Here is a 144179-nt window from a genome sequence, read left to right on the forward strand (position 1 = left end):
ACCACAACCAGGAGGAGGCTGGGCCTTGACCTCCCGTGGACATCTGCAGCCGGGGAAACTGCATCTGGTCCTTCCCTCTGCTTTCTCTTCTTTTTCCTTCCTTTCTTCTTAGTACATAAGGAAACTAAGACAGCTTACTACAATACACACCATAAAATATAGTTTAAAACATCATACTCAGGAAGAAAATGTCATCTGGCTAGATGGTCACAACCTAAAATCTGCACGGCTCTGTGTCTCTAGTGTGTTAGAGCAGAAGCCCTTCCAGAAAACCCTCAGGCTTTATATGCAACCTCACCTGCTTTGCCCCACAAAGAAGGGGGAATGGGGTAGGTACCAGAGGGACGGTGGCAAACGGAAAACAGAGGCCCCTCCCCCAAGGAAGTGCTACTGAAAACCTGGCAACAGGCCATCATGTTTCCTTGTCTCTGCTTTCCTATCATCTGCTACAGTGCACACCAAACCCCAGCCTTGAGGATCTGCCCTCCAGGGATCTGACCCAAGAGCTCCAAGCAAGCGTCCAAGAAGCTGGGCTTGCCCAAAGTGGTGATTCTTTGCGTAAAAGCAGCAGGAGCTGGGGTCTCACCCTCTAATCCATTCCCTCCCCTGCCTACCACCCCCAGCTTGTAAGTGTGATCCCACTTCCCAGACTCCCTTTAGGGTTCTTCTTCATATCTGTCTTGTAACCAGACCAACTTCAGAGAACAAAGAGCTTCCTGGTCTCCATCAGAGCTGACTTCTTGCCAGAGCTGAAGTTGTCCCAAATTCCCACAGAAGGTGGAACCAATTCTGCATTCACAGATGAGAAAACAGAGGCCTAGAGATGGAAGTGACTGGTCCAAGGTCACAAAGCCTGTTAGTGACTTATTTAGGACTAGAGGCCAGGCCTTCAGACTCCCAGAACACTCTGGTTTCTTCTCAAACTCAGAGAGGAGCCTTTACCAACAGGCTTTCAGGCCTGCCCCCCCTCAACTCGCCCCCCAGGCCCGTCCCCTGCAGGCCTCTTGCTCCTCCCTACTGGAAAACCTGCAGTCTATGAAGGGCTAGCAAGGGAAGAGTAGATAGGGTTAAGGTGGGGATTTTATTTAATCCTCTGAGCCAGCTTAAACCAATGCCACATTTGTTAGAAGAGCAAGACACAGAGGGATTTGATGGGGGATGGTGGGAGAAGGGGGCACATTAGTGAATAATCACTGGATACCAAGAGGCCAGGGCTGCCAATGGGTTGAAAAGACAGGTACTCCCCTTCATGGACTCCCCACCCCAGGGCCCAGGTCTCCAAGTAGTGGCCCTCTACCACTGGAATCATCCAGTCTCCAAGGTGCAGGGTAGTGGAAAGATCACAGCTTAGAGACTGAAACAGGCCTGAGGGCAAATCCCAGCTCACTTACTTACTCACTGTGTGACCTCAGGCAAGTTACTCTACCTCTCTGAGCCTCAGTTTCCTGGGAAGGCTGCCTGAGCTCACATACATAAAGAGACACAGGGGAGACACTGAATCAAATCTCAGGGCTGTTATTACAAATCTCTCATCCTTTATCTCTCATCCAGACCCATCCATAACTCTTTTACTCTAACCTGCTTACCTCTTTGACATTAACACTGTTAATGACAGTAATCCCTCCCAGCTAAATAGCATTTGTATCATTTCAAAACACTAAGCATCCTGCCCTCTGTGGGTCGCAGCAGCCCTGCCAGCTGCAGCCAGAGCTAAGGTGCCCCTTCAGCCCCCAAGTTCATCTTTCCACAATGTTTCCCAGTTCCAATTCTGGAATTGAGCCCAAAGACCCTGACTGAACGTGCTGTCTTATAGCAGATCTTGGGGGGCATCAGACGGAGCTAGAACCACTTCTCCCATTGCTTCCAGGCTGACCCACCATCTGGTGTGCTGCTCTGGCCACAAACAAGTTGCCCTTCCCACTTTGACCTCCAACTCTCTAATTATGAGAGCCAGGTGGGCAGCTGGTGGAGTCTGGCCTTGGGTACATGGCTCACCAAGGCCAGGCTGTGATCTCCTTACCCTGACTGAGCTCTCTGAAAAGTGTGGGTTCACACCCTTGATCTTACTGGTTCTTAATAATTGCTGGTCACCAACCCCAGCGTTCAAATTATCTTTCCTATGCTCACACTCCAGGAGGAAACTGAGGGCCAAAGCAGAGGGCCCAGACAAGGTCACCCAGGGGGTCGGGACAGAGCTGGGGAGTGAATGGCAGGTCTCCTAAACCCTGGGCACTTTCCACTATCCAGGGCTGCTTCCCACTTAACTCTTTCTTTCCCACAGCAAGGAAGCTCCCAAAATGTCTCCTGTAAGCCTGGGCCCCTAAGATGAGGTCCAAGAACTCTCCCCCAACACTGGAGCTGCCAGAATGAGCGCCGCCCCTCCTTACCCCGCCACAGCTCTTCCCCACATCTTCAAGTTGGCCATCCCTGGTAGCAACTCCCGGGATTGGGGAGCGCCCACAGACTGCTTTTGGAGTCAGGCCCGAGTTCCTGGGATGGGCAGCAGAGGCCGGCAGGTGGAGTGGGCTTTCACCTCTGCGGGCCTCCTCAGGGCGGCAAGTCCATTCCCACACCCACTGCCCAGCGTCGGTCCGTGCCAGCGACACTCCCCTTGGTGCGCTCCAACGGGGAGGAGGGGGGACACCACTGAGCTCCCCGACACTGTTCTCCTGGGGTTAAAAATGCAGCATCCTAAACGAGGGTTAAAAATGCAGTCCTGGAGTTGAGCCGGCGAGAGGGATCCTGCCCAAACGACAGTTACTGCCAAAGCGACATCCTCCCACTTCCCTCCGCAGTCCTGGGGGCCGAGGGGGCTCGAGCGACTGCGGCAGCAAGAGAGGCACACCTTCCCGACCCAGCGCCCCCCCTCCACGCCCACATCCCCGCGCCCTCCGCAGCCCAGGCCGGGGGCTCCCAGCGCCGGCGGGTCCCGGGCGCGGCGGGCCAGGGGCGCCTACCTTTGTGACAGTCATGCAGAAACTCCGGGGCGGTGCGGGGCCGCGGGCGCGGCGTGCGGGGGCGGCGGCCGGGGTCCGCCCGGGGGCTCCGGGCGGCGGCTGGAAGGGGTTCCGGAGCGGCTCCGCGCGCTCCCCGCGCCCCGCGGGAGGCTCAGCCGAGCCTGGGGGCCGCGCTCCGGGCGGGCAGCGCGCAGGGACCGCTCGTCAGCGCTCGCCCGCCGCTCGTCGCTGATGTCAGCCCCGAATGTGCATTTATAATAGATGAGCCTCCTTCGCCGCAGGAAGGCGAGGCAGGAAGAAAGGGAGCGAGGGAGAGGGCCCAGGCTGGGGGGCGGGGGGAGGAAGAGGGGCCGGGAACTCGCTAAAAAGGAGGAGGCGGAAGGAGGAGGAAACGCACGCCCGCCCGCCAGCCGCCGCGCCCCGCGCCTCCGGGATCGGTCGCGCCCGCCGGGCACAGCGGCTCGCCAAGCCCGGGGCCGGGGCCCAGGCCCGCGGCCTTAACCCCTTCAGGCCCGCGGCCGCCTGGCGGCCGGGCGAGGCTGGGTCCTGGCACCTGCCAGCTAGGGCGAGGGATGGGCGGCGACCCGGGCTCTGCGTGCCCCGTTGGCCCCGGGCCGCTGGCGAAGTCACACGCTAGATGGCCGAGGCGCCGCGCGGGCCGAAACGACCGCCAGGCTCGCCCCCTGGAGGTTCGCAGAGTCGGCAGGCGGGCGGGGAGGGCCGAGCGGCTGGCTGAGAGGGGCGTGGCAGCCGCCCGCCGGGACTCAGCCTGCACCCCTGCCTCGCGCAGACCCCGGCACCGAGGCGCGCAGGATGAGGCGGCCCCAGCACCCGTTTCAGTCTCGTTCCCGCAGCGGGGGCTCGTAGCCAGTTTTACAGAGGAGGAAACTGAGGGTCAGGGTCGGAAGTGACTGAGACAACTGGCGTGCAGCCGGGCTGGCATTTCTCTGGGAGCCCGCTCTTTCCACGTCGCCGCGAGCTCTGAGCTCTGTACCGAAGCCCGGGTTATAAAAAGCTGCGTTCTAGAGACAGGAGAGCCCTGCCCCAGGTGTGTCCGTACGACCCTCGGGCTTAGCGCTGCTCTGGAGGAACACAGGTGCGTCCTCTGCGGTGAACTAATCCTGACCTGGTTCCCTCCCACCATACTCTGGAGCTGCTTCAGGGACTTGAGGTGCAACCACCTGAAGGTGTCCCGCAAGTCTTCTGAAAGAAGTCCTCCTCCTGATCACCTGAGCAGAACCGGTTTCGGAAGGTTCCAAACTACTGAAACTGAGGAAGGGAGGGTTAGCGGAGATGGAGGCGGGCGGATCTGCCACGCATCACAACCTCCCCCTACGCCCGGAAGTGTTAGTTTTCTGCTCCTGGCGATTATACAATTCAATCAAATACAGGACGTTCTCCACAAAGGAATGCGCACCTGCTCTGTAAAGGCGCTGGAGGAACAGAGAGGAGATCGGATGCCTGCCTTCACCGAGCCCACAGTTTAGAGCAGCAATAATAATCGGCATCTGTAGAACTCTTTGTGGATCATCCTGCTACTTTTATTTACATTTTCTCCTGTGATCCCTAACGCAATAGTATGAGTAAGGAATGACCATTCTCGGCTTGCTGATGAGTGAACAGTCTCAGAGAGGGGCGGGGACCTCCCCAAGATCACACAATGACAAAGCCAACACTTGAACAGAAGTCATTTTCAACTGAGCACAGCATTGTGCTTTGGAGCTGTGAATTCCAGGGCTACTCATACCTGCTGCCTTATTTGAGCTTCACCCTTGGGAGGGAGCTGGACAGTTAGTAGTCCCGTTTTCAGCCACGAGGAGTTTAAATGCCTGACTCAGTCTCTTGGGTAGCACATGATGTCACAAGCCTCAGGCATCTGATTTGCGCAGACTCTTCCTCAATGTGTTCCCACGTTGGACCTCATGCTTTTATCACATTACTCCCCTCCCAAGAATGCCCTCCTCATTCTTCTGCACTGATCTAGACTCTCTCTGCCTCTCACGGTCCCATCTCCTTGCCAAACCCCTGACAACTCCAGCCCCCACGGGTGCCCATGTTGCATTTGAGTCCCAGCGTCTGGTCTTGTTTTCATGAGCTTCTGGCTGATACAGACTGTGAGCCCGCAAGTGTTCAGAGAACCAGGGCAAGTCTTCTCTCACTGTGTACCCTGGGCACACAGTAGGTGCTCAGTGAATATTTAATACCACCAAGAACAAAATCAAGCAGAGTAAACGTTTGACCTGCAACAGAAAAAATTTAAATTGGATCCATGGAAGCATTTCCCCTTAGCAAGCTGTCCAGCATCAGAAGGGGTCGCACGCCCTTTCTGGGCTCTCTTGGGCAGGTCAGCCTCAAGACAGGAGGATGGACCTCAAAACCTTTCTGAAGCCCCCATAGCCCTTGGAAACAATTAAAGGGCAACTCAAGAACAGGAGCCACCCTGCCCCCCACGACTGTGACTTGTCCATGTTTCTCTCTCACGGATATTTAAAATCCCAGACTGTCAACCTCAGCTACCCAGCATGCCTCTTGGCACCTTCCTCACCATCCGCCAGCGTTGTGGGCTCTGGGAACGAGACAGATACTTAATATCAGCCTAAGCCAAATGTAATTAGGAACATCAATCTGCTGCCCACAATCCACGTGACAGGCTCCCAAGGCAGAAGGAAAATGTTTCTGATTCCTCACATGCTGCTGGCTCGCCCCTTCTGTCTGTCACTCTCCCCAGTCAGAACAGAGGTCTGGAAGAGCAATGGCCCCCTCAAAGAACTTGGCAGGTCCCCCTGCAAGTCAAGGGCTTGGCGCCTAAGAGATATGCAGAAATGTGTGCTTTTTCTGTGGTCTGACTGTCGATATCACAGTACCTCCCACCTCCTGGTCCCCTGCGACATGGCCCATCTTAGTTTGGATTCTCCGCAAAGCAGAGCCTGAAAAAGGAATTGGATGCAGGTGGTTTAATTGGAAGGTGATCCCTGGAAGCAGGAGTGGAAGAGTGAATGGGGGTAATTAGTGAGATTGGGAAGAAGGAAAAGTCAACATAAAAATTGGCTTTATATAGTAGAAAAGCTTTTGCATACGTGTCTATAAATACATATATGTTTTAGAAAATTTTTGGCTAAAAAATGTATGACCTTTGATTCTATTTGTTTGACTTAGTATGAATAGAATGCTAGATTTCTAATTTAAAAAAATAGGTATGCAACAAGCAACAAAGGTTTAATGTATAGCACAGGGAACTGTGGTCAATATCTTGTAATAATGTATAATGGAAAATAATCTGAAAAATAATATATATGTATATGGACTTCCCTGATAGCTCAGCTGGTAAAGAATCTGCCTGCAATGCTGGAGACCTGGGTTCGATCCCTGGGTTGGGAAGATCCCCTACAGAAGGGAAAGACTACCCACTCCAGTATTCTGGCCTGGAGAATTCCATGGACTGTACAGTCCATGGGGTCACACAGAGTCGGACACGACTGAGAGACTTTCACTTTTACATATGTATACCTGAAAGATTGCAAGTCAACTACACTTCAATAAATTATATATGCTAAGAAAAAAAATTAAGATTGGAGAAAGAAAAAAAAATGGCTTTATATTGTTTGTTCTCAGGGTCACTGCTGGGGCCAAAGGGGCCCACTTCCCCAGAGACGTCTGGGATGTGGCCAGGATTGCCTGCCAGGAGTCATTCAGTGGGCATTCATCCATGGACCCCTCCTCCCCACTGTCTGAGGGCTGCCTCTTATGGCATTCCTTCAGCTTGGAGAATGCCCTGGGCCAGAAAGTAGAAAGACACCACCACCACCACCCAGCTGTTACTCAAGGTGGGATGCTATTAGTTTAAGTCTGAGCTCTCTTGGACTACCCACTGAGCTGTAGGTGAAACCAGAGGGAGTCTGAGTGGACATGTTAAAAATTGTGGAATAAATAAGCATTTGCAGTAGAAGCTCTGGTCTCCTTTATACTCCTTCATGCCCCAATGCTGTAAACCATGCTCTGTCCTCAGCCTTGAATACCCTTACACCTCTTTCTCTGCATGCCAAACTCCTATTCATCTTTCAAATCCCAGCTCAAATGGCACCACCTCTATGTAGCTCTCCTGACACTATCTCCACAGCTGCCTGATTCACACTGTACTATAACTATCATAATTAAACATATTTGTCCTGTCTCTTGATGGGGCTGTGACCATGTGTTCTGTCTCTCTCTTTTCTTAATCACAAAACATAGTTGACACATAGGAGATGCTGGATAACTGCTTGCCAGTCCAACTGGGCTGCCATGGGCACCTGTAGCTTCAGCCTTAATAACCTCTTGGCTCAAGTTCCAGCATGCCTTAGGGCAGCATGTCGACGTCAGGCTCTGATCCGCCTCTTGTGTTTGTTTGCTTAGCTTTTCCCCAGACCCTGTGTTGGATGCCACTGTGCAGAATTAGGAGGGCTTGGTCCTTGCCTGCAAGAAGCTTGCAGTCTCCCTGGAAAGACCTGCAGATGTGAGCACACATCCCAGACCATGGGTGGGGGCTGCACTGTAGCACGGGGCCAAGAGGAGGGAGATCATCAAAGCTGTGAAGCCCTATAGGAGGGAGGAGTTCTTCCAGTCCTCCCTGGCTGCCTCGTTCATGCCAGGACACACACCCACACACCACCTGCCCTCGGGTACTAGTCATCAAGCCCTGCAGCCCACACTGTCGCTCAATTCCTTCCGTTCCTCTTCTGCCTCCTGCCTTGTGCTGATCACTCCACTCTCCTCCCAGCAGCTCAGGCATCCCTGGTCAAATGCGCGCGCACACACACTGACACACCCGTCTCCTTGAAACCCACCAGGGTTCCCAGCTGCCTTCGGCATGAGGTCCAAACAGGGACCTCCAAGACCTGTCCCAACCTCTGCCTCTGCATGTTGTCTGTCTCATCACACTCTTATCTTTCCCTCCCCCTGAGCAACTACCAGACTCTTCTTCATTCTTTCTTCAGATGTCACCTCTTCTAGGAAGCCTTCCTGGACTCTGACGGGGATGGTTTGGGTGCCCAGTCTCTGTGCTACTTTCCATAACCCTCTGAGCCTCCTTCTTTTCTGCACGTCTTCATTGTTTCATTATTTCCTGTTTGTGTGTTTAACAGCTCTTGGTAATTCCAGCACACAGCCAGTGCCTTGTTCAATACCCTTCCCTGCATTTAATTCTTTCGGCCCCTCATTTCCCCCTTTCTTTTTCATTGTCTGCCCATCCTCTCTCCCCCACTGCCTGTCTCCACTGGTGCGTCCACTTTTCCATGTCCCGTGTGTGTCCTCCTCCTACGTCACTGCATCCAAGTCCTGCTCTGCCCCCTGCCCTGCGGGCAGCACCGCTGCTGCTCTTCACGTCTGCGTGCGGGGCTCCCCCCGCCCCACCTTCCCTTGACCGCCATGCTCCTTCTCTTCCTCCCGGCTCTCCTCTCCACCAGCTCTGTGCTCTGGCTGCACCCGTGTGTCCTTGTCTGCAGCCTTTCTCATCCCTGTGTTTCCCTCCCGCCGTCCCTATGGCTGTGTCTGCTCTGTCCTCTCGCTCTGTCTCTTCGTCCTTCACCCCCTTTTTCCGTGGCCTCTGAACAACAGACACACGCTGACTCTGGTGTGTGAATTGCTGGGCTGCTCCCGGGGTGTCGGCTCGCACCCGTATCTGAGGGGTGATGACTGGTGAGCTACCTGGAGGCAGGCACATCTGGGCCCTCTGAGGGCTGCATCCTTCCCTGCGGACACCTCCACCTGGGCAGCAGGTTCTTCGTCCTCCAGCCTCTCTGGGAGCTTGTACCTATGCGTGTGGGAGTGGATGGCTTTTTCTGTTTACTGCACTGGGGTGTGGGTGGGGTATGGAAACAGATGACGGAGGGAGGAGCCTTGGAACTAGGCTGAGTCAGCCTCCCCCAAGAGCTCTGCCCTCCCATCTCTTCCTGGGGCCATGATGGCTGCAGAAAGGGCGGATGGCTCACCCTGGTAGGGCTTCCCAGCAGATTCGACACATGCATCCCAGGGACAGGTGTGCTCCAGAAACACAGTCCATTCTCACATAGTGCAGTGGTTAAGTGCCGGCTCTGCAGCTGTAATACACAGGTTCAAACCCCAGCTCCCCCTCCCCCACACTGTGTCATCGGGACAGCTGTTTGATCTCCTGGTACCCTGTCTTCTTTTCTTCATCATGAAGATACTAGTAACAGTGGCCTCACAGAACTGTTATGCAGTGTAAATGAGAGAAAGCACTTGGTGCAGTGTATCCACTCTGTAAGTCCTGTGACGACTGTAAGAAATCAGCTGTATCTCCATCACTCAGCCTTTCAGTCCTCATGATTCTCAAGTCAGAGTGGACTAAACAACTATTTTTTTTTTAATTTGTAATTAATGTTTAATGTGAGAAGAGGGTGAGATGGTTGGATGGTACCACCGACTCCACGGGCATGAGTTTGAGCAAACTCTGGAAGATGGTGAAGGACGGGGAAGCCTAACATGCTGCAGTCCATGGGGTCACAAAGAGTCAGACATGACTGAGCGACTGAACAACAACATGCATTATAGGGAGGAACATCTTGCTAATAATTAGCATCATCACCATCATTAACATCATCATTCTGTTCATCGATACAATACTTACTACGTGCCAAGAACTATTAATACTAATATAAATAGAGTACATGTATGTGTTGGACTAAACAACTATTATCTTCCCCATTTATCAGGAAAGGAAATTGAGGCTGGGAGAGATGACGTGGCTAGCCTAGGCTCACAGCTAACATGTAGCAGAGCGGGCTCAAGGCCCAGGCAAGCCCGAATCTTTGCTGCACTTTCCACAACCCTGAGCATCTGTCACAGCGTCTCACAGACATGACTGAGCACACACACAGAGTATCGGGAAGGGAGTCGGGAGTCTGAGTTCTTATTGTTGTTTTTCAGTTGAGAAGTGAAGTGAAGTGAAAGTTGCTCAGTCATGTCCGACTCTTTGCAATCCCATGGACTGTACAGTCCATGGAATTCTCCAGGCCAGCATGCTGGAGTGGGTAGCCTTTCCCTTCTCCAGTTGCTATGTTGTGAATGACCCTTTGCATCCCATGGACTGCAGCACACCTGGCTTCCCAGTCCTCCACTATCTCCCAGAGCTTGCTCAAATTTACAACCACTGAGTCGCTGATGCTGTCTAACCTTACCTCATCCTCTGCCACCAGCCAAGTCTTACCAGAGCCCCCATCTCCAAGTCAAGCAATTGACTTGGTTTCACTCATTTTTGTAATGGGATTATAAAATCCCATCTACTTAAAAACTGTCCATTGACAAACATTTATTTCACAAGAAAAATCTTTGGGGGGAAAAAAAGAAAAGAAGAAAAAACCTGCTATGCCACTACCACCAACAGAAGGTGAAAGCAGTCCCTTATACAGAGCCACTCGGGCCCTAGAAATGAGATTTCTAGCCTTTAGAGCTTTTTGGATCTAAACTTTGAAATAACACACGCTGCAATGGTTCTCAAAGTGTGCGTCCCAAACCAGCATCAGCTTCACATGGGGGCTTGTTATAAATGCACATCTGTGGGCCCTATACCAAGTTTACCAATTCAGGGCCCAGCAGGCTGTTGAAATAAGCCCTCCAGGGGATACGAAGAATCATTGATTTTCATCATAAAGTATGGTGAACACCCTGTCAGAGAAATTCTATGTCCCAGGTAACATAGTTATATTTGAACAAGGGATTTAATATCTTAACCAGTCAGTGGCTTTCAAAATCTTTCCTCTAAGGACAAGATTACAAGTCTGGCAGGGAGCAGAAGGGTGACCGAAGGTGCCTAAAACAGGTCCAGCAAGGAATTGTAGCTTTGACGTTTCCTGCTTCGGCTTGAAATCCTGTGCAAACTTCTTGGCTGTAGGTACTGTCCTAGTGAAACCCTGCTTGCCTGTCTGGGGCTAAACCTGAAGATAGGCCCAGGGGTGGAGATGGCAAGCGTCCTGACAGGCTCATGGGAGACATGCTCCTCAGTTTGGAGAACGAGAATGGGACCTCAGAGCTTGGGAGCAAGGTCTTGAAGATCCGGTTACAGCCCAGCAGCCCCTCCCCAGAAGCCCCACAGCCAGACTAGCCCCTGGCAGGACCCCCAAGTCTCGCTCATCCCTGCCCCTCTGTGCCTGCCCCTAGGATCGCTGTCTTCGATTCTTCTCCAGGATGGTCAGATCTGGCTACACTTTAGTGCTCAGCAGAAAGCCACAGGGATGTTCTATTCTCTCCCTCCACTATGCTTCCAGCACTTAGCAGCTTGTCCATGTTGAATACCCTGAGGCATTTGCCAGTGCTGTATCTCAAGTCCTTCATCCTTCGTAAAGAGCAGGCTTTGGACCAGACGGTCTCCAGGGTCTTCTCTGGCTACTCCAAGATGATCAGAACTTCAGTTTGCAAGAAGAGGGTTTATCTCTCTTAGTCACATCTACTCTTGGCACGTGCAGGGCCTCGAGCAAATTTGTGTGGGCGGGGGGGGGCGGGGGGGACCTTTGTTAAAAAACAAAATTCAACTGAGTAAACTTGAGGATCTAATTGGCTTTATTAGGCAATTTATCAGCTGAGTAGCATCCCATCCTGCAGATAGAAGGGAGCTCTGAGGGGTTGGACAAAATGAAAGGTTTTTATAGAAAGACAGGTGAGGCAAAAGAGTTATTCACACAAGAAAAGAGAGGATTATTTTTAGGTCTGGATGTCTTCTTTTGGTGGAGAAGGGACTGACAAGGGCTTTTACCTTGCAGCTTGCCTTCTTTTCCTCTGGGGCATGGAAAGGGCCTCCGTGACAGATTACCTCATTGGTGGTAACCATAAAATTCCAGACTGGTTGATTATGATTACATTTCTAGTGAAGGTTGAAGCTGCAATTCTGTTAGATACTAAAACTAGGGTTGGTATCATGGGCTTTAGCACAAAATGACACCATCTGGGGCCTGCAGTTTTTCTCTTTAGCACCCTTGTCTAGATCAACAACTTGATTTTTAAATGCAATACGAAATTCTTGACCCTTATGAGGTGTTGTGACTTATCAACGAACGAGCAGAGAAAAGGTCTTAACATATTTTGCGGATTGTCCAATCAGTGCACATGAAGAGTCTTCATACAGTCCAAGAACCATCTTTTCCTGCTCAGGTCTAGGAACCATCTCTTCATGGTCTTTATCACCAAATACAACGTTCCTGGATAATTTCCTTTCTTCCATCATGAAAAAAAGTGAGAATGCTGCTGTTGTTGACAACACCATGGCTTACAGGAACCTGTTTGCGTCGAAACCATGGAATCTTCTTGTCTCTGCAGTTTCCTGCTGCCCCTGCTGCTGGCTGCTGACTTACTCCTGACACTGCGTCACCCACTGTGTTGCCATGCACTCTGGATTCTAACGACTGTCTCAAAGGGTCCGCTTTATTGATGATGACCATAAATGCAAGTCCTGCCCAGTGTGCAGGTGAATGAGAAGGGCCATTGTTTTCTGATCATAAACTGACCATTCACAATGTTCACGTGTAAATGACGAAGGCCATAACAGGCTGCAGTGGGGTGGAGGGGGGTGCCCTGGGTGCTCCTGGAAGTTGGCACCAGGGTAAAGGACGTTTGCTACCACTCCGGCCACTCCTGGCACTGTAGGCTGGAGGTGGCACCATGATGGGCAAGAATCACTGCACAGACCCACACATGGGGCTCAAACCCAAGGGTCAGCCGTGGACTGATGGGAGTCCAGAATCCTGAACTTGTCCTGAGTCTGATATGAGGATCACTCAGAGTCAGTGTGTCAGCCCAATTCCAGTGGCCCAGTCTCTCAGGATCTCAATCCTACAAAAGCAATATGGCACCAGCCAGGCTGTGGGAACAACCTGCTCACTAGATCACCCTCTTAGACCTGGAGCTTGGCCTCAAGGGCCCTAGGACATCTCCCCGGTGTGTGTGAGTCCTGAAGCTCCTGGTGGGTGGATATCGTGCCAACTCCATGCCTGGGGGAAAGGTCAGAGAGTACTTGAAGGAGAGAGATGGGGACCCCAGGCAGGGTCCAGTCCAGGCGCCCAGGCACCTTGTTTGGGTGGCACTGTCAGCCCCAACTGGTTCAGGTACTTGCATTCTCTTCAGCAAAGATGCGACAGGTGAAGCTGTCAGGACGTCACTGAACCTCAGGGGAGAGCAACAGGAGAGTCTGAAAGCTCCCCTGCTGTCTTACTTGTGGTTCCCCGGGCCCTCTGACCAGCCCATTTTGTGGGCACTTTGCTAATTCCTAACATTTTATCCCCTGGTCTTGCCTCTAAGTGAGGACACCAGTTTATGAATCGCCACCCAGAAGTTCCCCCAAGGTTTTACAAGGTCATGATCAAGACCTACAGTAGCCCCTAAGACATTCTACGAGGCCAGAGTTACCCTGATACCAAGTCCCAGACAAAGAGATCACAAGAAAAAGGAAACTACAGACCATCATCTCTTATGAGAATAAGTGACCTAAGTTCTAGATAATTGTACTGCACGCAGGCACTTTGATCCTCCCAACAACCCCATGAAGCTGCATCTGTTTTTCAGGTGGAGAAACTTTGGTTGTTTTTGTTTCATTGCTAAGTCATGTCCAGCTCTTTGTGACCTCATGAACTGCAGCACATCAGGCTTACCTGTCCTTCACTGTCTCCTGGAGTTTGTTCAAACTCATACCCATTGAGTCAGTTATGCCATCCAACCATCTCATCCTCTGTTGTCACCTTCTCCTCCTGCCCTCAATCTTTCCCAGCATCAGAGTCTTTTCCAATGAGTGGGCTCTTCACATTAGGCCAAAGTATTGGAGCTTCAGCTCCAGCATCAGTCCTGATTATACAGGGTTGATTTTCTTTAAGATTGACTGGTTTGATCTCTTTGCAATCCAAGGGACTCTCCAAGAGTCTTCTCCAGCACCACAGTTTGAAAGCATCAGTTCCTTGACATTCAACCTTCTTTATGGTCCAACTCTCACATCCATATGTGGCTACTGGAAAACCCATAGCTTTGAGTAGATGGAACGTTGTTGGCAAAGTATGTCTCTGTTTTTTAACACACTGTTTCGGTTTGTCATAGCTTTTCTTTCAAGGAGCAAGTATCTTTTAATTTTGCAGCTGGATGAATCACAAGCTGGAATCAAGACTGCAGGGAGAAACTAAGGGGTGAGGCTAAATGACTTACATGCATTCACATAGCTCATGAGTGATAGAGCTAAGATTCAGATTTGTTTCCAAGTCTACACCACCCAGCCAGCACAGAGGTTAAGAGAAACAACCGACCCTGCAGATTTGTCCCTTCCTTCCAGTGTTACCTCTGCCAAACTGCTTGCCCAGGTGACTACAAGAGTAGCTTCTCCCTACAGGGGAGACCTTTCTTCAAACCTGCTGGGCAAAGTACAGATCCCACTGGAAAATGACTCCTTAGCCAAAGCACACACATCAGATTGCACACTGTGAGAGTTATGTTGTAGGAAGGCAGTGAAGCAGGAGGCAATCTGTCATTGCCTGAGCAGAGCCTTAAACCTCTATGCACCTTAGTCTCCTATTTGCAAAATGGGGACTAAACTCCAAAATACTGACAATACCAAATGCCACTTTATGGCAGAAAGTGAAGAGGAGCTAAAAAGCCTTTTGATGAAAGTGAAAGAGGAGAGTGAAAAAGTTGGCTTAAAGCTCAACATTCAGAAAATGAAGATCATGGCATCCGGTCCCATTACTTCATGGGAAATAGATGGGGAAACAGGGGAAACAGTGTCAGACTTTATTTTTGGGGCCTCCAAAATCACTGTAGATGGTGATTGCAGCCATGAAATTAAAAGACACTTACTCCTTGGAAGAAAAGTTATGACCAACCTAGATAGCATATTCAAAAACAGAGACATTACTTTGCCGACTAAGGTCTGTCTAGTCAAGGCTATGGTTTTTCCTGTGGTCATGTATGGATGTGAGAGTTGGACTGTGAAGAAGGCTGAGCGCCGAAGAATTGATGCTTTTGAACTGTGGTGTTGGGGAAGACTCTTGAGAGTCCCTTGGACTGCAAGGAGATCCAACCAGTCCATTCTGAAGGAGATCAACCCTGGGATTTCTTTGGAAGGACTGATGCTAAAGCTGAAATTCCAGTACTTTGTCCACCTCATGAGAAGAGTTGACTCATTGGAAAAGAGTCTGATGCTGGGAGGGATTGGGGGCAGGAGGAGAAGGGGACGACCAAGGATGAGATGGCTGGATGGCATCACAGACTCGATGGACGTGAGTCTGAGTGAACTCCGGGAGATGGTGATGAACAGGGAGGCTTGGCGTGCTGTGATTCATGGGGTCGCAAAGAGTCGGACACGACTGGGCGACTGAACTGAACTGAACTGAACTGAAACTCCAAAATACTGACAATACCAAATGCCAGTGACTGTCTAGAGCAACAGGAACTCTCATTCATTGCTGGTGGGAATGCAGAATGGTAAGCCACTCTAGAAGACAGTTTGGTAGTTTCTTGCCAAACTAAACCTACCCTCGCCCTACAAACCAACAATTACTCTCTTTGGAGTTGCCCAAAGGAGTTCAATGCACATCCACATGAAAACCTACACCTGGATGTCTATGGTAGTAGACAACTTTATTCATAATTGCCCAAACTTGGAAGCAACTAAGATATGCTTTAGCAGGTAATGGATAAATAAACTGTGGTACCTCCAGACAATGAAATATTGTTCAACACTAAGGAAATAAGCTATCAAGTCATGAAAAGACATGGAGGAAATTTAGATGCATGTTACAAAGTAAAAGAAGCCATGATAATGTTACACACTGTATGATTCCAACTATGTGACATTCTGGAAAAGGCACAACTATGGAGACAGTTGGACATGACTGAGCAACTGAACTGAACTGAACTGATGGAGACAGTAAAAAGGTCAGCAGTTATCAGGAGTTAAGGGCAGAGAGGAATGAATGGAAGGAGCACAGAGGATTTTTAAGGCAGTTGGAAATATTCTGTATGATACTGTAATGTTAGATATATGTCATTATACATTTGTTGAAGTTCCTAACATAGAACACCAACAGTGAACTGTGAAGTCTGGACTTCGGGTGATGAGGAATCATCCAGGTAGGCTCATGGATTGTAACAGATGTGCCCTCTGGTGGGGAATGTTGATAGTCGAGGAGGCTGGGTCTGTGTGGGGGCAAGGAGCACATGGGAAATCTCTGTAAATTCTGCTCAATTTTGCTCTGGACCTAAAACTGCTCTAAAAAATAAAAATCTATTTTTAAAAGTGGGGCAAAACCACCCAGGTCTCAGGCTGGGATAAAGAAGCTAATGCCAGTGGAAACAGTTTGCAGATGGCAAGTTGGTTTGTTGACTTAAGGAATTGGCTCCCTTATGTGTTTACATCCCAGTTGTGGCAGAACTCTGCAGTGGGAGTTCAAGTCTGTCATTCTGACTTTGGGGGCCCAATATCCTTTGTCACAGACCAAGTAATGGTTTACAAACAGTAAGGCTTGTTCTTCTTCACTCCCATCCCCATGACAACCTCTCAGAGAGGAAGTGGCAAGTGGTGGTGATGGTGATGGTGGTGGTGGCAGCCACCATTTATACCCAGGCACTGTGTTACACATTATCTCACTTAATCCTTACAACAGATGAGAAACTGAAGCATGGGGATGGGAGAAGTGGGGAGGGGTGGTGGGTGGAGGATAGGCAACTTGCCCTGTGTCACACAGCTGGTCAGCAGCAAAGTAGGTTCCAGAAGGCTCATTGCTTGTACTTAACCTCCCGGTTTGCCCCTAGGTGGTCCAGGCTTACCCTGGAGGGCACCCGAGGAGATGGCCCCATTGCCTGATGACTGGGGACTAGCTTCATGACAAATGATGTCCCATATCCAACACTTCCGTAGGACTTACTATGAACCAGGACTAGTCTTAAGCATGCGACGTGCCCTGTTCCTCTTCTTACAGTAACTCCAAGAGGAAGGTACCTTTATTATGTCCATTTTACAGATAAGCAAACTAAAGCCTAGAACTTGAAGAACAGAAAATAGCAGACCCCAGAGGGAAAGTGGGGCTCAGCTGGTCCAAGTCCTCTAATGGACATCCTGCCTCCCCCAGGAGACCTTGAGTCCTCCAGCTGCTACAAGGTCAGTCGAGTCAGGTGTGTGTGTGTGTGTGTGTGTGTGTGTGTGTGTGCATGTGTGTGCGCGCATGTATCTATAATGTCCACTTCGCTGTATTGTTGCTGCAACACTTCCATCTGAGACTCACCAAATCAGCAGCTGAGAGAGGCCACAGCAGGGCCCTGCCCTCTGCTGCGTCCGCCCTGGGGGCACAGGGCAGTACAGGCCTCTTTCCCCACCCAGGACGAGGGAGCAAAGTCAAGGTGGAGGAAGGAAAGTCAGAAGCCTGGAGCCTCTCTTGCCCCTTAACCACAGAGCAGGGCTGTGGAGCAGGAATGGGCCACAGTGGGGTGACAGGGCAGCCAGTACGTATCCCAGGGAAGCAAAGCATCCAGGGCCAGGAAGCAAGCCGGGTTAGTGTCCTGACTCCCGGAAGGGGTGGCCCAAGTTTAAAGGGGAGGGGAGGAGCCAGTCTCTCCATGGACTCCTCCTCTTAGTGTCTACCGCTAAGACTAGATTTCAAGTGGGATGGGCTTCCCAGGTGGCGCCAGTGCAGGAGACATAAGAGATGTGGGTTTGACCCCTGGGTTAGGAAGATGCCCTAGAGGAGGGCATGGCAACCCACTCCAGTATTCTTGCCTGGAGAATCCCATGGCAGAGGAGCCTGGAGGGCTACAGTCCACGGGGTCGTAGAGTCGGACACGACTGAGCGACTGAGTATGCACTCTCCTCAGAGCACACAGAGAACCACCTATGTTCTATGTGGTCATCAGGGACAAAAGGCTCTACTGTTGCCCAGATCTGAGTCCAAATCCTACCTTTGCTGCTCCCTGGCTCTGTGACCTTGGTTGAATTACTTAGCCTCTCTGGGCCCCGGTTTCCTCTATCAGATGGGGATGAGGGCAGCAGCCACCTCACAGGGCTTAGTCTGTATTTGGCCTGGGTCAGGGACTCAGAACATTTGAGCCACTTCTCAGCTGTAAAATGAGATTTCTAATAGTACCTACCTTGTCATCAAGGTCAAACGAGTAACACACACTGAAAGTGCTTAGGAAGGATTCTGGCCCAGAGAAAGGGCTGACTTTTTATTATTAGCAGCCTCCTCCTCCCTGCTCTTCTTCCCATCCCTAGCAGGTTAGCAAGGACATGAGGGAGGGGCTGCTTGACTTTAGGCTACAAAGTGCAAAGCTGGCACTGTTCTCAGCTGCCTTGCCCCAGCAGTGGAGGAAAGATGGGGTTGCAGGAATTCTTTCGCACCAATTAACACCTTGAGGCTCCCTTCTGCTCTCACCCTGGTCTGCCTCCCCGCTGGCTGGGGGCTTGGAACCACGTGGCAGAGGAAGCAGCCAGGCTGGGGGCGAGGGGGATATTGTGGAATCAGCCACTAAGACTGGAGTGTGCCAGCGGAGCCCTGGCAGGTGTTATTTACTCCTGTGAATGTGCGTGACTGTATGCTCAGTCGTGCCAGACCCTGTGACCCTATGGACTGCAGCCCTCCAGGCTCCTCTGTCCATGGGATTCTCCAGGCAAGAATACTGGAGAGGGTTGCCATTCCTTTCTCCAGGGGATCTTCCCGACCCAGGGATCGAACCTGTGTCTTCCGAGTCTCCTGCTTTGCAGGCCAATTCTTAACCACTGAACCAGTGAGGAAGCCCTATTTATTCCTAGCTGTGCAGGAAGACTCCAGAAGGAAGTGAGGAAGGCAGGGAGCCTGGGGCAGATCTGTTCCTCAGGCTTTAGACAAACGGTCTCTCCCAGTCAGTCGCCCTCCTAGTGTGTCTGACACCCAGAGTGGGGGAATCATCCCTTATCCCATACAACAAACACTCTCAGTTATAACCTTGCAAAGAAATCACAAAAATGAATGGGAAAAATGCAGTGAATATGTTTTTTTTTTTTGAACTTCACATATATTCAGCCAATAAAAATTTTAATAGAAGTACAAAAAAGGAAAATAGTAATGATCAATACCTTCTCATGACATTAACGTATTTTTTTAAATGGAGAAAAACCTACATTTCTATATTAGTCACAGTGGCAAATAATAACATTACAGTTTCTGCAAATCTGTGAATGACAACATCTAATTTGATCTTCTCAGATTCATGTTCAGGGCAAAGTAAAGCCATGTTTGTCCATCTATCTTTGCTCATAAGTCACTGAAGAATTTAATTTTAACTTAAAAATTACTTTTACATGAAGCGATAGATAAGTAAATAGTTAGGAAAAGTATACGAATAGATTTGGTAGAAATTCTAAAAATTCCATTTCACAACAAATCCCAGAAATTGCAATACTGCTTATATCTTTATTTCTTTGGTGTAGATTATTGTTGTTGCTTAGTTGCTAAGTCATATCTGACTCTTTTCGACCCCACGAACTGCAGCATGTCAGGCGTCCCTGTCCTTCACTGAGTTTGCTCAAACTCATATCCATTGAGTCAGTGATGCCATCCAACCAACTCATCCCCTGTCGCCCCCTTCCCCTCTTGCCCTCAATCTTTCCCAGCATTAGAGTCTTTTTCAATGAGTGGGCTCTTCGCATCAGGTGGGCAAAGTATTGGAGCTTCAGCTTCAGCATCAGTATTGATTATACTGGTTTTCAAATGTTTCTTGTAGTCAAAAAATTCCAGTAAAATGTCTTCACCAGAAATTTTTTTCTATTTGGGAAAAACTTGTGAAGTTTTCCTTCTTCAAAATTCAGAGGAAATGCCTGAAGGACAGAGTACAGTTCAGTTCAGTTCAGTCATGTCCACCTCTTTGTGACCCCGTGGACTGCAGCATGCCAGGCTTCCCTGTCCATCACCAACTCCCAGAGCTTGCTCAAACTCATGTCCATCTAGTCAGTTATGCCATCAAACCATCTCATCCTCTGTTGTCCCTTTCTCCTTCTGCCTTCAATCTTTCCCAGCATCAGGATCTTTTCCAATGAGTCAGTTTGGCCAAAGTATTGGAGCTTCAGCTTCAGCATCAGTCTTTCCAATGAATATTCAGGACTGATTTTCTTTAGGATGGACTGGTTTGATCTCCTTGAAGTCCAAGGGACTCTGGAGAGTCTTCTCCAACACCTCAGTTCAAAGGCATCAATTCTTTGGCACTCAGCTTTCTTTATGGTCCAACTCTCACATCCACACATGCAGGACAGAGAACATTGATGGAATTTGACCCATGGCTTAGAAAGATGACAAAATTGAGTAACTCAACTTCTATTTCTTCATCTTTATAATGACTGTAATTATAGGTCATTTTGAATCTACTGAGATAGAAACTATGTCAGAGGATGGTTTGAAGGATTTCATAATAATTAAATTGATCTCCAAACATTTCCTTAGAGTAGCTTAGTTTAGGTGTGTCAAGGTCCATTGTATAACTGGGAGTTCACATCTTGAAAACAATATTTATTAAAGGGTAAATAATAAAAAATGTATTGTACATTGGCACTTTTATTATTTATCCTTTAAAAAGTAGAGTGAAAAAAATTCTGGTGAAGATATCTTACCGGAGTTCTTTGACTACAAGACACATTTGAAAACCACACATTCAATAATAAAGATAGTAGTTACTTAAACATAGACCATCTAACGTTCACAAGGGCTATCGCAGTTTTCTTTTCATGTATCATCTTTGGATTTGGTATGGAAATAATGGTGACTTCATATAATGAATGGAAAAGTATTCCTTTTTTCTCTTATTTTGGAGTAGTAGGAGAAAAGATCAGTACTCTTCTTTTAATGAGTAGAGGACTTTGGTGAAGCCGTCTGGTTCTGGGCTTCTCTTTACTAGGAGACTTTTCTTTATTGATTCAATCTCTTTACTACATATAGGTCTATTCAGATTTTCTATTTCTTCTTGAGTTAGTGTTGGTAGTTTGTATCTTTCTAGGAATTTGTTCATTTCATCTATGCTATTCACTTTTTTTTTGTCATACAGATGTTCATATTCTCTTACAGTCTGTTTTCATTTCTGTGTAGTTGGTAGTGAGGTGAAGGTGAAGTTGCTCAGTCGTGTCCGTCTCTTTGCGACCCCGTGGACTGTAACCTACTAGGCTTCTCTGTCTATGGGATTCTCCAGGCAATAATACTGGAGTGGGTTGCCATTTCCTTCTCCAGAGAATCTTCCCGACCCAGGGATTGAACCCGGGTCTCCCGCATTGGAGGCAGACGCTTTAACCTCTGAGCCACCAGGGTTGGTAGTAAAATCCCCAATTTCGTTTCTTGATTTTAGTAACTTGAGTCTTTTCTCTTTTTTGCTTAGTTGATGGTGTGTCAAATTTGTGATCTTTTCAAAGAACCAACTTTTTGTTTCATTGGTGTTCTCTATTTTTCCCATTCTCTCTTTTCTTTAAGTAAGTAAGTGTTAGTTGCTCAGTTGTGTCCAACTGTTTGCAACTCCATAGGTTTTAGCCTGCCGGGCTCCTCCCTCTATGGGATTCTTAATGCAAGATCACTGGGGTGGGTTGCTATTCCCTTCTCCAGGGTATCTTCCTGACCCAGGGATCAAACCCATATCTCCCTCATCACAGGAGATTCTTTACCTTCTGAGCCACCAGGGAATCTCTGCTTTAATCTTTATTATTTTCCTCCTTCTGCTTGCTTTGGGTTCAGTTTGCCCTTTTTTCTAGTTTCTTAAGATACAAAGTCTTTTTTTTTTTAAGATCTTTTCTTCTATTCTAATGTAGGCATTTACAGCACAAATTTCCCTCTAAGCACTGCTATTGCTGAGTCCTAGAAGTTTGGGTATGCTGTATTTTTGTGTCGAAGTATTTTCTAACTTTTTCTCCCTTGTGATTTCTTCTTTGACCCACTGATTGTTTAAGAGTTTGTTGCTTAATTTCCAAATATTTGTGAATTTTCCAGCTTTCTTTTCTGTTGTTGGTTTCTAGTTTCATTCCAGTGTGGTGATTTGGATGATTTAAATTAAATGATTTAATACTGGATGATTTGGTGACTTGGATGATTTGAATTAAAAAAAAAACAAAACTGTTGAAACTTGTTTTGTGACCTAACATGTGGTCTGTCCTGAAGAATGTTCCATGAGCATTGAGAAGAATACATATTCTGCTGTTGTTGTGTAGAGGGTGCTGCATGTGTCTGTCAGATATATTTTGCTTACAGCTCTGTTCAAGTCCTTTATTCCCCTATCAATTTTCCTAGTTGTTCTTTGCATTATTGGAAGTGGGGTACAGAAATCTCCACTTATTGTTGTAGAACAGTGTATCTTCCCTTCAGTTCTGTCAGTGTTTGCATCATATATCTTGGAACTCTGTTGTTAGGAGTATTTTTGTATATACCATTGTATCTTCTTAATGAATCGACCCTCTTCAGTTCAGTTCAGTTCAGTCACTCAGTCGTGTCCGACTCTTTGCGACTCCATGAATCGCAGCACGCCAGGCCTCCCTGTTCATCACCATCTCCCAGAGTTCACTCAGACTCATGTCCATCGAGTTCGTGATGCCATTCAGCCATCTCATCCTCTGTTGTCCCCATCTTCTCTTGCCCCTAATCTCTCCCGGCATCAGAGTCTTTTCCAATGAGTCAACTCTTCGCATGAGGTGGCCAAAGTACTGGAGTTTCAGCTTCAGGATCATTCCCTCCAAAGAAATCCCAGGGTTGATCTCCTTCAGAATGGACTGGTTGGATCTCCTTGCCGTCCAAGGGACTCTCAAGAGTCTTCTCCAACACCACAGTTCAAAAGCATCAATTCTTCGGTGCTCAGCTTTCTTCACAGTCCAACTCTCACATCCATACATGACCACAGGAAAAACCATAGCCTAGACTAGACAGACCTTAGTTGGCAAAGTAATGTCTCTGCTTTTGAATATGCTGTCTAGGTTGGTCATAACTTTTCTTCCAAGGAGTAAGCGTCTTTTAATTTCATGGCTGCAGTCACCATCTGCGGTGATTTTGGAGCCCCCAAAAATAAAGTCTGACACTGTTTCCACTGTTTCCCCGTCTATTTCCCATGAAGTGATGGGACCAGATTCCATGATCTTCGTTTTCTGAATGTTGCGCTTTAAGCCAACTTTTTCACTCTCCTCTTTCACTTTCATCAAGAGGCTTTTTAGCTCCTCTTCATTTTCTGCCATAAGGGTGGTGTCATCTGCGTATCTGAGGTTATTGATATTTCTCCCGGCAATCTTGATTCCAGCTTGTGTTTCTTCCAGTCCAGCGTTTCTCATGATGTACTCAGCATATAAGTTAAATAAGCAGGGTGACAATATACAGCCTTGATGTACACCTTTTCCTATTTGGAACCAGTCTGTTGTTCCATGTCCAGTTCTAACTGTTGCTTCCTGACCTGCATACAGATTTCTCAAGAGGCAGGTTAGGTAGTCTGGTATTCCCATCTCTTTCAGAATTTTCCACAGTTTATTGTGATCCACACAGTCAAAGGCTTTGGCATAGTCAATAAAGCTGAAATAGATGTTTTTTTCTGGAACTCTCTTGCTTTTTCCATGATCCAGTGGATGTTGGCAATTTGATCTCTGGTTCCTCTGCTTTTTCTAAAACCAGCTTGAACATCAGGAAGTTCACGGTTCACGTATTGCTGAAGCCTGGGTTGGAGAATTTTGAGCATTACTTTACTAGCATGTGAGATGAGTGCAATTGTGCAGTAGTTTGAGCATTCTTTGGCATTGCCTTTCTTTGGGATTGCAATGAAAACTGACCTTTTCCAGTCCTGTGGCCACTGTTGAGCTTTCCAAATTTGTTGGCATATTGAGTGCATAATATCCCAATCTCTTGTACGATTGTTTATCTGAAATCTGTTTTGTCTGCTATTAATATATATAGCCACCTAGCTCTATTTTGGTTTTTATTTGCATGGAATATCTTTTTCTGTCTTTTGATTTTCAGTCTATTTGTGTCTTTGGGGGGCTTCCAGTGTGGGGTTGCCAGATTTAGCAAATAGAAAAACAGAATTCCCAGTTAAGTTTGAATTTTAAGATACAATGAGTAATTTTTTCATATAGTATATTCAGTGTAATATTTGGAGTGTATTTATATTTAAAAATTCGTGTTTTATCTGAAATTCAAATTTAACAGGGCATCCAATATTTTGTTTGGGAAACCTTTTCCAACAAGCATTTAAAGACACAGGCCCTACCCTCTGAGAATTTCTGATTTTAGGAGAAAATTAGGACCTACCTTGGAAAGGCTCCCAGTTCAAGGGGGAAATACAATCCTTGTACAGGGAGCTTGCAGTCTGAGGAGAATGGAGGTGGGGAGAGGCTATACAATCTGACCATGAGGCAAAGGGAGTCGGGCAGGCCTTTGCATCAAGGTCCCTGCTCCCTCTCGGGTCTCCCAAGGTTCTCTCCCCTTATCTCACTGTAGAACTGGGGAGTCCCAAGTAGCTCACACTGGGGACAAGGTCAGTGGATAATAGAGATAACAGGGCACCGATAACTCCCAACTCATCCACATTCACTGTGTGTGCACAGCACACTCATGCTCACACTCATAGGCACATTCTTTACACACATTCTCACATACTACTATACACACAGGCCTGCCAAACACACAAGCAGGATAAAGATGGTCTTGTACATGCAGACTCACTGAAATGTGTTCCACTCACACAGACACACGGTCCTGCACATGAATACAGCCCGCTGACACTCACTCAATTCCGTACAAAATAATGGATCACAGTAACAGCAAACCTCGTGCCCTCTGCCTATGCCTTCTCAAGCTCTAGATGTGTGTGTGTGTGTGTGTGTGTGTGTGTGTGTGTGTGTGTGTGTGTGTATGTATGTGTTTGGGGGGAGGTAGGCATTTTTTTCTGCTATCTTTATCTGGATATCTGTCCATCATCCAGACGCCCACCCCAGCTACTTGCCTCCCTCCCTGCAGGAAGGCGGAGGGATGATGGGCAGGTCTGGTCTCCATGACAACCAAGGACCGTCTTCTCTGGAAGGAGAAGGTTCTGGGAGGCACTGTTGGCTTTTGCCCAGGCCCTTGATCTGAGCGGGCCAGGGGGTGAGGCCAGTGGGGGGATAGAGGGAGGCACGGATGGATGGCCATCTGGACCCGAGAGAGTGGAGCTGCAGGCACTGCCCAAGTCCTCCAAAACGGCAGATGGGCATCACGGTGCCTGAGAAGAATTGGGAGGAGGGGGCAGCCCAGGGTGACACACGCAGGAGAACCCCCACTCCCCTCCCAGCCTAGTCCCCAACCCCGCTGCTTCTCTCCTCGAGCATCCTCAGATCTGGTTCTGGAAAAGTACCTTCTGAAGCTTCCTTTTCTGGGCCCCCACCAGCACCAAGAGGTGGAGTCGTGCTAGGGGTGTGGGGGAGGCACAGAGCCCTTTACACCACCAGGGCTCTCATGCCCTTTGTGTGCTGTTCCCCTGGGGGAAGGGTGCCCCCTGCCCCCGCCCCTGCATCCCCATTGTGGGTCCTGTCCTATCCCTGGTGGCTGGTGGGGAAGATTACCCTCCTCATGCTATAGGGAACCCCAAAGAGTGGGTGTTCATCTGGGCAACCCCAAACAGGGTGAGGAGCCTGGGCTCTGGTTCCTCTGGCACCTCGGGTTGTCCCGGCTCTTCCCTCATATCAGACCCATTAATAAGACCAGCTTAGGCCTGGGTCCCTGTCCTCAAGGTCCTGGAAGCTGGCCTGAAAGTGAAGGGTGTAGAAAGGGCGGAGGAGACTCACCAGCAAGGAGCAGAGAGGTGGAATATGGGTTGGTCGTGGAGGACTGTGCTTGCAGAGAGAGGAGGTTGTGTGTTCTGCGTGATCCCTCCTCAAGAACGAACTTGCAGATTGACAGCAGGGAGTGCGGTTAGCGGACAGCCTCCAAACACCTTCTGTCCACAGAATCTGAAGCCTTATCTTGCCAAGCAGCCCCAGCCAACGACTGAGCACGGCCAGTTTCAAGGTCCGCCGGGTTCAGCCCGCAGCAGGACTGCCCGGACGGATGGCAGTCTGGGCTCCGGAGCTCCCTGTTGGTGGGGGCTGATGGAGATGTTGTCGGGTCTGCATCTAGGTCTGAGGCCATCCCCACCTATCCTGCTTCCTCCTTCCCCATCTTTCACAAGTTTAAGCATCAACCAGCCTCTTGCACCCCTAACTCCAACTCAGTGACTGCTTACCAGAGGGCCCAAACTGACACAGATGCCAAGAGCCACACTGTGTATGCGTGCCGGAGCGCCACGCTTTGGGGGGAAACGGAGTTCCTCTTGAGCCCTCGCTTTCTTAAGAAGGATGTGGGCCGCCCTGCCCTCTGCTGGACACTCTGTGGAACTACACCTCCAGAGAGCGGCAGATGGGGACCGTGGTACCATCTCATTGAAGCCTTCTGCTCAGAGACTGTTGGCTGTGAGAACTTCAGGGGTCTCTGTACCAACAGGGAAAATGAGCCTCAGAGGAGTAAAGGATCAAACAGAGAGAAGGCCTTGGGGGTCATCGTGCCACCACCAAGGTCGTTTCCTCTGCCCCCCCATCTTGTCCCTTCAGCTGGGTACCATCAGCTTTGCCCTCTTCTTCTTAGTGGGTATCCTTGCTCACACTGGCCTTCATCCTTGCTTCCAGGACCTCTGTGATTGCCTCTGCACAGGTGCCTCTGGTCCCCCACCTCTCTACAGCCAGGATGACCTTCCTAGATCTCAAGTCAGGCCTCTTTTCTTTCCACCTAAAGGCCACCACGGCATCACGCCTGTAAGGCCACTTCAGTGGATCCCCCTCCCTCACTCCCCACCCTTGCCCAGCTGTCATTGAGACCCCAAAATTGCAGAAGCCCCAAGTCTCCAGCCCAAAGAGGCTGTTCCTTCCACATGCACTGAGAATTCTGCACCCGATGACCCATCTCAGAGCCTGGCTCAAATCCTCCTCCCCAGCTCCCTGAGCCTGTGTCCTGACCTTCATCCCACACGGTAGGAGCAGTCGCTTCTTTGTGCTGCTCTAAGTCCACAGGATTGCTTCCTTCGCAAGGCTCGTAGTCAGACCACCAATTTAGGCCATTCTTCGGTAGGGAAGGTTCAGCCCAGGCTCTCAGAACATAAGAAGGGGGACAAGGTCTTTTTCTTTCCTAAGCCTGTTGTTGTCCAGTCGCTAAGTCATGTCCGACCCTTTGCGACCCCATGGACCGCAGCACGCCAGGCTCTCCTGTCCTTCACCATCTCCCGTAGTTTGCTCAAGCTCACGTCCATCGAGTCGGTGATGCCATCCATCCATCTCATCCTCTGTCATCCCCTTCTCCTTTTACCTTCCATCTTTCTCAGGGTCTTTTCCAATAAGTGAGCTCTTTGATCAGGTGGGCAAAGTTATTAGAGCTTCAGCTTCAGCATCAGTCCTTCCAGTGAATATTCAGGGTTGATTTCCTTTGGGATTGACTTGTTTGATCTCCTTGCAGTCCAAGGGACTCTCAAGATTCTTCTCCAACACCACAGTTCAAAAGTATCAATTCTTTGATGCTCAGCCTTCTTTATGAACCAAGTATCACATCTGTACATGACTACTGGAAAACCTATAGCTTTGAAGTACCCCAACATGTTTTGTTTTTCCACACTACCAGACAATTCTCCAATTCTCAGCAAACGCTAATGGGGTGCCCTCAAAAATTTAACTCAATTCTGAAACTATCTACCTGGAGGTGGTATTAAATCCCTCAGGTTAAGGGCTCAGTCTTGCCCTTCACTACCTCCTAATCCCTTCAGATGCCAATTACAAGTCCCAGGTCATCACCTGTGCTTCTGACCAGCTGGCTCTAGATCAGAGGTTCCTACGATCCCTCTGTGGGTTTGATCAATTTGCTAGAGCACCTCACAGAATTCAGAGAAACATTCATTTGTGTGTACCAGTTTATTATAAAAGGCTACCATTTAGGAACAGCCAGATGGAAGCGATGCACAGAGCAAGGTATGTCCCACTCCTCAATCTCCAGCCCAGAAGCTCATCCACTCTGGTTGTTCAAGAGTTTTTATGGCCCTTAATCTGTAGGCCCTCTCTCTATTCCCAGGGGTCACTAGGTAAGCCTGAAGTTCCAACCCTCTAATCAGGTGTGCTCGAAAGAGGCTCCTAATCCTAGAAAATTCCAAGGGTTTTCGGGGCTCTTTGCCAGAAACAGGGGGCAAAGACTATATATATATATTTTTTATTATTATTATTACTTTTTACACCATAGGCACCAACCAAGATTGTCAGCCAGAAGTTGACCAAGAACTGTCCAAAAGACACAAAGAACTGTTGACCAAGCAGAGGGGTTACCTAGATTTCGGGCGGTAAAGGAGAATCCACCCGGACAGGCTCTCACCAGGGTCCGAAGTGAGAAAGTCAAAGAGCACAGACAAAATGTTAGCACTGCACTTGCATGCAGGGAGCTGGTTGGGACTGGGGGCAATTTACAGAGTTTTGACTCTCAGGCCACAGGGATATGAGGGTCTTGAAATGAGTCTTGATGATCTGGTTGTTAGCAGACAATTTAATTAGTTCAGTCTTAACCTCTCTGAAACAAGTAACTAAGTCATTTTGGTTTGGTCTATGGCTTGACATGTGGAGAAGGCAATGGCCCCCCACTCCAGTACTCTTGCCTGGAAAACCCCATGGACGGAGGAGCCTGGTAGGCTGCAGTCCATGGGGTCACTACTAGTCGGACACGACTGAGCGACTTCACTTTCACTTTTCACTTTCATGCATTGGAGAAGGAAATGGCAACCCACTCCAGTGTTCTTGCCTGGAGAATCCCAGGGGCAGCAGAGCCTGGTGGGCTGCCCTCTATGGGGCCACACAGAGTTGGACATGACTGAAGTGACTTAGCAGCAGCAGCATGGCTTGACACAGGGAGGGGAAACCAGTTTTTTCACTTCTCAAACGACTTCAGCTGAATGAGGTCACTGCCTCCCTACTGGGCACAGGCACTCCTTGAAAGGGCCTGCAGAGAGCAGAGACACCCACCCCCAGGCATGGTCCCACTGCAGGGATCCCCCAGGATGCGAGGGCTTTCAGCTTATTATTTGTCCCCAGGCCTCCTCGAGGCTGTCCGTTCTTCACGGGGCAGGTTCAACACCTACTGCCGCCCTCAATGCCCACAATGCCAGTCTGTCCTGCCCACGCATTGGGGAAACCACGGGCAGTGCCAGGGCCCTTCCTGAGACAAAGTCTTCAGTGACTGTAAACACAGGAGGAGGCTGGTGCCTGTGATGGGCTGACTGGGCCTGCCCACGGCTGGACAGTGTGGGTAGGGGCCTCCTTCCACAGCCCCTGCTGTGGAGCCGGGTAGCGGGTGGGGTGGGGTGGGACCCGGGCCCTGGAGGGGGTCATGGAGAAGCAGGAAAACAGCAGCCCTACAGGGCTAGCAGAGGTCCGGCGGGGATGAGCTGCAAGATGCTCAAACAGGAAACAGCGCTCGGACTCTCTCTCCTCAAATCCGAGCTCCAGGGCGGGCAGGGGACAGATAGAGCCCTGCTGGGGAGGCCGGCGGCCTGGGCCCCCTTTCTAATCCCACTTCTGAGTAACTGTGTGACCTTGGGCAAGACAGCACCCTGGAATGTTCAGGTGGGAAAGGACTGCTGAGAGAAACCTGTCCAGTGGTTCTCATTCCTGGGTGCACATTGAAACTGCATGGAGACTTTAAAATGCAGATACCAGGGCCCCACCCCCAGACGGTCTGGTTTAATTCACTTGTGGAGCCAGGCCTCAGCATGTGTAGTTTTAAAAAGCTCCCCAGGTGGCTCTCCTGTGCACCTGGACTGGGAAGTAGCAGGTCCTTCAATCTACAACTTTCCGTCCAAACTCCTGGGTGTGGCAACACGTGCTTCAGAGTCAGACAGACCTGGGTTCGAATCCCAACTCTGCCATTTACTGTCTGTGGAAGGTAGCCTTGTCTGACCTTGGCCCCACGCGCTGGGATCCCTTCCTGGCTGTTAGGACTCTGAGCAAATTACTTGTCAGTTACTCAGCCTTTCTGAGCCTCAACCTCCTCATCTACAAAACGACAGCAACACCTTTCTCACTTAATATCTGGCCGACAAGGAGGATGGGGCTTAGAGACATCAGCTTGCTCCCCTGGGGCTCTGGTGACTGAGCCGACAGCACCCAGGTGACCGGCCTGTCTCTGAGCCACCTTTTCCCAGAAGCTCGTTGTCACTCACTTGCCCAGTTTGGGGAGTAGAGAGGGGAGGACCAGACCCTCATCTGTTCAAGGAAAACCCTGAACTTATAAAACACACCGACTCCTGATTTCCAGACAGACGTTTTTTAAAAAACATTTTTTTCTTTTTGTTAAAGTCATACTGTATATTGGTAAAAAATGCGGAAAATTTCAGAAATTTATAAAGAAGGAAAAAAAAAAAAACAAAAATAAAACAAAACATTCAAAGTACCAAATATATGGCCGGTCAAGTTTTTGCTTTGGCATACTGCTTTCTTTGCAAATTTCTTTCTTTGCAATTTTTTGGCAGACTTGTTTTTTAAAGAAAAAGTATTTATTTATTTGGCTGCACCAGGTCTTATTTTTGGCATGTGGGAACTTTTGGCTGGGGCATGTGGGATCTAGCTCCCTAACCAGGGATGGAATCTGGGCTCCCTATACTAGGAGGTCCCTTCTTGGCAGACTTGAGTTTATATGATTAAGATAATTTTGCATGATATAAGTACTTTATGTTATGAGTATTTTCTTTACATCATTAACTTTTTTTTTTTGCAAACATCTTATTTTAAAGCCCCTTAATAGTCCTCCTTCCAAGGAGCCCTAGGGTCATAACCATTACCCTGTTGTGGAATAGTTTCTATTTTCCCAGTTATAAGAACTGTCATGAGGAACATTTTTGAACATAAATCTTTCTTTTCACATCTGTGCCTATTTCCTTAGGACACATCCCTAGAAGAGAAATTACCGGGTGGAAGGGAATGAGTATTTCTAAGCTACAGATTCTCAAGTTGCTCTCCAGAAGCATTTACCAATTCATGCCCCGATCAGTGTCCCACCCTACAAGGGCCATTGCTGGATATGAGGATGCTTTGCAGCTTAACAGTTATTTCTTTGATTTCTCATGAAGGTGAGCATCTTTCTCCGTCTGCCTCCTGTCATTTGCTAATGGAGACTTCACAGCCTCTAACCCAAGGCCAGGGTCACACAGGGCGGTGGGAGGGAGACACTCTGGCCTCCAGCTCTCCTCCATCATGCGGGACAGCCAGAGAAAGAGAGTCAACAGTTCCGCAGCCCCCGCCTTCCCCAAGACCAGGCCTGACTGCGTGTGCTGTAACCAGGGATTTGGAATTCAAGGGCAGGGCCATGTCTCCTCTGTATCGCCTGGACAGATGCCCCAGCCTCAGCAACAGCAGTCCCAGGGTCTTAGAACTAGAATGCTTCTCCTGCCAGGTCTGGCAGAGGCAGGGGCCGGGGAGGAGGTGAAGGTCTGTTTCGTCCTGGAAAGTTCAGGTTCTCTGGGGAGAACTCTCTGGTTTCCAGGTGGGTATCTCCTGAGGGCTTTGCTTGGGGTCCTCAGCAGGATATAGACAGGATTCCTGCTCGGGATTGCCCCCACCTGCTCCCAGTCCTGAGGCATGAACCCCTGGATGGTCCTTCCAATAGCTGCTTCTGTGTCCAGTCCCCCTGACCTCCTCTAGCCACTCACCCCAGCTCCCCAAATGGGACCAACGTTCCCACCTACTGGCAAAGTCAAAGCCTCTGTGTTTGCTTCTCTCTCTTCCTCCATATTCCAACAGCACCAGGGCCTGGCCAGTCCATTTGCTGAGCTTCTCACGACCATCACTGCTCTCCAGCCTGTTATGGTCACCTTCCCACTGGACTGCTGCCCAGCCTCCAGCTTGGTCTCCTCGCATCCTTCTTGCCCTTGTAATCCTTTCTCCCTTAGGAAATCAGAGTGAGCTTTCTAGGATTTCAACGTGCTCTAACCCCTGCTTATAACCCTCGATGCTCTCCACAGTTCTTCGGAAACATCCAAACCTCTTTCCATGGTTTGTAAGATCCTGAGTGGTGCAGCCTGTGTCCTGGTCTCTGCTCGTCTCTCACAGCCCCCACACCGGCCATCCTCACTGCACCACGTTTAGGGCACAGAAGTGTGGAGTTCTTGCTCCCTCACTATTTCGGCCTGGCCCAGGCTGCTTTCTCTGCCCCTTTGCTACTAGGACTTCAAAACACTGCTAGACATCATCATCTCCAAGAAGCCATTGCCTTCCTATCAGTTTTTGTGTGGCTGTTACAACAAATTATCACAAACATAGTGTTTTAAAATGATGCAGATTTACAGTTCTAGAGACCAGAAATCCAAAGTGAGTCTCACAGGGCCAAATCAAGGTGTTGGCAGGGGTACACTCCTTCTGGGAGGTTCGAGGAAGAACCTGATCTTTGCCTCTTTCAGCTTCTAAACCTGCCTGTCTCCCTTGCTTTGTGGCCACTTCTTCCCATCACTCCAACCTCTTTTGTTTCCATCATTTGTCTCCTCTCTCTCTCTCTGACCCTCCTACCTTCCTCTTGTAGGGACCCTTGTGATTACATCAGTCCCATCCAGATAATCCAGGGTAACCTTCCCATCTCAAGACCTTTAATCACATCTGTGATGTTTCCTTTGCAACGTAAGGTAACGTTCACAGGTTCTGGGGTTGAGGACACAGACATCTTTGGGATGAGCCAGTATTCAGCCAACCACACCCCGCTCTCTCCCTCAGTTATGGATAAGATGCATTTCTCCTGTGCCCGTGCAGCCCCTGGAGATCTCCTCTTCACTGGACACGTGCCCCTCTGGGTCATTCTCCCTTTTCTGGTCTGACTCCCCTGCTAGGCTGAGCTGCAGTGACTGGGTTGTCCTCTGTGCCCCTATGTTCCAGGGCCTGGCACCATGCCCAGCAGGTAATTGGTACCCACTGCATGCCAAGTGAATGAATGGCTACCTCTCTGCTTCTTCAGTCACCTGAAGGCTGGCAGCAGGAAGCCCACTCGTGGGCAGCCTCTGCAACTGCCAAGCATCATGATTGGGCCCCAAGCCTTGCTCTTCCCTGCTCTCTGCCTCCCAGAGGAGAGACCCCAGGCAGCCATCAGTTTGGGAGAACTGCTTAAGCAAAGGTCTGGAGGTAAGATGAAGCATATTGTAATCAGAGAGGTTGACAGTTGGGGTGTTTGAGATTCTGCATAAGGAGTGGAGGAGGAGGCTGGAAAGGAGGCCGGAAAGGGTCCTCATCATGCTCCGGGGGTGGGGGTGCTCAAACATGTACGGGAGGCAGTCTGCACGGGGAGGAGGTGGTTCCAGCCAGCTGGTGCTCATGAGCACACACTCTGCACACAGCCTCCCTCTGATGGGGCTGTCACCGAGGCAACAGATGAAGTTGGTTGCCCAGCAACAAGGCCCTGCCTCCCCCATCCCTCCAATGGCCAATTCTGCCCCTTGGGAGCTTTGAGCCCTTTCTAGATTGCACCAGTGTTTAGACGGGACCAGATTTCCTCTGTGTCCAAATACCAGCGGTAATAGATGAAAGGGCTCTTTTGCGGTGGCTGTGGTCAGGGTCATGGATTCAGCATCAGGAGAGAAGAGGGCTGAGATGGCCTGGATGAGGAGGGGGGCAAGGACGTGTTTCAGCCTCAGTCTTTCCTTTTCCACTTTACTATAGTGAAGCAGGAAGAGCAGCAGCCTGGGAGTCAGGAGACTAGTGCTGTGGCCTGGGTCTGCCTCTCTCTTCCTGAGTGTTTCAAGCAAAAGACCCTTCCTCCCTGTTTCTCAGTTTCCACATCTTTGACAGGAGGGTTTGGGCAAGCTGATCACCAAGGCCCCTGCTAGGCCTGACACTCTGTGGTTCCAGAACCTCAGCAGCAGAGATGGACCAGACACCAGACTCCAGGTTCCATCCAGGTATCTGCCCCACCCACCCCTCAGTTCGGCAGCCTCTGGTCTCAGTCCATAGGGAGACAGGGAAGGAGGGCCGTTTGGCTCTGAGCATCTCATTGATGGGGGCTTCCCCAGTGGCTCAGTGGTAAAGAATCCACCTGCAATGCAGGAGACCCAGGTGTGATCCTTGGGTCAGGAAGATCCCTTGGGGGAGGGCATGGCAGCCCAATGCAGTATTCTTGCCTGGAGAATCCCCATGGACAAAAGAGCCTGGGGGGCTACTATCCATAGGGTCATACAGGGGCAGACCCGACTGAAGCGACTTAGCACACACACATCACATTGATGAAGGGCCCTAAATCCAGACTTCAGATGTCAGACCAAAGAAAGTTATAGTCGCTGTCATGTTTCAAAACTGAAAAAAAAAATCAGTAATCATAAGCATTTAAGATAAGCTGCAGTCTTTGTAACTCTTAGTTGCCATTTCTCATTTTTCAAATACATTTCAGTCTAAAGAAATGAAAGGGCTTCCCTAGTGGTTAGGAATCTGCCTGCAAGGCAGGAGACATGGGTTCCAGCCCTGGGTCGAGCAGATCCCCTGGAGGAGGAAATGGCAACCCACTCCAGTATTCTTGCTTGGAGAATCCCAAGGATGGAGGAGCCTGGCGGGCTACAGTCCATGGGGTCTCAAAAAGAGTCAGACGTGACTTAGTGACTAAACAACAACAAAGAAATGAACACAGTCCAGGTACCCTTCCACCTGCAAGGGGCCTCGCTCACCAGTTCTAGGGGACTAGCTAGTGTCCCTTCCAGGAGATCTGGGGGTCTGGGCACCCTGCAGATGATGTGGGACCTTCAGAGAGAGTGAGGTGGCTGGTCAAGGGCCAGGTCTGTGGGGGGCAGTCAGGGAGCCGAGGGTTGAGGAGAACTAGGGGTGGCTCTAGTGGTAAAGAAGCCTCCTGCCAATGCAGGTAGACATAACAGGCGTGGGTTTGATCCCTGGGTGGGGAAGATCCCCTGGAGGAGGGCATGGCAACCCATTCCAGTATTCTTGCCTGGAGAATCCCACGGACAGAGGAGCCTGGCAGACTACAGTCCATGGGGTCGCAAAGAGCTGGACTCAACTAAAGCCACCTAGCATGCACAGAGGCTGAGAAGGCAGAACCGGGTGAGGGACTGCCCAGACACCACTGCCCCCTCTGCTTCCAGAGCTGGGGGCGACCCTGCCTCATGAACAGCCCATGTGGGGGTCTGTGGCCCAAGGAGCTCCAAGATGAGGTGAGCCACCCCTGCTACACCTTGAGCCTGCAGTGATCATTCGCTGGGTCTCCCAATCCCCAGCACTCTGAGAGTGAGGACCAGGGTGGACTGGACCGGGGGTTGGGCATGCACACAGAATGAGGCCCAAGAACATCCTAGCTCTGCGTCCTCTGAGCTGCCTGTCTTTGAGGTCATAGCTTTGCTTTTCCCAATTGCATCCTCCCCACCCACCTGGGCAGATGATGGTTGGGAAAAGCTGAGTGGAGAACCCCACTCAGGGTTGCTGAAGGGGGGGCACCCTGAACCCGCTTCCCCTGGAGGGTTAGGAGCCAACTCCCCACACAGACACACACCCAGCACAGCTGCAGGAAGCCGGCCACCCCTACCCCTTCGATCAGGCTCTGCCCACCAAACAGCCCACACCTGTGGTCTGGAGGGGGCAGTCTGCAGGTGGGAGGGAGATAGAGGTATCAGGAGTGGAAATTGTCTTCCTCTGGGAGGTACGGGACCTGGTTCAAGCCCTGGCTCTGTCGCGATTGCAGCAAAGCAGCACGCCCTCTTTAGTTTCAGGGTCCCCCTCTGAAAATGAGGAAGCTGGACTCTCCAGAACCCCTTCCCATCTGAAATGTCCTCTGGTTCCAGAGGGACCTCTGCTGTCTGGTGGAGAAAACCTTCGGATGGAGTGACTGGCAGATTTGTTCTGAGACAGCACCACCTGCTGGCCATTCTGGGAATGACGCCCACCCTTTCTCAGGAGACCCTAAAATCTCAGAACTCTCGGGTGGTCCAAATGGCAGCAGCTGAGCCTTACTTTGCACCTGGAACATTTCATTAAAAGTTTACAGGACATTGTACTCTATAGGTGCTACCAATTTTAGGTGTTCCAATTTTATAGATTATGAATCTGAACATTTTAGAGAGGTTAAATAAGTTGCCTAAGGTGGTCCAAGATGGGGCTGAAATTCAATGTTGCCATTCTGACTCCGTAGTCCCTCACATCAGTACATAACCCCCTATAACGGGCAGGTGTCAGAGGGGTCCTGAGGCCCAGGCTGAGTGACTTGCCAAGGCCACATGGCAAGTCAGTGACAAAGTAGGGAGAAAACCAAATTCAACTAGCACACTCCTCCGTGCGTGCTTCTGGGGTTCGTCTGAGCAATGCTACATATTCACGTGGCAGAATAGAAGTAGCTTCAATCCTGCCTCAGGCAAGGAGGTTTCTCCATAGAGAATTCCCAGCTTCAAGCACACCTGGGCCTGGCATCTCTCGTCTCCACCTCTTAGCCACCTCCACCTTCTCCAGGTCTGGAAACCTACCAAAGGTAGTTTGCACCCTCCAGGGAGCAGGAAGCAAGGAGCTTAGCAGAACGGAGAGAAGCTAAGTGACTCGCTCATGGTCATCCACAGTTTCGTGGAGGAGCGGAGGCTGCAGTGGAATGACCCAACCTCCAGCTCAGGGCCTTTCCCCTTCCGTCCTCCCTGCGGCCCCTCCCCTGCCCCACAGAAGGCTCCAGCTGGTTCTGCCAGAGACTAGTCCAGGGAGCAGGAGAGAAGGAGCCAGAAGACTTGGCTCAAGACAGAAGAAGGTTTTGTTGCCACAAGAGCAGGTAGATTAAACAACCTGTCAACAAAAAGGAAAAAAAAACAAGCATGTAAGGTCCAGCTCTAAAAGGTCAAGAAGGAAGATTTTTTAAAGTAACTTTTGCTTACGGCCGTGCTGGGTCTTCGTAGCAGCGCGGGCTTTTTCTCTAGTCGCGGCGAGCAGGGGCTGCTTTCTAGTTGTAGTGCCTGGATTTCTCAATGCGTGGCTTCTCTTGCGGCGGCGCATGGGCTCCAGGGTGATCGGGCGTCAGCAGTCTCGGCAGGTGGGCTCAGCAGTTGCAGTTCCCGGCTCCAGAGCACAGGCTCAGTGGTGGTGACCTGTGGGCTTAGTCGTTCTGCAGCATGTGAGGTCTTCTGGACCAGGGATCAAACCCACGTCGCCTGAACTGCCAGGTGGATTCTTTACCACTGAGCCACCTGGGAACCCCAGGAAGGAAGATCGACAAATTAAACACTGCTAAACGGAACTCTCAGAGAGTTGCATACTGTACAGCAAGATGCCCTCAGCGCTGTGGTGTCCCTGGCCCACCATGAGGGACAGTGTAGACATAGAAACACACCAGACGGCAATACACCAGCATACTGACTGTGGTCTCTGGGTTGTAGGGCTGTCAGTGACTTTTCATTTGATTTGTTTTCATTTTGATTCATTTGATTTGATTTCATTTTTCATTGATTCTATGTATTTTCTAATTTTCCTGCAAAGAATCTATATTGCTCTTGTAATAAAGAAAGGAGGGGTATCTATGATTGGGGAAGAGGAGGAAGAATTCCTTAAACTACAAAATGCACACACCAATAAAGAAAAGATTAGTCTAACTAACGATATTTGCCATTCATACAACAGGCAAGGGATTAGGAAATGATGTAGGAAGAACCACTATTGATCATTAAAGAAAATAAATGAATCAAGATTACAATGGGCTGAGAATACAAAAGGCAGTTTGCAAAAGAGAACACCCAAGGCATCGATAACCACGTGAAAAGGTGTTCGTCCCCCAAGTTGTACACTGCTCATTCATCGTGTTGGTGAAAATGGCCAAGTTGGAAAAGTATATTGCATATTGTTAAAGGAGACGGACACACAAACAGTCTCATGTGTTGCTAGAAGGAGTGTAAATTAGGCCAATCTAGAGAATAGTTTTGGAGAAGGCAACGGCACCCCACTCCAGTGCTCTTGCCTGGAAAATCGCATGGACGAAGGAGCCTGGTGGGCTGCAGTCCATGAGGTCGCTAAGAGTCGGACACGACTTCACTTTGACTTTTCACTTTCATGCACTGGAGAAGGAAACGGTAGCCCACTCCAGTGTTCTTGCCTGGAGAATCCCAGGGACGGGGGAGCCTGGTGGGCTGCCGTCTATGGGGTCGCACAGAGTCGGACACAACTGAAGTGACTCGGCAGCAGCAACAGCAGAGAAGAGTTTGGCAATGTGATAAACTTGAGAATGCCCACAGCATCTTCACTGTGACACGTACCCCTAAGAGCCGCTTGCACACGTGTGCAGGGGGACTTAACTGCTGCGGTGGTGCTGCCACTGGCCTGTACCCGCTCGTGGGCTGGGTTGTCCCAACTCTTCCCAGCTCTGCTTTCAGTGATGTCTGTCAGTAGCTTGAAATCAGTCATGAGTCGTGGTGAGATTATTCACACCTCAGAAATTAGCAAACATTACAAACAAGGGCGCTTTTTTTTAACAGAAAGTTGATGGTTAAACATTTACTGGTACACCACTGCAAATATGCTCTTTGTAGTTTTAATTTTAATAGAAGGACATTGGCTAATCTACATGTTTATTAATTGGTGGATAATATGTGGTGTGTTTATTCTATAAAATAGTGTACTGACATTAAAAGAACTAGATTTATATATCCACAAAGACTGATCTAAAAATCACACTGTTAAAAAAAGTGACAGAATGAAATATTTAGAGAGATGCTATGTAGATTAAAAATTCTCCAAATTCTCAACATTCTCCAAGCCAGGCTTCAACAGTACATGAACCATGAACTTCCAGATGTTCAAGCTGGATTTAGAAAAGGCAGAGGAACCAGAGATCAAATTGCCAACATCTGTTGGATCATCGAAAAAGCAAGAGAATTCCAGAAAAACATCTACTTCTGCTTTATTGACTATGCCAAAGCCTTTGACTGTGTAGATCACAACAAACTGGAAAATTCTTCAAGAGATGGGAATACCAGACCACCTGACCTATCTCCTGAGAAATCTGAATGCAGGTCAAGAAGCAACAGTTGGAACTGGACATGGAACAATAGACTTGTTCCATATCGGAAAAGGAGTATATCAAGGTTGTATATTGTCACCCTGCTTATTTAACTTATATGCAGAGTACATCATGAGATACGCTGGGCTGGATGAAGCACAAGTTGGAATCAAGATTGCCGGGAGAAATCTCAATAACCTCAGATATATATGTGACACCACTCTTATGGCAGAAAGTGAAGAGGAACTAAAAAGCCTCTTGATGAAAGTAAAAGAGGAGAGTGAAAAAGCTGGCTTAAAACTCAACATTCAGAAAACGAAGATCATGGCATTCGGTCCCATTACTTCATAGGAAATAGATGGGAAAACAATGGACACAGTAAGAGACTTTATTTTTTGGGCTCCAAAATGACTGCAGATGGTGACTGCAGCCATGAAATTAAAAGATGCTTCCTCCTTGGAAGAAAAGTTATGACCAATCTAGACAGCTTATTAAAAAGCAGAGATATTGCTTTGCCAGCAAGGGTCCATCTAGTCAAGGCTATGGTTTTTCCAGTGGTCATGTATGGATGTGAGAGTTGGACTATAAAGAAAGCTGAACACTGAAGAATAGATGCTTTTGAACTGTGATGTTGGAGAAGACTCTTGAGAGTCCCTTGGGCAGCAAGGAGATCCAACCAGTGGATCCTAAAGAAAATCAGTCCTGAATATTCATTGGAAGGACTGATGTTGAAGCTGAAACTCCAGTACTTTGGCCACCTGACATGAAGAACTGCTTCATTTTAAATGACCCCGATGCTGGGAAAGATTGAAGGCGGGAGGAGAAGGGGATGACAGAGGATGAGATGGTTGGATGTCTTCACCGACTCAACGGACATGAGTTTGAGTAAACTCCAGGGGTTGGTGATGGACAAGGAGGCCTGGTGTGCTGCAGTCCATGGGGTTGCAAAGAGTCGGACATGACTGAGCGACTGAACTGAACTGAACTGATGTAGATTTAAAATGATAATCAAATTGATGGAACATATGTCTGCATTTTAAGTTGATTAGAAGGATAAACACCAAATATATTGTGGTAGTTGCCTTTGGGGAAAGGAAGGGGAGAAGAAGGAGATAAGGGCCTTTGCCTGAGGTGTTTTGTTTCTTTTATTCACTAAAATAATTCTGAAAATATATTAATGACTATCATTGTCACTTGGGGTAAATGAGGCACGACTTGATTTACAGAAACTTGCTCTAAACACGCACACACACACATTGCAATTAGATGACAGAATCTTCCTGGAGTTTAGGGAAGTCTAAGAGAAGGTCACTCCTTATCTCCAGATGGATTTCTTCATTGGCCAGACAAACACTACAGTCCCTTGTCTGGTCACCCTCCAGGCAGGAGATAGGGAGGGGGCGCAGCGGAATATACGGGACCATCAGCAGAGAGTGATTCTATATTCGGAAAAGGGCCTCGAGCCCATTTTTTGCCTGGAGAACTGAGGGTGGCCAGCGCTGCCTGTGTTGGGATTTTGCTCTGGAAGATGAGTGAGACGGGCTGGCAAGAGAGGGACAGCAGGGCGAGGTGAGGTCTGGGTGTTTAGGACGCCCCGTGCTGAGGAAATGGGGCCTTTCTGGAGGAAGCACCAAGTTTCTGGGCGGCTGCTGACCCTGACAGGCTTTCTGGGTGTTGGCCCAGCGGTCTCCAGGGAGCTAGGGACAGCGGGACTGAGCTCAGGAGGCGGCCCCCGCTCCTGCCGCCTTCCCCCAGTGCCCACAGCCTCCCAGACGGCCTGTTTAGCCTGGCTCTTTACCCTCCTGGCCTGGACGATAGGATTTCTCTCTCTCAAAAGAGGAATGTCTCTACCAGAACTGAAGGAAGAGGAAACCCCTCTGGCTCCTTCAAGCGCCGCCCTGGCTGCCGCTCTGCCCCCCCACCCCAGGATTCGGCCCCCTCCCGCCCTGTTCCAGGCTGGGCTCCAGACTGGAGGATGCCAGTCTGGCTGGGGGGCACAGGGCCTCAGCCTCAGAGCGTTTGGGGCTGGTGGGAGAGGCCAGTGGGGAAACCCCATCCTTTATCTCACCAACTTTAAAATGTGGGCAGGGGTCACACCCACACAGGCGATGCAGTTTAATTCATGATTCAATTCACAGGATTGAGCTGACTACCTCATATTTGGCAGCGACTGGGGTGGGGGCAGTAGGAAGGCCACACACTTTGGAGTCACATAAACCCCAGACCTAACATTTATAGCAGCAAAGGCCTTTATATATCAATCCAGTGAAAATAAGTGAACTAAGCCCCCAGCTCGAAAAGTTGGGGGCAAATTCACGAAGGTTCAGAGGTAGGGTCTTCATTTTTTGATACTTTCCTCATCGATTGAGCCCTCCACGTGTGCCGGGCATCATGATTTTATTTATCATAATTCTTTCAATCCTCACAGCCCCACAAAAGAGGAAATACTTCGACCGTTTCACAGATGCAGAAAATGAGACACAGTGTCAATCACAAATTGGCACTTGCCATGAGTGTCTGCTACTTACCTCTGCAAGAATTAAATCATGTGCTGCCGCAGCTGCTGACCTCCAGCAACCCTGAAGGAGATCAGGGTGGAGAGTAGAGATGGGCACTCTGTGCTCCAGGAAACTGGCAGGACAGGTCTTCAGATAGTTAGATCTTCTCAGGAGCTGATTTTATGAGGCCAGTTCTTGAATCTGCTCATATCTAGAAAAGCACTAAAATCTTTCTTGGTGATGATTGTTTCTCATGACTAGCAGAAGCTTCATGAGACCAGCAGAAACTTTCTATAAAAAATGTGCTTGATTGCACGCACTGTCCCTTTACCAAAATCACAGACATGCTATCTTCTCCCCTCACCTCTTTGGAACCGTTTCTCAGAACTATCTGAGGTGCTATCTCCTGGGCTGCAGTCCTCATATTGCCCCAAATAAAACTTAACTCACAACATCAGGTTGTGCACTTTTTTAAAGTTGACAACGCAAAGGTGAGTACTCATCGCTGACTGACTCCACTGCTCAGCAACTGCAGTGACGGCCGGATGCCAGGCACCAGAAGGAGCATGGAGATGCTACCACATCATCCTCCAGGAGTTTAGGGTCACGCTGGGCTGTGATGCTCTCACCCGGGCCACCCGCTCAGGTACTGTCCTCCAGGCAGAGGGTCAGTCTCTGTTCCCGCTGTAGGGCCAGGACTGAGTCCTCTGCTGCTGTGTGTCTGCAGCAACTAACTCAGAGCCCAGCGAGACTGAGGGGCTCCGTACACAGGTGCCGAGTGGGTGGGTCAGTGGATGAAATACATGTTGCCTAGTGTGCAGGTCACTGGCCACACACAGACACACTGCATATTGTTACATGCTGTCTCCCAGTTGCTCCTCCCGGTAACCCTCTGAGGGAGGCACCATCTTTATCTCCTTTTTTAAGATGGGCAAACTGAGCCACACAGTGGTACAGCCACTCGCTCAGGGGAAGGAGAACCAGGGTGTGCAGCCTGGTGACAGTGCCTCCGCTCTCAACCACCACCCTCTACAGTTAGCTATCTACAGCAGGGGACGTAAGAGCTTGGAGCCGGCTGGTGTGGTCAACGGGATGAGGTCTGAGATACCCCTCAGACAACCAGAAAAAGGGATGGGGTTGAGGGGAGATAATTCAGGAAGCCCACATACCATGTGTCCAGCAGACTGCCCTGAATTGAGGGCTGGGGGGTGTCCGGAGTTACAGGACGGCTTCATTCCTTCATTCCCTAAAAGGCAGCCATTGAAGGCTGCTGGGCAAGGGGCTGCAAAGGGGAAGTGGGGAGATGGAACTGGCCATCACAAGCAGTGGTGGATGGGGGCAGGAGGACAGAGGGGAAACTTCTAGAATTGTCTGCAGGGAGGAATGGAAGCTCTGAGCTCAGAGACAAGCTGGGGGCAGAAGAGGGTGCTGGAAAAGAGGCATCAGTTCAAGAGTCATTACCAGGGAAGGTTCCTTGGAAGCAAACAGGAGGGTCTCCATGGGAACCATCAGACTCTGCCCCTGGGAAATTGCCCTTGCTGGCCTTTGAGTCGCATTTTTAGACAGTCCCTTGAGCCCCTGGGGTGAGAGACGATGGAGGGGAGAGGGTAGAAAAGTGGGGGTGGGGATCCACCAGCCCCCCAAATGCCTTTAGTGTCTGTATCTCTGCAATGTCAGGAATGGGCTCAGACTCCAAGATAAACAACTGGTTGACCCGGCCCATGCTGCTGAGAGTTACTGTGAATCAGTCCCAGGCTCAGGTCCAGGGGTGAGAGATATTTCCCAGCCAGTGAGGAGGGAGCAAGCCAGCCACTCTCCTGGAAATTTCCACGCGTTTTCCCCTCTTTTTGAGGAGGAAAAGCTGAGGGGTACAGAGGAGACATGACTTGTTCAAGGTCACATGGCAGCAGCAGAGTCACTGCTGGAAAATGCCTCCTTAGAAACTAAGCCCAAGCTTACTGTGAGTGCGAATGTTTCTGCTGCAAGCCTTCCTAGCTGTCTCCACATGGCCAGCCTGATGCTTTGCAGATCTGCACTGTCTTGGTGGTTAAAAGTTTCCTTTGTTCTGCAATAAACTCTGACCACCCAGGGGAAGTCTGAAACAAGGCACTTCTTGTTAAATATTCCAGGTAGTGGAGCATCATTCAGCAAATCACGTATTGATATTGACTGCTGATTATCAAAGAGCGAGCTACACAGTACATGAGTGTGCACTAGGGTGGGTAGAAAATATTCCCATTTTCCTCTTTCTTGGCACATAGTAGAACTGAATGTCTCTGATCTCTTTGGGAATTAAGTGAAGTCATAAGTCTTGCCCTGACCTATACAGTGTGGACAGAAGTAATGTATGACCCTCTTGGGAAGCTTGAAGAGCCAAGATACAGTTTTGGCCATGTCCGCATCTTGCTCAGCAACTGTAAAAGCGGGTGTTCAGGTGGAGCCTTGAGTGGCCTGGTTTCTGGGTGACTACCATGAGTGAGGTCCCCTTCCTTCTGGTCCACACTGGACGTGAAATGTGAACCAGAAATAAAGTCTTATTCATCTGGGGGGTGTTGTTAGCATTGCTTGGCCTATCCTATTCTGACTGACAGAAATTTGTATTTGGAAGTAGCGGGGGTGGGGGGCGGGTGCTGTTGAAACAAACCAAAAACAAAAAATGTGGCATATGCTTAGAGATTCCATGGCAGGTGGTGATAAAATTAATGCTGGAGGCTGGAAAGATGACGATCTTTGCAGTGGAGAAGGATTAGGTAAAACAATTACCTGTGGTTATGTGGAAAGTGGTCTAGGGAAAGAAGTTTGAAGGCAGAAAGCTAATAGTGTGATTTGCTTAATGTTGGCTACATTTGGAAAGGCACTGCAAAAAGTGATGAGCTGGGCTTCCCTGGTGGTCCAGTGCTTAAGAATCTGCCTTGCAATGGCAATGGAACAGGGCAGGAGGACAAAGGGGAAACTTCTAGAATCAGCCCCTGGTCCAGGAAGATCCCACATGCACCTAAGCCTATGTGCCCCAACTACAGAGCTGGCGCTCTAGAGCCTGTGAGCTGCAACTCCTGAAGCCAGCGCACCTAGACCCAGCACTTGCAATAAGAGACGTCACAGCAATGAGAGGCCCGCTGACTACAATGGGAAGCCCCTGCTTTCTGCAACTAGAGAAAGCCCACCTGCAGCAGCGAAGACCCAGCACAGCCAAAAAATAAAGTAAATAAATCTTTAAAAAAGTGATGAGCACAGAAATGATGTGGTTAAGGATGAGTCGACCTAATACGTGGGTGCACATGGGAGAATGACATCTGGAACAATTGGAGTCTTTCCTGCCAGGAAGAGGTAAGGAACGTTATTTACTGGCCTACCTGAAACAGTCAAAAATATGAGACAGTGGTTTTCAAGACACTGGATCTCAGGCAACAAAGGTCAGTGATCTCCAAACACAACAAACAAATGAGCTGAGTCCTGTGACTGCCCCATTGTGTTGGCCAGGGGAGCGTTTCCTGGCCACAGTGCAGGGAGAAGGGACACAGGCAAATCCCGGACGACTCCTTGGGTTGAGGAGAGAGAACTGAATCTAAGGAGACCAAGGCAGCTAGGATTCACGGGGCAGAGTGCTGGAGAGGAGAGAGCTAATGACTGCAAGTATCGACAGAGGGACCCCCTGAGGTCTTGAGCAGAGTTCTGAGAAGCACAGTCCCTGTGAGGATACCGCCTGAGCCAGAGGAAGAGCACCTGAAAGGGTTAGTGGGATTCTGGAGCAGAAGTTCACACAGGGTCAGGAACAGTGCTTGTTATCCAGTCAGACTGAAAAACCTCACAAATCGCGAAGCATTGGGCAAAGTGCTCAGAAGGGTCTTGCTTCACTGGCGGGGCATGCTTAGTTTCTAATGAGGGTTTTTTGGTTTTTTTTTTTTTTAAAGCTTTTTCTGTTGTCTTGGAGTATAACCAATTAACAATGTTGTAGTAGTTTCAGGTGGACAGCAAAGAGATTCACCCATACATGTACATGTATCCATTCTCCCCCAAACTCTCCTTCCGTTCCATCCAGACTGCCACATAACATTGATCAGAATTCCCTGTGCTATACAGCAGGTCCGTGTTGGTCATTCATTTTAAATATAGCTGTGTGTACATGTCGGTCTCATACACCCTAACCATCCTTCCCCTGCTGGTATCCATAAGTTCATTCTCTAAGTCTGTGAGTATGTTTCTGTTTTATAAATAAGTTCATTTGCACCGTTTCCTTTTAGATTCTGCAAGTAAGTGATATCAGGGCTTCCCAGGTGGCGCTAGTGGTAAAGAACCTGCCTGCCAATGTAGAAAACCAAGACATGGGGGTTTGATCCCTGGGTAGGGGAGATACCCTGGAGTAGGAAATGGCAACCCATTCCAGTGTTCTTAGCTGAAGAATCTCATGGACAGAGGAGACTGGCAGGCTACCGTCCATGGGGTCACAAAGAGTCAGACACAACTGAAGTGACTTAGCATGCATGCACTTACGGACCAGGCTTCCAGAATCAGATAATATTCTCGTGAGCAAGTTTCTGAAATAAAACAGTAATATTGTGATAGCAAGGATCCTGGAATCAAGCGTATGTTTTTCATGCCAAGTTTTCAGAACCATGTAATGTTTTAATAAATCAAGCTCCAAAATCATGTAAGTCTATTACAGGTCAAGTTTCCAGAAGCACATAAAGTTACTAAATGGCATAACATTATTATTAGCCAAAATTGCAAATCATATAACATTTTCACAGGTTAATGTTCCAGAATCACAGAAAGTTCTTTCAAACCTTTGGACCTAGAAACACACAGCCTAATGTTCTAAGAGTCTATTGTTCCCTAAACCTATATACTTCTCATGGACCAAAGTTCCAGAATTGTTCAGTGTTCTTAAAAGACCTGAATTCTGGAATCCCACATAATTTTATACAGATTATATTCCCGGTCTCTCGTTTCTAAATCACTCACTGAGCCACCAATTGAAGTTGACTGTCTGCTCTCAAGGTTCATAGAATATTACTCCTCCAATGCCAATGGCAGGCACTCTTCCTCTCTCTGGGCAACCCCAACTGTGGCATAGCCCCTAACAGATTCTGGAAGTATTTATGTATTTGTGAGAGGCTAGAGGAACAGAAGGGTGGTATCATCAGTGTATTGAGGGTCAATAAAAATAATAATTAGAACAACATGTATTGAATACCTTATGTCATTGATGTACTTCATCTAATTATCCCAGCAACCCTGTGATTGAATTATCACTACAATTAATAACATTAATAATTATCATCTACACCTTCACTTTCTAGATGATCAGACTCAGTCTCAGAAAAGTTAAGTAACCTGTCTAATGTCATACGTCTCTGAAGTAGTAGTTTTTAAAAAATTGTCAGCCTGGTTTTTGGTTCGAGGGGTATACAAGGAGATTCCTCCAGCTTTGAGGGCAGAGCGTAGTAAAAGATAGGTTTACCCTTGAGATCAAAACTACCATATTTCACTAGAAAATGATAAAAAAGAGAAAAAGGAGCCATCTACTGAAAAAAATCCTTCTTAAGAGTAAATAGAGAGGAGCCAAGGAGACTTTGGAAGGCAATGGTCTAAATAAGGTGACCAGGGTGAAGCCGTGAGTGTAACCCGTGTAACTAAGAACTGTGTACCAGGAGCTGTTGTTCTGGGCCGTGTAGAAAGAGCAAATGTATTGGCAAAGGGGCCATAACAACCAGTATATTTTCAAAGGTTGATTTAGCAGTCTTTAATCAGCAGTGAGTGGGAAAAGAGGATGCACGCATTGGCTGGTGTGAATATGCTGGTCCATTCGGCAGATAAATTCCTAAGGTGGAAGTCAGTATACCATTCAGCAGTCAACTGTTGAGTTGCTATCATGTTCCTGGGTCTGGAGAGAAAATACTGCAAAAATGTATAAGGCAACATCTTTGACTTTAAGATGTCCCACTTAAACAAAAGGAACAAGTGAACCAAGGCCAAACCGAGATTCACTTCTGGGGTTGAGGGTGCTGTATGCATGTCTGTGTGTGTGCACGCATACATGCACAGAGAGGTGAGTGGAGAAGAGCTGATGGAGACGGAGATGGTGGGCTGGCTCTATAAACACAAGAAGGAAAACGTCTGTGGGGGGTGAAACTGGCAGAGGTGGTGCGAGGCCTTACCAGCCAGAGGACCAACCAAACACACAGGTTCCTGGTGGGGGAAAAGCACATGGGTACATGAAAACCACGAGGAATTCTGCGTGATTTAGATGAAGAGCTCATCCTGGGGAGCTAGAGAGAAGGGAGATTAGGGCCAAACTGAGTCTTGTTTGGATCTATCAGTGGCTGTATAAAGCTGCTGAACGTGAGGCTCTAAGATGAGGCTTATGCCCAAGCATGAGTGGGGTCTGGTAGGAAAAGATATATATTGCAAGTAGTAGAACAAACAGCAAGAAATAAAAACAAAGACATATCCCTAATTAGTCAATAGTGGAAACTGAATGAAATTAACACAAAACTCAATTAATCCAAAGGAAGGCAAGGAAAGAAAAAAAGATGCCATGAGCCAATGGGCCAAATAGGAAACAAGTAACAAGATGGTAGAGTCATACCAAAAGTTATATTAAATGGAGTATTTAAAACACAGACTATTACTAAATGCAAAAATGAATATGCAATTATGATAAAACACAGTGCATCAAGAGGACGCAAAATCATAAATATGTATACTTCCACTAATACAGCTTTAAAATGAGTGAAGGAAAACTTACAGAATCGCAAAGATGAATAGACAGATCCACAATTGTTGTTGGACATTTCAATACTCCTCTCTCAATAGAACAAGTAGTTAGAAAGTCAGTAAAGCTAGAAAAGACCTGAACAGCACTTCCAGCCGATTTGACCTAGTTGACATTTATTGAAGGCCACTTCACAACAGCCCCACCTTTTTTCCAAGTGCACATAGAATGTGTATCAAGACAGACCCTTTTCTGTACTATAAGGAAGTCTCAATGTATTTTGAAGGAGTAAAAACAAAACATGCTTTCTGACCAAAATGGAATTAAACCACCAATCAATAATAGAAAGGTGCTAAAATCCCAAATGTGTGAGATCTAAAATAACTTTAAAATAACTTTTGATTCATAGAGTAAATCATAAGGGACATTTAAAAAATATTTTAACTAAGTGAAAATGAAAAGTCAACATAAAATTTCTTGGACACTGCTTACTGAAAATTTCTGGCTTTAAATGTTTGCTTTAGAAAGGTGTTTTGTCAACATTGTAAGCTTCACTCTTAAAAAAGAAGGGGGAAAAAAAGCAAATTACACCCAGAATAAGTGAAAAGATATTAAGGAACAGAAATAGGAAATGAAAAAATAATTGAGAAATCCAAGCAAATCAAGAGCTGACTTTGAAAAGATCAATAAATTGAGAAAACCTGTGACAGCAATTCATCAGTGGGGTGAGCAGGAGGAGAATACAAATTACTCACACAATGAATGAAAGAGAAGGCATAACTACAGATTCTGGAGATGATAACAGCATACTAAGGGAAGGCAATGAAAAGCTTTATGCCAACAAAGTCAACAACTTGGATGAAATGGCCAATTGCTTAAAGACACAGCTTACTTAAGAAGAAATAAAAATATTCAAATAGTCTTACATGTGTGATGAATGTTTCCTGAATTTTGTGAATTATCCCTCATCCTTGTCATTGTGTTTCCTACTGTGGCCTGCTTTGACTGATTTGAATCATGCATGTGAAAGAACATAAGAAAATAAAATACTTTGGCTATTTACTCCTAAATTGACATACACAAGGAGCAGTGAATAGAGTTATGTTTACCAACTCATTGAATCTGGAAGCATACGGGAAAACATTGCATCTACTGACCAGTCACCATCAGGATACATATAGAGAGGGAGAGAATAAAACCCCAGTCTACTGCAGCATCGTCATCCACCACCTCCCACTGAGCAGCCCACGTGCTGGGTTCCCTGTGTCTCAGAAAACTCTGGAATGCCAGGTCAGAGGACCCAACAGTGACTGAGGTAGAGAGGAAGGCTGACTGCTTTGGGGATTCAACACCTTTTAAATTTACTTTGGCCACTTAGCTTTTAAGGTAAATATTTCATTTAAAACCTCTCTCACTGTTTCCATTGTTTTCCCATCTATTTCCCATGAAGTGATGGGACTGGATGCCATGATCTCGGTTTTCTGAATGTTGAATTTTAAGCCAACTTTTTTACTCTCCTCTTTCACTTTCATCAAGAGGTTCTTTAGTTTTTTGCTTTCTGCCATAATGGTGGTATCATCTGCATATCTAGGGTTATTGATATTTCTCCCAGCAATCTTGATTCCAGCTTGTGCTTCCTCCAGCCCAGCATTTCACATGATGTACTCTGCATATAAGTTAAATAAGCAGGGTGACAATATATAGCCTTGGCACACTCCTTTCCCGATTTGGAACCAGTCTGTTGTTCCACGTCCAGTTCTAACTGTTGCTTCTTGACCTGCATATAGATTTCTTAGGAGGCAGGTCAGGTGATCTGGTATTCTCATCTCTTTAAGAATTTTCCACAGCTAATTGTGATCCACACAGTCAAAGGCTTTGGCGTAGTCAATAAAGCAGAAGCAGATATTTTTTTTGAACTCTCTTGCTTTTTTGATGATCCAGTGGATGTTGGCAATTAGGTCTCTGGTTCCTCTGCCTTTTCAAAATCCAACTTGAACATCTGGAAGTTCAGGGTTCATGTACTGTTGAAGCCTGGTTTGGAAAATTTTTAGCATTACTTTGCTAGCATGTGAAATGAGTGCAATTGGGCAGTAGTTTGAGCATTCTTTGGCATTGCCTTTCTTTGGGATTGGAATGAAATCTGACCTTTTCCAGTCCTGTGGCCACTGCTGAGTTTTCCAGATTTGCTGACATATTGAGTGCAGCACTCTCACAGCATCATCTTTCAGGATTTGAAACAGCTCAAGTGGAATTCCATCACCTCCACTAGCTTTGCTTGTAGTGATGCTTCCTAAGGCCCACTTGACTTTGCATTCCAGGATGTCTGTCTCTAGGTGAGTGATCACACCATCATGATTATCTGGGTCATTATGATCTTTTTTATATAGTTCTTCTGTGTATTTTTGCCACCTCTTCTTAATATCTTCTGCTTCTGTTAGGTCCATACCATTTTTGTCCTTTATTGTGCTCATCTTTGCATGAAATGTTCCCTTGGTATCTCTAATTTTCTTGAAGAGATCTCTAATCTTTCCTATTCTGTTGTTTTCCTCTATTTCTTTGCATTGATTGCTAAGGAAGTCTTTCTTATCTCTCCTTGCTATTATTTGGAACTATGAATTCAAATGAGTATATCTTTCCTTTTCTCCTTTGCTTTTGAATGTATTAATGTTTTGCAAGGAGATCCAAACAGTCCATTCTAAAGCAGATCGGTCCTGGGTGTTCTTTGGAAGGACTGATGCTAAAGCTGAAACTCCAATACTTTGGCCACCTGATGCAAAGAGTTGACTCATTGGAAAAGACTCTGATGCTGGGAGAGATTGGGGGCAGGAGGAGAAGGGGACGACCGAGGATGAGATGGCTGAATGGCATCACCGGCTCGATGGACATGAGTTTGAGTGAACTCCGGGAGTTGGTGATGGACGGGGAGGCCTGGCGTGCTGCAATTCATGGGGTCGTAAAGAGTCGGACACGACTGAGACTGAACTGAACTGAACTGAACTGAATGTTTAATTGACTTCCCTGGTGGCTCGGAAGGTAAAGCGTCTTTCTTACAATGTGGGAGACCTGGGTTCGATCCCGGGGTCAGGAAGATCCTCTGGAGAAGGAAATGGCAACCCACTCCAGTACTCTTACTTAGAGTCCCATGTTTAATTAAGTCATTTGTGTGGTTTCTTAGTTCTGCATATAGTTTTTGCTCACATATGAGTAGTAATATTGAAATTGAAATTGGAAACTCAAGCACAACACATATTTCATCAAAGAAATTGAATTAGTAATTTAAAAGCTTATCCCTAAAACAGAGCACTTTATATCCAGATGGCTTCACTATTGAATTTCAACAAACATTTAAGAAAGTGATCATACCAGTTCTAAACCAACTCTCTCATAAAAAAGGAGAGAACTCTTTATGAACCAAATCTTTATGAGACCGTTATACACTGACACTAAAATCACACAAAGACACCATGGAAAAGCAAAAACTGCAGGCCAGTATCACTCATGAACATACACTGAAAAAAGCTTTTCAAAATATAAGCAAATAGAACTGGTGATATTTTAAGGGATAATACACCATGTAAAAGTAAGGCTTATCCCAGGAATGCAAGATTGCTTGAATACTCAAAAATTAATCAGTGAGATTCACAGTGTTAATAAAATGAAGGGTGAAAACCATATAACCATCTTAATAGACACAGAGAAGGTATCTGAGAAAATTCAACAATTTATGATAAAAATTCTCAGTGAGCTAGAAACAGAAAGGAACTCACTTGACCTGGTAGAGAGGATCAGTTAATTTTATGGAAGATTATGCCTTCCTTCTGATGTGAGAAACAAGATAAATGTGTGCTTGTATCACTTCTACTCAAAATTGTCCTAGAGATCCAACTCAAAAAGGAAAGAAAAAGAAATAAAAGGCAGCTGGATTGGAAAGGAAAAAGCAAAACTCTACATATAGGGGATCTTTTAAAAGTGAATTTCATATGGTGAAAAGGCCAATACTCAAAAAATCAACTGCTTTTCTCTACTAGCAGTGATAACTCAGAATCAAAACTGAACAAAACACCATTTACAGTAGGATCAAATAATACTTTTGGGGATTATTATAACTTTAATAATATATGGGGATAAATTTAGGGAAAACTTAGGGATAAATCTGACCAAAAAAATCTATGCAAGACGTGTGCTTTAAAATCTATGAAGCATTGCTGCAAGAAATTTAATAAGGCCAAAATAAATGGAGAGCTGTATTATGTTCATAGATTGGAATGCTGTTAAAATGTTAATCCACTTCACGTTGGCTAATGGATTCAAGGCAATCCCAGTGAAATCCGAGAAGGTCTTTTTTTTTTTTTTTTTTTTGAGATTGACAAGCTTCTTCTAAAAGTTATATGGAAGTGCAAAATACTTAGGATGGCTGGAGCAACTTTGGGGGAAAAGATGAAGGACCTGTATCACCTGATTTTAACGTCCACTGTAAACCTATGGTTATCAAGAGAGTGTGGTACTGGCATCAAAGTAGCCATATAGATCAGTGGAACAGAATAAGGAGTCAAAAATAATGCAGATGGTCAATTACTTTTGACATAGTTCAAAAAAGAGAAGGACAGTCTTTTAAAAAATGGTGCTGGAGTATCTAGATGTCCACATGCATAGTGAAAGTCACCCAGGCGTGTCTGACTCTTTGCAACCCCATGGACTGTAGCCCGCCAGGCTCCTCTGCCCATGCAGTTCTCCAGGCCAGAGTACTGGAGTGGGTAGCCATTCTCTTCTCCAGGGGATCTTCCCAACCCAGGGATCGAACCCAGGTCTCCCTTACTTCAGACGAATTCTTTACCATCTGAGCTACCAGGGAAGCCTAGATGTCCATGTGGGAAGACAACTCCTCAATCTCTACTGAACATTATATATAAAAACTAACTCAAAATAAGTAAAATACCAAATGGTAAAACATAAAGCTATAAGACCTACAGAAAATACATGGAGAAAATCTTTGTGATTTGGGGGTAAGCAAAGATTTCTTAGCTAGGAAAGAAAAAGCAAAAACCCACAAAAAAACTGATAACTTGAACTTTGCATTAGTCTGCTAGACCTTTCACAACACAATACCACAGTCTGGGTGGCTAAAACATCAGAAGTTAGTTTGCTTGCAGTTCTGGAGACTAGGAGTCTAAGATCAAGGTGCAAGCAGGTTGGTTTCTACTGAGGCCTCTCTCCTTGGCTTGCACATGGCTACATGTTCACTGTGTCCTCACATGGCCCTCTCCCTACGTCTTTGAATCTCCATGTCTCTTCCTCTTCCTATGAGGACACCAGTTCTATTGGATTAGGGCCCCACCCTCATTACATAATTTTGGTGATGGACAGGGAGGCCTGGCGTGCTGTGATTCATGGGGTCGCAAAGAGTCGGACATGACTGAGCGACTGAACTGAACTGAACTGAACTGAACCTTAATTACCACTGTAAAGGTCCTATCTTCAAATATAGCCACTTGGGGCATAGGGCTTCAGGATATGAATTTTAGGGGGAATACAATTCAGTTCATAACAACCTTTATCAAAATAAAAATCTTCTGCTCTTTGAAAATTTCTTTAATAAATGAAAAGACAGGACACAGGCTGGGATAAAATATTCACTTTACATACATCTGACAAAGGACTTCTATCATGAATCTATGTAGAATATTTAGAATTCAACAATAACAGAAAAAGCAACTAAAAATGTTCAGTAGGTTAGAAAAGACACTTCAGCAAAGAAGATGCTGCTGCTGCTGCTGCTGCTGCTAAGTCACTTCAGTCGTGTCTGACTCTGTGTGACCCCATAGATGGCAGCCCACCAGGCTCCACTGTCCCTGGGATTCTCCAGGCAAGAATACTGGAGTGGGTTGCCATTTCCTTCTCTAATGCGTGAAAGTGAGAAGTGAAAGTGAAGTCCCTCAGTCATGTCTGACTCCTAGCAACCCTATGGACTGGAGTCCACTAGGCTCCTCCATCCATGGGATTTTCCAGGCAAGAGTACTAGAGTGGGGTGCCATTGCCTTCTCCAAAAGAAGATGCATGACTGGCCAATAAGCACGTGAAAAGATGCCCAACATCATTAGTCATCAGGAAAATGAAAATTAAAAAACCACAATAAGATATTAATACAATTACACACTCACTAGTGGTTAATACTTAAAAACTGACAATTCTAAGAACTGGAAGGATGTGGAACACTGTTAGTGACCGTGTAAAATGATATCAACCTTTCAAAAATATTTGGCAGTTTTATTTAGCAGATGCTTATCATATGGCCCAGCAATTCTACTCCTAGGCATTTACCCAAGAGATATGAAACCATACATCTAGAAACAGTTCATATAGAAATGTTTGCTAGCAGCTTGTTGTTCAGTCACCAAGTCATTAGTGACCCCATGGCTGCAGCACGCCAGGCGTCCCTGTCCTTCACTACCTCTCGGAGTGTGCTCAAACTCATGTCCATTGAGTCGATGAGGCCATCCAAACATCTCATCCTCTGTCGTCCCCTTCTCCTCCTGCCCTCAATCTTTCCCAGCATCAGGGTCTTTTCCAATGAGTCAGTCTTTGCATCAGGTGGTCAAAGTATTCAAGCTTCGGCTTCAGCATCAGTCCCTCCGATGAATATTTAAGGTTGATTCCCTTTAGGATTGACTGGTTTGATCTCTTTGCAGTCCAAGAACAGCTTAAGATAGCAGATTAATAAAAGCCCAGAACTAAAAATAACCACAATGTCCATGAACTAGTAAGTGTATAAACTGTGGGACATACATGTAAGGGAATACTACTCACCAGTTAAAAGGAATAACTATGATAAATGTAACCACATGGATAAATCTCAAAATAATTATGCTGTGTGAAAGAAGCCAGGGACAAAAGAAAACATATTTGGGATTTCATTCATCTGAAACTCTAGAAATTATAGAAACAACAAATCTATGCTATAGTGACAAAAAGTTGATTAGTGGTTGCCTAGGGCTGGCTCTCAATCACTCTGATTCACTGGTATTAATAGATAGCACAAGCATACTTCTAGGGGTAAAGAAAGTGTTCTTTATCTTGATTTTTAAGTTGTTTACATGAATATATATATTTGTTAAAGCTCTTTGCACTTTACACTTATTTTTTAAAAAAATATTTATTTATTTGGCAGCATCGAGTCTTAGTTATGGCACCTGGGATCTTTAGTGTCAGTGTGAGGGCTACAGAGCATGAAAGCTCACTAGTTGTGGCACATGGGCCTAGTTTCTTGTGGCATGAGGGAATTTAGCTCCTTGACCAGGGATTGAACCTGTGTCCCCTGCATTGGAGTGGATTCTTAACCACTTGACCACTAAGGAAGTCCCATGTACTTCCCATGTACACTTTAAATGGGTTCATTTTACTATGTATACATACATACACACATGCATTATAAATGTATATATTCATGTATATATAAATAATACCCCAATAAACTTGATTAAAACCATTTTTAAAATCCATAGTTTTACTGTCTACCCAGGAGCCCAATATAACCAATGCTGACAATTTCAATCTTCATGGATTGCAGTTTCTGTGCTGTGGACAGATGTGAATTAGACTAAATCTGAGATAGGAGTTTGGAGATTTTCATTGAGTGAACAAATTATAGAAATCACATTTCTATTTTTTAACAAATGAAAAACATTTTCCCCAAATTCTGTCAAGAGTTGAGTTACTCCCAGCTTGGTAACTCATAAAGCCTTGAATCCTGCTATGACCCAGAATGAGGGGATGCTATCCTTTTCCAGATTTTGACAAGCTCACCAGTAATCTGCTTCAAAACATCTGTAGTCCTTCCTGACTTTTTCAGCAATGGTTCACAGACTGCCCTTTTCTTTTCAAATGCTTCCCCCAAAAAGGTTGTATTTTCCCCACTCCTCAAATTTTGAATGACTGATTTCAGAAATGGCTTCAATCTACATGCCTGTCATTTTAGACCATAATAGTCTCCATTAACTGTTAATGATGTCAGTTTGCTTTATTTTTGGGTTTTAGTGGGTTTTTTTTTTTTTTTTTTTGCTGGATGTGCTCCCTGTCTGAGAGGGACAGATTTGTCTGATTTAGTTATATCCAGATGTGCCTAAATAAAAGACAGAAGAGGACAAATACTGAGTCAGAGGTTCAGTGAATTTATGCTGTATCTCTCATAAATTCCTGTGGGTTTCTTTTGGCACCAGCATTTAATTTATTATTCTCTGTTTCTTTTAAAATGCAGGCTGATGCAATAGTTAAGGGGCAGTGTCATCCTGGGAGCCTCCACTTCTGATCAGCGGCTGCAACACAGTGTAAATCAGTTCAGCAAGGGTTCCCAGAGTGTCAGCTGTGCACCCGGATCCTTGATGAGCCTGATGGAATATTCAGAAGAAGGTTCTGGCTTCAAGGAGTCCACCACAAAAGCGAAGTATGAATGGTTGCTAGGCTTCAAGCCAGGGTCACTAAATTTTAGTTAAGGTTCCTCTGTTTATTTAGCAGCATTCACTCAACAATTCTTGTAACTTCCTTGTTAAATGAATTTTACGGTGCTTCCACATCATGATTTTCAAAATAGGGGAAAAGTTACCTCTATTTACAGGATCAGAGTGAGATTCAAAGAAGATAATGTTTAGGTTGTCCATTTATAAAATATAAGTACAATAAAATTACGAAGTTCATTTATTAGAATATGATTGGGGAGATAAGCCTAAAACAACTCAGCAAAAAGTATAAGAAAATATTCATGATTTATTTGTTTATGCTCTCACAGAACAGCAAGAAGGGATTAGGAAAAACAATTGTTTCAGTTAACTTGAAAAGTATTAACACAAGATTTTTAAAGATGTAAAGGTGAGGATTGACTCTGAGCTATGACAGAATAGCTTGTATCAGATTATAGGTTTCACTGAGACCAACTGAAAATCCTGAATTAAAAAAAAATTAGAAATCTCTTTGAAGAGTTGTAGGACTACCAAAGCAGCCATTATTTAAGGGGCCAGGATTTTGCAGGAAAAAAAGAAAAACCTCTGAAGACATGAACATTTGATCATCACTTTTCCCTTTGGGACATTTGGTGTAGGGGGAGAAGCTGAGGGACCTGGCAGAGGTTCCCCACAAACAGGCTGAGAAGCCAGCAGAGTTCAGGCCATCTCACAGGGCAGAGAAACAAAAAGCACAGGCTGGGGCTTCCAAGGCTCCAAGACCTATCGGACTTGAGGAGTCAAGGTCCAAGGGGCAGTAGAGGTACAGAGGAGTGAGCCTGGCCGTTGGCAGTTCTCTCCTCGAGGTGTTTGTCAATACCCTATGTAGAGTAAGGAGCTAAGAAGCCAAGCAAAAGGACGCTGAAAGCACCCTGGATCCCTGGGAGATAAAGATCTGATTTTAGGATTTGCTAGGGATAAAGGACCCAGGAATTACCCAGGTTCTCAGCTGGGACCCCTGCAGGGCTACTATCTAAAAGAGTAACCAGAGGAAGACTGACTCTTACAAAGACTAAAACCAGGCCTCAAGTCATTCAGCCTCAACTGAACTGAAGTGGACTGGTGACCCCTACTCTAGCTGCCACTAGGGGATGGGGTGAGTCCTCTATAGAAGAGGGTGACATCATCCAAAGCCTCCACAAATTTAAATACAAGCTCACCAGGATCCAGTCAACAGTACTAGGTGCAACAGGCCACAGGGCCAAGAAAAGAAACAGACAAGAAAAGCGAACGGGAAAGACAAACCCACAGAGAGCCTAGATGTTAGATTATCAGATACAGTAACTTTCAAATAACTCTGATTAATGTTCGATTGATAGCAAAATGGAGAATTTTACTTGAGAACTATAATTGTATTAAAAAATAAAACAAATTCTAAAACTGAAAAATAATGTAATTCATGGCATTAAGAACACAACAGGTGATGCAATAGCAGATTGAAACAGCTGAAGAGAATTAGTTAAACTGTACTGAAGTCATTAGCAAATATCCAGTCTGAAGTCCAAAACAAACAGAAATACTGAAAAGAAGATAAGACACATAAGGGATATGGCGGAAAGTTTAAATATACATCCAAATATGCATATAATTGAAATTCCAGGAGGGGAAGATAGAATAGAGAAGTGATATTTAAAGAAATAATGACCAAGAATATTCCAACAACGACAAGACTTCTAGCTGGAGATTTAAGAAGTGCTACAAAGTCCAAGCAGGATAAATATAAAGAAAATCACACCTAGGAACATCACAGTGAATCTCTAAACACCAAAGAAAAAGAAAATATTCTTGAAAGTGCTCGGGGTAAAAAGATGCATACTTTTAAAAGCAGAATAATAAGATGAAAGCCAGAAAAAATGCAATGATTTCTTCAAACTGCTAAAATAATAATGATGATGATAATAATAATACAATCTAGAATTCTGTACCGGTGGAAAACAATCTTGCAAAAGTGTAGGCAAAATAAAGTTATTTCCAGACAGGCAAGAACCAAGAGAATTCAGCACCAGTAGACTCGCGCTAAAATAAACACCACAGTGAGCTCCTCAGGAAAACGTAAAATGATCCCAGATGGGAGGAAAAGAACATGTAGGAAGGAATGAAGAACAATAGAAAGGGCAAAAGGGTGAGTAAGTCTAAATGAATATTGGCTTATAAGATAATACAATATAAGTTTCACATACACACAGAATTGAAGTGCATAGCAATAACACAGACAGGAGGGAGTAAATGGACTTTGTCTTCTAAGCTTCTAGCACTGTTTAAGAATTTACAGAAGGATTAGTTTCTACTAGACTATAATAAATTAAGTAATCTAAGGCAATCTCGAAAATAATAGTAAAAGAATGTCAAACTGGTGAGCTAATGGGTAAATGGAATAATGAAATGTGTTTTATTATTGAAAAGGAAAAGGAAATAAAATAGGCAGGAAAAATACAAAAATAACCCAGTAGAGATGGTAAGTATATAACCAAATGTGTCAGTCAAAGTACTTAATACTCCAGCTAAATGTCAGAAAGGAAAATAATGGTGAGAGGTAGGTGGCTCAGTGGTAAAAGGATTCTTCTGCCAATGCAGGAGACTCAGAAGATGCAGGTTTGAGCCCTGGGTGGGGAAGATCCCCTGGAGAAGGAAATGGCAACCGACTCCAGTATTCTTGCCTGGGAAATCCCCTGGGGAGAGGAGCCTGGTGGGCTACAGCCTATGGGGTCACAAAAGAGTCGGATACAACTTAGAGACTAAACAAAGAGAGGTACGGGCCATAGCATAAATACTCCATTTAAAGGACATACATTTTTGGACTAGATATTTTTCTAAAACATAAGTGTCTTACAAGAAACTCACCTTAAATATTAAGTTGAAACATATGTAAAGACCAACATGCAGCCATATTTTGACTTACAAAAGTGGCAGTTTCGAATGGTTCAACCTAAAATGAGGGCGCGGTGAAGCTGAAGGGGCAGAAAAAAATAAACTATGCAAACAGTAGTGAATAGAAAGTAGAGACTAAGGCAAGAAGCATTTCTAGTATCAGAGAGACATTTTGTAATGGTTAAAGTGCCAGTCCCATCAGGATGACTCAGCTGTCCTAAATTCTTATGACCCTAATGGCATAGCTTCATAATATATAAAGCAAACATTAACAGAACTCATAGGAAAAACAGACAAAATCACAATTATAAGGAGAGGTTCCAATATATCTCTTTGTAACTGAAGAAACAAGTAACAACAACACAGGCCTGTAAGGATATAGACCTAAACAACACAAATGACAAAATTCATCTAATTAGCATACATAGAACCTGCACCTAACGTCAACAGAAAACACAGTCATTTCAGGGGCACGTGAAGCATGTACCAATATTGACCACAGGGTAGACCGTAAAGCAAAGCTCAACAAACTGCAAGTGGTAGAAATGATTCAAAGTATATTCTTTGACCTTAGGGAACTAAATTAAAATATCAATTAAGAAAAGATAACTGGAAAATTCCCAGATGTTTGAAAATTAATCATTATGTTTCATATAATAATACATGGATCAAAAAATCACAATAGAAATTAGAAAGCAGTTTGAAATGAATGATATAAATATGACATACCAAAACTTATGACATTAAAGCTATATACTTAGAGGAAAATTTATTACCTTAAAATGCCTATATTAAAAGAGAAGAAAGCTGAAAATCATTTATACAAGTATCCATCTCAAGAAATTAAAAAATAATAAATTATACCCAAAGAAAATAGTAGAAAGAAATATTAGATATAAGAGCAGATATTAATGAAACAGGATATAAACAATAAAAGGAAATCAACAGTCAAAGTCAGTTGTTGGAAAGATGAATCAAGAGAGGGTGCAAATTATCAGTATCAGTAATGAAAAGACAACTAGTCATAATATTCAAATATTTAGACTTATACAGACTGCATTACGAGATTAAGATTAAGAGAACAGCAGATTGCCTAGGTCTTTGTGGTTTAAATAGAATTGATACAATGCACAATGGCCAACATATGGAAACTGACTACATGCCCATCAAACACATGAATGAATAAAGATGTGGGACATAAGTACACACAATGGAGTGTTCAGTCAAGAGAAAAAAAAACCTACTTAATGCTGGAACCCTACTTACTATTTGCAACAGCATGGATGGACCTTGGAAGCATTATGCTACGCGAAAGAAGTGAGACAGAGAATGACATATACTGTATAATATGTGAAATCTGAAAAAGCCAAACCCATTGAAACAGACTAGAATGGTGGTTCCTAGGGGTATGTGGTGGGGGTACAGAGAAGATGGTGGTCAGGTGTACAAACCTGCAGTTATAAGATGAATACAGTCTGGAGATCTAATGTACAGCAGGGTAACTACAGTAGGCAACAGTGTGTTGTATACTTGAAAGTTGCTAATACAGTGGATCTCAAATGTTCTCACCACTAAAAAGAAATGGTAATTATGTGATGTGATGCAGGTGTCAGCTAAGCTATATTGGTAATCATTTTACAATATATAAATGTATCAAATCAGCAAATTGTAAATCTTAAACTGATACACTGTTATTTGTTAAATATATCTCAATAAGTTTAGAAGATTAAATCAAATCAAATTAAATTAACAAAATAGAAGTAACACATCGGACAGTTTTGGAAAATCCACGGCCATTGTCTTTCCACAGATGACTTTTGCTCCATTTTTTTCATTTGTCTCCTGGGACTCCAACCACACACGTTTATGGATGTGTGCTTCAGTGCATTTGCACATTTTAGGAAGTCAGATCTCCCAAGCCCTGGTCTGTCCTGGCCACGGCTGTAGCTACTGGGACTGGGTTCTCCTGGGGCGCCCTCTGCAGGATACTTTTGTCCCGGGGTGAAGTAGGGGTGGGGACAGACAGCAGAAGTGGCCCTGCAGCAGCGGTCCTGTGCGCCTACATGATGAACAGCCTGGCCAGGGGCTCCCCAGATGAGCAGGGCTCCCCGGGGCTCTGTGTGCTCTCTGCGCTTTGCTCTTGTTTATGCAGGACTGGGCTGGAGCTAGACAGCCAGGGTGTGCGGTCTGAAATCACTGACCAGAGAGCAGAGGCCCTGACCAGGCTCCTGCTAGCCTGGAGGTCATTTCAGGGCACTGACTGAGGGGCCCAGGGCATCTAGCTTGCTCTGTGTCTGTATGGCCCTTTGACCTCTCGGTGTTTACAACTCTAAAGAGAAGACCTTTCTTTTCTTCAGCCAGTGCACCCCCACCCACCTGCCCTGCTTCATCAGAAAGAAGCAGGAAAGGTCATCACAGGGTTACCAGGGAGCCCCTGGGAAGCCCTAGGGTGGAGAGCAGCCCGAAGTGTTTCTCCAGCTGCAGCTGAAGCTCATGCCCAGATGGTCCCAATTCTAGCGCAAGACTGCAGAGCTGCTGACTGAACTCAGCACAGGAAAAGAGGACTGGGCACTGCTTCCTAGGAGCAAGGGGAGCAGAGGCCAAAGGCAAGAGGAGAAGAGACAGTAGACGAGGGAGGAGAGGAGAAAAAAATCCAGCAACAGGGAAATTGGGAGATGTCCCTGGTGGTCCAGTGGTTAAGATTTTGAGCTTCCAATGCAGAGGGCACATGTTCAAACCCTGGTCGGGGGACAAAGATCTCACATGCCTTGTGACAAAAAAATTTTTTTTAATTAAAAAGAAGAACAAGAAAATTGGGAGCAAATGGAGGGTGGATGGGAGTGGGCAAGACAGAAAGAAGGGAACAAGGCCTGATCAGGAGAGAAGCAGCAGAGGGGAAACAGAGGAGGGCAGAGAGGAATGTGTCCCTAGGTCACTGTCATCCATGCCTTTCACTAGAAGAACTGCATCTTGTCAGGGACAGAGCTTAAAATCCTAAAGCATGAGGTACTAATGGTGGGATTCAGGCATATGCCGGAGACCGCCCTTCATCTCAGAGGGCCCCTAACCTCCCTTCTAGCCTACAGATTCATCCCAGGAAATTGCAGCCTAATGCTGGCAACTGAAAGCTGGAAGTGGGAAAACATTTCCTTGTGTTTTCAAAAAGCATCTGCTCTTTCGAAATCACTTTCAATGAGAAATGTGAAAACTGGTATCACTCTCCAAGAATGAAACTGCCTCCCTCTTAGGCCAGTGGTCTAGGTCACAGAAGCTTCTGGTCACCCTGGGCTGGTGTGCTCAGAATTCCATGGGTAGACCCAGGCAGTAGGAGGGATGGGATTGCAAAGCCGGGATGGCCAGACTGATAATAAATCACCCTCCAACATACAAGGTTTAGCTGTGTGGCTCTTCTGGGAATGGGGATTCAGGGCAAAGGAATCCGCCTTAATGGTGTTTCCAAAGGCCCAGTCCTATGCTTTCGTGATTCTGGCTCTTGGAGGCCTCCTTTACCTCTGCCCGGCCCTTCGCCAGGACTGTCTCCTCCCTGGGCCTTCACTCTGAAATCGAAGGCGGCTTGTGGCCTGAGGGGCTGGCTGGAGAAGGCGGTCGTCCTCTGTGGGAGGAGGAGCAGTGCTACCAGTTGCAAAACAGAACGTTCGAGCCAGGCCACGGCTGGCAGGGGCGGGCGCTTTCCAAGTGGAAAGCAGTGAGAAATATGTTGGAATCTGCCTCCAGAGTCATGGAATTTTCTTTTTTTAATATCCCTTTCAAACACACACTTTGAAAAACTATTCAAAGGCGGGGGAAATTAATTAGGGTCCTTTGTGCTGCGTCCCCTCCCCCAGAACTCCTCTAGCGAGAGAAGTAAAAATAGAACCTGTGAGAGGCTGAAAATGTACTGCAAACAAAGATCATATTTAAGAGCCCAACGAGGCATGACTGTCCAAATAGGAAGAAAGGAGCTAATTATTTCCATCTTTGCAGAGGGAAACGGTGGCAGTCTTCTCGGGGTCGTTGGGAACAGCCTGAAAACTGGAAAAGCCCCAGGAGGCTAGGAGGAGATGCCTTGCCAAGAGACAGACCCTGCTGTGCCCCTCAGATAATCACCACTTTTGTCCCCATCAGGAAGAAGTGGAGAAAAGCAGAGTTTGGAAGATATTAAAAATCTCTTCCACTTATGGAACAATTTGACCTTTTAAATATATTCTTCCACTTGTTTGATCCTCAACTGCCCCCTCCCCAAAAGTAGACGTGGTAGGAGTTTTCATTTTCTCCCAGTGAGACTGTCGGGCCAGTCCAAGTAACGCGAAGGTGTTTCTGGCAGGTTACGTAGGGTGGGGAGTCAGACATCTGTATACCAGGCTACACTGGCCAACTTTCAGTGCAGCATAGAGGTGAGGAGCACAGGCTTGGAGCCAGGCAGGTCCAGGAGTGAGGCTTGGTCCAGCCACTCACAGGCAAGTCACTCCCACACTCAGAGCCTCAGTTTCCTCTTCTCTCCTGGGAATAGTCCCTCCTGGAAGCATTCGGCCTGCAACTTTTAAAGGCTGTCATGAGGAGGAAAGGAAATAAGGTATCTAAAAACTTAGTATGTACTTGGTGGATAGCAAGCATTGGGTCAGTTGTTGCTATCAACTTCGCCATCAGTCGGGGTGCGGGCAAAGGAAAATGATACTGGAGGAGAGCAGGGAGGCACACCTCCCACACTGAGGCACAAATCCTACTGTAGGAGTCAAAGATCCTCGAGTCAGGTGACCTGGGGTGAATTACATCATCTTCAAGCCTCAGTCTCCTCATCTGTACAATGGGGATAGTAGTGCCTTCTGTGGCTGAGACAATGCGCTATGTCCACTCTATCATGTCTTTTTCCTGAGTTCACAGTAGAACTACTCCCAGCTCCTTTGCTGTTAGGTCAAGGGCCTAGAACCAAGTTCTTCTCAGTGGAATGTAAGTGGAAGCGAGGCTAGCTATCTCAGCCTTGAGCCTTAAAAACATCCATGTGTTCCAGCAGCCCTATTTTCTCCCTCGGAGGAGACAGAGAATGTAGCTCCAGGATGAAGGAATCACGACACAGAACAAAGCTACCCAGCTTGCACTGCATTCTACAGTGAAGGAGAGGAAAGCCTTGGCTGTGAAGAGTCGCTGAGATCAGGGGGTTATTTGTGCTGCAGCACATCCCAGCTCCGTCTGGTTAACATACTTCCTGAGAGCGGTGGAGGGGGTGCAGGGAGGACAGGGGGCATGAGGATCAAAAGAAATCTTGTGGGCAGGGCTCTGCCAAACATGGAGGGTGGCTTTGCTAGTTTCAGGACAGAAGGCTTGGGCACAGATTCAGTACTAGACACCCTTGGGTCCCACAGACACTTCTCCTGGGATCTTTAGGCTTTACATACTACTACTAAAAAAAGCTGCCATCTAGTGAGTTTGTACAGCTATGTGCCAGATATTGGGTGGGGAGCTTTCTCAGTGAGCACTCATGCCCAGGATGGCCCTGTTGCACCTGGAGGGGCAGCAGAACGCAGTAGCTATTGGGGAGGGGCCCTCTGGCCAGGTGTGACTCTGGACTTACAGTGTGACTTTGGACAGCTCACTTGACCTCTTTGTGCCGCTGCAACCGTGTTTCTGTTTAGTCACTCAGTCGTGTCCTACTCTTTGCGACCCCATGGACTGTAGCCCTCCAGGCTCCTCTGTCCATGGGATTCTCCAGGCAAGAATACTGGAGTGGGTAGCCATGCCCTCCTGCAGGGGATCTTCCCGACCCACGGCTTGAACCTGTGTCTCCTAAATTGGGAGGTGGATTCTTTACCATTGAGCCATCAAGGAAGCAGCCCCGCCCCCAACCCCGCACAATGTTATGAAGGTTTAAATGAGTTATTCTGCGTCAAGTACTTAGCACGTAATAAATACTCTCACAATGTTAGCTCTTCCAAGCGTTTCCCTTTAGAGATGATGAGGCTCAGAGAGGTAACATGCCTTGCCCATGGACACTCGTCTAGTAAGAAGTTGAGCCTGGAACTGAAGATAGCGTTACTCCAGAGCTGTTGCTCATCTCTCTGCATTTGCAGGAGATCTCAGGAGAATCTCTGTGCCCCACCAGAAGACCCCAGCAGAATCATGGCTGTCACTCCCCATCATTGTCACCGTCATCACCACCGCCAGCGCCCCCTACTTTGTAGTAGCGCTTTACATTTTCACAGTGTTCTAGCATTCTACCTCATTTCATCTTTACAGCAATTCTGATTCCCACTGTATTAATACAAATAAGAAAACCGCAATTGGGAGAGAGTGCTGGCTTATCCAGGACTGCTCACTTCTGGTGGGAGAGTAGGACTTGAACCCAGGGCCTTTCCCCCTCATAGCAGTGCCACTGAGTAGCCCAATGGGGCACCTTCAGGTCTGCCTTAAGCAGCCACACTTTCCTCTAGGGCTTACTCCTTTCTACCTAGGTGCAGCTCAGTTCAGTTCAGTCGCTCAGTTGTGTCCGACTCTTTGTGACCCCATGGACTGCAGCACACGAGGCCTCCCTGTCCATCACCAACTCCTGGAGTCCACTCAAACTCATGTCCATTGTGCTGGTGATGCCATCCAACCATCTCATCCTCTGTCGTCCCCTTCTCCTCCTGCCTTCAATCTTTCCCATCATCAGAGTCCTTTCAAATGAGTCAGCTCTTCACATCAGGTGGCCAGAGTATTGGAGTTTCAGCTTCAACATCAGCCCTTCCAATGAATATTCAGGACTGATTTCCTTTAGGATTGACTGGTTTGATCTCCTTGCAGTCCAAGGGACTCTCAAGAGTCTTCTCCAATACAGTTCAAAAGCATCTATTCTTTAGCACTCGGGTTTCTTTATAGTCCAACTCTCATATCCATACATGACTACTGGAAAAACCATAGCTTTGACTATACGGACCTTTGTTGGCAAAGTAGTATCTCTGCTTTTTAATAAGCTGTCTAGATTGGTCATAACTTTTCTTCCAAGGAGTAAGCATGTTTTAATTTTATGGCTGCAGTCATCATCTGCAGTCATTTTGGAACCCAAAAAATAAAGTCTGTCACCATTTCCCCATCTATTTACCATGAAGTGATGGGACCGGATGCCATGATCTTAGTTTTCTGAATGTTGAGTTTTAAGCCAACTTTTTCATTCCTTCCTTTAATTTTCATCAAGAGGCTCTTTAGTTCTTCACTTTCTGCCATAAGGGTGGTGTCACCTACATAACTGAGGTTATTGATATTTCTCCCGGCAATCTTGATTCCAACTTGTGCTTCATCCAGCCCAGTGTTTCTCATGATGTACTTGGCATATAAGTTAAATAAGCAGGGTGACAATATACAGCCTTGACATACTCCTTTCCCAATTTGGAAACAGTCTGTTGTTCCATGTCCAGTTCTAACTGTTGCTTCCTGACCTGCATACAGGTTTCTCAAGAGGCAGGTATGGTGGTCTGGTATTCCCATCTCTTCAAGAATTTTCCAGTTTGTTGTGATCCACACAGTCAAAGGCTTTGGCATAGTCAATAAAACAAAAGTAGATGTTTTTCTGGAACTTTCTTGCTTTTTCTATGAACCAACGAATGTTGGCAATTTGATCTGTGGTTCCTCTGCCTTTTCTAAATCCAACTTGAACATCTGGAAGTTCAGGGTTCATGTACTGTTGAAGCCTGGTTTGGAGAATTTTGAGCATTACTTTGCTAGCATGTGAGATGAGTGCAACTGTGCGGTAGTTTGAGCATTCTTTGGCATTGCCTTCCTTTGGGATTGGAATGAAAACTGACCTTTTCCAGTCCTGTGGCCACTGCTGAGTTTTCCAAATTTGCTGGCATTTTGAGTGCAGCACTCTCACAGGATCATCTTTTAGGATTTGAAATAGCTCCACTGGAATTCCATCACCTCCACTAGCTTATTCCTAAGGTCCACTCATCTTTGCATTCAAAAATGTCTGGCTCTAGGTGAGTGATCACACTATTGTGGTTATCTGGGTCGTAAAAATCTTTTTTGTATAGTTTTTCTGTGTATTTCTGCCACCTCTTCTTAATATCTTCTGCTTCTGTTAGGTCCATACCATTTCTGTCCTTTATTGTGCCCATCTTTGCATGAAATGTTCCCTTGGTATCTCTAATTTTCTTTAAGAGATCACTAGTCTTCTATTATTTTCCTCTATTTCTTTTCAATGATCGCCAGGGAAAGCTTTCTTATCTCTCTTTGCTATTTGTTGGAACTCTGCATTCAAATGGGTATATCTTTCCTTTTCTCCATTACTTTTCACTTTTCTTTTCATAGCTATTTTTAAAGCCTCCTCAGACAGCCATTTTGCTTTTTTGCATTTCTTTTTCTTGGTGATGGTCTTGATCCCTGTCTCCTATACAATATCACAAATTTCTGTCCATAGTTCATCCGGCACTCTGTCTATCAGATCTAGTCCCTTGAATCTATTTCTCACTTCCATTGTATGATCATAAGGGATTTGATTTAGGTCATACCTGAATGATTTAGTGGTTTTACCTACTTTCTTCATTTAAGTCTGAATTTGGCGATAAGGAGTTCATGATCTGAGTCACAGTCAGCTCCCAGTCTTGTTTTTGCTGACTATATAGAGCCTCTCCATTTTTGGCTGCAAAGAATATAATCAATCTGTTTTCTGTATTGACCATCTGATGACATCACTAGATGTCAACACAAGTCATCTCTTGTGTTGTTGAAAGAAGGTGTTTGCTATGACCAGTGTGTTCTCTTGGCAAAACTCTATTAGCCTTTGCCCTGCTTCAGCTGAAACTCCAGTACTTTGGCCACCTCATGCGAAAAGTTGACTCATTGGAAAAGACTCTGATGCTGGGAGGGATTGGGGGCAGGAGGAGAAGGGGACAACAGAGGATGAGATGGCTGGATAGCATCACTGACTCGATGGCCGTGAGTCTGAGTGAACTCCGGGAGTTGGTGATGGACAGGGAGGCCTGGCGTGCTGCAATTCATGGGGTCGCAAAGAGTTGGACACGACTGAGCAACTGAACTGAACTGATTCCGTACTCCAAGGCCAAATGTGCCTATTACTCCAGGTGTTTCTTGACTTCCTACTTTTGCATTCCAGTCCCCTATAATGAAAAGGACATCTTTTTTGGTTGTTAGTTCTAGAAGGTCTTGTAGGTCTTCATAAAACCGTTCAACTTCAGCTTCTTCAGCATTACTGGTCGGGGCATAGACTTGGATTACTGTGATATGGTTTGCCTTGAAAACAAACAGATCATTCTGTTGTTTCTGAGACTGCATCCAATACTGCATTTTGGACTCTTATGTTGACTATAATGACTACTCAACTTCTTCTAAGGGATTCTTGTCCACAGTAGTAGATATAATGGTCATCTGAGTTAAATTCATCCATTCCAGTCCATTTTAGTTCACTGATTCCTAGAATGTCAACATTCACTCTTGCCATCTCCTGTTTGACTACTTCCAATTTGCCTTGATTCATGGACCTAACATTCCAGGTTCCTATGCAATATTGCTCTTTACAGCATTAGACTTTGCTTCTATCACCAGTCGCATCCACAACTGGGTGTTGTTTTTGCTTTGGCTCTGTCTCTTCATTCTCTCTGGAGTTATTTCTCCATTGATCTCCAGTCGCATATTGGGCACCTACCAACCTAGGGAGTTCATCTCTCAGTGTCCTATCTTTTTGCCTTTTCATACAGTTCATGGGGTTCCCAAGGCAAGAATACTCAAGTGGTTTATCATTCCCGTCTCCAGTGGACCACATTTTGTCAGAACTTTAGGTAGGAGGCTACCTAGGTTAGCCTCCAGCTTCTCTGGGGGTGGTGGACTCGGGAGGCCTGGCCTGGGGCAGCAGGGCAGTGCCGTCTCCCAGCAGTGGTGCCACCTGACTCGGCTTGGAGCAGAGTGACAGGCCATCCCCAGGGCTGAGTGACGATCCTGTGAAGGGGCAGGGCCAAGGTCTGCTGTGGCCCAGGTTGCTAAGGAGGACCCGGCTGGAGCACATGCTGTGCAAACACCCAGAACAGAGCCTGTTTGGCCAAAGGGATCCAGCCTGTCCTCTCTGTGTGCAGAGGGTAGGAGCACTGCTTAGGGGGTCAAGGCCAGCCTCATGCCCCACGTGGGTTGCTCTCTGATCCATGGTCCAGCCACACACTGATGCCTAACCTTAGCCAGGACTGACCTCAACCCTGGCCCCACATAGACCCTTAAACCAGGCAGAGACTGGCTCCAAACCTCAGGCACAGACTGACCTTGAACCCACCCATGGCGTTATTCCACCCAGAGACTCACTAGAGATGACCTCTGGGGAAGACCCGTACTTGACTCCAGTTCTCAAGGGCTGCCCTTAACTGCCATGAACTAACCATTCACTGACCGCAGACTGACCCCTGAACACTAACCCCTAACCCCAGGCTGGCCTGACCCTATAGAAGAGCGTGTGTCACTGGACATACAAAGAAGAGGCTAAGTGAATCTTCACTGTATAACACTTAGACTCTCAGTAGGCTGGGAGTGGAGGACATACACGGTCATCTCTGCAGAGACATGTGTAACCAGTATTCTCTGAGGAAGAACTTTGACACGAGGAGAACACGTGGTGAGATGGTCTTAGCCACCTCCTCCAGCCTGGGCAGCATTTGAGTCCACCCTAGTAGAAATCCTATCAGAAAGAGAGAAACCTGCCCGACTCTTTCACAAGGCCACTATAACTCTCTTTCAAAACTTTATAAGGACACAGAAAATTATAGACTCTTTCACTCACTGCCATAGTTGTAGTTCTTCTTGAAAATCATTAGTCACTCAGTCATGTCCTACTATTTGTGACCCCAGGCTCCTCTGTCCATGGAATTCTCCAGGCAAGAATACAGGAGTGGGTTGCCATTCCCTTCTCCAGGGGACATTGCAGACCCAGGGATCGAAACTGGGTCTCCCACATTGCAGACAGATTCTTTACCGTCTGAGCCACAGGTAGTTCTTCATAAAATATTAGCAAAACTATTTTTAAAACAGCGCATCATGACTAAGAAAGGTTTAGCCAGGAATGTGAGGATGGCCCAGTATCAGTAAGTCTACCCATGTATCTCATCACATTAATAAACTAAGAGATAAAAACCACATGTCTCTCAATGGGCAGATAAAGTTTTTTTTTGGAAAGGTCATATCTCTTTAATTTTTTTTTAATTGGAGAATAATTTCTTTACAATGTTGTATTGGTTGGTCACATCTTTTTATGATAAGAAGTCTTAAAGACTATAAATAGAAGGGAATATTTTTAAATCTAAAAAGTTTCTCTACTAAAACCCTATGGTAGATAATCCTAGCAATAAATTTCTTAATAGTTTGGGTACATTCTTCTTCTGTTAAGGTACAAAACAGGGATGACTACCATTACTCAATATATTCATAGTACTGGAGGACCTGATCAATGATTAAGATAAAAAAAGAAATGAGGATTGTAGCATAATTATTGCAATGGAAGAAATGAAACTATCAGTGATAGAGAATAAGCTTATCTACAAATAAAAACGAACATCAAACAGATAAACTAGAAGAACTAAGATAGTTTCTCAAGATGACTGAATATAAGATCAACCTACTAAACTCATTAACATTCCTCTAAAACACAACCAACAATTAAAAAATATAGTAGAAAATAAGCTTTTACTCACAATAGCAAGAAATCTATAAATTATGTGGGGATTAGCTGAGTGAAAAATTAATTAGATATTTGTGAATCAAATTATAAAACTTTATAACAAAGGTAAATACCAACTGGATGCGAAAGGTAAATTTAAACAACTTCTAGAAGATTTACCAGAAGAAAATCTTGTCTAGGCATGGGAAATGACTTCTTTCATGGCCCTGATAATACAAACCTTAAAAGGGAAAAGGGATAATTTATCTACATCATTAGTAACAATTTTTTTCAATAAAAACACAATGTACAAAGCTAAACAAATGATAATCTGGGAGAAAATATTTTCAATAGCTTAAATGGGGTATGGATGCAAAAGATACATAAGGAAATCTTGCAAATCAACAAGATACATAACCCAATGTCAATGGATAAATTAGCAAAGGAGATAAATAAGCAATTTGCATAAGGAAAATGCCAAATGGCTAAGAAGTATGTGAAGAAAAACACAAGCTCATGGCCCTTAAAGAATAAGTTCAAATAAGTTCAAAGTTCAACTATGACATGCCCGCTGACACTCATAATCCTGGCAAAAATTAGAAAGCTGGATAATATCAGACACTGTTGGAGAAGTAGGAGAGCAAGGGCCACTTACTTAGGTGGGAGCATCTATTCTGAAGAGTGACCTGGTCACACTTAGTGAATGAATTTTGGGCAGTACAAGCACACTGCAAGTATACAATCCAGAGAGACTACCTACAGGCCCATGGAGAAGACAAGGAAGGACATTCATCTCAGAAATTCTGGCAGCAGCAGGACGTCAGCAGAAATCCTAGCATTCTATGTCAACTGTTGTCAATGTGCCCTGTGGGGTCTGTGTCTCAGGCAGGGCAACACACTCCATGTACTTGCAACAGTTAGGTATAGGTCTTAAAAACAGCATTTACAGAAAAAAATGCAAGTAAGTGTGACAGCTAAATCACATTAACATTCATGTAAATTAAAAGCAAATACACATAGGGAATTCCCTGGCAGTTCCGTAATTAGGACTCGGCACATTCATTGCCAAGGGCCTGTGTTCAATTCCTGGCTAGGGAACTAGGATCCCACAATCAGCGCAGCATGGCTAAAAAAAAAAAGGAAGAAGAAGAAAATACACGTAAAGAGCACTACATTACATATTTCCCCATGATACACACATATCTAATGACATATATCACACACACTGGGGAAGAAAGCAAAAAGCAAAATAGAACAGGAGCTGTCTTAGTTTCCTATTGCTGGTACACATTTCTACAAACCTAGTGGCTTACAATGACACAAATGCACTCTCTTACAGACTCAAGCCAGAAGTCCAACAGCAGTCTCACTGGACCAAAGTCAAGGTGTCAGCAGGGCTGACTCCTTCTGGAGGCTCCAGCCGAGAACCATGTCCTTTGCTTCGTCTTCCTTCTAGCGGTTGCCAGCACTCCTTGGCTCACAACCCCTTCCTCTGTCTTTGGAACCAGAATGTAACATTTGCATCTCCTTTACTCACTCTGCTTCCACGATCACATCGTTTTTCCTGACTCTGATCCTCCTGCCTTCCTTTTTAAAATTTTTTAAAAATTAATTTATTTATTTTAATTGGAGGCTAAATACTTTACAATATTGTAGTGGTTTTTGTCATATATCGACATGAATCAGCCACGGGTGCACATGTGTTCCCCATCCAGAACCCTCCTCCAACCTCCCTCCCCATCCCATCCTCCAGGGTCATCCCAGCGCACCAGCCCTGAGCACCTTGTTTCATGCATCAAACCTGGTCTGGAGATCCACTTCACATATGATAATATACACATTTCAATGCTACCCTCTCAAATCATCCCACCCTCACATTTTCCCACAGAGTCCAAAAGACTGTTCTTTATATCTGTGTCTCTTTTGCTGTCTTGCACATAGGGTCATCATTACCATCTTTCTAAATTCCATATATATGTGTTAATATACTGTATTGGTGTTTTCCTTTCTGACTTACTTCACTCTGTATAATCGGCTCCAGTTTCATCCACCTCATTAGAACTGATTCAAATGTATTCTTTTTAATGGCTGAGTAATACTCCATTGTGTATATGTACCACAGCTTTCTTATCCATTCATCTGCTGATGGACATCTAGGTTGCTTCCATGCCCTGGCTATTGTAAACAGTGCTGCGATGCACATTGGGGTACAAGTGTCTCTTTCAATTCTGGTTTCCTCGGTGTGTATGCCCAGCAGTGGGACTGGTGGGTCATATGCTCCTGCCTTCCTTTTATGAGGACTCTTGTGGCAACATGGAGCCCACCCAGATAATCCAGGAGAGTCTCTCCATTTCAGGATCCTTTTTTAAATCACACTCGCAAAATCACTTTCCCATGTACAATAAAATATTCAAAGTTCCTGGGAGGCCTACTCAGGCATCTTTGGGGGACTACTAATTTGCCTACCACAGCAACTTTGCATGGAGAGATGATGTTGGAATTCCATGAAAAGAGAGTAGTTCTCTCAAGTCTCTATAACTTCTGTTTTTATAGAAAAGCGCTCTGAAGGAGAAGTGTGGAGTGCTAAGAGGGTGTATATCACAGGTACTGTGTCCCTCCTGGAAGCCTTGGGATGGCTTTCCTGTGGCTGTGATATTGAGCAGATCTCTGAAGGATGTGTAGGCGTTTGGTGGGGCCAAGAGAGTGAGAAAGGGGAAGCTTTTTGCATCGAGCTTCTTTCAAGATCTCTATGTTCCCTTGCCCTTTGCTCTGTCCCACCTGCAGAGCTGCGATCTCTTACCAGAGGAGCAACCCTTTCCACTCTCTTCCCTGCTTTTTCCTCCCCAGGATTCCCTCTCTGCAGGCTCTGGATCCCAGCCCCACTTGCTTTCTCAGGGTTGGTACCTCTGTTTGTGCCCAGAAATGTGAAATAAGCAAACACATCTCCATCACTTCCTTATTCTTCACCCCCACCTGACTCAATGGACATGAGTTTGAGCAAACTCTGGGAGACAGAGAAGCCTGGCATGCTGCTGTCCATGGGGTCACAAAAAGTTGGATAAGACTCAGCCACTGAACACCAACAACTGTCTAAGAATTACCCTCATCTTCCACCTCTAGCCCAGCTTCTCTAGAAAGAGTTGTCCACATAAGCAGTGTTCACCCACTTCCTCCCCGTGGCAATCTTGCTTTTGCCCCCACCTTCTGTAATGCAGTGGCTTTTGCCAAGATTACCAATGACCTCTTTGTCCATAAATAGGTGGGATATATTCCTTTGCTCAGTTTTCTTGGCTTCGAGACAGCATTTGATGCTGCGGGCCATTTTCACCCTGTCAAGTGCTCTTTGCATGGCTTCCATGAAACCTCTCCCGCGGTTTCCTTTCTCCCACTCCAGCCCCTGCCTCCCAGGTTTCGCTGCAGATTTCTTTCTTCTAATCATTCCTTATGGTTTGCTGCGTCTCAGGGCTCTGTCCAAGGTCATTTTCTCATTTTCCTGTATTCATAGGCTCACTGGGAGTCATCTCCAAGGCTCTATTACTCTTTATAGGCAAAAGAATTCCAAAGCAGTATGTCCAGACAAGTGTGGCCTCCAGAACTTCAGGCCATAACTACAGATGTTCCAGTTGTTTGCCAACATCTCGTTCTGATGGTCCTGGGGCATCTCAAAGTCACCGCATCCAGGAATGCATGCCCTCTCAAACCCCCCACTGCCGTATCCTAAACCCTGAGTGTTCTTCCTGCTTTCTCCCCTTTCTCCCTTCCCCGCATGTTATCAGGCACCAGTTTCCATTCTTTTTCCTAAATGTCTCCAGAATCACCTGCTTTTCTCCATCTTCCCTGCTGTTGTTCCAGCCTGGGCCACCATCTTTTCTTGACCAGACCACAGAAATGGCCTCCCCGCAAGCCTCCCTGCCTCCACGCAGTAACTATCACCTGAGCAGATGCTTGGTGCCAGGCCTCATGCTAGGTCTTGCTTTTGCCTAGTCCAGCCTCCACCTGCAGCTCAGGAGCTTTAGAAAACACAATTCAGATCTCGACATTCCTCCTTATTCTTTGGAACTCTAGATTCTTGAAGTGAAATGAAAGTCGCTCAATTGTGTCCGACTCTTTGCAACCCCATGGACTATATAGTCCATGGAATTCTCCAAGCCAGAATACTAGAGTGGGTAGCCTTTCCCTTCTCCAGGGGATTTTCCCAACCCAGGGATCAAACCCAGGTCTCCTGCATTGCATTCTTTACCAGCTGAGCCACAAGGGAAGCCCAAGAATACTGGAGTGGATAGCCTATCCCTTCTCCAGGCGATCTTCCCGACCCAGGAACGGAACCAGGGCCTCCTGCATTGCAGGCAGATTCTTTATCAATCAACCAAGCTAGTCTAGATTCTTAGCAGGTCACAATTCTGGTTTCATGAGAAAGACAGATGAAGAACAAATTTACAAATAAGTTGACACCATAATTATGGTTTGTGATGTATGTAATAAAGAAAATAAACAGGGTAACAGGACAGAGTAATGAAGGGCCACTTATCTAGTATGGCATGGAAGGCCCTCTGAAGAGGTGACTTATTTACTGAGACCTAAAAAGTAGAAGCGATCTGGGAAACAGTGAAAACAAACACAAAACAGTTCTGATTACAACGCTGTTCTCTAGACCACAGCTTAAATGTCACTTCCTCCAAGCAGCCTTCCCTGATGTTTAATGCCTTTATGTTTCCTATGGCTGTGGTAACCAAGTACCACAAGCTGAGTGGCTTTAAAGAACAGAAATTTATTCTCTCACAGCTCTGCAGGCTTGAAATTCAAGATCAAGGTGCCAGAAGGGCCATGCTCTCTCTGAAGGCTCTAGAAGAGAACCCGTTCCATGTCTTTCTCTTGGCCTCTGATGTTTCTGTCAATTCTTGGTTTGTAGACACATTTCTCCAGCCTCTGCCTCCTCCTCACATGGCCTTCTCCATGAGTGTCCCTGTGTCTCTTCTCTTCTTATAAGGACACCAGCAACAGTGGATGAGGCCCAATAGACCTCATCTTTGCTTGGTTATACCTGCAAAGAATTCTATTCCTAGGTAAGGTCACATTCACAGGTACTGAGAGTTAGGACTTCGGCATATCTTCTGGGGGGACACAGTTCAACTCATAGCAGAGCCCCGTCATGGACTTCATAGTACCAGCCACACTTGTCCACTGCACCACACTGCTGGGCCACCCCTCTACTTCCCTACCAGACTGTAACAAGCACCGTGAGAGCAACACGACAGCAGTCACTCACCACTCCATCCCCAGGGCCCGACACCAAGTGCACAGAGTAGTTTTTGAATGAGTGAATGCCCACAAAATGAATAAGTAGATCCCTGCCCACATTGTACCTGCTTGCTCCCTCTTGCCTTAGTGGCCTATCTGGAAGTGATCATATTTGCTTAATACTCCCATTTAGCACCATGGGGAGTCTTAATTTGAAAGGAATGGACAACAGTAGTCAGAGTCACTCCTGTGGCTTCACAGCAGTTTTGCCCGGCAACAACGCAGGAGCTTCTAGAAGATGCAAAGGTGAGTGCTGTATGCTTATCCCCAAATCGGCCCATCTGCAAACTCACTTGGAGGGTGAGTTTGCAGGCCCCATTCCAATGATCCCAGCTGCACAGACTCATCATTCAGAGGGGAGGGGGAATGTTGCACCCTCAGCACCCTGAAAATCATCTGACTCCTCATCTGAGAGCTTCCTCACCAGCATCAGAGGTGGGGTGGGTGGGAGGAGGGAGAAGGGAAAAGTGGTGAAAAGCCAACCCTTTGACCTGGCTGTTATTTAGAAACCATGAGTTGCCCTTGTTGATGTCACCTGTGGGAGTGACAAGGGAGTTCAGAACAAGGGAGAAGCTGACCTGGCCACACGTTAATTTGCTACATGGGTTTACATAACTACATGGGTTTGCGTCAGGGGACTTGGTACTCTTCCAGGGCACTGCAAATGTCAATACAGCAACCACAGATAGGAACTGATTATTCCTGTAAATCATGCCCTTCAAATTACTTGGTGAAAGGTGGTCTGAAATGAATGCTGTACAAAGGAAAAAAAACAGATAATGGGGGAAATTTGCACCAAAGAAGCACAAACTTTTATGAGCTGTTAGAACAGCATCATCTGACCATTACACTTAGTCTCATGGACTCGCTTGCTCAGCCGTCTTATGAGGTAGGAAGGCAGGAATTGCACCCAGGGAGCCCCAGGCGGAGAGGGCAGAGGGGGATGTTGATCATTTCAGAGACTCAGGCCTGAGCCTGGGACTCCCTGGTACCTTCTGACTGAATGCATAGTTTATAATAACTAGATTTTTGTCACATCCAGTAAGACCATGGGCCCTGGAGATTTCTAGGAGGACTGAGAAGGCTTCAGGGAGCCTGGCTCTGGGATGCTGAGACCGTAAAATGATGGCTGTCGGGAGAGTCAGGGCTGCCGCCCACAGGAGCTGGAAGAGAGGCCTTGGGGCCTGCAAATATCATTACCCTGAAGAGACATGTCTGGCTGTCCAGAACTTTCAAGTCGTTGATGAAAACCAACCTGTTAACGCTTTAGGAATTTGCTAGCTGGCTCTGGATCAGCCACTCCCCCTGCTTCCTCAGGGATGGTGTCTGCAGCTGCATCAGGCCAGATGTGCAGCCGCCGAAGATGGACAGGAGCGGGTGGTGAGAGGGGGGTTCAATGGGACAGTGAGCTAGATGGGGGTTGGTGTGGAACCACTGAGGTCTGGACAGGCTCCAGGAACTCAGAGCAGACATTAACAAATACCCAGGAAAAAGAAGTAAAAACCCCTTCTGACAATCCACAGAAACCTAAAATTCGGTGGGGCAAAACGAGGAGGAAATGTGCATGAAGCCAGGAAGACGGAAACGTGGCCTGTGCAGCTGCGAGGATGGTGGCTGACTTCCAGGAAGCCGCCCTGCTGTTTCCGGTTCCTCAGTCCTTTCTCTCTCTGTTCCTTCCTTCCGTTGTTCCATCTGTGCTGATTTCCTCACTGTCTCTGACAGAATCCTTCCCTTCCCTGAAGGCAGGGCTCAAATGATAGCTAATAAACCCGTGAAAAGATGGCCAACATCACTCATTATTAGAGAAACGCTAATCGAAACCACGATGAATGGCCATCATCAAAAAGTCTACAAAAAATAACTGCTGGAGAGTGTGTGGAGAAAAGGGAACCCTCTTACTCTGTTGGTAGGAATGCAAACTAATACAGCTACTATGGAGAACTATGGAGAGCCCTTAAAAAGCTAGGAATAAAACCACCATATGACCCAGCAGTCCCACTACAGGGCACATATCCTGAGGAAACCAGAAAAGAAAAAGACCCATGTATCCCAACATTAATTACTACTTAACAATAGCTGGGATGTGGAAGCAACGTAGATGTCTATTGGCAGATGAATAAATAAGACACTTGTAGTACATATACACAATGGAATACTACTCAGCTATAAAAAGAAACACATTTGAGTCAGTTCTAATGAGGTGGATGAACCTAGAGCCTATTATACAAAGTGAAGTAAGTCAGAAAGAGAAAGACAAATATCTTTATATATGGAATATTATATGTATATTATATATAATATATTATATTATATATGTGGAATATATATATGCTATATATGGAATCTAGAAAGATAGTACTGACGATCCTATGTGCAGGGCAGCAAAGGAGATAGACATAAAGAACAGACTTTTGGACACAGTGGGGGAAGGAGAGGGTGGGATGATTTGAGAGCGTAGCATTGAAACATATAGATTATCATATGTAAAATAGATAACCAGTGGCAGTTTGTTGTGTGACACGGGGAACCCAAAGCTCTGTGACAGCCTGGAGGGATGGAGTGGGGAGGGGGGTGGGAGGGGGTTTCGGAGGGAGGGGACACATGAAAGCCTGTGAACAAATTCATGTTACTGTATGCAAAAACCATCACTACACTGTAAAGTAATTATCCTCCAAAAAGTAATTATCCTCCAATTTAAATTAATACATTAAAAAAAACAAGCTTCCCCTCCATGAGGAGACCTGTCTTTCTCAGACCCTCCCTCTGGCCTCTATGAGTGGGTCCCCACGTGAGCAAATAGCCCCCAGCTCCATGCACACCACAGTGACCTGGCCCATCGTGCAGTCTCAGGTACAAACCTACTTTATTCTCAAAGCTGCAGAGTCTGTTCAGTTCAGTTCAGTTCATTTCAGTTCAGTTCAGTTGCGCAGTCGTGTCCTACTCTTTGCGATCCCATGAATCGCAGCACACCAGGCCTCCCTGTCCATCACCATCTCCTGAGTTCACTCAGACTCATGTCCATCGAGTCAGTGATGCCATCCAGCCATCTCATCCTCAGTCGTCCCCTTCTCCTCCTGCCCCCAGTCCCTCCCAGCATCTCAGTCTTTTCCAATGAGTCAACTTTTCACATGAGGTGGCCAAAGTACTGGAGCTTCAGCTTTAGCATCATTCCTTCCAAAGAAATCCCAGGGCTGATCTCCTTCAGAATGGACTGGTTGGATCTCGTTGCAGTCCAAGGGACTCTCAAGAGTCTTCTCCAATACCACAGTTCAAAAGCATCAATTCTTCAGTGCTCAGCCTTCTTCACAGTCCAACTCTCACATCCATACGTGACCACTGGAAAAACCATAGCCTTGCTGTTCCCCAAATACCTCCACCATCTGTTGGCTCCAAGCAGATTCAAACTTCATCCTGTTGCTGCCAGAATGTTAGCCCAGTTCAAGGGGCTTTGTAAAAAATTTCATTTATTTTAATTGGAGGCTAATTACTTTACAATATTGTAGTGGTTTTTGCCATAAATTGACATGAATCAGCCATGTGTGTATATGTGTTCCTCATCTTGAACCAGCTCCCACCTCCCTCCCCATCCCATCCCTCAGGATCATCCCGGTGCACTGGCCCTGAGCCCCCTGTCTCATGCATCGAACCTGGACTGACAATCTATTTCACATATGGTTTCAGTGATATTCTCTCAAATCATCCCACCCTCGCCTTTCCCCACAGAGTCCTAATCAAGGGGCTTTGTAATCCGATCAGGTTCAGTTCAGTTCAGTAGTGTCAGACTCTGCGACCCCATGAACCACAGCACGCCAGGCCTCCCTGTCCATCACCAACTCCTGGAGTTTACCCAAACTCATGTCCATTGAGTCAGCGATGCCATCCAACCATCTCATCCTTTGTCATCCCCTTCTCTTCTCCTGCCCTCAATCTTTCCCAGCATCAGGGTCTTTTCAAATGAGTCAGCTCTTCGCATCAGGTGGCCAAGGTATTGGAGTTTCAGCTTCAACTTCAGTCCTTCCAATGAACACCCAGGACTGATCTCCTTTAGGATGGATCAGGTTATGAAAATCAAAGTCTCTTGGGTAATGGTCTAGATAATTGAGGCATTGCTGTCACCATCCAGCTTCTGTTTAACTCTGAGTCACACTCCTTCCCCTGCTGCCGTTTTTTGACTTCAAACTCTGCTGGGGTGGGGTGGGAGGAGGGCGTGAGCGGCTGTGGTGGCTTCTCTCTCAGGTGGCCTAGAGGACCCACCTCCTGCTGTTCAGACCCTGTGGGGCCTCCTCCCACTTGGTGCCAGGGTTGGTCTTTTTGAGCATTGGAATATGGCAGAAGTGAGGTGTGCCATATTCAAGGTTTGGTTATAAGAGACACTGCAGCTTCTGTCTTGGGGGGTCTCTGTCTCTCTCTCTCTCACATTGCTTACTCACAGGGTTGCCAGCTGACATGTCGTTAGCAGCTCTGTTGAACTGAGGCCTCCTGCTAACGTCCACATGAGTGAAATAGGAGACTGGTCCTCCCCCAGATAAGACTGACAGCTTGCCTGCAACCTCATGAGAGGCCTTGAGCAAAGTCACCCAGCCAAGCTGCTCTCAGATTCCTCCGCTTTGGAAACTGTGGGAGACAATCAGTGTTTGTTGTTTAAGGCTGATGAGCTTTGGGGTAATTTGTTATGTGGCAATAGCTAGCTAATACCAGGGCTCTTGGGTAGGGTGGGGAGCTCAGGCACAGCCTCTGCCAGCAGTTAGCCAGGGCTGCAGGAAAGGGAGGTTTACTCACAGGACTGGAGGCATAGCCAAGAGAAAGGAGCCCCAGGTTTTCTGTGTGATGGCAGCAGGCTCTGCAGAGGAGGGTACTCGCTGAATGGGTGGGGCATGTCCCTTGCCAGGGCACAGCTTTGCACTACCTTTCTGTGGTCAAGGAACCCATGGTCAATAAATAGAGGCTGCTGCTGTAACTGACTGTGCCATGCTCTTGGTTTGGACCCTATTGGGGATTTCCTTTGGTAGCAAGGGTCAAGGTATTTTCTTGGCAAGGTCCAGAAAGTCCAGTTGCTTGAAGCCAGCCTCATGTGCCTGGACAGTGTCCATTGCTGGGGGCAAGGCTGCCATGGGCTAAACAGGGCAGGTGTTGGTTGCACAGGATACTGCAGGGCCAGCCAGGACAGTGAGTCAGTGACCCGTCTTCCAAGTGAGACCAATGGATCAGTGAAGAAAGAAGCTGTGACCCAACAGTGGACACATGTGTGTCCAGGCCCATCAGGGCCCTGAACACCCAGGGCAGCTAGTGCCCATCCTTGCCTGGTAGGTGGGAAGGATCCTGGGGGACGTGCTGCCTGGTAAGAACTGGCTCTCATGATGGGTGAAGGGGCCGAGCGGCTGGGGTTGAGCAGAGGTGGACTGATAACTCTGGTATGTGGTCCTGTAGACAGTTCCATTATGGCAGGGCCACTTGTCAGCTTTCCTACATGTCAGCTTCAGAAAATATCCCCAACTCTGGTTCCAAGAAACAGTGAGTGCTCTTTCAGCTACAAGTGGCAAAAACCCAGTTGGATATTGACAATAACCAATACTTACTTAGTGCTGGCATTTGAGCTCAGTGAATACTCACAACAACCCGAAGGTGGGTATTCCTATCCCCATTTTCGCAGGTGAGGAATATGAGGCAGACTGACCCAGATCCCACTGTTGGGAAGTGATAGAGCCCAGATTTGGCCTTGGCAGGCTGGCTCCAAAGCCCATGACCTTAACACCTGCACCTGCTGTCCTCACCGGCTCTCAGCCAGCTCTTGTGCTGATTTGGTCTCAGTCCTCTCTGTGTAGCCACCAGCAGCTTAAGGCTTCCACCAAGCCCAACTTTTGAAACAACAGCCCCCAAAATTTGTCTAAATGGGCCGCCTGGGGTCATATGCTCATCTCTGAGCCACCCTCTGTGGTCCAGGGCATGTTATGCTCTAAAAGTCCAGGGTTGGGTCTCAAGCCCAACCTGGGAGCAGGCCTGGAATCCCATGGTCTAAGAGTGGGGAGAGGGCTCTTATTACCCAAATGACAGGGGAACATGTACTGCACAGGCAAACACAGCAAATAGGTCTGAAACAACACTATTTTCTTCCAAAATATTTTAATGGGAGTTGAGGGGATATAGTGAGAGTGAAGTTGCTCAGTTGTGTCCGACTCTTAGCGACCCCATGGACTACAGCCTACCAGGCTCCTCCATCCGTGGTATTTTCCAGGTAAGAGTACTGGAGTGGGGTGTCATTGCCTTCTCCGTGAGGGGATATAATAACCCTATTAAAAAATGTTCCAGAAACTCACACACACACACACACACACACACACACACACACCCTTCTATGCCATACCAAACATGACACTTCTTACTCTTGCTTGTCACCTCCGGTTCTTGACCCCATGCATACATCATTTGAGGCGGTGATCACCCACAGCACAGTTCTCCTGTTTGCAAGGAAGACTTTGAGAGACCAGGGTTAGCCTGGGAACAGAGTGGCTGGTTCTTTTCAAATGAGACAGAAAGGAATCTTGTCACTCTGGACCTCTAACCGCAAGCCTATTGTTTCCAAGGTATTTTTTCCATTTGTTTGTTTTCTGATGCTGGAATTTTGCCCCTGTGGCTCGGTGAGAGTTAGGGTGGGTTGTTTCTGGGGTGTTGGAATGGTTAAGAGTAGGAGGTGCTAGGTGGAAGTGCTGGCCCTGACCCCCTCCCCCACTCCCCCGCCCTCCCCGCGCCGCACAGTCAGGCCTCCCCAGGGTCCTGGGCAGGGGTGGCCCTTATGCTTGGACTTGTCCACATGAATCCTTCACCAGGCACTTCCCTAGGACTGACTTTCAATACCTGGGCCTGCAGTAGATGATCGGGATCGTTCTGTAAGTCCAGTGGTCCCAGCAGGAATAGTGAGCACAGTGTAGTTTTTGGAGCACATTCTTTCACGGAACCTGCAAACAGCACTGGGATATCGGTCCTCTTTTTGCGCCTATTTCACATATGCGGTTTCATAAGCGACCTCGTCAAGGTCACATAGGAGGGGAAGGTGGAGCCCTGATTCCAACCCACCATGTTCACAACCTCTTTGAGAGTGGGAGCGGGAGGTTAAAGGGCACAGGTTTTGTTTTGGTTTTGGCTGTGCTGGGTCTTCACGGCCGCACACAGGCTTTCTCTAGTTGAGGTGCAAGGGCTTCTCAGCGTGCCGGCTTCTCTTGTTGCGAAGCTCGGGCTCTAGTGCACGCGGGCGTCAGTAGTTGTGCCGCCGGCGCTTAGTTCTCTCGCCCTGCCCCCACATGTGGAGTCTTCCTGAACCAGGGGTTGAAGCCACGTCCCTGTCATTGGCAGGAGGATTCTTAACCACTGGGCACCAGGGAGGTCTGAGGGCACAGACTCTGGACACAGCTTGTCCAGAGTTAAATCTGGGCTTTGCCACTTATTGGATGTGTGGCTCTGACCGGGTTACTCAGCATTTCAGTGCCTTAACTTTCTCACCTGGAAAATGGGGGACTTTTAATGTTTCCTTCATAGGATTGTCACAAGGGTGCAAGCATTAATGCCCGGAAAACACTTCGACTTCGGCCAGACACTTAGTAAGTGCTCAGTAAATGCTAGCTCTTAGGGTTATACTGATGCAAAATCTTGGAAGAGAGTGAATCTTCACCAAAGGGGCCAAGGACCAGTTCAAATGGGACATGGCGCCTGGCGCTGGGTGGGAGTGCAGAAAGGAAGAACAGACCCAGAGAAAAGGGGATGGAATAACAGACATGTGAACTCTCAAGTACAGCAGACCGTGATTCGTTCTCACATACCTCTCAAAGACAGAGAGCAAAGTGTTTAATACTGGGAGGAAATCTGGAAGAGCTTCAAGGAGAAGGCAGATTTTTGACTTGGACCTTGTTAGAAGCCCAGGACCATGTAGATGAATGAGGAGGAGACATTTTAAACAGAAGTAAGGATGTAAGGAGTCCTGGCACGAGAGTGGAGAGTCAGTTCTGGAATAAAAGGAGGGAGGGAGGGAGGGAAGTGGGGGAGGAACCCAGAGTGCCCGGCAGGGTCCCGCGGGAACTTGGAAGTGTTTGCTTGGAGAGGTGGTCTGCCTGGGAGCAGAACAGGGTGTTTATGGCAAAATCCTCCAGCCTGGGCCACGCTCCCCACCACCTTGGCTCTGTGTCCAAGGCCCATGGGGGTCACAGCCCCGTCTGCCACCACCTGGGTGGGCCTCCCTGCTTGGCACAGGATCACTGGTATCCCCCGCCCACACAGACCCCAGGAGAGAAAGCAATCACTCTGCTCAGACGTGATGCCTCTCCCAGGCCCTTTCCCTGAACAAAGCCAGTCTTTATGGCTCGGGCGCTCTAGGGTAGAGTTACCCGGGCTGTTTATGACTTGAGGTGGAGGATTTTCCTGGAGAGCAGAAGCCCCTGTCTGTCCTGTTTGAAAGCCATTTGGGTTTTTGGAAAGGGGCTGGGTGATGGCATCTGGCCCTTAAAAATACAGTGAAGCCCCGAAGCTGGAAAGAATTCTGATGAAGTCGCTCCTCCTTTCAGAGAGCTGCTTGGGCCCTGGGACTCCAAGCTTTCACTAACATGGGAAGCCCACAGAGAAGCAGTTTCAGTCGGAAACAGCTGTCTTCCAGGACAGGGGAGACCGTGGTGCCCCAGCTCCAGGCCAGCCTGCTAGAAGCTTTTTATCTCCCATTCTACCCACCAGTTTATGAGCTGCCAAAAAAAAAAAAAAACCAAAAAACAAAAAAAAACCCTTCTCTTTCTATTGTAGGGGAAAGAAAACATAAGGATTCCCAGAAAAGTAGAGCTTATTAACTGTGGGAAACAGTTGATTACCTGTCCAGTGGATAGACAGACAGACATACACACGTGTACATACATGTACTTACAAAGCCCTGGTGGCACAGTGGTAAAGAATCCACCTGCCAGTGCAGAAGACGCAAGAGACACAGGTTTGATCCCTGGGTTGGGAAGATCCTGTGGAGAAGGAAACGGCAACCCACTGCAGTATTCTTGCCTGGGAAATCCCACGGACAGAGGAGCCTGGCGGGCTACAGTCCATGGGGTCACAAAGAGTCAGACACGACTGAGCACGCACACACATTAGATCTCCCACACCCAACATGGTAGGCATACTGCTCTGCACTGTACAGAGCAGATACAGAATATTCCCATCTCTGTAGAAAGTTCTACTGGACTGCACTGCTCTGCGTTCTTGCCAGAGCCCTGACTGTGCTTAGGTGCTCACCTTCCCACCTGTTCTGGAAGGTGATGTGAGCTCCAGGCCCACCCAGGAGTGGGTATTCATTAGCTTAGGCCAATCTTGGTAACCCCCTGCCCAGTGATCGGTTTAGTCTGGGCCTGCGATGAGGGGGATTCTGCTGGGAGAGAGGGGGTGGCTTCTAAGAAGTCTTCTTCACTAATAAGCAGAGATACTGGCAGGAAGTACCCCTCCTTCCTAGAGCCCCATCCCACCTGCGTGAATCCCCTGAAGTGCCACCCATCCACCTTGCCACTTGCTGGCAGGGACACTGAGCCCTGAGTCCGCCAGTACTTGGGTCACTAGACTATTGGTTGTGTGACATCATACATTTTCCTTGTTTCAGTTATAAATTGTTGCTGCTGCTGCTAAGTCGCTTCAGTCGTGTCCAACTCTGTGCGACCCCATAGACGGTAGCCCACCAGGCTCCCCCGTCCCTGGGATTCTCCAGCCAAGAATGCTGGAGTGGGTTGCCATTTCCTTCTCCAATGCATGAAAGTGAGAAAGGAAAGTGAAGTCGCTCAGTCGTGTCTGACTCTTAGCGACCCCATGGACTACAGCCCACCAGGTTCCTTCATCCATGGGATTTTCCAGGCAAGAGTACTGGAGTGGGTTACTTGCAATCAAAACAATCCTAAAACATATAACAGTTCTTACTGAAAGAATTCACTAGCTACTGTCTGAATGCCGAGAGGTGTGGATGACTCAGCCACAAGACGGACGCTCATATGGGGAGGCAACTACTGGGCTGCTGTCAAATGAAAGAACACTGAACCTGGAATGAGCAGAGCTAAGATCTAGACCTGAATCCGCTACTAACTCACTGTGTGACCTTGGACAAGTCAGAAAGTGTCTCTGAGTGTTAGTACTCCCATTTGTGAAATGGGGAGAATGAAACACCCTTCAGAGAAAAGGTGTGAGGCTCCAGGCAGTTATTACTATTGCTGATATTAATCATTCCTTGCCTCTATACAGTTGATAAATCATTTTTATTGTCTGATCATTAAAACCCTATTGATATAAGAATTACTACCTTCATTTCAGAGAAGAAAATACTAAGGCCCAGTGTGTCTTCAGCTTTGCCCAAGGCAGGATAGTTACAGAGCTGGGACTTGTCCCTCATATCAAACCCTGGGCTCTGTCCACTCTCACCTGGGAGGGACTGAGAAGCATTCATTCACCCTTTAGAGTGAGTCAGTTTCAGACCGTGCAGCTGGTGGTCCTAGTTGAAACCGAGCCTGTAGGAAACAGGCCATGGTTGGAGGAGAGGGGACAGAAACTCGAGAGGCCTGGAGACCTGGCTGCGTGTAAAGAAGGCAGGTGCTGAACCAGCCCCGGTGCTATGGCAGGCTCAGGGTACACGGGCTGAGGGCTGGCACCTTCAGAGGTGACTGGTGCTGGGCAGGGCTCTGACCAAGGCCTCAGGACTTGGGTTCAACTCCCAACTCTATTCTTTCTAGCTGTGTGGTCACAGACAAGTCCCTTAACCTCTCTGAGCCTTAGTCGCCTCAGTCGTGTCTGAATCTTTGTGACCCTATGGACTGCAGCTTGCCAGGCTCCTCTGTCCATGGGATTCTTCAGACAAGAATCGTGGATTGAGTTGCCTGGTGCCCTCCTCCAGGGGATTTTCCTGACGTGGGATGGAACCCACATCTCCTGTGTCTCCTACAGTGCAGGCAGATTCTTTACCACTGAGCCACCGGAGAAGCCCCTGAGCCTCGGTGAACCCACTTGTAAAATGAACACAGTGATCCTGGCCCATTTGTGTTGATATTACACAGATAAACTGAAGTGCTTCATGCACTGTAAAGCACTGGAGCCATGAAAACAATTGCTTTAAGGGGGGGAAAGAACACTAAGAAAGAAGTCCTATATATAATCAGCCCTCCGTACCCCCATCAGCCTATACCAAATTTTACATGAGGTACTTGAATAGCTGCAGATTTTGTACCCATGGGCGTCCTGGAACCAACCCCTAGTGCCCTTGGCTGCTGAAGGGCAATGGTATGTCAGCAAAGCACAAGACCCCTTGTATGCTGCAGTCTGGGCCTTGGGGACTGGTCCCAGCATCAGGCGAAACAGTTTGCCTGGAAAACATTGACAAGAAACCAGAGCACGCTGAAGGGCAGCTTGTTAAAAAACCAACCTGGCGAGGCTGGGGGGCGGGGGCGTTAATGAGGTGTGATCCCCAAAGTGCAAGACCTGAGTGGATTCTGCAAAAAGCCTGCTGGCTTTGATCCCCCTTCTCCCATAAAATGTTATTTCTGTTCTTGGCCCCTCGAATTCCTAGACGGACGAATCAGTCTGGGCTGCCCATGGAATCTGAAAAGAATAAGTTTTCAAAAAAACCACATTTGGGAACAATGGTTACCAGAAGTGTGTGAGTCGCAGAGAAAAAACAAATACCTTACTCCTGGCTGGCCCCAAATATCCTTCCACCTAATGCCTTCCACTGTGCTCCCTCCTAACAGGAGACATTCCATTTAATGAGGAGCTACTTCACCCTGTGCTCCTGAGCCATGAAAATAAAACACGACCGGGTGCAGCAGCTGTGTCCCAGCAGATTCCCCAAAACCCTTCCCTAGGGATCAGAATGGTCCCAGGGGATGAGGGCTGCTCTCTCCAACCCTGTTCCACCAGTGTCTGCTCAAGAGGAGCTTGCTGCGCAGCAGGAACAGCAGTCAGCTGGTCTCTTACCTACCTTGAGCATTTTGAAATGGTTAGACAAAGCTGTACATGTTTTTTAGCTTTGTTTGTTATTTAATTATTTATTTATTCATTTTCGGTTGCGCTTTGGGTCTTCATTGCTGCGAGGGCTTTCTCTAGCTGCCATGTGCGGGCTTCTCATTGCTGTGGCTTCTCTTGTTGCGGAGCGCAGGCTATGGGTGTTTGGGCGTCAGCAGTTGTGGCACACGGGCTTAGTTGCTCTGTGGCCTGTGGAATCTTCCCGGATCAGAGATCAAACCCATGTCCCCTGCATTGGCCAGGTGGATTCTCAACCACTGGACCACCAAAGAAGTCCGTATACATTCTTAGTTTAAAAAAGGCAAATAGTACTGTAAATTTTCTAGTAAAAACAGCAGTGTCCTGATTTTGAAAATGAGACAACCACTTTCAGCATTTTTTGGAGTGTGTGTATCTGTATGAAAGTGAAAGTGAAGTCGCTCAGTCGTATCTGATTCATTGCGACCCCATAGACTGCAGCCTACCTGGCTCCTCTGTCCATGGGATTTTCCAGGCAATAATACTGGGGTGGATTGCCATTTCCTTCTCCAGGGGATCTTCCCAACCCAGGGCTCAAACCCGGGTCTTCTGTGTTGTAGACAGATGCTTGTATCTGTATCAGTTCAGTTCAGTTCAGTTCAGTTGCTCAGTCGTGTCCAACTCTTTGTGACCCCATGAATCACAACACGCCAGGTCTCCCTGTCCATCAACAACTCCCGGAGTTCACTCAGACTCACGTCCATTGAGTCAGTGATGCCTTCCAGCCATCTCATCCTCTGTGATCCCCTTCTCCTCTAGCCCCCAGTTCCTTCCAGCATCAGGGTCTTTTCCAGTGAGTCAACTCTTCTCATGAGGTGGCCAAAGTATTGGAGTTTCAGCTTCAGCATCAGTCCTTCCAATGAACACCCGGGACTTATCTCCTTTAGGATGGACTGATTGGATCTCCTTGCAGTCCAAGGGACTCTCAAGAGTCTTCTCCAACACCACGGTTCAAAAGCATCAATTCTTCAGCACTCAGCTTTCTTCACAGTCCAACTCTCACATCCATACGTGACCACTGGAAAAACCATAGCCTTGACTAGATAGATCTTTGTTGGCAAAGTAATATCTCTGCTTTTCAATATACTATCTAGGTTGGTCATAACTTTCCTTCCAAGGTAAGTGTCTTTTAATTTCATGGCTGCAATCACCGTCTACAGTGATTTTGAAGCCCAAAAAAATAAAGTCTGACACTGTTTCCACTGTTTCCCCAACTATTTTCCATGAAGTGATGGGACCAGATGCCATGATCTTTGTTTTCTGAACGTTGAGCTTTAAGCCAACTTTTTCACTCTCCTCTTTCACTTTCATCAAGAGGCTTTTTAGTTCCTCTTCACTTTCTGCCATAAGGGTGGTGTCATCTGCATATCTGAGGTAATTGATATTTCTCCCGGCAATCTTGATTCCAGCTTGTGCTTCTTCCAGCCCAGCATTTCTCATGATGTACTCTGCATATAAGTTAAATAAGCAGGGTGACAATATACAGCCTTGATGTACTCCTTTTCCTATTTGGAACCAGTCTGTTGTTCCATGTCCAGTTGTAACTGTTGCTTCCTGACCTGCATACAGGTTTCTCAAGAAGCAGGTCAGGTGGTCTGGTATTTCCATCTCTTTCAGAATTTTCCACACAGTCAAAGGCTTTGGCATAGTCAATAAAGCTGAAATAGATGTTTTTCTGGAACTCTCTTGCTTTTTCCAAGATCCAGCGGATGCAACCTCTGCCTTTTCGAAAACCAGCTTGAATATCAGGGAGTTCACGGTTCATGTATTGCTGAAGTCTAGCTTGGAGAACTTTGAGCATTACTTTACTAGCATGTGAGATGAGTGCAATTGTGTGGTAGTTTGAGCATTCTTTTGCATTGCCTTTCTTTGGGATTGGAATGAAAACTGACCTTTTCCAGTCCTGTGGCCACTGTTGAGTTTTCCAAATTTGCTGGCATATTGAGTACAGCACTTTCACAGCATCATCTTTCAGGATTTGAAACAGCTCAACTGGAATTCCATCATCTCTACTAGCTTTGTTCATAGTGATGCTTTCTAAGGCCCACTTGACTTCACATTCTAGGATGTCTGGCTCTAGATTAGAGATCACACCATCATGATTATCTGGGTCATGAAGATCTTTTTTGTGTAGTTCTTCTGTGTATTCTTGCCACCTCTTCTTAATATCTTCTGCTTCTGTTAGGTCCATACCATTTCTGTCCTTTATTGAGCCCATCTTTGCATGAAGTGTTCCCTTGGTATCTCTAATTTTCTTGAAGAGATCTCTAGTCTTTCCCATTCTATTGTTTTCCTCTATTTCTTTGCACTGGTCACTGAGGAAGGCTTTCTTATCTCTCCTTGCTATTCTTTGGAACTCTGCATTCAGATGCTTATTTCTTTCCTTTTCTCCTTTGCTTTTTGCTTCTCTTCTTTTCACAGCTATTTATAAGGCCTCCTCAGACAGCCATTTTGCATTTATTTTCCATGGGAATAGTCTTGATCCCTGTCTCCTGTACAGTGTCACAAACCTCTGTCCATAGTTCATCAGGCATTCTCTCTATTTAATCCCTTAAATTTATTCCCTTAAATCTATTTCTCACTTCCACTATATAATCATAGGGATTTGATTTAGGTCAAGCCTGAATGGCCTAGTGGTTTCCCCCACTTTCTTCAATTTAAGTCTGAATTTGGCAATAAGGAGTTCATGATCTGAGCCACAGTCAGCTCCCAGTCTTGTTTTTGATGACTGCATAGAGCTTCTCCATCTTTGGCTGCAAAGAATATAATCAATCTGATTTCGGTGTTGACCATCTGGTGATGTCCATGTGTAGAGTCTTTTCTTGTGTTGTTGGAAGAGAGTGTTTGCTATGACCAGTGCCTTTTCTTGGCCAAACTCTATTAGCCTTTTCCCTGCTTCATTCTGTACTCCAAGGCCAAATTTGCCTGTTCCTCCAGGTGTTTCTTGACTTCCTACTTTTGCATTCTAGTCCCCTATAATGAAAAGGACATCTTTTTTGGGTGTTAGTTCTAAAAGGTCTTGGAGGTCTTCATAGAAAAGTATCTGTATACTTTTGTATAATAAGCTTATAATTCTGATTCTTGATTTTTCAGCTATAAACATTAGCCATTAACTGCCCAATGACAACTTAGCTCTGTAACACCGTCTCAAACCCAATACACACATGCACATAGACACACACAAGCATGCATACACAATTTTTACTTAATCTCTGTTCAGTATTGACACGATTTTAGGTGTATAAATAATATACAAAACACATATCTTTCTTTCTTTTGAAGAGTTTTTGAGGTTTTTTTATTTTGGAATCAATAATTGCTTTTCCTGGGCTTCTCTGGTGGGCTCAGTGGTAAAGGATCCTCCTGCCAATGCAAGAGACATAGGTTCGATCCCTGATCCAGGAAGATCCCACATGCTGCCGAGTGACTAAGCCCGTGCGCCACAACTATTGAGCCTGTGCTCTAGAGCCTGGGAGCCGCGACTGCTGAAGCCCATGCATTCTAGAGCCCAGGCTCTGCAACGAGAGAAGCCACTGCAATAAGAAGTCTGCACACCCCAGCTCGAGAGTAGCTCCTGCTCACCACAGCCAGCGAAGGCCGATGAACAGCAACAAAGACCCAGTGCAGCCAAAAATAAATCAAGTTATTAATTGCTTTTCCTTTTTCAGTTGTTTTCTTTCCATGAATCTACGATTAATTCAGCCCCTAACTTTTCATCAGAACCGTACACATTTTTCCGTCACATTCAATACATCCTGTAAGCTTAGTTCTCCCTTGCTGGAGCCAACCCTGAACCCCTGCCCCCTGCTGCAGCCTGGTTACAGCTGAGCCTGGGTGGATCTGCCATCTGGACAATAACCAGAACTAGCCAGGTAAGCAGGTTTGAGAACAATGCCTCGGTGAGCGCATGCTACGTGGTGGGGGCAGAGGGTGAGGGCCAGCAGAGAGTAGCCCAAGCAGCGTGCTCTGCAGAAGAAATGGAAGGGGCTGGCTGAAAGTAGGGAGGTCGTGATGAACATCTGTGAGTCAGGTCTCTGGGAACAGAGAGCAGCAGGCATTCATTCTGACCGTGGAAAGCAGAGAAGGCTCCCCAGCCGAGGCGGCCTGTGAGCCCGGCCTCCGGCAGTTAAGATTTCAACATGCTGAGGAATGGGAAATCCCCAAGCGGTTTGGGGCAGAGGGAAGAGTATAAGGAAAGGAGAGCAGAGACCTGAAAGTGAATTGTAAGGAGTGGTCGTGTGTTGCCAGGGCATGAAACGTGTGAAAGGATGCGCTGGAAATGCGACTGGCGGGGTGAGAACCGGCCAGGATGCAGAGGGTCCGGGCAGCGGTGCACGCGCGGGTGCGGAGGAGTGTGTGCCCGCGGCGGTCACACGTGATCTCGGCTGTTCTGTTCTAACAGCCTTGTAGCTCTGACAAGGAACATGCACTTTATTCTTTGCTAAAGTGCAGCCACTGAATAGCAAGGTTTTGAGTAAGTGTGTCCCTCTGCTGTGGGACAGGACAAGCGAGCAGAGACCCGAGTGGAGAATTCAGGGACCGGAGAATGATCAGAGCCAGGAGCTGGAGGAGAGGTGTGTGCAAGAAATGCATTCTTTTCTTTTTAAATATTTATTTATCTATTCATTTGGCTGTGTCAGGTCTCAGCTGTGGCACGAGGGGTCTTCATTTCGCCGAGGGCTTCTCTCTAGTGGGGGCCCACAGACTCCAGAACTCCTGGACTCAGTCGTTGTGGCACATGGGCACAGTTGCTCTGTGGCATGTGGGATCTTAGTTCCCCGACCAGGGATAGAACACATGTCCCCTGCATTGGAAGGCAGATTCCTAACCCCTGGACCACCAGGAAAGCCCCCTGGAATGTGTTATTATTTTCTAAAAGTCTGTCATTTAACACAGTAGCCTCAGAACCCAGATAGGTGTGAGCATGCAGTGGATGTTGGTGAATATCTGATGAGAAAAGGCATGAATCTCCCTAGGCTCACAGTTCAGCCACTGCCCCGGGAAGTGGGCCTTCCTTGCGCCCCTCATACCCACAGACCCACTGACTTCTGACCATTCCCAAGGGCTGGGACTCTCTGTCATCTGTTGCTCCCTTACCTACCCCACGGGGACAGCTTGTCTTCTTTTCTGGCACCATCTCCTCTGAAAGTTTAGGCTTTCTCAGGCCCTGAAAAGGAGCTTGTTTCAAATCCACTCCTCCTCCTCTTTTATCCCTGCAAACATCTCTGAAGAAGGGGAGCCCCAGAGCCCAGCTTTGGTCTCAGACTGGGAGAAACTTGATGTGAAAAATAGAAACCCAGGGAGATGGCATCTTACAAGAGGCTCTTCATACCTTGCACTGTGCCTGGCATATGGCAGTTCCTCAGACCATGCTGTTCATATCAGTAGTCACTGCTAAGTGCTCCCTGGGGTCACCCAAGGGCTGGCCATGGGCAGGATGCTGTGGGACCCTCCCTCCTCTCCCAGCTGGTGGGCAGCAGAGCCCGAGGAATGATGTTGGGTCAAGATCTCCACTCTGAGTACTCTGCATGTTCAACGCCCCGCCAGGCCCCAGGGAGACAGGCTGTGAGGTCACTTCTGGCACAGGCATTCTCCTTTTCTTGAGTCAAAGCAACCCGTGATTTGACCTCCAGGGAAAAGGAGTAAAGAGTAACATTGAAAACAGCCTGAAGGGCAGGAGGAAAGAGGTCTGCCTGAGTAACTGATGGGGATGTACAATGGAAGCTTTCGAGACATCAAATCTCTGCTTTCTGCAACTAGCTAGTTTTGTGTGACCTTGGGTAGGTTACAAACCTTTGAGTCTCAGTTTTCTCATCTGTACATTGAGAATCACGGTCCCTAACTTGGGTAGTTGTGAGGTTGAAAGTGAGCAGTCCTCATCCATCAACTATGTTTTTACAGGCCTGCAGCAAGGTGAAAAGAACAATGGAGACTAAGCCTTCCGAAACGTTTATAGACTTTGAAATTGCCTGACATCCAACCTCATGATCAGGGGACTTGCCTCACTGAACAGGGTGTGGGTCATAATATTGATCTTCATAGGATTGGAAATACATTATAAGACTAAAAACAAAACCCTGGTCCTATCACCACTGATAGTTTGGTAAGCACTGTTGTAAAGAGCATGGCCTCGCAGTACATGAACTGGGGAAGACCCCCGCAGCACTGGGACGGTATACTGCCCCTGGCCCCGGTTGCCCAGGTTGGACTGTGGCAGCCTCCCCCTTCCTTTCCTGAGGTGTCCTCCATGCCTGGCACTGGGCCCGGGGCTTGATCATCACCTTGCCTTGTGCCTGCAGCTCCACCCTCACACGCCAGCAGTCGTCAAGTCTCACCTACTGCCTGTGTGTCCCTCGCTTCTGTCCCCTTCCCTTCAGCCCCTCTGCCACTAGCAGAGCACAGGTCTTCACTATCACAGATGCTGTGGTCCTCCCCACTCAACTCTGCTGCCTGAAGAGGGAGTTTCTAATTTATGTAAATAAATGTATGAAATTTGAGAATAGTTTTAGGTTTATGGGAAAGCTGCAAAGGTAGTAGAAAAAGCTCCATATACCTTTCACTGCCGTACAGAAGCTGGCACATAAAAGGCAAAAACGAAATTGAATTTTATTTAAAAGCTCCCATTACTCTGCCAAGGTTTTTAGCATTTGTAAAGAGGACCCATGGGTCTTCCCAGATGGCTCATGGGTAAAGAATTTGCTTGCCAATGCAGGAGACATGGGTTCAATCCCTGGGTCAGGAAGATCCCCTGCAGAAGGAAATGGTAACCCACTCCAGTATTCTTGCCTGAAGAGCCTGGTGGGCTAGAGTCCATGGGGTGGCAAAGAGTCGGGCACGACTTAGTGACAATAACAGCAACAAAGAGGACAAGCTGCATGCCACCCCTCCCCCCCAAAATGCATAAAAAGCAATGCTGGACTCAATGGACTCAATCACAAATGGAATTTCCGGCAGCAGCAGGAGAGGTATTTGGGAACAGACATTTCTTGTCTGCGCTTCTAGGGTCACACCTGTCTGTCTATTAACACTGGCCACAGAGTCCTTGAGTCCAGCTCCCTGGAGAATGCATCACCTGCTCCACATCACACTACTAGATTTGATTCCCATGTTCCCATATTGTCTCTGGGGCAAAACCACCCAGCCAATCTAGAAGTCAGCTCTGGGGACTGACACACAGGCCCCACTTGGGCAGATACAGCAGGCAGGGTTTCCAACCGCAAAGGCACACTGCTGTCACATTAGCCATCACATACAAGCCATGGGGGAGCCCGTAGACAATATCCCAGTGGACAGACCGGGAAACTGAGGCCCAGAGAACAGACGGGGCTTGCCCACTGTCAGTCATCATTCATTTGTTCGTTTTTTCACCCAGTCATTAAACACCAGAGGAGTCGCTTCTACAAACCATGCTGTTGGAGAGAAAATGATGACTGTGAATCCACAGTTTTTTAAAAAAAGCAGCCCAGGCCCAGTGGTGCAGGGACACCCCCAGAATCCTTCCAGGCAGTTGTACCCCCATGCTAGAGGCAGAGCGCCTTGGGACTGTGGAAGACTCGAGAACAGCTCTGGCCAATCCTTTTGGAGCCTGAATCCCCACAGGCACCGTGCCTTCCAGTTAAATCTCTGTCTGCTTATCAGTCAGTGGTCTAGTTGTCCTCTCTCTGTTGCCCCAATCCACTCTCTGCCTTTGTCGATTCTCTCCCCCAGGTCAATTTCACTCACCCCTGCAACTCTGGCACCTAGAACAGCGCCCAGCACATGAGAGGGGGCCCAGTGAATATTCACCAAACAAATGTAAATACCCTAGAAACCTGAAAGCACAATACAGATACCAGGACTATCAGTGGTGTGGTTGGGAAGGGTTCAGTCACTAAAGTTACCGGGGAGGGCTTGGGTTCAAACAGCCCAGCTTCTGGCTAGACAACAAGCTAGGTGGCTTAGAACCAGCCTCTTCCCCTCTGTGAGCCTGTTTCCTCCTCTGCCTCACAAGATCCCATAAGCCAGCCCTTCATAGAACGCTGGGTTCTTCCTGTGCCTGCCACACAAAGGCTCATCTAGTCAAGCAACGTGGTTGTGTTTGTCTTCTGTTGCTTAGTTTGTTCTTACAAAGACGGGCGACTGGATGCTAGGGAACGAGAACAGGCTCAGGGAGCAGACTCCGACCCGTAGCTCTCTGAAAATTCACTGTTGCCATCAGCCACTGAGATCAGGGCATCATTTGTTCCCACTGCACCTCCTAGTCTATCCTGACTCATACAGAGCCCCTTTGGGAATCTGGTGCCCATGCTCTGACTTTAACCCTTGTTTTTGCCGGTTTTGTTATTATAATCACACATAATGGCCTGCCTCAGAGAACCCTGCCCCCTCTGCCTAACCCTCAAACTAAAGAGCCTTTGTTTAGCTCACAGGGGGACAATCTGACCCTGCCCACCTATGAATGACTGTAAAGAAAAGAGAGTAACACATCCCCCTGAGGCTTGCCATTTTAGGACATATTTGCAAGAATTAAATGGTCTTTATATTTTGTTCGCTCACCTCCCCCCACCTCTGATCCATAAAAGAACCTGACATCCAGGGCCCGGCAAGATGATCATTTTCAGACATTAGTTTGCCATCTTCTCCTTCCACCAGCTTTCCAAATAAAGTCGTATTCCTTGCCTCCACACCTCGTCTCTTGGATTCGAGCAGCAAGCAGAGCGAGCTTGGACCCAGTAACAGCGAAAGCTTGGGCCACAAGAAAAATGCATATTCTTTCAAAATTTAGTATCTTTCAACTTCAATGTCCGAAGACTTCATCTAAAAATAAGGGAGATATATCTATATATACATTGGAGAAGGAAATGGCAACCCACTCCAGTACTCTTGCCTGGAGAATTCCATGGGCAGAGGAGCCTGGTGGCTCGCAAAGCATGGGGTTGCAGAGTCGGACACGGCTGAAGCGAATGAGCACTCCCACATATGTACACATGTAGCCGATTCATTTTACTCTACTGTACAAACTAACACAACATTGCAAAGCAGCTGTGTGCTGTGTTAGTAGCCCAGTCATGTCTGATTCTTTGCAACCCCAAGGACTGTTGTCCACCAAACTCCTCAGTGCCTGAAATTCTCCAGGCAAGAATACTGGAGTGGGTTGCCATTCCCTTCTCCAACTATCAGTTCAGTTCAGTCACACAGTTGTTTCTGACTCTTTTCAACCCCGTGGACTGAAGCACGACAGGCTTCCCTGTCCATCACCAACTCTCCTCCAATAAAATTTATTTTTTAAAAATTTTCATCTGTTTCTAAGATCTTTGAAGCCATGTAGCTTTCTCTTCCCAGCCTTGGAATCTGGGGCATCTGGGTGTGAATGATGCTAGGTCAGGGGTCATGAAGTTTCAAGAGGTTAAGATATGGCAGAAGCAGAGAGTCTTTGTCACCATGAAGCACGTCTTGGGTCGCACAAATGAGTCAGGAGCTGGGGAGAGAGCTCGAATCCAAACTTAGTCTTTTTGGATGCTTTCTTGAGTGTGAGCTTGTTTTGCAGAGGCTTTCATGAGCCTGATCTTGTGTTTTGAATGCTTTCTGCTGCCAGCTACAAAATAGCCCCTCCTAGTGTGACAAAGTGTTTCTATCAAAGGGCTGCAGAAGAAGGGGTGCTTGTTGCTATTGTGAGCAAACACTGCATAAACAATCAGCTCACATGTGTGTGCGTCCCAGAGCATGTGACCAATGGCCTGGAGGTGGCTCAGGCTATGAGGTGGAGGGAAAGGCATTTTGAGGTCAATGGAAACTTCACTTGAAGGGCACCTCCATAGGTGGGAATAGGGGAGAGATTCATTGTCAAGGCCACATACCCAAGCTGAGGGTCACTAGTGCTGGATGGAGCAGGGAACAGGAGGGGCTTCACACCCCAAAGAGTCCCCCTCTCAGCTTGACTCACATTTGGAGCCTCTCCTGGATCATACATTCCTCTCTAGCTGAAAGGCCAAACTGTTCCAAGGCCAAGTGGTGAGTTCAGACAGCTGCCCAGGGATGTCTTTGGCCACTCAAGGGTGTGACTTGAAAGTGGTCAGTTGGGGGTGAATGAAGGACCTCAGCCTGGGGTCAGGACTCTTGGTTCAAATCCTGGTCTCACCATCAGCCACCTGCGTGACCCAAGGCTCGGTCTCCCCTCTCTGGGCACCTTGTTTGCTGGACATTGAAGGTGCTCTCTGAGCTCTAAAGGGGCTCACACAGAGGTCTCTCCAACTCAGCGTCAGGGCTGGCTATTCCGGCACTGGCAAGGAGCTTGATCACTTCCTTCTGTCAGGGGCTCAGTCCCTGGGCAGGGGCCACAGGAAACCTCCATTCTCCCCAGGATCCCCCACTCATCATTTTAGTATTCAGTGTAGGAAGAGAAGACCATTCACCTGCAATCACAGCAGCAAAAAAAGACCTGCAGTTCAACCGTTAGTGCTAAATGCCCCCAGGCAAAGCCACTCCTGCGCTGTTACCAGTTATGTGCCCTCTCACTGGAGCTGATGATAGACCAAGAGCCAGCTGGCAGGGAACAGATTTGGGTAAAAAGGAGGAAGAAACTTGAGTATCCAGAGGATGGGGACAAATTTGTGTGGGAGCCTGAGAAGATGAATAATAGCAAACACTTATACATCCTGCATTACGTGCCAGGCACTGTTCTAAGCAGTTGATACAGATATGGATGTGAATTTACTCATTTAATTCTGACAATAGTCCTATAGTGTAGGTGTTTCTGTTAGGTCCATACCATTTCTGTCCTTTATCAAGCCCATCTTTGCATGAAATGTTCCCTTGGTCTCTTTAATTTTCTTGAAGAGATCTCTAGTCTTTCCCATTCTGTTCTTTTCCTCTATTTCTTTGCATTGATCGCTTTGACTGTGTGGATCACAATAAACTGTGGAAAATTCTGAAAGAGATGGGAATACCAGACCACTTGACCTGCCTTTTGAGAAATCTGTATGCAGCTCAGGAAGCAACAGTTAGAACTGGACATGGAACAACAGACTGGTTCCAAATAGGAAAAGGAGTACGTCAAGGCTGTATATTGTCACCCTGCTTATTTAACTTCTATGCAGAGTACATCATGAGAAACGCTGGACTGGAAGAAACACAAGCTGGAATCAAGATTGCCGGGAGAAATATCAATAACCTCAGATATGCAGATGACACCACCCTTAAGGCAGAAAGCGAAGAGGAACTAAAAAGCCTCTTGATGAAAGTGAAAGAGGAGAGTGAAAATGTTGGCTTAAAGCTCAACATTCATAAAATGAAGATCATGACATCCGGTCCCATCACTTCATGGGAAATTGATGGGGAAACAGTGGAAACAGTGGCAGACTTTATTTTTTGGGGCTCTAAAATCACTGCAGATGGTGACTGGAGCCATGAAATTAAAAGATGCTTACTCCTTGGAAGAAAAGTTATGACCAACCTAGATAGCATATTCAAAAGCAGAGACATTACTTTGCTGACTAAGGTCCGTCTAGTCAAGGCTATGGTTTTTCCTGTGGTCATATATGGATGTGAGAGTTGGACTGTGAAGAAGGCTGAGTGCTGAAGAACTGATGCTCTTGAACTGTGGTGTTGGAGAAGACTCTTGAGAGTCCCTTGGACTGCAAGGAGATCCAACCAGTCCATTCTGAAGGAGATCAGCCCTGGGATTTCTTTGGAAGGAATGATGCTAAAGCTGAAACTCCAGTACCTTGGCCACCTCATGCGAAGAGTTGACTCACTGGAAAAGACTGTGATGCTGGGAGGGATTGGGGGCAGGAGGAGAAGGGGACGACAGAGGATGAGATGGCTGGATGGCATCACGGACTCGATGGACATGAGTCTGAGTGAACTCCGGGAGTTGGTGATGGACAGGGAGGCCTGGCGTGCTGCGACTCATGGGGTCGCGAAGAGTCGGACACGACTGGGCGACTGAGCTGAGCTGAACTGAGCGGTAGGTGCTCTCACCACAGTTCTGCAAATGAAGGAGCAGAGGCGCAGGAAGGTCATGCGTGCTGGCCTTTGTCCCTTCAGGTCCACCCTTCACCTTGCGCCAACTGCTCTGTGCCCTGAGAGGCTGATCTAGTCAGCTTCACCTGCTCCCTTGTACCCTGGCAGGAGACAGGAAGTTATGGTATTTGCCTGGCTCGCTCCCTACCAGCCTGTTCAGTCCTAGAGGCAGAACCACCCTCTCTGGGGGAGGCCCTGGCATTGCCCCATCTTTGTGAGTCCCCTTTCCCCTGTGAACACGTCCGTAAACATCTTCTTCTTCAAGCTCTGTGAGTGGCTATTTCCTGCGGGACCCCGCTCAAGATCTCTCATCTAGGAAGAGGCAGAGCCAGGTCCAGACCCTGGCCATCCAGCTGCAGGCTACAAGCAACTTCTTATCAAAAAGGCCAGTGGCCCATGGCCCTGCTGTACACTGGGATCTGTAGAATGGAGTCTCCCAGGGTCTCACCAGGTGACGTTCATAGCCTTGAGACTGACCAAGGGTCCAGAACAGTCCTGCCACTCGACTTCAGTGAAATGACAGCCGCAATCTCCCTGCTCTACTTAAATTCTCTCCCACTGCCAGTCATCCAAGCATGTGTACTGTAACCCTTGAAAGTATAAAACCTGTGCTTTATGGAGAAAGGGAGTATGCAGATGGAGCAAGATGGTGCAGACCCAGACGCGAGAGGAGGGTGCTACTAAACTTGCCCTGAAGTCGTGGACAGATCAGGGAGTTCTACAGAACTCCATTCCCATCTGGTCCATCCCCCTGCAGTCTGGGTGCCCTTTCCCAAACCACCCTGAGCAGCTGGATATCCATCTGATTCTCCAAGCTTGAAACCACCTCAAGAAGCCTCCCTTGCCTACCCAGCCAAGCCCGTTGACAGCCTTCTCTCCCGCCTCCAAAACTCATAGGTTGGATAGATTTCCCCAACACTTCCACCCAGTCTTCTGAATGGGAGTCTCTGCCAGGGTTCAGCATGCTCTCTATTGTCTGTTGACTATAATAGTCTAAATAAATAATCTGAGGGCCAGGGTCATCGCCACGGCCACTCTACTGCTCCTCCCAAAGCAGAGCAGCCAGGGTAGAAGCCACCTGGTGGGGTCTTGATGTCATTCAGTCTGGGAAAACTGAGACCCAGAGAGGGACATGACACCCCAGTTCTGGCTTCCAGAGCACTGGTCTTGTCCCGCACCCAGCTGCCTGCAGGGCCATTGGCTCTGGGCAGGACAGGTGAGGAGCCCCATTGGAAAGAGGCAAACGTGAGGTTGCCTGGAGGGCCAGAGCCCTGAAGCCTCACCATCACAACATTCCAAGGCTCCTCCAAAGATGCTTTCTTTGGAGCCTGAAATTGGGAGAAGTTGGTGTGACTCATATACCAAACACTGTTTTTGTTTTTCCTCTTTCTTAAAAATCTCAACTGCTTTTATTTGAGGGCCAGATTCGATTTCATCATTTTCTTTCTCCTTTCCTGGGATTCTTTGTCCCGTTGCCATGGGAACCCTGGGCCCCCTCCCTAGCTGTCATGAAGGTGCCTGCGTGTCGGTCAGGGAGATCACAGAGGGGCTCACAGGCCACCGCAGCAGCCAGGACTGAGCTTCCACACTCCAGCCTCATCTGAGGCCAGCCCAGGACACTTGCCTTGCCTGCCCCATGGCATTTCTGTCCTCAGCTGACCCCTAGGTCCCCCAACACTTGAATCATCCAGGGGCCCAGACCAGCACCTCCTCAGTCAGGCCCTATCTTCCCCAGAAAGCTTCCTCCACAGGGCCTGTCCTGCAACCCTCCCCCCACCTCCCTCCCTCCAGCCTTATCACCTGCATCCATCCTCCACAAAGCTAGCAGAGTCATCTTTCATGTTTTAATTTTTATTTTATCAAAGTACTGTACACAAGTTTCTTCAAACTGTCATAAAAATTGATGAGAAACTGTGGCCCTCTGCCCCCTACCCTAATTTCCTCTCCCTAGTGGCACCAAGTTTCAATTCTTTCAGCTCTTTCTTGGTTGTGACTTTAGATTTTTAAAAAGAAATATATATATGTATATATAAACACACACACACATGTAATTATATATTAACATGATAGTGAAAGTGTTAGTCGCTCCGTCGTGTCTGACTCTGCGACCCCATGGACTATAGCCTGCCAGGCTCCTCTATCCATGGAATTCTCCAGGCAAGAATACTAGAGTGGGTTGCCATTCCCTTCTCCAGGGAATCTTCTGGATACAGGGATTGAACCTGGGTCTCCTGCATTGCTGGTGGATTCTTTACCATCTGAGCCACCAGAGAATTCTGACCCAATGCTGGGCGGCATTCAATTCAGGGTGAGTGGATCCTGCGCCCCTCAAATCATGTCCTGGAAGCAACCACCTACTGCAGAAAGCACCAGGTGCCCCTGGCTGGCTAGCGCCCATCTCTCTATCCTTTCCTCCATTGGCTTACTCATCACACACTTGGGAAGCACCAGAGTGTGCAGGTTCTTGTCGGGTGTTTGGAGCAACACCCGTCTTGAGGGTCAATAAAGGAGACGAGGCACATGCCACAGAAGAGGTACAGGTCAAGTGTTATGGGAACTCAGACGTGGGAGAAATCTCCAGCTGAAAGGTTCAGGAAAAGCTCATTGGGGGCTGGTGGCACTTGGTGATCAGAAGGAGCCAGTTGGGGCCAAGGCTCTGGTTGAAAAGACATGAGGAATAGTTCACTTTGGCCAGAGCTTGGCGGGGTGGTGGTGGGCAGAGCAGTGGCGAAATACACACACACCCCTGTAGCTGTCCTGGACTCAGACCCATCTGGACCACACCAGCTCATGTGGGCATCTGGGTCTCCTTGGGCATTTCCAGCATTTTCCACCACGTGTGCATCATATCCTATCAACTCTAGCGTGAGCACCCCAAGGGCATCACTGTTTCTTCTTTTGTGGTACAGGTAGTTGTATACAGGGAACAGTAAAGGCTTGCCATTGAAATTAAAAGATGCTTACTCCTTGGAAGAAAAGCTATGACCAACCTAGACAGCATATTATAAAGCAGAGACATTACTTTGCTGACAAAGGTCTGTCTAGTCAAGGCTATGTTTTTTCCAGTAGTCAGGTATGGATGTGAGAGCTGGACTATAAAGAGAGCTGAACACCAAAGAACTGATGCTTTGAACTGTGGTGTTGGAGAAGACTCTTGAGAGTCCCTTGGATGCAAGGAGATCCAACCAGTTCATTGTAAAGGAAATCAGTCCTGAATATTCATTGGAAGGACTGATGCTAAAGCTGAAACTCCAATCCTTTGGCCACCTGATGCAAAGAACTGACTCATTTGAAAAGACCCTGATGCTAGGAAAGATTGAAGGTGGGAAGAGAAGGGGATGACAGAGGATGAGATGGTTGGATGGCATCACTGACTCAACGGACATGAGTTTGAGTGGACTCTGGGAGTTGGTGATGGACAGGGAGGCCTGGCATGCTGCAGTCCATGGAGTCACAAAGAATTGGACACAACTGAGCGACTGAACTGAACTGAACTGAAAGGCTTGCTTGCTTCAACTAATTCATTCAATGGATACTTATGGTGCCTCCAGGTCCAGTTCCAGGCTCTGGGATTTAGAGATAAATGAACAGATGATGTCCTGCCCTCATGGCCTGACACTTGAGTGAAAAGCAGCAAGTACAGGCTCTTGCATGGCTGGCTAGAAAGTTGGTCCCCCACTTACCCTGAAGATTGGGAAACACAAAGGCGGGACACCAGGTGGGCCTGGGTTCTCATCTCAGCTTCCTGCTTAGCTGTGAGACTTAGGGAAAGCTATTCACCTCCCCGAGACTGTATCCTCACTGATAGAGAAGATGCTCATAATTCTACCCAAAGGTGCCATTGTGGGGCTAAGATGAAACGGTCTAGAAAAGTGACCCGGGGCCAGCAGCGGCTGCTGCAGCGGTATTTGTTCCTTTCTCTCCCCCAGTTTGACATCTCAGTTTTCTCATCTTTGTAATGGCCAGTTCAGGCCAAGTGATTGACTTGCCCTCCGCACAGATGTAATGGTTTCTGATCTTAAAAAATTCAAAAAGACAGGGGCAGTGGGAGGGCTTGTGTGCTGTTCTTTGTGGTAAATCAGCCCCTGTATGAAGTCACTCCACCTCCCTGGCGTCGGTCAGGTTTTCTCTTTGTCTGCCGAGAGGGTTGGGACCTGCCAATCCCCTCTAAGCCACACTGGCTGCTTCTGCATGTGTAAATGGCTTTACCATTCCTGTGCAGCTTAGCCATCCCTCTGCAGTCCCATAGGGAGGAAAACAGCCCTTCTTATGCAACCCTGTCTGGAGAGACAGACAGCAAATTTGCACAGCTAAAAATATTTCATTTTCGTGTGTGTGGTGGGGGGCAGAGAAGGAGGGGGCTGTGGGAAGGTGGGTCACATTCCCAAATGCTCTGGATTTTTATCTGTGCTCTGCTGGGAATACAAGAAATAACAGGAGAGTCCCAACTCCAGCCGCATGGAATCCATCCTATGGTGCTTTCAGTCCAGGATTATGATTCCTCCCCTTCCTTCCTAGATCATGCACCCAGCCTCCAGGTTCTACCCCAGACCTCAGTCAGGGACACTGATACTGCCCTGCCCAGATTCTCAAAGCTCCCATCCTCCAGCTTCTTGGAGCTTTTGCTAACAGCTAGCACCTGTGGCCTTCAGCAGTTTACTCTTGGGCGCTGGAACACAAGTGTCCAGGGAAAGCTGCACGGAGTAGGAGTTGATCCTTATCCATCTACCCTATAGGCAATGACCAGAGAGGGAGTACTGAGGTATCATCTACACTTCAGAGCTCCCCTGGGATCAGGCTGAGTGTGGAACTTCACCTGCAAGCCCCCCGCCTCGCTTCTTCCCCTGCACATCCTGCTCCACCCCTCTCTTACCAATTTCCACCGGGAGCATACATTTAACCAGTCCGTTGCTCCTGACATCTCGGCTCTGAGTCTGCTTTAGGGACAACCCCTTCCTCTGGGAGCGCATCCTGACTCCAGACCAGCGGCCTTTTCTGCATCTTCCTAATGAACGCTTCTCTGATTGTCAGCAGCAAGCATGTAAAAGCTCTTCCTTTCCACAAGCTCTCTTCCTTTTCCTTAGTCACTAATTCAGATTTGAGGATGACTCCTGGATGACCTTGGTTTCTGTAAGAAGGAGGAGATCTGCATTTTGACCCATCTGCCCTGTTCCTCATGTGTGTGTGTGCTGCGCTGGGTGTGTGTGTATGTGTGCTGCGCTGGGGGTGTGTGTGTGCTGTGCTGGGTCTGCATTCCTGCGTACAGGTTTTCTCTAGTTCCTGGGAGCAGGGGTTACTCTCCAGCCGCAGTGTGAGGGCTTCCCTGGTTGTGGAGCACAGGCCCTACGTACCCAGGTTTCAGTAGCTGTGGACTCTCAGGCCCTAGAGCACAGGCTCTGTAGCTGTGGTACACAGGCTTAGTTGCCCCCCGACATGCGGAACCTTCCCCAACTAGGGATCTAACCCATGTCCCCTGCATAGTAGGCAGATTCTTAGCCACTGGAGCACCAGGGAGGCCATCACATTGTTCTTAAACACACTGTATTTTAAGAACCTCTATCTAGAGGATTCTTGGAAAATTTCTTATCTCTATTGCTAGACCACAAGCTCCTTGTAAGATAATAACTTTTCTTATATCTTGTGCAAAATGCACTGAGATGCATCAAGCCATTTGATCCTCCCAACCACACCACATACTTAAAAAAAGTGGTTATTATCGTCACTGTAAACAAGCAGGATTTAAGAATACTAAGTGGGAAGGTAAAAAAGATTCAAGTGTAGGATTGCTAGTCTGGATGACTGTTAAGGCCCTTCCAACTATGACCTTTTAGGATATACTGTTTTACATTTCTCTGTGCCTCTACCCAACTCAATCAGTTGGTTAGGGATGGAGGAAAGGAATAAAGATGTATGTGCATGATCCATTTAAGTATGACAATCCAACGAGACTGTCACTATTTTTATATTCATGTGTTTGAGAAGAAGATTCCAAGCAGTTCCCATATCATTCTTGAGTCACCGTTCCAGAGGAAAAGAGAGGGCCCTTTCTGATAGCTCTTGGGGAAAAAAAAAAAAAAGGTGTAAGGAAAATTCAAATTGACCTGGTCTTGATCACAGCCTGATACCAGAACAAATCATTTTGGCTAGGTCGATGAGTCCTTGACGCTCAGCTTTGTGGCCACACCTGGCCAGGAAGACCAGGTCAGCCTCATGTGAATCAAGGAGAGCAGAAGAGAGAATGAGGGCAGACCAAGGGACTGGGCCACAGATGACTTGCCAAAGGTCAAGGGCTTAGTAAGCAGTAAAGTTAAGATTTGAACCCAGGTCTTTTGTCTCGGCGTAGAGAGTTGATGGCTTTATTCCACAGCTGGGATCCACTGTACCTCGGGGTCAGCATTAGCATCTGCGGCAGTGGTTACATTAATAGACGGTGCTGTGCTGGGTCTTTGTTGTGGTGTTGGGGGGGCGTCTCTAGTTATGACACCCACGCTTCTCTAGTGGTGGAGCAGTGCTCTAGACCGTACAGGCTCAGTAGTTGTGATGTGTGGGCTTGTTGCTCCACGGCACATGGGATCTTGGTTCCCCGACTAGGGATTGAACCCACGTCCCCTGCATTGGAAGGCAATTCTCAACTATTGGACCACCGGGGAAGACCCAGCTCTTTCTATCTTTAAATTTAACATAAAGGGCACCTTTAGCTCTTCAGATTACTTTGGCCAACACTCTTTTTCCTCATCCTCAGAAAACTGAGATGTAGATTAACCAATAAAGTGAAATCCATGACTCTTACCCCCAGTTTCTTCCGTGGGAACATCTGGTAAAACCATAGCCCCATATCACAGTGAGGATGTTGATTGACACTGACACGGTCGAGAAGACACAGATCATTTCCAGCCACAGGATCCCACATGATGCCCTTTTGTAGCCTCATACACTTCTTTCCTGTTCCCATCTCCTTAATTCCTGGCAACCACTGGAGAGCCACATGTTCTCTATTTCTATAATTTTAAAGACTGTAGTTTAAATGAAATCACACAGGGTGTAACCTTTTGAGACTGGCTTTCTTCACTCGGCATGATTTTCTGGAGACGCGGCACAGGCGATGCATCTATCAATGGCTTATTCCTTTTTATTGCCAAATAGCATTCCATGGTGTGGATGTACCACCAGCTTGTTTAACCACTCACTGTTCAAGGACACCAGAGTTGGTTCCAGTTTTGGACTGTGGCAAATAAGACCGTTCTTAACATTCATGTACATGTTTTTATGTGAACATATGTCTTCATTTCTTTGGAATAAGTGCCCAGGGGTGCAGTTGCTGGATCATATGGTAGTTACGTGCTTAGTTTTTTAAGAAACTGTCAAACTGTTTTTCACAGTAGCTGTACCATCTTACCTTCTCACCAGCAGTGTATAAACGATCTCTCTAGTCTCTGCACTGTCATTATTTTTATTTAGCCTATCCCGACAGTAGTGCTGTCTCACTGTAGTTTTACTTTGCATGACCTTAGTGGCTAACAATGACGAACATCTCTTGATGTGCTCATTTGCCATCTGAATGTCCTCTCTGGTGAAATGCCTGTGCCCATCTTTTGCCCTTTTCCTAACTGGATTGTTTGGGGATTTTACTGTTGAGTTTTGAGAATGTTTTAGATATTCTGAATACTAGTTCTTATTAGTTACATGGCTTGCAAGTATTTTTTCCTTAATCTGTAGCTTGTTTTTCACCCACAGGGTGAAACAAAATATTTTTTAGAGAAAAAGTTTTTAATTTTGACGAGGTCCAGTTTATAATTTTTTCCTTTTATGGATCATGATTCTGATGTCAAATCTAGGACTGTTTGTTTAGCCCTCGATCATGAAGATTTTTCCCTATGCTTTTTTTCCCTAAAAGTTTTATAGTTTTATGCTTTATATTAAAGTCTGAATTCATTTTAGATTAATTTTCGTGCAAGGTGTGAGGTTTGGATCAAGCTTTATTTTTCTGCCTGTGAATGTTCAATCACTCCAGCACCATTTGTGGAAAAGGCTATCATTTCCCTATTGAATTGCTTTTGCAGCTTTGTCAAAAAACCAGTTGGGTATACTTGTGTGGGTTGGTTTTGGAGCTCTCTATTCTGTTCTGTTGATCCGTGTGTCTGTCCTGCCACCAATACCATGCAATCTTGATTGGTGTAGCTATTCAGTACATCTTGAAATTGGGTTGACTGATTTCTCCCAATTTGTTTCTCTTTCTCAAAATTATACTAGCTATTCTAGTTCATCTTTCTATATAAATTCTAGAATAAGCTTACCTATATCTACACAGTGTCTTTCTGGGATTTTGATAGAAATTGCTTTAAACCTATGTATTGACATCTTTGCTATTTTGAGTCTTCAATCCATGAGCGCAAACATAAATACACAAACAGCACAATACCACTTTTTAAAAGATTTAAAACAATAACACACTAAAACTAAACACACATATTTGGTTAACACATTTTAAAAGTACGGGAATGATGCATACAAGATTCGGGATAGTGGCTGTCTTAGCAGGTGTGACAGGAAGATGGGATGGGAGAAACATACATGTTGCCAGAGTTTCATATCTTGCTATTGGGTGGCAGGTTCCTGGGTGCTCATTCGCTTCAGCTGTGGTCAAGTCTTTGAGATGCTATGTCCTGTAGCCTGCCAGGTTCCCCTGTCCATAGGATTTTCCAGGCAACAATACTAGCACAAGTTGCCATTTCCTACTCCAGGGGATCTTCTCGACCTAGGGATCAAATTTGCATCTCTTAAGTCTCCTGCACTGGCAGGTGGATTCTTTACCACAAGTGCCACCTGGTTCAAGGGTGTTTATTAAAATGCCTACATAGGGGACTTTCCTGGTGGTCCAGTGACTAAGACTTTGTGCTCCCAATGCAGGGGGCCTGGGTTTGAGATTGGGTCAGGAAACTAGATCCCACATGCTACAACTAAGAGTTTGCATGCTGAAACCTGGCACAGCTAAATAAACAAATTTTTTAAAACGTCTACATAGAAAAATTGATAATGACTACAGCAATGATGAGGATGTGTTGTGAACCACACTAACATATCCATATTGTGTAGATCCTGAAACTTATACAATTTGGAGGAGAGACGCTACAAGAAAAAAGCATACAAAATATAAAATCAGATATAAAAGTATTTAGAACTAGAAATCACAAATTGCACAGTTTAATACATGTGACAACACAAACATCACAGAATCCAAAATAATACCATGATATTTTCATTAATAATAATTGCACTCTAACATGGCTCAAGGATACTGATACTTCCCCTGTATTTTAACATTTCTGACAGCACCCTATTTGATCACTTCTTTATATAATAAGGATTTTATTAAATCTTTTATTACAGCGAGAAAAGAAAGATAATTCCATTTTCCCTTTGGTTGATATGTGTTACCAAAATATATTTTGTGTTGTTGATCATCTGGAAAATTTGCCTTCAGGGCTTGTTACTAGTAATATCACATATGAAACTTCCCCTGAAATTTCCTGCTCAGCTGGTGCTTTGTGCCCAGAAATCATTCCCTAGGCATCTGGCCCAGCTCAGTCCAGTCATCACCGTCACCCCCACCTGCCAGACAGGTGCCCACAGAGCAGGGTCACAGTAAAACCTGGATCTTAGTGGCACCTCCTTTTGCACCTTCCCCATGGTCTTTAAAAGCAGGGCTTGATTGCTTAATAATGTCTCCCAGAGGCAGGTATTGGGGAGCTTTATATAATACACGGGGTCATGCTGACACCACCAGGGCATAATGATAAGACTTCCTGCCCTCCCAGCAGGGAACTCCCAGCCTTGGAAGAGCCTGGGCAAGAGAGAGGTCCTGAAGCCTTAGCTTCGTTAGCTCCACTGCCCATCATCTCTAGAACCAAGGCTCTTCAAAAGTCACTAGTAGTGAGATCCTCCACACTGAACAAGTGTGGTTACTGCGCCTCTCTGGAGTTCCCTCTGGCGAGGAAAATATAACTTGGTCACATATTCTAGGGCACAAGAGAGCTACAAGACCGAAGGCTGTATTGACTGACTGTGTTTAGTCACTTAACAAATAAATAATAAGCATCCACTATACACATCACTTTGCCAACAAAGTCCATATAATCAAAGCTATGGCTTTCCCAGTAATCATGTGAGAGCTGGACCACATCCATAAGGAAGGCTGAGGGCCAAAGAATTGATTCTTTTGAACTGTGGTATTGGAGAAGACTCTTGAGAGTCCCTTGGACTGCAAGGAGATCAAACCAGTCAATCCTAAAGGAAATCAACCCTGAATATTCATTGGAAGGACTGATGCTGAAACTCCAACACTTTGGCCACCTGATGTGAATAGTCAACTCATTAGAAAAGACCCTGATGCTGGGAAAGATTGAGAGCAGGAGGAGAAGGGGCAACAAGATGAGGTGGTTGGACGGCATCATCAACTCAATGGACATGAGTTTGAGTAAACTCCAGGAATAGTGAAGAACTCCAGAGAAGCCTGGAGTGCTGCAGTCCATGGGGTTGCAAAGAGCTGGACAAGACTGAGCTACTGAACAGCAATGATACTATGCTCCAGGCTCTGTGCTAGGCCCTGGGGTACCACGATGGACCTGCCCTGGCAGACCTTACTTAGAGAGAAGATGGCATCACTCTAAGTCTGGGCACATCTCCCACTTGGAGTTAAGTGAGGCATACTCAGGGCCCCTCTTTTATGCCATCAAAGCTTCAGATGCCCATCCCCCAGACACCGGGCACACGCTCCATGTTTCTGTGCTCCCTGTGCCCAGCACGCTCGCTCAGCATGCCGCAGGAGTTGCTGCTGTGTGGAGCAGGGTGGCCAGAAAAGCCCCGCGCAGGTGGACCACCTTCTGAAGGAGCTGGGGAAGGCAGGAAAGCTGGACTTTAGCACTGGCCTTGGATGCACACCCAGACCCAGGTGACTTTGGCCTCTGAGGCTCCACAAGAACCTGGCCTCAACCAAAGCAAATCTCTCTTCTCTCCACTCCATCCCCAAGACAATGCAGAATTACAGTGGGGAAGCAGAGAGAACTGTCCTGAGGAATGATGGGGGGTGAAGGAAGCAGCATCCTCTGGTCTTTGGGCACAGATAACCCTGAACTCAGGCCACTCCCTGCACCACTCAGCAGCCCCAGGGCCTCCCTGCACTCTGGGAGACAGTAAAAGACAGCAAAGCCTTAAGACCTTCTTCTCTGCAAGTAGTGATGGGTGGCAGCCCAGCTGTGTCCCCTGGTAGGGTGGAGGGAAGCTTCACATCCACAAACACCACAGTGGTCTTGGTAGGGACTCCCAGCCCTCTGGTTCCCACCAAGCTTGCTCTGCTCCCCAGGCCTGATCTCACACTAGAGCAAACGCTCCAGAAAGGTCGAGGCTGGTCCTTCTCCCCACTGAACATCTAGGACAGGGCCTCAAACATTATGGAGTGAGACAAATATTTATTGAAGGATGGAAGGAAAGGTTATACGGCAGAACTTAATGAACATGAAACTGTGCTGTCAAAATGACACATCGCTAGGCTAGCTGCTTTGGTTAAAATGACTTCCCAGCTATAAAAATTTTGACCTCAAAAATGTGTTTTCCACTCTTGAGGAGGACAAACGCCAATTTGGGGCTATCTGAAGCGCTTTCTCCTTTGTTGATGCTGTTATTACTCACTCATGGTGAAAAAGCTGGGTTGCAGATGGGAAGCCGAGTGGTGCCCTGAGCGAGATGGCCCTAGATCTTCAGCATAGATGTCACAAAGCAGCAAATACTCTTCCCTCCTGTCTCCTCCACAGTTCACCCCACCAGCACCTCTGTAGCCCTAATCCCTGCTCCATACCTAACAAGCTCAGCGTAACAAAAGGAGGGTGACTTTGCATGCTTGTGTGAGAGATGTCTCTTCTCCTTGTCACGTGTCCTGAACACATGTTTCACTTGTGCCTCTGGTGAGCCTTGGAGTCAGGCCCTCCACTCTGTCCTGTCCCATTTTTCAGGGGAGGAACCGGTGCACCATGTTTAATAGATATGAAACCACAGAAGGATGAGCCAAACCTACAGATTATCTGCTTGGAGGTTCCCCAGCCTGTCCAAGTTGCCTGGATCCACACTGAAACCTCATCTTCCTGTACACCCAGCTTTATAGCTCATGTTCCTACGTATCAGGCTTACACCTCCTCATCCTGACATTCACTTCTTTATCTGTCTTCCTACTGCTGCTGCTGCTGCTGCTAAGTCACCTTAGTCATGTCCGACTCTGTGTGACCCCATAGATGGCAGCCCACCAGGCTCCTCTGTCCCCGGGATTCTCCAGGCAAGAACACTGGAGTGGGTTGCCATTTCCTTCTCCAATGCTTGCATGCATGCTAAGTCGCTTCGGTCGTGTCCGACTCTGTGCAGCCCCATGGACAGCAGCCCTCCAGGCTCCTCTGTCCCCAGGACTCCCTAGGCGAGAGCACTGGAGTGGGCTGTTACAGCCCAGCTATGCCTACGGCCTGTCTATCAGCTGCCAGTCTACTGCATGTGTGTTGGTCCCCGTAGCGTGACATGTATGGCATGTAGTGTGACATAGTCTCCTTGGCACAGTCCTAGTCTCCTCCAAAGTCCCCCACTTCTGCCATCCCTCCTGTATCCTTAGAAAACTCCTTCATTTCCAAGGACAGCTAATTTCACTCACCAGCTACTGTTGTCTCCTTTCTTCTCTGTCCTTTGGTCTTATTTATTTTCCACTAGAAAGTGAGCTCTATGAGGGCAGGATGTGTCTATATTTTCACCAGAGAGTCCCCAGTGCCAAGCACAAGGTAGGCACTCAATAAATATTATCAGACACAAAAATGGATAGCTTGGTTGAGCAACTGGCCAGCGGGTTTGGAACTAGCTCAATTCATCAGCTTCTGGGGCATTTTTAGAAACCCTCATAACTCCAGAAATGATGTTACTAAAGCCCAAGAAAGAAACATTCTATTACATGGTAAACAGCCTCCTCTCATAAAAGAAAAAGAAAAAAAAAAAAAGCACTTCTCTTCTCCCCACCACCAACCCCATCACGAATTCCATCCTTTCAAAGATAAATCCATTTGGGGAATAAATTCAATAGAATGTGAGAGGGGTCTCAGTTTTATTAGGTGCATCTCTGGTGGCCTTAGAACTGTGGTTTACAGTTTTAACTGTGCATCGTCAGTCCTGGGGAATTTGTTTAAAACACTATCCTTGGGCCCTATCCCCAGAGGCTTGGTTTTAGTAGGTCTGGGATAGAGCCCAGAATCTGTGTTTTTAATCATCTCTCTAGACAATTTAGAAGCCAGTTGCTCTCATATCTGATTTTGACAGACTGCATCTTAGAGTTATGAAAATTCAGCCAGTATGGTCAGATGTGACCTGACGCAAAGGAGGTTAAGGGGAGCTAGTTTATGCCAATAGAGTGGCATCAGACACTCTATGAACCACAACTGGAAAAGGACATATATGAAAACTAAAAGGACAAACAGACAAACACACAGCCAAGGACAAATACAAAGGTGTCATGGGAAAATTTTGACAAGGCTGAAAGGGAATTGATGTATTTGGAGACTTGTCCTGCAAGGGAGAGTATGAACATTGCGGGAGCTGGGCCAGGGAGCTGTAGTTACAAGGAGACAGGTCTCAGCTCAGCATAAGAACACTTTATCACAGATTCACCCTGCAGTGGAGTGGGCTTCATGATTTGCTTAAAAATTAGAGAAATTTTATTTACCACAATTACCTTTTAGAGAAAGCATGCCATCAGACTAAAAGAAGAGTAGTGGCCAGCAGCTGGGCTTAAGAGTAGGGTAAACCTCAAGGGGAAAACCTTCATAACCAAATGTGATCACTGGTGTTAAAGCACTGCTGGGGAAGTCAGACCTGGGAAACTGAGCTTTTGTTTCCCTTCACGGTGAATGCAAGCTTGGGCTGGAGCTGAACTGCTAGGCACAGTAGTGAAGAGCTCTATGGAGAAACGGTGGAGGAAAAATAGCTCTGTAGCATGGTGGGTGGAGAACAAACCCGACAAGAAGGACATCTGGGAACTTTTATTGTCCTGATGTGGAGCAGAACATACAGCCCTGCTCTGAGCTCTCCTCAAAATCTTCCGTGAGCTTAATGGTCTTAACTCATACTTTGGGCAGTGAATTTGCTTTTGAGGAACGTGGTAACTCCTGATTCCTGAACACAATTGATGTGGCACCACATCAAACTTTCTCATAGAAGAAGAGCCAAATATGGGTTTTAGTGATGCGGATAGCATAAATGTTTAGGCTCCTCCTGTGTGCCCAGCGTGCATTAGCTACATAAAATGCAGTATCGCATTTGATTTTTACCATAATCCCATAAGGTAGAAGTCATCATTCTGCTTTTCAAGGAAGGAAACTGATGCCCCCAAACTCTACATGGCTTAATCAGTGACGGAACCTGGGATTCCAACCCAGACCTGTCTGACCTCAAGGCCTATGTTTTTAATTCTGCTTTTCCCTGAAACTGGAATGTTCCGTCTGAGGCTGGTGACCCTCTGTCAGGTACGTACCTGACAGATAAAGGAACTTCTGCACCAATAGTAGTTCGGGCCATGAGATTATGTCTATATAACTGCATTCTCTGAGGATGCACATATGTGTCTTTTCATGTTTACAAAGGGAATAAATCACCCACAGCCCTCGACTCTGCCATGTCATCTTTCTGAGCCCCTGTGGCCTCCATCAGAATCTCCTGGAACATGGGTGCTTGGCACCAGGGAGATAGAGCATTTGCTTCCCTTCCTCTATAAACATTGACTGGATACTTTCCCTGTGCTGAGCCAGGCACTAGGCAATGGGGACATTGGAGTGAGCAAAAGCAGATACGCTCCCTGCACTCATCAAAGAGATAGACATTAACCCAATAATCGCAAAGACAAACACACAATTGCATCATGATTCTATTGTCATGGGGGGTGGTTCTGTGATGCTATGAGGGGATCCCATGAAGGAGGTGGGCTTCCCTCATACTTTAGTCAGTAAAGAATGTGCCTGCAATGCAGGAAACCTGGGTTTGATTCCTGGGTCAGGAAGATGCCCTGGAGAAGGAAATGGCAACCCACTCCACTATTCTTGGCTGGAGAATCCCATGGACAGAGAAGCCTGGCAGGCTGCAGTCTATGGGGTCGCAAGGGTAGGGCACGACTTAGTGCCTCAACCACCATGAAGAAGCAGGGCTTGAGGATGCAGGGACTGAGGTGTTGTCAGGCACCATATGAAGAAGAGCACTCTAGGCAGAAGGAACAGCATGCGCAAGGGTCCTGTGGCGAGAGGGAGACACGGACAGGCTGATGTGAGCTGGACAGTAACGGAGGTGGAACGAGGCCTGGGAGAAGCTGGAGGGTTAGGGGCTGACCAGGTAGGGCCTTGGAGACGTGATAGTGACAAACCTCCCCAGTGCAATAAGGAGCCAGGGATGGGCTTTAGAGAAGGAGCACAGAGAAGCGTAAGACATTCACATTTCAGAAAGGAGCCCTGGCTTCCTCACAGGAAAGACACGGAGAAGAACCGGAAGTGACGCAGTTAGCCCTGCTGGGAGGGGACTGTACGATCCAGAGCTTTCTCCACCAGAGACAAAGGTGACAGATCCCAAGGTATTTAAGGAATGATCACCAGGCCTTCACTGGCCTGAGTCCCCAGCCTCTTCTGCAGTGGTTTGGGGTCCAGGATAGGGCGCTCAGCTTGTTGGCCCACCTGAGAACAAAATAGACTCCTGGAGGTATTAGGAAGTCTCTGCTTTGTCCTCCTAAGAATCATCTCCTCTTTGGCTGAGCTTAAGCATTTTGCTAAATGGTAGGGAAGTTGAGGGTGGTGAAGAAGGAAGGCAAGTTCTCTAATTTCTGGGCCATTTTCCCTTTTTTTTGTGGGAAAATGTCCTACAGTTATCTGCACAGATTGTCAGATTGTCTGGCAGGAACCCCAGCTGAGGCCCTTCAGGGAGAAGAAATGCATGATTCAGCCAGTGAGATGGAGCCAGGAAGGTTTGTAACTGATAGAGGAGGCTGGAGGGATGCTGGGGATGAGGGGCAAAGAGTGAGGGGCATGGATTCCTCCAGGCAAGAGAGCACTGGAGAGCAGAGCAGAGACAGTGAGGAGGCCAGGATGGAGCTGGCCAGCACCCCACATATGCCAAGCAGAAGGCAGACTCCTGCGTGCTACTTCCCGGAGGCGAAGCTGCTTGGCCAAGAAGCCAAGAAATAATAAGATAGGACCGATCGAGTGACTGATTCAGCAGTGGGGTTGCTTTTGGACCAGGCCCAGTCTGGAAATTACAGGCCTGGGTTGCAGCTTCCGGGACAGCTACTGGAATCAGGGGCCTGCTGGTGGTTGTGGTTGACAGCCGCATGGGCCTGCCTCGCCTTCCCAGGCCATGGTCGTCGATTGGAGGAGGAGGGTCTCTTTCCTGGTCCAGGCTGGAGAGCTGCTCCCAGGAAGGCCTGCCAGGATTGCCCCAGCAGCACAGATGTCACAGAACACTGCACCCACAGCCCACTGCTAAGGTTATCCTGGCCTCACCTGGGTCCACAGGTCAAGGCTGGTGAATTCCAAGTCTCCTTCACAGTAATCATGAAAATGCAGGTCTGTGTAGCTGCCATTGTGGTCCAAAGGAGACAGGAAGTGGCTCTCTAATCCTAGCTCGGCCCTTGCTGTGTGGCTTTGGAAAATTCACTCCCTCTTTCTGAACCTGTTTTCCAACCTGAAAACAGAAGCAATAGCATCTGTTTAGGCTCACAAGACTGTTGTGATGGCTACAGTTCGACACATGGAAGAAAAACAAGAATGTTGACATCCCAACTGCCCTTCACCTCGTGAGAAAAGGACCCTTAACCATATGTTACAGAAAGCCGAGGCTCGCTGAGCTTAAGTATCTCACTAAGATGAAGTAGACGGTGAGCAGCTGAGCCAGCGTTCCAGCCACATCCACTGACCCCAAGACCAAGATCTCCTCCATCTCCCACCCCCGCAGCTGCCTGTGGGTTAGTCTGGAGCCAATTTGCATTTAAAGAGGCTTTTAAAAAAATATTAGTCCTGAAATTCTGAACCAGAGACAGCAGTTGCCTTGTTAATTTTCAGACTTAAAAGTAAGGGAGACTGCTAGCATCGGCTCAGAGCAACCTCTCGTTGAACTCTAACTAAACAAAATATCTGAGGATCTGTACCCCCGAAACTGTGAAACAAGAGTAGCATGGTTAGGGGTGGGTTGTTGTTGTTGTTGTTGTTGTTGTTGTTTTAGAGATCATCAAGTAGCAGGAACTTCTGAGAGCAGGTATTTCCCCTACCCCTACGTCACAGATAAGGAAACTGAAGTCCTGAAAAGGGACGGACCGGCACAGTGTCCTCACTCCGGTTAGAGGCACAGCTGGGATGAGAGGTTGGGTCTTCTTTATTCTCCAGGGATGATCTTTCCAGAATAGCAGCTGCCTCACAAATTCACTGCATGTGACTGGGTGATCTCAGGAAGGGAGGGGGGACACTTTGAAGAGCACTTCAGCAGATCACAGGGGCCCTTGCCTCTGCTAAGTTGCGGAGGGCTCTGTAGATGGAGGTTCAGAGCCCAGGCTCAACCCCTCCAGGCCACCATGCTCCCCCGTCCCTGGGATTCTCCAGGCAAGAACACTGGAGTGGGTTGCCATTTCCTCCTCCAATGCATGAAAGTGAAAAGTGAAAGTGACATCGCTCAGTCGTGTCCGACTCTTAGCGACCCCATGGACTGCAGCCCACCAGGCTCCTCCATCCATGGGATTTTCCAGGCAAGAGTACTGGAGTGGGGTGCCATTGCCTTCTCCATGAACCCCTCCAGGTCTCATCAACTGTCCTTCAACCCTCAAGACTCCCCAGCTCTGTCTTTGTGCCCTATCCTGCCCACCAGCTACCAGCTTCATTTGCTGCTCCCTGTCCCCTGCCTCAGTTTCCCCCACTGATGCCATCCTTTCCATGTATCCAGTTCTTACTCTTCCTTTAAGGAGTCATTCTATCTGCTCTGTAAAGCTTATCTCAGGTTCTCTTGCCCTCTCACTCTTCTCTGAACCAGGACAGTATTAACAATAGTAATAATTATACTAATAATAATACTAATAATATATATTTAACAATTATATAGTAAGTAACTAACATTGATGAGGTTTTTTACATGTCAAGTGCCCTGCTCTGAGATCATTTCATGTAAACCCTAGGTGCATGATCACTGCCCAGTGGGTACCACTTTTTATCCCCATTTTGAAGGGGAATACAGGGGAACTAGAGAGTTTAAGTAACTAGCCCAAGGTTACACAGCTTGTCAGGGGCAGGGCTGGTGTGCAAGCCCAGGGCTGGCTGTGTGAGCCAGCAGCCTTGTTCTAGCCATTTGGCTACGCTGTCTATGGGGATGGGACCTGCAGCTGCTTCAGTTGCTACCACCCATCCTGGCAGCTTTTCACACCCTTTCCCATTGGTGTCCATGTCCTTGTCTGACTCTCTAGACTGTGACCTCTCAACTGAAGAATAGGCAAATACCTGCTCTGTTCAGTCTCCCTGGTTCCTAGAGATTTAGGCAGAATTAATTCTCAGTAAAAACCACCTCACCTTGCCTTCCAGAGAAGGACCCTGCTTCCGGGAAACAGGCAGACTAAGTCAGCCCTGCCCTTCTCCTAGCTGGTTTCGCATCCCCAGAAGACCAAGGTCTCTTCTTTGCAGTAACAGAGCAAGCGGGCTCCTTCCATTCTGTGTTGTAAGTCTCTCTAGTTGGTTCCTGTAGAATCCCCTCCTTTCTTTTTCTCCTTACTTGACTCTCAAGAGTGCCCTTCCACTCTCCCATCACCACTTCCAAGGACCTCGCTCCATCTATCTTTGTAGACTGACAGCTTCTTGCTGCCCTGAGGTCCCAATCCCTTCTTGGCCTGGCAAGTCTGGACAACATCAGGAACAGGCTCATGCCTGCTATGTAGAAGAAGTGACATCTCCCAGTTCTCTGAGCATTTCCCCTGGATGAGAGGTAATCAGCATCTCACCTTCATACTGCTTTAATGACCACCCAAGGCTGCTCTGTGGCGGGCCAAGTAAGTGCTGTCTGTGCTGGCATCGGGGACCTGCCCCCCAAGAACTTAGATCAGGGCAGTAGTAAGTAAAGTAAGTTCAGAGACAGGCTGCTCTCACGGCAGCAAGGCTGAGCTGCATCCTGATAGAAAGGTCTAAAGAGAGCATGTGCAGGTCACATGGGGAGGGGCTGGCCAATCACAGAAGAGAGAGACTAGTGATGCGCCTGGACCAACTCCGCTGGTGCCGGGAGATACAGGCCGAGAGCGCCCTGGGACACGGACTGGAAACATTTCTAGTCACATAACAAATTCATTTCTTTCAGTCTCTAGCCATTCATTTATTCTTCAAGTACATATGTGCCAGACACTCCTCTAGGATCTGGGATTCGTTGGTGAGCAGAACAGATGCGTTTCCATTGTATTATCTCAATGTTTAACTTTATCCTTAGCTGTGGTTATTAGAAAACACGTCCCACCTCCACTGTTAGGCTGTAAGGCCTCTTCTGCTCCCTGCTGTATCGCCAGTACCTACCGTGGGACCTGCGTCAGAGTAGCACTTGATGAATATTCACTGACAGTATAGGACAGGTCATCCCTGTTGAGATTAGAGAAGCGGGAGATTGCATCAACAGATTGCAAGGATTCCAGCCTCACTGGTAAGACCACCCAGGTGTGACAGACATGGTCCCTCTGTCCTCGCTGTGAGTATCCTGAGCCACTTACTGCTGGAAATAAGGGCCTTCATTTAGCCCCCTTTCAGGAAGGGAATGTGGACACACCAACAGGAGTACTAAATTCTACTTGCAAATTAACAGTGCGGAATTTAGGTTTATCCATGAGATTCCTGTGCTTTGTTCGTGAGGACCTGCCCCTCCCCCACCCCTTCTGGGTGGAGGATGGGGCTGCCAGGGGCGGGTGTGTCTGATGAGCCTGGCTGAGAGCCAATGTAATGAGCGCCCCCTTGAGGCCTTCTGGGAGATAGCCAACCTGGGATCCCCGGAGACCACACTGAGGGCCCGCCTAGGAGAGACGCATCTCCACTTGAGTGTTCACACCAAGGACAGCTCATGAAAGCTGCCTAGCTCTGGAGCACCATCACATCTGTATTTAAGAGACCCTCTGTCACATCCTCAGAGCTGGAGGCCATCTGGGCAAAGAGGACCCTCAGAGATCATCTAACCCAGCTCCCTCACTTTGTTTTTTAATTTATTGTAGCATGTATCACACATACAGAACTGCACAAGAGATGTGTGTATAGTTTACAGAATCATAAAAGGGAACAGCATGTACACATCATCCACATTAAGAAATGAAACATTACATTAGAACTGCCCACCCCATTCCATGTAGCAATAACTCCCTTTCCCCTAATACACAGACTAGAGGCAATCATGTCTTAATTTGGGATTATCAGCCTTTAATTTTGAAAACAATTTAACTACCTAATATGTATTATTATTATTGAGATATAATTGACATATCATAAATTTTGCCCTTTCAACATTAACAGTTCAGTGGGTTTTAGTATATTTACACAGTTGTGCAACCATTATCTAATTGCAGAATATTTTTGTCACCCATAAAGGAAACCCGGTACCCATTAATGATCACTCCCTACACCTCTCTCCCCATAATCCCTGGAACCATTCATCTGCTTTCCATCTGTATAGATTTGGCTCTTCTGGACATTTTATATAAACACATGATACGATATGTGATATTTTATGATTGGTTTACTTCACTAAGCATAATGTATTATTCAAGGCTCAGCTACGCTGTAACACATATCAGTTCTTTATTTCTTTTCAGAGCCCAATAATATTCATTGTGTAGATGTCCCACATTTGGTTTATCTGTCCATCAGGAAGTAACAGGTATCTGTGTTGTTTCCACTCTATAGCTGTTATAATCATGTTGCCATGAATATTCATGTATAAGGTTTTTAATTTACTTTTGAGGTAACTTTGGTTTATAGCACTGTGTAAGTTTCACAAGGTCAAAATTATATTTCTACTTCTGCATACACTATAGCATGCTCACAAAAATTAATTTCCATCATCAGCATACAGTTTTAAAATGTACAAATTTTTGTGTGAACATGTTTTCAATTCTCTTGGGTATATACCCAGGAGTGGAATTTTGGGTCATAGGTACCTTTATGTTTAATCATTTGAAAACTGCCAGATACTTTCTCAAAATGTCTTCACCATTTTACCACAAACAGTGTGTATGCTCTGATTTCTCTACATCCTCTCTGACAGTTGTTACAGTCTGTCCTTCTGATCATAGCCATCCTAGGGGGTATGAAGCAGTATCTCATTGTGCTTTTGACTTACATCTCCCTAATGACTAATGATGCTGAGCATTTTTTCATGTACTTAATGCCCATTTGCATATTTTCTTTGGAAAAATGTCTATTCAAATCCTGCACTTATTTTTTAAGTTGAGCAATACATATTTTTAAAGAATAAATTTCCACATTCAAAAGAATGTATTTGGTCTCCTGCGTCACACCATTTGCTAAAATTAACTCGAAATGCATCAAAGACCTAAATGTAAGAGCTAAAGCTATAAAACTCTCAGAAGAAAATATGTGTATAGATCTCCATAACCTTGGATTAAAAATGGTTTCTTATATATGACACCAAAAGTACAAATGAAGAAAGAAAAACAGATAAACTGAACGTAATCAAAATTAAACTTTGTGCTTCAGAGGATGCCATCGAGAAGGAGGGAGAAAATTGTTGCTAATCATATAGTTGACAAAGAATTCGTATCTAGAACATACAAAGAACTATCACAATTCAGTAATAAAAAAAAATAACCTAATTTTAAATAGGCAAATAAACTAAACCTTCTATTATTGATAGACACTTGTGCTGTTTCAAATTTGTGGCTATTACAAAGAGTCCTGTTATGAACAATCTTTGAAGTGCTCCCTTGGGCACATATGAAGTGTCTTTATTGGACTTCCCTGGTGGTACAGTGGATAAGAATCCACCTGCCAATGCAGGGGACCTGGGTTCGGTCCCTGGTCCTGGAGGATTCCACATGCTGTGGAGCAACTAAGGCCTTGAGCCACAGCTGCTGAGCACGTGTGTGGCAGCTACTAAAGCTGGCATGCCTAGAGCCTGTGTTCCGTGACAAGAGAAGCTACCGCAAAGAGAAGCTCGTGCACGACAAAGACAAGTAGCTCCCGACAAAGACAACTGGAGAAAGCCTGGACAGCAAGGAAGACCCGGCACAGCCAAAAATAAACACACTTTTTAAAAAGTGTCTTTATCTAAGAGTGAAATTGGAGTTACGGGATTTGTGTGTGTTCGACTCAACGAGGTAATGCTAAACTGTCTTCCAAATCATTTTGTCAATCCATAGCCACCCTCCAGCAGGGAAAGAGAGTTTCATGGCTCCATAACCTTACCAATACTTGATGTTGTCCCACTTGGACTTTTTGTCCATCTCATGAATATGCGATTGTATCTCATTCTAACTTCCATTTCCCTGATGACTTATGAGATTGAGCCTCTTTTCCTACACTTTACAAGCCATTTATTTTCCTTTGTCTAGGAAATTTTTTTTTTTTTTTTTACATTTTTTGTTTTCTGGTTACGTTTTTGCCATTTCATCATCTTCTTATTGATGCTGATTACATATTCTGGATGCTATTTAATCCTTTGTTAGTTTTATGTGTTGTAGTTATCTTCTCCCAGCTTGTGGTTTATGTTTTCACTCCTTTTGGTGTCTTTTAATGACACCAAAATTGTTCATTTTAATGTAGCTGAGTTTATCAGTCTTTGTCTTTATGATCTGTACTTCTTTTATTTTATTTAAGAAACTTCCTTACTTTGAGGTCAAAAGATATTTTCCGATATTATCCTTCTAATCTTTGTATAGTTTACCCTTTTATATTTCAGCCTTTATTCCATCTGGAATTGATATTTTTGTACTGTGTAAGGTAGGAAACTAATTTCATTTTTTTCCATATGGATAACCAATTGTCCTAGCACTGCGGCTCTGCATGTCTGGTCTGCCATAAATCAAGCTTGTGCATATGTGACAGTTGGTTTCTGTGCTCTCTATTCTATTTCATCTCTATGCTAATATCACACTGTCTTCATCATATTGTTACAATAAATCCTGATATCTGGCATGATGGGTCCACCATCTGGTTTGTTGAGGTTTCTAAAATCAGAGTGTCTTGGTTATTCTTGATTTTTTTTTGCTTTTCCATGTAAATTTGAGAATCAGCTTATTAAAATTTTTAAAAATTCTTTCCAAAGATACTCTGGTGGTTTTCATTGGAATTATGTTGAATTTACATACCTACTTCAGGAGAACTGACATCATGATGATATTTGTCTTCCTATCCAAGAACATGGTCTACCTTTCCATTTGTTTAAGTCTTCATTAATATTTTCAGTTAGGTTTTATGATCTATCCATAAAAGGCTAACCCATCTCTCTTAAATTTATTACTAAATTCTTTACATTTTTTGTTGTTTTTGTATTAGGTATTTTTGCAACTTTTTAATTGATGCATCGGGCTTCCCTAGTAGCTCAGACAGTAAAGCATCCGCTTGCAATGCAGGAGACCCGGGTTTGATCCCTGGGTCTGGAAGATCCACTGGAGATGGAAATGGCAACCTGCTCCAGTATTCTTGCCTGGAGAATCCCATGGACAGAGGAGCCTGGTGGGCTACAGTCCATGGGGTCGCAAAGAGTCAGACACGACTGAGCAACTGACACACACACATACGTTAGAAAAGTACGTATTAATATATCAGAAGTTAATAGCCCACTGGATTGTCACATACTGAACGCACTCATCTAATCAATACCCAGATCGAGAAAGAGAACATTAATAACACCCTCAAAATCCCCTTGCGCCCTCTGCCAGTCACTGTCCTTGGGGATAAGCACTGTCCCAACTCTCATCTAGACACCAATCTGTGTGACCTGTTTTTGAACTTCTTTTAAATGAAACCACATAGGGTTTACTCTTTGAGGCCTAGCTTCTTCACTCAGCATTATACTTGTGAGATGTATTCACACTGGTAGGTGTGAACTCACTCTCATTGCACTATTGTGAGACCATACCACAATTCACTTATCCATTCCCCCGTTCATGAGCATACCGTAGTTTCTAGCTTGAGCCTACTGTGAATGGTGTGGTAAACCTCAAATTGCCAAAGCAATCTTGAGAAAGAAGAATGGAACTGGAGGAATCAACTTGCCTGACTTCAGACTCTACTACAAAGCCACAGTCATCAAGACAGTATGGTACTGGCACAAAGACAGACATATAGATCAATGGAACAAAATAGAAAGCCCAGAGATAAATCCACACACATATGGACACCTTATCTTTGACAAAGGAGGCAAGAATATACAATGGAGTAAAGACAATCTCTTTAACAAGTGGTGCTGGGAAAACTGGTTAACCACGTGTAAAAGAATGAAACTAGATCACTTTCTAACACCGCACACAAAAATAAACTCAAAATGGATTAAAGATCTAAATGTAAGACCAGAAACTATAGAACTCCTAGAGGAGAACATAGGCAAAACACTCTCCGACATAAATCACAGCAGGATCCTCTATGATCCACCTCCCAGAATTCTGGAAATAAAAGCAAAAATAAACAAATGGGATCTAATTAAAATTAAAAGCTTCTGCACAACAAAGGAAAATATAAGCAAGGTGAAAAGACAGCCTTCAGAATGGGAGAAAATAATAGCAAATGAAGCAACTGACAAACAACTAATCTCAAAAATATACAAGCAACTTATGCAGCTCAATTCCAGAAAAATAAACGACCCAATCAAAAAATGGGCCAAAGAACTAAATAGACATTTCTCCAAAGAAGATGTACAGATGGCTAACAAACACATGAAAAGATGCTCAACATCACTCATTATTAGAGAAATGCAAATCAAAACCACAATGAGGTACCACTTCACACCAGTCAGAATGGCTGCGATCCAAAAATCTGCAAGCAATAAATGCTGGAGAGGGTGTGGAGAAACGGGAACCCTCCTACACTGTTGGTGGGAATGCAAACTAGTACAGCCACTATGGAGGACAGCGTGGAGATTCCTTAAAAAATTACAAATAGAACTACCTTATGACTCAGCAATCCCACTGCTGGGCATACACACCAAGGAAACCAGAATTGAAAGAGACACATGTACCCCAATGTTCATCGCAGCACTGTTTATAGTAGCCAGGACATGGAAACAACCTAGATGTCCATCAGCAGAGGAATGGATAAGAAAGCTGTGGTACATATACACAATGGAGTATTACTCAGCCGTTAAAAAGAATTCATTTGAATCAGTTCTGATGAGATGGATGAAACTGGAGCCGATTATACAGAGTGAAGTAAGCCAGAAAGAAAAACACCAATACAGTATACTAACACATATATATGGAATTTAGAAAGATGGCAATGACGACCCTGTATGCAGGACAGCAAAGGAGACACAGATGTGTATAACGGACTTTTGGACACAGAGGGAGAGGGAGAGGGTGGGATGATTTGGGAGAATGGCATTGTAACAGGTATACTATCATTTAAGAATAGAATCACCAGTCTATGTCCAATGCAGGATACAGGATGCTTGGGGCTGGTGCACGGTGATGACCCACAGAGATGTTATGGGGAGGGAGGTGGGAGGGGGGTTCAAGTTTGGGAACGCATGTACACCCCTGGTGGATTCATGTCAATGTATGGCAAAACCAATACAGTATTGTAAAGTAAAATAAAGTAAAAATAAAAATTAAAAAAAAAAAACATTCTGGTACACGTCTTTTGGAAATGTATTCTGGAGTGGAATTGCCAAATCACAGAGTAACTGTGTGTTAAACTTTAGGAGATTGTGCCTAACAATTTTCCGATGTGATTATACCAACCTACATTCCCACCAGCAATGTGAGAGGGTTCTGGGTGGTCCCCGCCCTTGCCACTAATTGATATTTTGTCTTTTCTCATTCTAAAATTCTGGTAAGAGTGAATTTGTATCTCATGGTGTGTTTGTTTTGAATGACTTTATTGAGATATAATTTACATACAATAAAGTTCATCTAGAGGCCGCTCTCGCCTTCTGCCTACGAAATGTGTGTCTCTCTAAATAAACTTGCTTTCACTCAAAAAAATAAAGGTCCTCTATTCAAGCGTACAATTCAATGGTTTTAGCTTATTTTTTAGAATTTTGCAACTATCACCATAATCTCATTTCAGAACATTTTCATCATCCCCAAAAGAAATTTTGTGCCCTTTAATAATCACTCTCTAATCTCCCTCCACTTCCTGTCCCTCCCACCTCAATCCTAGGCAGTAACAATCTACTTTTTTCTCTAAAAAAAATCTGCTTATTCTGGACATTCCATGTAAGTGGAATCATAAAATATGCAGTCGTTTATGATTATCTTATTTTATTTTCTTTTGACTGCACCACACAGTTTGCAGGCTCTTATTTCCCTAACCAGGGATTGAACCTGGGCCCAGGCAGGCAAAGCACTGAGCCCTAACCATTGAGCTGCCTGGGAATGTCCCCTGTGACTAGCTTCTTTCACTTACATAATGTGTTCAGTGTTCATCCATGTCAGAGCATATTCCTTTTTGCTGCCGAATAATAGCTCATTGTATGGACACTAAGCTTAATTTACCCATTTATAAATTGAGTAACGTGAGGTTTTCCCCTGCTTTTTGGCTGCTATAAATAACTCTGCTATAATCATCCATGTACAAGTTCTGTGTGGATATGTGTTTTCATTTCTCTTGGATAGATATCTAGGAGTGAAATAGCTGAATCAATATGGTAACTGCATGGAGAACTGCCAAGTTTTTGCATGGTTGGTATATCATTTTCATTTTACACTCCCATCAGCACTGTTGGGGAATCCCAATACTTTTTATTGCCTGTTTTTATTTTAATTCTTTGATTTTTTAAATTATTTTGTCTATTATTATTACTGTGATTTCAATTTTCATTTTTTTAATGACTAATGATGTTGAGCATCCTTTCCTGTGCTTTTTGACCATTTATATATTTTCTTTGGAAAAATGTCTGTTTAAATCCTTTGCTCAGTTTTAACTAGGCTGCCTTAATTATTATGGAGTTGTCAGTTCTTCATATATTCTAGATATGAGTCCTTTATCACATTTATGATTTGCAGAAATTTCCCCCCATTCTGAGCATTATCCTTTACCTTCTTGATGGTGTCCTTTGAAACACAGTTTTTTATCTTGTAAAGGACAACTTAGTCCTCTCTTTTTATCAATCTAAGAGATCATTTTTTGTCATGAAGATTTACACCCATCTTTTCTTCTAAGAGTTTTATAGTTTTACACTTAGACCTATGATCTATCTTAAGTTCATTTTTGTGCATGTGTGAGGTGGGGGTCCAAATTTATTCTCACTGCGGTTTTAATTTGCATTTCTACAATGACGAATAAAGTTGAGCAGCTTTTTATGTATTTATTAGTGATTTGGATATCCTCTTTTGAAATGTCTGCTCATCAAGTATTTTGCCCATTTATTAACTGGATGTTTGTCTTTCTCTAATGATTTTTATAAGTTTTTTCTACATTCTGGGTATGAGTACTTTGTTGGGTAACTCATTTTGTGCATTTCATTTTCACTCTTCTGATGGTATCTTTGGATGAGCAGAAATTCTACAGGATTTGACTTAACATTTTTTCTTTTATAGTTAACGCTGTCTGTGTCCTATGTAACAGACCTTTGCTTACTCCAAGAACATGAAAATGTTTTCTAATGTTTTCCTCTTCTTCTCTGCTTTTTTGCTTTCACATTTAGATTTATAATCCCCTTGGGTTTTGTGTGTGTGTGTGTGTGTGTGTGTGTGTGTGTGTTAGTGGAGCAATTAAAGCCTGCGTGCCACAGGCACTGAGCCCGCACACTCCGGACCCTGTGCACTACAACTGCAGAGTTTGCACGCCACAACCAAAGACCCCACATGACACAGGAAGACCACACGTGCCACAACTAAGGCCCCACACAGTCAAATAACAAATAAATTAAAAAATGGTATTAAAGAAAAGCTAAGCTGGAAGACAGTCACTACCAGATAGCAAGACCTATCAAAAGGCCATAGTGGTATAAAAACTGTGTGGCAATGCTGTCTGACCATCTCACCCTCTGTCGTCCCCTTCTCCTCCTGCCTGCAATCTCTCTCACCACCAGGGTCTTTTCCAGTGACTCAGCTCTTCGCATCAGGCAGCCAAAGTCTTGGAGCTTCAGCTTCAGCATCAGTCCTTCCAATGAATATTCAGGGTTGATTTCCTTTAGGATTGACTGGTTTGATCTCCTTGCAGTTCAAGGGATTAAAAAAATTTTTATTAGAAGTGTTTACTAGAAGAAATTGTTTTAAGATCTTTCACGACAATGTCTATTTGTCTATTTTTTACTGTAGCTATGAATTTTTTCTTTATATGTTTTGAGGATATGTTGTGAGTGAGTGAAAGTCGCTCAGTCATTTCTGACTCGTCAACTTCATGGAGTCCATGAGGATATGTTATATGCATACAAATGAAGAATTTCTCGTTTACTTTGTAGACTTCTCTATGTATGATTATATACTTTACCTCTTTAACTCTAAAATACTTTTGATCTTAAAGTTCATTTTTGTCTTTTATTAACATAAATTCAGATTTAGGTTGTTAGTATTTGCCAGCATACCTTTTTCCATGGTGAGACTTTTGATCTTTGCTTTTTGTTATAAATACACCTGTGGTAAACAGCATGTGATTGCCATTTTCTTTTTTAACCTAGTCTGACCATGTTTTTCTTTTAACTTAAGTTTTTTCTACATACATTTATTGTGGTTACTGAAATATTTAATTTACTCCTAATATCTTATTGTGTACTGTTTATTTTTCTGCTTTTTTGTCTCTTTTCCCCACTGCTTTCTTGCCTTCTTTTTACATTTATGGAGAGGTTTTTCCTTTCCCCTTTATTTTATTTATGGAGAGGTTTTTCACATTTATGGAGAGGTTTTTCCTTTCCCCTTTATTTTATTAGAAGCTGTATGTTCTTTGTCTATTTGTTTAGTGATTGTGGAAGTTATCTTTATATACCTGTTGAACTTTAGCATTTGCTAAAGTTATTTTCTGCCTTCCTACCAGGTAATGTAAATATCTTAGAATTCTTTAACTCCAATGACCTCTTTCCAGTTCCTTTGCTATTATTATTCAGTGTTCTCTTTTTATCTTGATTCTTCTCCATATTATTGATATTTTGAGCAGACAGTTCTTTTCTATTTGCCTACATATTTACTCATTTCTTCTTGAATCTTAAACCTTACATCTAAAACTATTTTTTCCCACCTGAAGTACATACTTTATAGTCTCCTTTAGCAAAGATTTGTGTTGGTAAAGTTAGTTTTTGTTTGTTAGCAAATGTCTCACTTTACCCCAATTCTTGAAGGACAGTTTCACTGCGTATAAAATTCTACTACTGTATAGTACGGGGAGCTTTCCTCAGTGCTCTGTGTTGACCTAAATGTGAAGGAAATCCAAAACAAAAGGGATATATATATGTATACGTGGAGCTGATTCACTTTGCTGTACAGAAGAAACTAACACAACATTGTAAAGCAACTTTTATTTTCTTCTAAATAAACATCAGAAGAAAAAAGAATTCTATATTGGTAGTTATTTTCTCTCAAATTTTTTTTCTGTTAATTCATAAGCTGCCAAACTACCTGTCTTTTCTTGCTAGCTGCTTTTGCAATATTTGCTATATGCCTAGGTGTAGGGGAGATATCAAGGGAACATTTCAAGCAAAGATGAGCATGATAATGGACAGAAATGGTAAGGACCTAACAGAAACAGAAGAGATTAAGACAAGGTGGCAAGAATACACCGGAAAACTATACAAAAAAGTCTTAAGGACCCAGATAATCACAATAGTGTGATAACTCACCTGGAACCAGATGTCCTGGACTCAAAGTCAAGTGGGCTTTACAAAGCATTTCTATGAACAAAGCCAGTGGAGGTGATGAAATTCCAGCTGAGCTATTTCAAATTCTAAAAGATGATGCTGGTAAAGTGCTACATTTAATATGTCAGGAAATTCAGAAAACTCAGCAGTGGCCACAGGACTGGAAAATTCAGTTTTCATTCTTATCCCAAAGAAGGGCAATGCCAAAGAATATTCAAACTACCATACAATTGTGCTCATCTCACATGCTAGCAAGGTTATGCTCAAAATCCTTCAAGCTAGGCTTCAGCAGTTTATGAACTGAGAACTTATCCAGATGTACAAGGTGGATTTAGAAAAAGCAGAGAAACCAGAGATCAAATTGCCAGCATCTTCTGGATCATAGAAAAACCAAGGGAATTAAAACAACAACAACAACAACCATCTACTTCTGTTTTATTGACTATGCTAAAGCCTTTGACTGTGTGGATCACAAGAAACTGTGGAAAATTCTTTAAGAGATGGGAATACCAGACCACTTTACCTGTTTCCCGAGAAACCTGCATGCAAGACAAGAAGAAACAGTTAGAACCAGAAGAACTGACTGGGAAAGGAGTTCAAAATTGGGAAAGGAGTGTAACAAGGCTGTATACTGTCACCCTGCTTACCTAACTTATATGCAGAGTACACCATACAAAATGCCTGGCTGGATGAAACACAAGCTGGAATCAAGATTGCCAGGAAGAAATTTTAACAACCTCATGCAGATGATACCACTCTGAAGGAACTAAAGAGCCTCTTGATGAAGTTGAAAGAGGAGAGTGAAAAAGCTGAATTGAAACTCAACATTGAAAAAACTAAAAGTATGGGATCCAGTCCCATCACTTCATGGCAAATAGAATGGGAAAAAGTGGAAGCAGTGACAGAGTTTATTTTCATGGGCTCCAAAATCACTGCAGACAGTGACCACAGCCACGAAATCAAGACACTTGCTTCTTGTAAGAAAAGCTATGATAAACTTAGTGTATTAAAAAGCAGAGACATCACTTTGCCAATGAAGTCCATATAGTCAAAGCTATGGTTTTTCCAGTAGTCATGTACGGATGTGAGAACTGGACCATAAAAAAGGCTGAGCGTTAAAGAATTCATGCTTTTAAATTGTGCTGCTGAAGACTCTTGAGAATCCCTTGGACAGCAAGAAGATCAAACCAGTCAATCAATCCTAAAGGAAATCAACTCTGAATAGTCATTGATTGGAAGGACTGATGCTGAGGCTCCAATACTTTGACCACCTGATGTGAAGAGTCAACCCATTGGAAAAGACTCTGATGCTGGGAAAAATGGAAGGCAAAAGGAGATGGGGAAGCAGAAGGTGGGATGGTTAGATAGCATCACTGACTCAATGGACATGAATTTGAGCAAATTTGGAGAGAGAGTGCAGGACAGAGGAGCCTGGTGTACTGCAGTTCGCAGGGCTGCAAAGAGCCGGACACAAACTAGTGACTGGACAATGACAACCAGCTGTAGAGATGTGTGTATATGTGTGTATTCATTTTGGAATTCATTAGGTTTTCTGGATATAAAGAATAGAATCTTTCAACAATTCTATAAAATTAGTATTTATCTCTTCAAACATTATCTCTTCCCCATTTTCTCTTTTACCTTTGTCTGTACGTCAATTCAAAATACGTTAAAACTTCTCGCTGTTTTCCACGTTTCTTGACCCCTCTCTCTTTCATATCTTTTAGCTCTTTGTGTTGCTCAACTACATTTTTGCTGTTCTCTGAAACTATTTTCCAGTTTACAAATTCTCTGTTCAGGGTCTGATCTGCTCAGTAACCAATTCACTTGGGCTTTTAGTTTCAGTTCTTAAATTTTTTTTCAGTTCTCAGTTTCCTTGACTCTGTTTCAGCCCTGCTTGTTTCTTGTTCATATGTATAACATTTTAATATTATTTATTTATTTAATAAAACCTAATATTTATGTTTTATTTAATAATGTTAAATGTATTTATTTAATACTATCTAATAAAACATAATATTTTAAAATTTCTTTAAATGTGTTAAACCTCGTTTTTCCGTCTGCTAACTCCAGAATACAAAGTCTTTATAGGTCTGTCCCTATTGTGTGTTTTTCCTGCTGACCGGCCTTTTGGTACCTTATTTCTTGTGCATTTTATTTTATTTTGTCTTTATTGAGACAGAAGTTGCTCATTTTCCTTGGAAGTTTATTTGTAGGAATTCTTTGAGGACTGAGTTTAAGTCTAGTTCCTCCAGAGATTATTTATATTTGCTCCTTCCAGTGTAGGACCACTTAATATTAAATTCTCCATTTGAGGTTTTTGGACCAAGCTGAGAATGAACTTGGGTGGCAAAGTCATGTAAGTGTGAGTTTATTGTTTTGAATTTCAGCCTTCTTTCCTCTCCATCCACTATCAAGATTCTTTTCAAGGCTAGTTTCCATGCTCAGCCCTCTGCAGAGTTCATTTCTTATTTGTTTACACTGATGATAAAGTTTTTTAGGGATGTCCTTGCTTTATGCAAGGAGATCTTTCACTGTATTTTCCATCTTGGCTAACCCCTAGGCTTTCTGTCCTATTCCCTGCTTCTGTAGAACTATGAAACAGAAGATCAGCATCCCCATATTTTGACAGAAACTCACAGTTCAAAAGAGAACTTTGGCACCAACTTACATCCAAGGGTTTTTTATTTTATCTCATTTGGGATTCCTACTTTTATGACAACGTAGTGGTGTGATTAAAAGTATTTTTCTCGTCTTTATACAGCATTGTCCATTATTTCAGTTGGTAGTGTCATTCTTGTTCTCCAGTCTGCCATCATGCAGGAAAAAAATCTTATCACTTCACAAGAGAGGGCTCTATGGACTAGAGAGAGGAAGTCAGCTTCCAGCCGCACAGAGGCCAACACGGTCATGGCTGGTAAACGAGCGCCCTGAGGGCACTGCTCATGGAAGGCTCTCTGGGGCCGGGCCTGACCTGGCAGGTTGTTTACCATGGCCACTGGGGAGAGGTCTCTGATCTATGGCCCAGGAGGGGCAAGTGTCCCCAATACCCTTATATCCTTTGAAGCCTGCTCTTCCCCTCCCAAACTTGTATCCCACCGTGCACACCATCACCATCTAGGTCTCAGGAGGACGGGTTGGGACGTGCCAGGTGGACAAGGCAAGGCCAGTCTAATTAGAGGCAGAACCTGAGCTTCTTTCCAATTATGATCCCCTCCAGAAAATGCTCTTTGCCCCTTCTCCTCACGTCCATCAGCACTGCTGCCGTTCAGCTGGCCTCTCCTGGCCCCTGGCCTCCCGCTTAGCAGCAACCACCTAATGTCTAGCCTCTGGCCCTCTGGTGGTCAGCCCAATATCAGCCTAGGTGCCTGGGAAGGAAATCCCAGCCTGGGGGAGTGAAGAGCCAGCCACTGCTGGCTCCTGCCCATTTCATTGCACTCACTTTTGGACCTCTGCCCAAGGAAGAGCAATAGAAAGAAGTTGATCTGAATGCTCAGACTCATTACCTTCATTGTCTTGAGAGCTCATAACTTATTTACTGAGCGTTTACTTTATAGTCGGCCCTGTGCCACACTCTTAACATGCAGTAGCTCATTGAATCCTCGAGCCAACCTTGAAGTTAAGGGAGGTTAACTCACTTACTCAAGGTCAAATATTGGTAAGTGGTACAAGGATTCAACCTGGATCTGATTGCAGAGACCATGATCATAACACACTTATGGTACTTTATAACATGAAGTGATTATTCGAATAAATCCAATATATTAATTAATTGAATAATTAATATATTATTAAGATAATATATCAATATAACAATAATAATCTAATATAATACTATATTATATAATCAATACTGATATAATACTATTATATTGAATAATTTAATACTTTCCTTTGGCAAAGAAGGAAACAGACTCAGAGAAGTAAAGCAATTGGCCCAAGGTCACACAGCTTATCAGTGACAGTGCCAGGCTTGCCTGGTTTTCCCCTTGATGCCCCAGGAGCAACAGGCAGGTGTGGAAGCCCTCCCTGTACCTTGCAAGGGTCTGGCTCATGATGAACATTCTTTGGTCTGGACTGTTTGAAATCCTTTTCAGTTACTCCCTTCTAGGAACTTGAGTCCTTTCATTGATATAAAGAACCTATTTCTCCTTCAGAGAAAGGAGACAGCACAGGCTGGGGGAGAATCCCACAACCTTGCCCCTATGAAGTCCTGATGCTGGCCAGCCTCTAGACACACAGGATTAAGGGAGCCCAGCGCCTGATCCCTCAACTCACTCCACCCTCCCCTTCCCCCACTGTGTCCACACGTCAGTCCTCTACATCTGTGTCTCTGTTTCTGCCCCACAAGTAGGTTCATCTGTACCTACTTTTTCTAGATTCCACAATATATGTTAATGTAGGATATTTGTCTTTCTCTTTGTGACTTCCCTCTGTATGTCAGACCCTGGGTCCATCCACATCTCTAAAAATGACCTCAGCTCAGTGCTCTGTGAGGACCTAGATGGGTGGGATGGGGGATGGGGGTGGGGAGGAGGTCCAAGAGGGAGGGGATATATGTATACATATAGCTGATTCACTTTCTTGTACAGTAGAAACTAACATGACATTGTAAAGCAACTATACTCCAATTAAAAATATATATAAGAGAGCCCAGCACCGGGCGCTCTCCGTCACATCTCCTACACAGCCATTGAGAAGAGGAGGCAAATTCCCTGCCTCCTTCTCTAGATCCTCCCCCAGCTGCCAACCCAGCTGCCTGCCTGCCGCCTACCCACATGGCTGTGGTTGGGCCAGCCTAGGAAGTATCAGATGCTGCTAGGTTTCCATCTTCCCGTCCAGCCTGGAAAGGCCCCCTCCCAGATTTTGGGGCAACAGCGAATTTGGAGAAAATTGCAAAATTGGCTCTCCTTTCTGAAATCTGTGGAGGACTAAGCACGGAGTAAAAAATAGAGCTGAGCTGCCAGGCCATGGCACAGTCTAATTTAAAGATGAGAGGCCTGTTGTGGGAAAAGTCAAGCTGTCCAAATGAATGAAGGCTGCCAGCCTCCAGAGACAAAGGGGCAAGCAACGGCCTCTTGTTTCCACTGGGTTTTGTTGGTGGTGTTGCTGTTGGGTCCTATTACTTTCCTCCTGGAAGCAATTGTCTGAAGAGGTTGGTCCCTGCCCAGAGGAGTGTGTAGTATAGGCCAGAAGGATGAGTGTCATGTTTATAAGGCATGAGGAAGGGCAAAGGCACCAGTTCAGGAAATAGCGGTGGCTTCATGAAGGAGGGACCTCATGAGACGTGGTGTTTAAAAATATATCCTCAGGTCGAGCTGGAGAGATCCTCCCAGACCACCTAGCCCAGTGCCCTTATTCTACAAGTAGAGAAACTGAGGTCAGCGAGGAGAGGGACCTGCCTGAGACCACATCACCGAGGGACAGCTACAGTGTAGGAGCCAGAAAGAGTCTCCTCCTGCTCAGGGAAAGTCTTGGCTTATTCACAGTCTGACAGTTGTCAGCTGGGAACTCCAGTGGGAAACTCCTCTCCAGTGTGAACACAGGGATCATCAGCCACAACTGTCGATGGGTAAGGAACTGGAGATATTTCAGAGGGCTGCTTTGAGCGTATTCCCAGGGTCTTAATGCCACACCCCACCTCTAGGGGTCCTTCCCTTGGTTCATCCTGGGCATTGACCTCTTGTATAGCATCCATCGCATTGTATTGCATGCCATTTGGGTCTGTCTCCTCCATCAGACTGTCTGCTTCCAAAGGCCATCTTCCTGGTGCTGGCACCATGTGATGTGGTGACAGGCAATAAATGATTATTGAATGAGTGAACAATAAGTGGGTATATACGTGTGTGTTTAAGATGAATAGGTAAGCAAACCAGTACTTTCTAAATGAACAAAATCTCAGGTCAGTCTTATAGAAAGTCCCCAGAATCTGGAAACTAAAGGTAGATGTTGAAATCTGAGATTACTGCTTACCAGTCACAGGGCCTGATGCAGGTGTCTCAGCCATGCCGGCACTTGGTGCTGCCCTTACGACATGCCAGTCCCTGTACGAAATGTTTCACTCACATTGCCTCATTCAAAACTCACAGATAACCAAACCAGTAAGTTAAGCATCATTGCCCCTATTTTGCATGTGAAAAAACAAAGGTGCAGCAAGGTTAAGAAACAGTGACCTAAGCCCTAAAATTAAGATTCAATATTATGTGCTGCCTTGATATCTAGAATTAAGAGAGCTCCGGATGTCCAAACAGCAAGCTCCCCTCTCCACTCTGCTCTGGTGGATAATGTTCTATAGCCAAGCAATTCTTCTTATTAGATGTGCAGTTCTGGCTGATCCCCAAAGAGCAGGTTTCAGTTGCCTGCCAGCCTGCAGAATTATTCGCATAAACTAATCACATCCTCCTGTAGGAACCAAAGGAACCGCACCGTCTTGACACTACAAAGCCTGCCTCTCATAACCCCCAGTTATTCACCCTGCTCCTGAATAAAACCCCGACGTGGCTTGGGGTTGTGTGTAGTCCTCCCCAGGCTGTCAGTAAAGGTGACTAGTAAGTGACTGTTGATCTCATCTGTCTTGTGTTGGGTATTGTGGGTTTAGTTAACCCCATAACTCTAGGATGATAATCTCTCACCGATGAAAAGGAGGTGATTACAATGGAAACGTGCCCACAATCACACAGCTAGGGAGCCACGAAGCTGGCACTTGAACCCTAGCATCTGATGCCAGAAGCTACAGCCTTTACTTTTGTGCCAAATTGCTCACAGTGGGCATTTAGTCATTACGATGCCACTAGTCTATAAGCATCACAGGGTCAAGGGACAGGTCTCATTCAGAACAGTATCCTTAATACTCCTGGTGCTATCCTCCAGCATAGCACCAGGAGTATTAAAGGACTCAATAAAGTCTTGGTAAGTAACTGGATGAATGAATTTCACGTTTCTGAACTTCATTTTCTTCACCTGAAACATCAGAATATTCACCTCCATTTACCCTGCGGGCTTCCCTGGTGGCTCAGTGGTAAAGAGCCTGAGCGCCAGTGCAGAAGACACGGGTTCCATCCCTGGGTCAGGAAGATCCGCTGGAGAAGGAAATGGCAACCCACTCCCATATTTCTGCCTGAGAAATCCCATGGACAGAGGAGCCTGGTGGGCTACAGTCCATGGGGATGGGTCTCAAAAGAGTCAGTCGTGGCTTAGTGACTAAACAATACCATTTACCCTGCTAGAGACAGTTTTATCAAAGAGGGTAAAATCATTAGTTTGGGAACCAGACATCCTGGGTTTCCATCCTGGTTCCACCAGCCATATAACCTTGGATAAGGTTCTGAACACTCTGCGACTCCATTGTGTCATTATAAGATAGGATCTACCTTTTGGGGCTGTCGTAAAGTCCAGATGAACTCTCAATATAATACGTGAACACTGAGTGATGTCAGCCATTGCTGTTGGTTTACGGGTTAGATCGCATTTATAACACTCCAGTGGAACTGTGGAGTGAGGGGCTGGCCTTTGGTCATCTCCCCCTCTACTACCAGCCCCTCGCGGTGGATGCTGGCCACCTCTCCAGCGCCCATTCTGTTCCTCCTTTCTTCCTAACAGACCCCAGTTTTCCCAAACATCTCCCACGCATGCTGCAAGGAAGGTGGCCTCATTCCTAGTCAGGAACAAATTGTGACTAGTATGGTCCATTGAGATGATTTCATTGCCTTTGCCAGTAATTAGGTATACAAGAGGGCATGGGACCCAGTTCTGCCCAATGAAGGATGAGGAAAGGTGCTCGGGGGTTCCTGCTTTTCTTCTGGACGTTTTCATGGCTGGATGAGACAAATGGGCCTCCAGCTGCCACCTTGCACCAGCCTGAGGACAGCAAGGGGAGAAGCGGCGGAGCAGCTGCGTTGTCAAGACCTCTGTCTGCTGCCCCGCCACCGCTAGGCTTAGTGTTCTGTGATGGATAGTTCATTCAGGTTTCATTTAAGCCCATTTGGGTCCGGTTTCCTGGAACTTGCAGACAAAAGCATCACCTCCGATATCATTCTTCTTGTACTTGGCACCCTCCTGTTCTTCCTATTTCGATCAATTGTTCTCAATTTTCCTCTCAATCTCTCGCCACTTTTGAGAGCAGCTGTTTTTTCTCACTCCCTCTCTCTCCCTCCTCCTGCTCTCTCTTCCTCCCTCTCTTTTTCTAGACCTTTGGCTGTGGGAGAAGAGGGAAGGTGTCTGCTTTACTTACCATTATATCTCCAGGACCTAGAGAGAAGAGACCACTCAATAGGTACTTGTTGAATATATGAATGAACTAATCGCTTAGTCTTCAAGCTGTTATTAGATAACACTGGATAAAATCACCATTCCACGGGAACTTGCTTTTGAATAGGACATCATAGGAGGTTCTCCAGAAAGTTCTTGTTACGTTTTATGAGATATGATCAAAGGGCATCTTGGGGAAATGACATTGTCATATTTTGCATTGCACTTCCAATTTTGGCAGGCTGAATAATGTAGACAAATTTTCTCTCTGAGGAAAATTCAAAAAACTGACAAAATATTTTCCAAAAATCAGATTAAAAGTATGGGAAAGCTATTAAAGTAGTAAAAAAAAAAAAAAAAAAGACTGGACTGAGGTGTGAAAGGGGAAGGAATCCCAGAAAGGAGAGCTTGGCATCTGGGGCATTTTCAAACCCAGAAGATGCAGGTGAGAGACTGGGAAACATTTTAACAATGTTTGTGGGTGGGGGAAACGTCGTTCAGGGTCTGCAAAAGTGGGGATCAGAGTAAACCTCTTAACACATTTAAACTCTGAAGGAATATATGGGGGAACTGTCAGTAAACCAGCCCTCATATAGGCTACAAGCCAGCTCCTAGATATCAGGGTACTCTAGAAAGGCTCAATCGTAAAACACTTCGATTACTAACAGTGTTCTTGAGATCTGAATGGCCTTGGGAGCCTAGCAGAAGCATTTAATCCCTTTGGGAAGACAAAATTTAAGTTCTTGATTTAATTTTACAATTTTCAAGTATAATGACCTATGCCCAATCAAAGACAACCGGTCCCACAAGCAGACAAGACATGTGAGGATCCAGAGAAACAATGTGCAGTAGAAACTGTGATAACTCTAGTTGAACAAGCCGAGCCTTAATTTTCTGGTGCTTGAGAAAATAAAAGACAAAGGGATGAACTGAGAAAGTCGCACTGACATATACACACTGCTGCTGCTGCTGCTGCTAAGTCACTTCAGTTGTGTCTGACTCTGTGCGACCCCATAGACGGCGGCCCACCAGGCTCCCCTGTCCCTGGGATTCTCCAGGCAAGAACACTGGAGTGGGTTGCCATTTCCTTCTCCAATGCATGAAAGTGAAAAGTCAAAGTGAAGTCGCTCAGTCGTGTCCAACTCCTAGCGACCCCATGGACTGCAGCCCACCAGGCTTCTCCGCCCATGGGATTTTCCAGGCAAGAGTACTGGAGTGGGGATATATACACTACCATGTGTAAAATAGATAGCTAGTGGGCAACTATATAACATGGAAAGTCCAGTCCAGGGCTCTGGTGTGATGACCTAGAGGAGTGGGTTGAGGGGGTGGGAGCAAAGCTCAAGAGGGAAAGGACATATATATATATATACTTTTATATACTTATGGCTAATTCGCGTTTTTATACAGAAGAAACCAACGCAACATTGTAAAGTGATTATCCTCCAATTTTAAAAAATAGATTTAAAATTTTAGCAGAGAATTCTAAAGAGCCAAATAGAAATACTTAAAATAAAAAATGAAATAAGCAAAAGTAAGAACTTAAAGAATAGATGTTGAGTCAGCTAGGGAAGGACAATAAATTGGAAGATAAGGCAAAAAAAAGTCCAGAATGAACCACAGCAAGAAAAAATAACTGAAAAATGCAAAGAGAGGGTAAGAGATATGAATAGTACTTTCTTAGTCCAATCAGGCTGCTTTAACAAAAATACCATAGAGTGGCTTAACAAACATTGATTTCTTGTAGTTCTGGAAGATGGGAAGTTTGAGATCAAGGCACCAGCAGATAGATGGTACATTCTCACTGTGCCCTTAAATGGTAGGGGTGAGAGAACTCTCTGAAGTCTGTTTTATAAAGGCACTATTCCCATTTATGAGGGTTCCACAGTTGACCTTCTCACCCCCAAAGGCCGCTCCTCCTAATACCATCACACTGGTGGTTAGGATCGCAAAAAAATTTGAGGGGACACAACATTCAGTCTATAAGAGATACAGTGATAAATTCCCATGCATGTTTGTTGGAGTTCCCATTGTAAAGGAGAGAGAGAATGGGATGCACACAACGTTTGAAGAGGTAATGTCTTATGTCCCCTCACTCTGATAAATGGCTCAAATTCATAGATGAAAGAAGCCAAATTAATCTCAGGGGGATAAATAAAAATAAATCTGTGCTGTGCTTAGTCACTCAGTCGCGTCTGACTCTTCATCACCCCATGAACTGTAGCCCTCCAGGCTCCTCTGTCCATGGGATTCTCCAGGCAATAATACTGGAGTGGGTTGCCATGCCCTCCTGCAGGGGATCTTCCCAACCCAAGGATTGAACCCAGATGTCCCTCACTGTAGGCAGATTCTTTACTGTCTGAGCCACCAGGGAAGCCCAATAACACTGGAATGGGAAGTTTATTCCTTCTCCAGGGGAACCTGCCAACCCAGGAATCTAACCCATCCTACAGATGGGTTCTTTAACAGCTGAGCTACCAGGGAAGCCAGTAAATCTACATTCGAGCAAAATTTCTCAAAGCCAAACCAAAAAGGAAAAATCTTAAAGGCAGGCCACAGGAAAGTTAGACATTTTAACCTTCAAAGAAGCAATGATTGAAGTGACAATTGACCTCTCGTCAGAAACAACAAGAATCAGGGACTTCTCTGGCAATCTAGTGGTTAAAACTCCACCCTTCAACTGAAAGGGCACAGGTTCAATTCCTGGTTGAGGAAATAGGATCCTACAGACAGCGAGGTGGGGCCAAAAAATAAATAAAATGGATTTTTAAAAAGAAGCAAGAATCAGAAGAAAATAGCATCATAATTTCAATGTGATCGGATAAAAAAATAATGCCCAGAGAAAACATCCTTTAGGAATAAAAATGAAATAATGTTATTTTTGTACAAACAAGAACTGAGAGAATTTGACACCAGAAAGTCCATTCCTAAAGGAAACACTGAATAGTATTTTTCGAGCAGAGGAAAATGATTCCATATGGAAAGACAAAGAAGCAGGAAAAGCACCAAAAATGGTAAATATGTGGAAAAATCTAAAAAAATATTGAATGGCTGTAAGAAAATAATAGTCTCATGATGTTTAAAATATAAAGGGAATTAAAATAAACAAAATCAACTGTATATAAATCAGGAGAAGAGCAGCTGTCATGCAAATGCTCTGAGGACTTTGCATTGTCTGAGAGGGGATAAAAGCACTTCTTAATGTTAGGCTTTCAAAAATCAAAGATTCATGACTCAGCATAGCCAAATAAATAAACAAAAATAAATTTTTTTTTTAATCCACAAAAAACTGACTATTTGCAAAGAGGCATATGTGACTACAATATTTGTGGGAGATTATTTTTGCTTTTATTTTTATAAAAGCAAATAACATTTACTATGTGCCACTGCTACTGCTAAGTCACTTCAGTTGTGTCCGACTCTGTGCGACCCCATAGACGGAGCCCACCAGGCTCCCCCGTCCCTGGGATTCTCCAGGCAAGAACATTGGAGTGGGTTGCCATTTCCTTCTCCAATGCATGAAAGTGAAGAGTGAAAGTGAAGTCGCTCAGTCGTGTCTGACTCTTAGCGACCCCATGGACTGCAGCCTACCAGGCTCCTCTGTCCATGGGATTTTCTAGGCAAGAGTACTGGAGTGGAGTGCCATTGCCTTCTCTGACTATGTGCCACAGATTTTCCAAACACTTTGCATGTGTTAACCCATTTAATCCTCACAGTAGCTACCTGAAGTAGGTGAGAATTCTGAAACATCACGAGCGTAGCTCACCCAAAGTCACTGAATTATTAAATGTCAGGGCCAATTTAAAGGCCAGCATTTTAGCTCTCCTGGAGTCTTACTGAAATGTAGTGGGAGACAACGTTGCCCTTTAGTAACTGATAAAACATGCAGGTGAACCCCAACAATAGTAGGAGATTTGAGTAGAGTCACATGATTCTCCATAACTGTAGCTCTTCTTAGCCCAAGTTTTATGGCACAATTCTGCAGCTGGCGCTGTCTGCTGATGGCTTGTTGGGAGGCTGAAGTGAGAGCGCACGTGTTTATAAACTGGAAAACGCTATGCAAATATTAGTTCCATGATTAGACCCGGTCTGCTTTGCTTAGTTTCTGGCAATTTTATGAGTTTGTCGTATCTACCTTCACTGTAATCTCTTCAGCTCCCTATTACAAAATAAGTAAAGTATATACAATTAATAATTTTTTTTAATTGGAGGATAATTGCTTTACAATAGTGTGTTGGTTTCTGCCATACATCAACATCAGGTGGGATCTCAGCCATGGTGGAATATACTTAAAACAATCCGCTTTGAGACAGAAGCCGTTCACAGTAGGTGATATCAGTTCATTAAAGTGAAATGTCCAGATTAAGCAAATCTAGAGAGACCAAAAGAAAGTAGACTACGGGTTGCCTAAGGCTGGGGACTTGAGGGAAAATGGGAAGTGAATGCCAACTGGTTGAGGGTTTCTTTTGGGCATGATGGAAATATTCTAAAATCGACTGTGGTGATGGTTGCACACCATCAGATATACTAAAAACTATTGCATTTTGTACTTTAAATGGGTGAATTGTATGGTAGGTGCATCACATCTCAATAAAGCTGTTGTGCTTTAAAAAAAAATGAAGTATATTATACTTTTGCAAAAACAAATTGTTATTGCTATATCACTGTTTATACAGTTTGGCATAAAAATGTTTGAGTAAATAGAATTTGAATTAAACTTACTAAAAAGTCATGTGCTGACGCTTCTTTGGCATTTTTGGCTTTTTTTCCAGTGCTGCTGCTGCTGCTAAGTCACGTCAGTCGTGTCCGACTCTGTGCGACCCCAGAGACAGCAGCCCACCAGGCTTCCCCGTCCCTGGGATTCTCCAGGCAAGAACACTGGAGTGGGTTGCCATTTCCTTCTCCAATGCATGAAAATGAAAAGTGAAAGTGAAGTCACTGAGTTGTGTCCAACTCTCAGCCACCCCATGGACTGCAGCCCACCAGGCTCCTCCATCCATGGGATTTTCCAGGCGAGAGTACTGGAGTGGGGTGCCATTGCCTTCTCCATTTTTTCAGGGCACACATATGTAATTCAGGCTCCAGGGTACTACTTCAGGCTTGCCGAAGGATAGCACGACCCGAGAGCTAGTGCGGGACTTTAACAAGTCCCTGACCCTCTTTGGACCTCTGTGTCCTCTTTCATCCAATAATCATGCCACTCTGAATCGCTGCATTGCCTTCACAGCGCATCAGGGGACAAAGCTGGGAAAGCTCTTTGAGTTATACACAGGGCTAAACAAATGTCAGGCATTGTTAACAATCTCAAATGGTGCGGATAGTTCAACTAGTCTGTTTTATGCTATCTCATATGTTGTTAATAATAAAAGCTAACATTTATTGAGAGCTGGCCATGTGGCAGGCACAGTGCCAAGCCCTTTATAGGCTGCATTCCATCTGCTCCTCATAGCAACCCAAGAGACAGAGCGGTCCAGGGCACTGCAGC

This window comes from Capricornis sumatraensis, chromosome 2 (assembly GCF_032405125.1).
Source record: "Capricornis sumatraensis isolate serow.1 chromosome 2, serow.2, whole genome shotgun sequence".
Taxonomy (NCBI): Eukaryota; Metazoa; Chordata; class Mammalia; order Artiodactyla; family Bovidae; genus Capricornis; species Capricornis sumatraensis.